At 37.2% G+C, this 121,896-nt stretch overlaps 2 protein-coding genes and 1 long non-coding RNA gene across 3 annotated transcripts in view; 1 reads left to right on the top strand and 2 right to left on the bottom strand.

Annotated features, from left to right (window-relative positions):
* LOC118250785 (uncharacterized) overlaps positions 1–14,002 on the bottom strand; it is a 32,157-nt gene extending 18,155 nt beyond the window's left edge. Inside the window, exon 1 of the long non-coding RNA XR_004779533.2 lies at positions 13,677–14,002. This is a non-coding gene — a long non-coding RNA (uncharacterized LOC118250785). The remainder of the gene's footprint in view (positions 1–13,676) is intronic.
* Positions 14,003–45,373: 31,371 nt separating this feature from the next.
* Positions 45,374–88,118, bottom strand: PDHX (pyruvate dehydrogenase complex component X). Its single transcript, XM_035552138.2, is given in 15 exon segments — positions 45,374–47,150; positions 49,110–49,174; positions 55,111–55,269; positions 57,416–57,474; positions 59,812–59,959; positions 61,852–62,035; positions 66,319–66,344; positions 66,346–66,372; positions 66,374–66,394; positions 66,396–66,445; positions 67,728–67,736; positions 68,377–68,548; positions 75,697–75,797; positions 80,253–80,336; positions 87,959–88,118. Coding segments are annotated over 15 exon segments (1,497 nt in total). The 5' UTR covers positions 88,086–88,118; the 3' UTR covers positions 45,374–46,885.
* On the top strand, positions 88,117–104,348 carry APIP (APAF1 interacting protein). The gene is made up of 8 exons (XM_035552137.1): positions 88,117–88,275; positions 91,934–92,034; positions 94,455–94,503; positions 95,825–95,942; positions 97,236–97,371; positions 100,247–100,414; positions 100,978–101,091; positions 102,288–104,348. Exons 1-7 carry the CDS (start codon positions 88,231–88,233, stop codon positions 101,075–101,077), a joined length of 717 nt encoding a protein of 238 aa, XP_035408030.1. The 5' UTR covers positions 88,117–88,230; the 3' UTR covers positions 101,078–101,091; positions 102,288–104,348.
* Positions 104,349–121,896: the final 17,548 nt, after the last annotated feature.

Consider the following 121,896-nt stretch of genomic DNA (forward strand, 5'->3'; position numbering starts at 1 on the left):
AATAATAACGTTTTTCCTATTTTGTAGCTAGGATAAATGGACCCTCCCACTGACCTAGACAGTCAGACTGGTCAGCATTTTCAGTTTGCCTTTTCTTTTGTAATTAGCATAGAAAATATTATGTGGTTAAAAGGTCAGCTTAATCCCATCTGTACTGTCAAACAGCACATCAAGTGTCTACAATAATTATTAGCAGACAGTCTTTAAAAGCAACTGAGATTTTGGTGCTGCTTCTATGCAGGCCATCAGGGAAAAAAAAAAAAAAACAAAACCAATTTTAATGACTCAGTCCTAATAATGAGAAGTTGTAGCCTCATTTCTAATGAAGTGCTGATTTTGCTTTGGAAGCAAAGATAATGCTTAATTGAACAAGACATTGAGCAAAATGAAACAGTTGAATTAGTTTGGAGCAATGCAATTGTTGAAACACGATGGAAAAAAAATAAAAAATATTTACATTTGGAAGGGAGAAACAGAACATAAATGTTAGTGTGTAAATTTTTATTTTAGCAGTTCATATTATTAATTAAAAGAAGCAAATTAAAGAAGGAAAAAAAAATAAAAAAGAGAAAAACATTTCAGACATAAGTTTGGTCTGAGGCACAGATAATAGTACATGCATACCAAAATCTCCTTGCCAGTTAGTTACCAATCTTAAAAAACAAATGCACATTGCTGTTTGTTCTTTGTGGGATTCAGTTTCCTGCCTAGTAAATTTTTCTCTGCTCTCAGTTGTAAAATATTACATGCAGCTGTACTAAAATACAAGGTACAGGCCAACTATGTGAACTAGACTGCTGTGTCTAACTGAACTGTCTGGCCATTTTTATCACTGCACCATGTTTTACATAAACTTTCTCTTTCTCTCCTACTGAGATTAAGAGGAAGATTTTAAATAGTGGGCCAAGAAAACATAGACTTCTCTAGATACATTTCCATTTGCTAATGATGCCCTGTTTACAGTCAGTTTTTCTGATCAGTCAGATTTTGTTTAATTTTCTGGTGTAACACTGACAGAACATGCACAATTTCAGTTATATAAATATACATATGTTGGATTTAAGTGTGCAAGCTCTTCTATTCATTTTCTCCTTCATGCTCCCAAAATTCACTGAAGTGATTCCTACAGATTCTCAACTCTATATGTTTTTAAGCTGTTCCTAATATTACCAAAACTCATTAACAGCTGCTAATATAAGATCAGCTAGACAGACTTTGATCTCCCCCAGCAAACTTAGCACATATCCATGGAAGATGTGGCAGAGTCTTCACTGTAAAAGCCAACGGAGGGCAAAGCAGGAGTCTAGCAAAGACTGTATTAGAATTTCATCAAAGGGGTTGGGAAATTGGTCTGAAAATCAACACCAGCATTGTATTAAAACATCATGATAGTAGAGATGGAAAACAGTTTCAAAACATTTTTGGCTTTTTTATGCTTCTAGGCATTCAGCAAGTTCTTAATGAAACTGTCCTTATCTACTGTTTATGGTAAAGTAATGTAGATCAACATTTTCCTTCCAGCTATTCAAGAAAGCCTACTTTATTCATATAATTCATCTATTCAACTGCAACAGAGATTGTTTAACTAAAACGTTTCCCCTTTGAGTGATTTTTATGTTTCAGTTCCCCTCCCTTTCCTTCCCCTTTTCTTATTTGTTCTCTTTACTTGTTGCATCCACTGAAAATTTCTTGCAAGAAATGTCAAACTTAATATGTTATGCATTTGAGGAGATAATATGGTTTGTTTTACAGTGTGTTTATGTTTAATATGATCTCACAAAGACTCTCTTATCTTGTACAAAGAGCTCTCAGATTTTGGACTTCCCATTTGTTCAGCTGAAGACTTCTGTAGTGTGTAAGGCTGGACAGAAAGAACCAAGCCACAATAAATTAAATTACATAAGAATGATTTGTTTCCATTGTAAAGAAATCCAAGATACAGAGGAAAACCAAACCAACCAAACAAAAACACAAACCCATGAATTTTCCTCTGAAGAGTCTACCTCACTGTAGTAACCAAATGCTTTTTAGAGCTAACCGTTGAAAAGGTCAATAATCCTTGATTCTTGTAAATCTGGGGCTTAGTTCCAATCAACCTTCTCATGCCACCACACCAAAGCAGCCCTAGAATTCATGTTTCTATTTGATTCAAATGCTTAACAGGAGCTTATAAATAATTACAGCAGACAGAACAATACTGACATTTCTACATTTCCATGTAGAAATGTGTAGATGTGTAGTAGATGTGTAGTCAGAATTATATCACTGCAATCTTTCCCATACTAAGAACTAACAAGCCTCTTCTCAACAAAGCACTATTAGAGAGATAAAACAAAACAAAACAAAACAAAACAAACAGCAGCTGAGATTTAAATAATGGTTAAATAATGGTAGACAGTGATCCAAAGGAAGACAGAGAATGCCCCGGCATTCTGTCAGTAGCCTCTTTAGTTTTATTTAGCAAATTCATGAAAGAGCTGTTCATTATTTGAGGTGTCAAAGAAGAACACAACACACGTTTTTGGCCTTCAGTGATCTAGAACTATCTTACTCATGCTAAATCTGTCCTTCACCACACCTCTTGCTTCCCATGTACAACCTTGAAAGCACTACATTTTCTACCTGTATTTTCCTGTTTCGTTCAGGGAAAATGTATCTCCCGAAGAGAAAAATAGTGCAGAAGTGGTTCCTAGTCAGAAATAGCAAGTGGAAAGTGTCACTGACTCTGTCAGTTCTGATTAAATGAGATTAGATGACTAAGGAGCTGACAAAGGAAAAATGAAGCTTTATGCTGAACTTTTATATGTGCAGTACAATCTATGTTACCTTCTGTAGCCAGAAGTTGCTTTGGCCTCATGTTTAAATTGGTGAATATTAGCCAGATTTTAATGGCTTTTGAACTTTTACTGCTATGAACTGTTTGTCCAAAACTATATTAAGCTGTATAAGCTAAAGTATAACTATCCCAGAGAGGAACACATTATAAAGTTTTGTCAATAGATCAGAGCTTCTTTACCCCAGACACATTGAAGAAAAAATAGTAAATAAATAAACAAATAAATAAAAATTTGTACAACACCCTACCCAGAAAAATTCAGAAACTTCTGAATTGATAACATATAATAATTGTTTACTGAATCTGTTAGACTAGTGGGAAAAGGTACAAAATTCAGATATGCCTTAGATTGCAATTAATAATATTCCAAACATTATTCTATAGTATCCAACAATATTCCAAGAAGTTATTTTAAAAACTATTGCAACTATCAAAAAGCAACAACCTAGGCATGCCAGTTACCAAAGTCTGCATATAAAACACTTTCAAATAAATGTTATTATAAACCGGGTATGAATCAAGACTACAAGTTGTCTCTCATTTAGCAACTATGCAGTCTGGAAACTGGAAAACACTCTCACTTCTGGCTCAGATCCATTGCTGAATCTCTTGAGTTATTCCAGGCTGATCTCTGACTGGTGAGCAGCAAGAGCTAGCACTAGCTTTTAGGTTTTACTGTCTCTTCTGCTTTAAGCTGGGGATATCTACACTGCCAGTTTCTTTCAAGAGTTCTGTTGCCTTTACCTTCCACATTGCACATACGTTGCACGTATCAGATTCATGCCCAACAGAGAATTCTTTCCAACAGGCCCAACAGAGACTTCTTTTCAATATGCAGTATGAGTGAAGATCAAGATATGATCATCACCAGCTCCATTCTCAACTATTAATACATCATACCTTGTGACTATCTCTTCATGCTATCTCTATGTGAGAACACACACCATTGTATTATGAAAGCACAGATAAGGTGGGTAGCAAAGTGGCCCCTTGGTTTCTTGTAAAGAAATATTAAAGGCTGCTTGAAGAATCTTCACAAATATTAAAATGTCGCAGCATCAAAAGTAGGTCAGAAGGAGCCAAAGATTTTCAAAACCCCACTGGAGGCCGTCCTAGGGAACCTGTTCTAGCTGACCCTGCCTGAACAGAAGAGTTGGACTAGATGATTTCAAGAGGGCCCTTTCAACCTCATCAGTTCTGTGAGCTGGGCTCTTGAGGCATTGTACTTGGGTAGGGTAGCGACTTTACACTGGCAGCTTACACTGACACAGCACAGCTCTTCCTATTGCATTTCAATCCCAAATTGAAGTTTAGGCCTATTTTAAGGACAAGGTGATATCCAGCACTGTAACACAGCAATGATGGAGTAAATATTGAGCATAGCATGCGTAACTTTCTACAAAGGATTGAAAGTGCAAGAGCTTGTAGGATACCACGTCAGAGATGAGCCCAAGTGTGAGTTGTGCCTGATTGTCCTAGGTCGAATGACCGGGAGAACACGCACAGGCCCATGAAGCAGTCGAAAGGTATACAGACAATCAGTGATAAGACTGCTTTTAGCCAAAGCAAGTTTAAACCTAAATTTAGGAATAGGTTCATGTGATGTAGATAGGCCAGAATGGAGATGAGGTAAAATCTATCAGAAAAATATGATTAAAAAATTCCATCAAATCTCCTGTACCTAAGAGAGTGACTAAGGGTCACTTCAAAACTTTTTTAATTTGACTACAGAGAACTGAAGCAACCACTTTTAAAACAAAACTAACAATCATTGTCTTGTCTGACTGCAGCAGCTGTAAGTATGATCAAATCTTCCTGCTATGCAGATTCATGCAAAGAATTTAGGCACTATTTATAAATATAAAACCACTGAAATTCCCATTGTAGCAACTCATATGTTCATAAGAATGCCTAATTTATTTTTGTGCTCCTCTCACTCATGGTTCAGCTGCTTGCTCTCGATGAAACTAACTTGTTTAACTATTAAAAGTAACTGAATCGATGAAGTTTTCCAGAAGAGGAAGTGATTTTTTTAATGAAGAGTAATATAAAATGAACAAACTGTTTTTTTTTTTTTTTTTTTTCTTATTGCTTCAAATCTTCACTTAGAAAAGTCTGAGAGACTCAGATACGTGCATCTGCAGGCATTTCATTTTCCACTCCTAACTGCTGCCACACCTCTATAGAATCACCATCTGGTCCTACTGCTAGGCTGCTTACTAGGATGGCAAACAGGGCCAAAAAATGGAAACACTATTTTTTGTTACTGCCTGAACTACTACTTTTTCTTTTTCCTCCCAAGTTCATATATCACTGGTTCCTTAGGAATATTATATCAAAACAATGTGCAAAAAATTATTTTCTACAATTTACATGTAGACATGGACATGTTCCTTCCAGACAAGAACTATAGTGTTTTAGCTGATATGCGTGATTCCTATAAGAAAGTTTCCCATATACAGAAATTTGATAGCTATGTTTTACTATTCAAAACCTCTAAAATGGTCACATTTTGCGAACAGTCTCCAGTGCTTTCCAGAAAATTTTCAGTATCTACATAAAAAAGATCAAATCTTCAATATAGCTTTTCTGTGTTCATTCATGTAAATGTACATATTCCTTCTATATGAAATTTATTGTAGTGAAACCTAAGGAATTTCAGATTTTTCACTTAAAAAAAAAAAAAAGTTCTGTGGCAAGCTTTTTTTTTAACGGTAATTCATAAGCTTTATGAAATGATCAAAAAATGAAACTGCAAAATGTTTTGCAAAACGTATTCTGTTGTTAGTTTTACAGAAATACAAGGCCTTGTAACAGTGGAGCAGCTTCCTCTCTTACTAACATGGAGTTTGAACACTGCTCTGAAGAAACCAGCACTGATTTGGAACAATCGCTCCCTGTATTAGGGTACATTCAGTGAAATATCAAAGCACGTGAGTCTGAATACAATGTTTCGTATTCCCTCCTGAATCTATCCTGCTTACTTCAAGCCTATTCACAACCATCCTAGATTATCTCCTTTTGCATACCTTGATTATACTTTTCTTCATCGAAGAGACTAGACCACTTTCTTATTTTATGTCAGTCACATACTCTCCCCTATTCAGCACTCCCCACAGCAAAACTCAACTGTGGCTAATAATGCGTGTCTCCTTTATGACAATATAATGCACTGATAATCTGGAATCTTCTACAAGCATTTTTCCTAAGTGGACTGCAAGGCAGTAATGAAGAGAAGATATTTTCTTGGAGCAATAGAGTACATATTGTAATATTTTCTTTATAACACATCTCAGTAAACAGTATTTGCACATCAAAATTCCAGGCAGACTTGGCTGCCCCAGATAGGCCACTATCTCAGACACTAAGACCAGGGAACCATTTCCAAATGATAATGTACATGCTTATACTAGGCAAGATAAGTACATCAAAGAGGTGATAGATAGTATGGTCTGTAGAGGGATGTGTTTAGTGTATAGTTTCTGGAGACTCCAGACACTCAGAACATCTATGTTGGCATGGAAAAGTTGGCCATTTGATCATCTGTGCAATTTATGCTTGGACGTTGCATGGTGAATTCGTGTAGGAGGAAAACAATATTTACAGCTCAAGAGGGTATGTAGAGAAGGTCAACTACATTAAAGCACTATAAAATTAAATACCCATTTAAAGTCTGAGGACAGATTTTTTTTTTCTTGTAATTTAAATAGGCTCAGCAGCATAACATTTTCTTGTCATTTGCCCTTTCTCAAACTTTCAGCAGTGCAGTTTGTTAGATACCGAAGGCCAGCAGTTCTCTGTGGAATGAGTATTTTGGTAATTTATACCACCTAAAATGATGACAGGCCATTCTAACTCTTTAATTTTACCTGCTAAATAAACAATTTTTATTTTTATTTTTTTAACCTGTGGGTTCCTCCATAGAAGTGGTAGATATGAAAAGAGAATATTTTTTCCCTCCTCTGTTACTACAGGAAACGCTACTTACCCCACTGATTTGTGGTTAAGTTCACTGCTGTGTTCACAAAAAAAATGAGTCTTGGACAATGGTTATTGAGAGGCGTGTTTTATATGGAAGAGGTAAGTAGTTCCTGCACAGCAGATTAAGTGAACTGGAACCAGGAACTGGCTATTCAGAGACTGAATATGCATTTAGACTTTAAATTTGGTAAGATTTTCCAAGCTTACCTAAAGCAGTTCCTTGTTCAAACAGGCACCTAGTCACAAAAGTGACTTTTTGTATTATTCTGATCTCTAACTTAAAAGTCTTGGGAATACTATGGACTTTTTCTATAGACTATTTCTAGTGGTGGTCTCCTCCAGATCCTTCAAATTCTCCTGTGTGATGAGGAAAGGGATATAGGGGTTCTGTTTGATGGAAAGTTGAATCTGAGTTGCCAGTGTGCCCTGGCAGCCAGGTGAATCTGAGTTGCCAGTGTGCCCTGGCAGCCAGGAGGGCCAACTAAGTCCCTGGGTACATCAGGCACAGTGTGGCTAGCCGGTTGAGAGAAGTGACTGTCCTGCTCTGCGCTGTGCTACTGTAGCCTCACCTCAAGTACTGTGTGCAGTTTCGGGCATCACAGTATAAAAAGGACATAAAACTATTAGAGGGCATCCAAAGAAGGACTGCAAAGATGGTGAATGGCCTAGAGGGCAAGACATGTCAGGAATGGCTGAGTTCACTTGGATTGTTCAGCCCAGAAAAGCACAGAAGCACAGGCTGAAGGTAGGCCTCATGGCGGCCTGCAGCTCCCTCACGAGGGGAGCAGAGGGGCAGGCGCTGAGCTCTGCTCTCTGGAGACAGCGACAGGACCTGAGGGAATGGCATGGAGCTGGGACAGGGGACGGTCAGGCTGGGTGTTAGGGAAAGGTTCTGCACCCAGAGGGTGGTCAGGCACTGGGACAGGCTCCCCAGGGCAGTGGGCACAGCGCTGAGCCTGACAAAGATAAAGAAGTATTTGGACAATGCTCTCAGACACATGGTCTGATTTTGGGGTGTTACAGTGTGTAGCCAGGAGTTGGGCTTGGTGATCTCTGTGGGTATCTTCCAACTCAGGGTATTCTATGGTTCTATAATTCTATGATTTAGTTCTACTATGTAATTACAAGGTTCATCACCTTTGTCATCATCAGTCTGACCCACCATTCCCAAGGTGCTTCTTTACTTCTTTCCTTTACCAATTCTTTCTCCATTTTACAGTTCTTGCACTTAATTCCGTTCTTAGTTAATCATTTCTCATGTTGTCTCATATATGATGTGTTTAAACTCTAATAAATAACGCTTTCTGCACTGCCAAATAATTACCTGATTTTCTAAACATAGATAAAACCTTTGAGTGCCACAACCCCATCTGTAAAATCAATGTTGAAACACAACCCTGCATCAACCTGCTGCCACATATTAAGTAACCCCGTCCTTCAAATCTGCTCTTAAAGCTTCCTTCACTTTGAGGTCAAATAATGATATAAAATATAGATATGCAAATATACCCCTTTCTCTGTAAGCATTGATAAAGCACCTGCTTTTCTTAAACCTTAATTTGAGAGATTTTACAGTAATTAGATATAACTTGGTCCTGCAAATTTTTGTATGCTCACTAATTTAGATATCTGGGAAAGAGGTTGATGCTGATTTAAGTTTTGAATTTTAACAGTTAACTATCTTTATATCATGTCTTCACTGCTTTGAACTTTCTGCCTTGTTCCTTTTCAGTTTAAATGGCTAAATGACCTAGTTCAGTCCTAGCTACAGTGCCTATATACTTCTTCATGTCTGAGATGGCTTAGTCTCTTGTTTTATTTCTGTTTTTGTAAGCAGGCCCTTTTTCATTTATTCCCAGCTCTCTACTTACTGCAATATAATTCTGGAGGTAGCTATTATCCGTTTACGCACAGACTCCCTCAAATAAGTTTTCCCTCGCAGAGATAGGAATTCTTGATAGTTTTACAACATTCTAATTAAACTTCAGAACTACCTACATTCAAGCTTCTCAGCTATCTTGCTGAAGTAATTTCTCTAACTAAGCCCTATCCTTTATACAAGATTTTTTTTTCTCTTTAAACTGAAGACCATATTTAAAGATATGCTTTTGTTTATCCTTCCCTTAATTTATAATGGATGAAGCCCCCATCTGTCAAGGCATGTGTGTTTTCTGTGGCCAACCCTTTTATATCTTCTTTGCAGAATGTCTTATTACACACACAAATCAGCCTAAATAACATCAGCCCTTTCTGATTCAGGGAAAAATCCATGAAGTAATGTGTTAACTATCAAATCTAGGAATGTCTAAGACTCGCCATTGTAAGCAGCATAACCTTTCTAATTCTTATTAAGAAATCTAAAAGTTTCAAAGTCATACAATTCCTAAAAGTATTAGAAAGATTAGAAATTTGAAAACATCTGTACATGTTTCAGTGTTGTTCTACAATAACTTATTTTACGATTCTTAACTAGGCTTCCTTTTCTCCTTAAGCCATGCTTCCACTTTTTTTTTTTCATTTGTTTTGTTTACGTGTGATCATCTCCCATGTTGCATTATCCATCTGCCTTAACACCAGTTAAAGGCATAAATAGCATTTCTGTATATGGCATACCTCTCATTATTCAGTCATTAGCCTTATTCCACCATGTTTCTGTTGTTCCCATGCTGTCTAGTTTCATTTCCTCTACCATCTCAAGTTCCTCCATTGTGTTGCCAGGTTGTGGTATTAGTATATAAATATTTGATTTCACCCTGACCACACCCAGTCTCTCAGATGAGGTGTAGTTCCTTCTGTACCTAAATGGGTCCCTATTTTAATCTACATGATTCCTCTTGCTGTCTTTCTACCCAACACTCCTTTGTGTTTTGCTGTATCCTTATTTATCTGATTTTTCCTCTTTTGGTGAGCACAAACCAAGCCTAGAAATCATACAGGTCTTTCCCCAACTTCTTCCCTTGATCTTTGTTTTAAAATTATTGTCTCATTATCATTGCAGAGATTTCTGCAGTTGATTATTTAGAATGTGATTTAAAGTAGGTCATCCATTAGCTTTTACCTTTTTACATGGCCTATCATAGCACAGTTCATAATCAGTAATATAATAGTCAGAAGTGCAAGATACCTACTTGACACAAGTATTGAGGCTTCTGGCAGGGAAAAAAAAAAGAAAAGTTGTGGAGGAGGTATGTCTACATGGCTTTAGATATAGATTACCCAGTTCCAATTTTCAGATTTGTTCCTGTACTATGTATTTTTAGACATTCGTCCAGTCTCATTTTTGATGTCTACTTTAAAATATTTTGCAGTCTTATGGATATACTTCCTCCAAATTTTTCAGCTCATTAGTGCTTGTTGTACCTCCTTTGCACCACAGTAAATTCCTCTCCTTCTTTGGCATTCACTTGCTTCAGCACTTGTAGACTGTTATCACAACTTCTTCTGAGTCAATATTTTACATATTCTTCCTAAGTCAGTCTTTCCTGACCATAATCATTTTGCTGGCATGGTTTGCTCTAGAATTTTTGCAATTTATCAACATCTTTTTACATTAGCATGTGACCTATGCAGAATATTCATCTTTCCTTATCAAACAAGCATTTCTAAAATTAAAACAGAATTTGTTAAACTGTCACATCTATTTACCACATCATTTTTGAATGAAGTTATAGAACTGTATTACTCTTCATGCTGACAACTACCTTAACCACTACTAGATTGTTCCTCCCAGTTTTCGTTATGCACTGTCTCATTGTATAGTACACATTTCTGGGATAAGAAAACATCTTTTTCTACAATGCCTCTGGGCAGCACATCATAAGCAGGCCATGCCACATGAGTAGATTCACAATCATTAACCACAAAAGAACATGATGACCACAGCACATTATCTTGTACAAACAAAAAGAACATCTAATACTATTTTAGTTTTGTTTGTTTGTTTTGTTTATTTGCTTTTTTTCTCCCCCAACTCATCCTACACATGGATGGAAAAAAAGTAGCAGAGATAATTTGGTGTCTGCGGAATACCAAATGTGAAAGCTGTGAAAGTACAATGAATCTTGAACAGCTTATTACTGTACGATTATCCAAGGTTTCTAAATTTGCCCTTCAAAACTCAGATGTAATATGATTGCAAAAATGTGCATTCAGAAGCAAAACATTTTGGTCCTAAACTTGTTCTTATATGAAATTCTGAATAATTATCATCGTGAATGTTCAAACATAAATACTAAGTACATTAATTAAAAGTATATTACCAATGATGTGAGAAAATTAGGTTCAGCAGCATTCAAAAAAGACCACTGGGATTAGAAAAAGAGGGTCTATGAGCTTGCATTAACCTCCATTTGCAGTATTGATTTACAGAAAAAAACATTCCAGTTTTCTTACTCTCAGAAAACAGACTACAGATTGCAATTAATTTTCCTTTGCAGGGACATTGGGAGAGGGAGAGTTTTGGAAAGGATTTTTGTCCTTTTCTCGCACAGCATTTGAAGTTATGAATTTCCTTGAAGTTTTATTACTGTACACCCAGACCTGGAAAGGCAGATCCTAACATACTTACCATGAAGTGTGTGGTCATCAGCTGTGAAAATACAGATGTAGCATTGTTAATTTTTTTTTCCTCCAAACAAGTCCAATTTTTCCTTCATGGACATGAAAAAGATTTGGCACGTGCCTCTTTGTGAATGTGACAGAAGAGAATTTAAACCCTTCCACAGCTCTGCCAGTGAACTGTACAGGGTAGAGGTTTCTTGTGTTTTATTTGTTATTATTTTTAAAAAAAAAAGCAAAAAAAAAAGAGGCAGTCTTCTGGCTTGCAAATAGTTAATGGCATAGAAATTCACTCAACCTAATCTATGATTCAATGTGAGTAATAAAATGAGTTGTAGAGAAGAAGTGAACACTTGTAGAAGAGAGAGAAAAAAAATACATAAAAGAAATGTATGAGAAAAGGAGAAAGGAAAGAAAAAAGGGGAGAAAAAGTAAAATTCAAAATCTTCTTAGTGAGTTCCATTCAGGAAGTAAATGTATGTACAAATAACTGAGCAACAAATACCAGAACACTAGTACTACTGTCCATTCAACTTTTCTTGTAAGAGCATACAGCTCCCCCTTGAAATTACCTCAGGCAATTCAAAGGAAATATTGGCTGCTCACAGAAATCCTAAGCAATCTGGAGAAGTTCCAAGACTTTTTTTTTTTTTTTTGTCTTTGCCAGCCATTTTGAAACAAAATCTACAGGAGTGAAATCTGGCTTAAGTTCCTCTGCCTGTATGTTCCAGAGCCCAGCAATAACCTTTCCTTTTCTTCTTCCATTCAGTCTAGCTCAGGTTTTCATGAAGTATTTTTAGGTCATATTTTCAAGAAGAATAAAAAGCACTCAGAAAATGCCAAAACATTATTAAAAGAGAATGGAAAATTTTATATATGAAGTTTAGCTAATAGCTCAAATATTCTCCCTACATCTCTGTCTTCTTGGAAGAAAGCCAGACAGGGCTCAATTTCATTTCAGTATTGTAGATCAAGAAAAATGTTTTGTTATATGCAGGGAAAGGGGAAGAAAGGAGGGAGACATTGGTTGTGTAGGAAATCCCTTCTACTGAGGAAAGAAAATCTTTAAATAAGTTTTAAGACTCTGAGACAGGAAAAAGAAAGCATACGAGACTGTACCCTGGGTTACAAATTAGTCCTGTGTAGGGAGAAACATATTTCCATTCCACTAAACTTTGAACTAAATTTTTTGGGGGTGTCTGGTGTGTTAAGGTAAATAGTTGGTTGGAAAAAGTCAGTCAGAACAGTTTGGTCATTTCAAAACATAAAAATAGAAATATATTGTTTTATTCAAACATCCATACTTCTGACACTTTTCTTTCAATTCTTCTAACACCCACATACTTTACATTTTTACATGGGAGTGGTTGTTGCATCAGGACCATGCCATATTCCAATCCTATGAATGCTGCTAAAATTGTAAGAGTAATAACTGCACCTCATATACACCCAGTGGCTCTTTGCAGCTATGATTATCAAATATTCCACCTCCACAGGGCATGCCCAAACATGGGGCTAAGCAAAACTTTCATTGAAACTGCCAAATTCCTTGTAGTCACACAAACTCAGAGAAATAAAGAAGGTATCATAGTCAAGGAGAAGACAAGAGCTGACCCACAGATAAGTGGACTGCAAACAGGAGCCTGTTGAAAGATCTCGCTGGGAGAGAAGTAGACCTAGGCTGACTCAGTAAGGAAACAGGCCAGAAAGCAAGAGGGAAATTGTGGTGTGGAATAGAAGCAATAGAGAAGTTCAGCTTTGTGTTGAAAGATATAAAACTGGCAGCCATGTCCACACTCATATGGTTTCTCTCAAGACATATGCCTTCTCCTGCCAGGAGGATTGCCCCACTGAATGCACAGTAAATTCTTTCAGGATATAAGGCTGCTTTGTGCTAGAGCCACATGGTCATCTGTCACTCCTCGTAAGCATCGGTCTACCACAGATAACCATCACTGTCAACTGAGACAAAAACTGTGATAATACTGAAGATAGTTTTCTGCGAGGCAGCACTTTTGGAGGCTTTTTTTTTTTTTTTTTCATTTTGCTTTTGAAAACCTAGCACGTTGCATATTAACAGCTCTTGTTTTTTAGGTTGCAGGGTCAAGATTCCAAAATGAGGAAATATCAGGAGTCATCATTCAGTTCTGTTGTGTGCACAAGGAAGCCACCTTCACAATTTCACAGTCATATATTTTCCACCTTCACAATGCCTTATGTAACATACATGCTACAAAATACTCTGGGAAAGGAGTAATGCTGTGAAGTAAAAGTGATTATTGGCAGTAGCACCATTACTCACCATAGAGACTGGGAGGTGTATAGCAGTTAAACTGTGGGACTGAAGGAGGTAAAGGTGTGTTCAGGGTTGAGGTTAAAAGTTAAGTAGTACCCTGTGAAACTGAATCTTGTCTCTGCCACATATTTTCTATCGGGACCTGGAGAACTTGAAGCAAATATACATATATAAACACAATTGAAGGCTGCATGTTGACTTCTGAAGCTTCAGCTCCAGTTACAAAAATCTTACTAGTCTTACTTAAAAAAATCTTACTTACTAAAATCTTACTTACTTGTGAACTACAGCTGCAAATGAAGAGAGAGAGAGCTCTAATTTTTGTCAGGACTGCATATGGTGGCAACAAATAGAACTGTACTGTCACAAATCAAGCACATGAAGTTAATTGTTTCTTTACATAATAAATCCCATATGTCCCTCCTGGAGGTAATATAATTTACTTGTCTCAGGGGGTGGTGGTTGGGTGTGGGTTATAAAGACAAATTATAATGCTTGAATGTTTCAAAAGCACTAGTGATGAATCAAAGAGAAGCAGAAGGGCTTCTTGGTCATCAGACACAGCCCCTAAGTGCCAAACATAGAATAATGAGGCATAAACAAAATACTGAAGAGATTCTTATTAAATGAGCACTGTCTATGTCAAGCACTGAGTCTGGGGTCCTGGGAAGGTGAGGAGCAGAAGCAATGCGTGATCATGAATTAAGTAAGCACTGTAATCAGAGGTATAAAGAAGCCAAAATTAGGGCAGCACAGACAAAGCTGGTTTTGTTATTTGCTACCTTTTGAATGTTTGACTTCATGGACTGATGTACTGTTCTCTTCAAACTGTATGCCTATACAGCTATATATCCTTTCCCAAATCATTTCAAATGGCTTGATCTTATGACACTTAGCAAGGCTTCTAGGGATATCCATTGCCAGGTTAAGGACTGTGGCTTTGAGAGGGAAGCCAGCATATCATCAGCTTGTCAAGAGAGCACTGAGGGTTAAGAGTTAAGAATATTTGCAGATGACCTCGGGTAAGAAGAGAAAACAACCAGCAGTCTCCCTACTCCTTCCTGAGTATTTACCAAGTTCACATTTAAGCAAGACAGCCTATACTAGCCAAACTGGCTGCATCCTCTACAACCTCAGTGCTGGCAACATTGTTCTGAATGGACACCACTGCCATTCTTTGGAGTATCTTAAATGCTTCATCAACAACAAGCCTATTTCCCCTCTCTTTACTAACATACGGTCTCCTTTTAAAGGAATGATACTAACAAGTTCTGACTGCACTCAACTGTCTTCATGTAAGCTTGCAAAACTTTGCTGTGATTTTCTCCCCTAAAGACCAATTTCTCTGAGGCACCATTGTTGGACAGAGCAGCAGATATTCTTTCAAATTAGAATGCAACTTTTATATTTCAGCTACAACTTTCTTTTAGACAATATCTGGGCTCTTTAAACTATAAATTCAGTAAAAATATTCCTCCTGCATTGCTGCAGTGTTGCTCAATAAAAGAAAGAGGAAAAAAAAAAAAACAAAAAAACAAACAGTTCTCTAAAACTCCTGAAGCTCACTGTGGGAGATTTCCCACTCCCATCCCCCAGAGGAAGTTTTCCAGTTCGAGCCTCCCATCTCAGCTGGGGAATGCCCTGATACAATGAGTGGGAAGCTTAACCTCAGGGAGTCACAAGGAGACTGAAACAGCAGATCACAAGGTGAGAGAGAAAGAGAGAGATCAACTAAGGAAGGCTCTGCAGACCGCTAATAACACAACTGCATCTGAGTGCAGATATAGCCAATAGACATTACACCACCCGTTTGACTGTAGCCATCATTCTCTTAACTTGAGAATGGGAAATTACACCAAGATGAGAAAATCTTAGCTTCTGCAATTGTTTAAGTGTTTTACTCTTAATTAGCACCCACTACACGAAGACAGAGCAATCATGTTACATATTGGTAACAGCCCACTCAAAATAATTACTAGTGAAGATTCCTATGATTCAGACATGCACATGCATTCGACTAAAATCCTGAAAGGAATTTAAAAATCAGAACTTTTAATTGAATCAAGAAATTTTGATGGTGGGGTAGAGAACCATCCAGTGTAATATCCTGTCCGCAAATTAGTAACAGGTTATACATAATGGAGGAGAGAGGAAAACCCAGCAACACAGTCTTTCAAATACTGGGAAACAAGCTATTTATCTATTCTACTTAAGAAACCCAAGGAAACTAATCTGATGCCATTGCTAATGTACTTGTCAAGTGAGTGTGATTTTCTTTTTCTTAATTAAAGGCCTTCATATTCCAAACTGCCAATGAAGCACTATTCACCAGAAACTTAATTAACATAGTAGCCTCTTAAAGTGATGTTCACTTTTCTGCTTAGTTTATATTTTGGCCACATTTTGTTTTTAATTTCCTGATCACTATGTTCCAAGCACCACCAGTTTTGCTTCTAAAGGAAAAGAAAGTTTATTTTAGTTGCTTTCACATTTGATAGATAACAATTCACGTGATTTTGCTGTTATCTTTTGACTCGCATGAGACATTATCTTATGATGATATTTGGCTTTTGTATCAGATCTACTGTACAATTTGCATCTCAACTTTAAAACTACCAGGTAAAATACAAAATACACCAATATCATTTTCTCTGCCCACAGCAATATCTAATCGTTGTTCACTATATGGGTATTTATAATGGACAACAATTACTATTTAATTAGCAGTCCATCATCATGAATTGACTGACTACAAAATACATTTAAGGATTAATTTGTCTATCAGTGCAATACAGCAACTGATTGAGAGCATATTATTTTGACAATTGTTTATTCCAGATGAGTATATGTGAGAATTTAAGGTGGAAGAATGCTGCTACTTGGATTGTGACCAGAACTCTGGGTTGCGTTCTTAAATGCAAAGGAACGTTCATAGGACTAGTTACAGCAAGGTAGGCATTAGCACTGTGCGCAGTTTGTTTAGTCCTAACTAAAGCCAAATGCACAGCCAGATGGGCAAAAAAGATGGAAGTGAGTTCTCTGAGTCAGGGGCAGAATGCAGAGAATGAAGTGAGGTCCCCTGTTTGCTATCTCCCCCACAAAAGCTTTCTGCCCATTAGTTAATAGCTTCTTATTCACAGGTAGTGATTATTACATTTCCATGGCATAAGCCTCCTCTTCCCAGTCACACCCTGAGCTCTTTCTCACACCCAGGAAATAAGCCACAAACAGGTTGCTTTGTTGCATTTCTGGTTCCAAGAGTACCTTATTCTGTAACACGTTACTGTAATTATTGCTTTTTTTCTGGCTATTCCCATAATAATTTTCTAGCTTAAGGGGAAAAAAAAATATTCCAAAACAGGTTTATGATGCATTGAGGGGAAAAGACAGAGAAAGGATGTAGGAAACAAATGATGATGTCATTAAGTGGTCAAGATTCCAAATGGTCTCTGCTGCAGAATATTTTTAAAAATTTTGCTTTACAGAAATACAAAACCAGCCCCCAAACAGTTACATGCATAGATGTTTTGGTACCTGTGGTTCTTACGCTATGCTTTTCCAGGCTGTAGCTGTGTCCTCATTTAGACTTGTACATTGCATTCTGGCTAGCATTGGTAGGGTTAAAGCATAGAAAATCTATTTAGTACCCTTGTCAGAACAAAACCCAGGCTGGTATAACTCTTGCTTTGCTCTTTCTGTTGCTCTGTGCCCAAATCCATCCAAAAGGAATAAATTAATTCCTAGAAAAATAGAATATTTTATGATGATTTGAATACAAACTCGTCTGGAGATAATAGGCATAATACATACTTTTTTTTTTTAAATAATAAAATTAATACATTCTGGAAACAAATAGCAGGCATACCTTTCATATACATTTGGAATACAGAGGAGACGAGATCTGAGAAAAAAATGTTAGGTCCAGTGAATCCTAGATTTCAAAAGATGCCGGGTGCCAATTAAGTACTGTTAATTAGGCCCTTCATGTCAGTATTTTTAAGCCTGACATACATGCAGTGCAGTGCCAGGTACATATCATGTGCAGTGCCAGGTACATATCATATAACTGTGTGCTGTTGCAATTACTGTTCTAGTTTGCACAGGTGTTTGTTTCATCTCATTTTGCCTAAAAGCAAACAGAAAGCTATGTTAATAAAGATGTGAAATTGTCCTGAAATAGAGTAAGAGCTTTAAAGACTGAAAGTCTCTATGTCAATCTCTCCCGAATCATTTAATTATAAAATTTATGAGAGTGCTTTATGATTAATCCAAAGCCCTGAATGCTCGCGTTGGCTGCAGTAGGCAAGAGTCGCCTTTGCAAGCAGGAAAGTAAAACTAAAGGCAACCTAGCGAGCTGAGACTTGTTACTTCTTACAGGTTGGTTTTGGTGACCCTGTAAGAGTTGAATTAATAACTGAGAAGTTATTAATTCGGCTGCCTCTGCCTGCTGTGACGCTGAGCACACCTCCCACTTGGTAGTACTCCACTCATGTCACAGGAATGTTAGCAGGACTGGCAGCAGAACAGGCTGCACGTAAAGAGCACTGGTCTGATAGCCATTGAGCTTGTGTAACTCAGTTTTCCAGAGGCAGTGGAGATGTTTTTAAGCAATTTAAGTGAAGGAATTCAGTGTTTCTAAGTCAGAAAGCCCCAAGCCTGTGAAATCTGGGAAATCCCTGCTGTTCGGTTTCCATCCAGTAACTCTCACTAACTTCAAGACTGTCAAGAGCCATTTCACAAGTACTTAGACTGAGATTTACCAAAAGTAGAATAAGCACTATCTATATTTCTCTCAAGCACACCATACCTGTATGGTATGGTATACCTAAAGCACACAATGACTCTATTAAGTGGACAGATTATTATTATTATTATTTGGCAAAATAGATGTCAGTGAAATGACAGAACCACAACAATATTTACAAATTAATGCTTATGTTCTCCTTACAGTCATTTTAATAAAAGCTTTAATTTTGGTAAATCTAACTCTACTTTGCTCTGATTTTCATATTTTCAAGTGGCAAGAGTGTATCATTGTTCATTTACACTCCAATCACATGGACAGCATGCGGGCAGGATTTTTTTCAGCTCACCCTGTGGGTTTTTTTTCCCTTCTGGTTTATATCAAATGACTGCTTCAGACTCAACGTTTCATAAACAAGAAATTCTGTCTCTTCTGTTAAGTAGCATACACATGAATATGCTTTCTGTCACACAGAAATACTTTTCTATTTTAATCTTTTACAACAAAATTATACACAAATAGAAGGAGATGCAATCCTGATCTCTTCTGGTCACTTCAGGTAAAAACCTCCAAGTTTTGAGAAATTCAGTGAAGATACCTTGGACTGTATAAGTCTAAACAAATAATAATTTTTAAACAGACAACGTTAGCACCTCATGTTTTTTAAGGACAACTTTTATCTTGACATATCCTCTATAATTTAACTACATATGATTCATCAATTGTGATAAAAAGTAAATTTAATTTTTTTTCGTAACATGTAGTTTGTATGTAACAAAAAAGTCTTTGGACTTTGTTTATGAAGTTATTCTGTATTGATTTCAGGGTTATTTTTGCAAACTCAAACAACTGGGAAAGTCTGCTGAGAAAGTTGAATTATCTCTTTCTTAGTGTGCATTCTTCAATTTACCTTAAAAACAAACAAACAAACAAACAAAACTGTTTGCTAAATTGCTGCCTTGCTTAGACAGTATGTGTATGAATAGCATGGGCATGACATACAGGCCATGTATTCATTCAGGGTATTCTCTGCCTGTAGACAGACGGACGCCACCAACAGTCATTCAGCCTCACACTCTCCAAGCTTACTCAGAAGATTATCAAGCACATTTGGGAAAGAAAAGACAGTTAGTTAACTGACTCAGTGAAAATGATCAGATTTCCAAAAATGATCCCTCTGATGTAATCAAGATGTCTTTAAAAGAACAAATGAGTCATGTTGCTATAGCAGGACAACATTTCCATGCATCGTAGCTATGCAGTATAACCATGGAAAACTGTGAGAAGGGGATAAATCATGCTCATGTAACTCATGCTTTTGGCTCTGTTATTATCTCAGCCCAGCTCCATGCAATTCAGACTCCCCTTGGTTTCACCTGCTGTGAACCATCACACATAGTACATGACAAATTCCTTCACTGGCACGTATCATATCTCTGGCCATGACTATTTCACGTAGAAAGGCAGACAGTGGAGCCACAGTGTTCTGCAGTTCCCTTGGCACTTCCAAATGTTAACTTTTCTAATGTCACATTTGAAAAGGGAACAGTTGCAGAAATTGGCGTTAATCATTTAGAAGGTAGCACTTTCACCTTCTCCCACCAAGTGTTATGCCTGAAAGGAAGAAAATAATATATTTACACTGTTTGTTTTCAGGAGATACCACTCTCTTCTGCAATATGTGCTGCAGGCAGGATAGTTACATTTACTTCAACTGATAAACAGGTGGTCCTTCCTTTCTCTGAGCCTTGAAAAGGTAGAGTACCAATTGCCCATGAGGCAACAAAAACAGCAAATGGGTGCCTACAAAGAACTAGATCCAAAAAAATAGCTTCAGACATACCTCAAGTGCAAACCAGGAAGGATTCAGGGGATTTCAGCCAAAGGCTGCTATCTTCAACAATCTTATCTCAACATTTTGATACCTATAGGGCTGTAGTTTGTGCAATAAAATGACTGATTTCTGCTACTGGACGTGCTCAGAAAGCTTAAATGCAAAATTCACTGAGATCACAAGAGCTAAAAAGGATGATCAGATTTCTTATCAGTGATGGGAAATATTGATTATTGTTCACCTAACACTGAATAGTAAATAGATTTTTATTTATGGGAAGTAATAATTTATAAGGTGTAGACTAACTCCTGAGAACCACCACTCCAGGACAGCCCTCCAGATTGACTGTCTTTGCTTTTGAATGTTGTGTTCTTGGCTACACAGTGGCTCACTTTTATGGGTATAGGTAATCAGGTGCCTGTTTATCTTCTAGGCTGTCTGTGGCTTTTTTTTTTTCCTCCTGGAAGTGTGAACCCTAGGCAGAGGAAAGCACTGAACCTGTGTCTTCTAATTCCTGAGCAAGACTAAATGTTAGACTTCCTTTCAGAGGAATGCCTGATAAAAACCCCACCACCTCTGAGCCAATATCCTCACTAAGAAGACAAATTGGGCTCTGAACTCTAGAAGGAGGTTTCTCACTGGAAATTCCAGTTTTTAATGTACTTCAGGTCATGACTAAAGAAGAATTCCAAGCCTGGGAAAAAGGTCCAATTTTAGAATTACTGTTCTACCAGCCTCTATCAGTCTGCTTTGAATGACCAGGCTGGCTTCTAACCCAATTCTCCAGGCATTGCAAGATGCTTAACATACATCCAAACCAAAAAGGTACCCTTTTTTTTCAGCTGAGACTTCTATAATTAATTTCCAGGCGTTTCTGTAACTTTGACAGTCTAAAAGACTCAGAATCCCATGGAATTGATTAGGAGCATAAATACTGGCACTGGGACAGTTGTGTGCAAAAGATTTATGGGAGACAGTCCTGTAAAAACATTCACCAAAGTCTCTCAGTCTTTCTCTTCTTTCTGAAAGAAACAATGAATTGGATTGCCCTGTTTGGAAGCCCATAGTCTCTCAAAACCTGTAAGACAGAGTATTAAAAGTCAATGGATGCATCATTTGCCTGTTAATATTCAGATGGAGGCTGCCAAGAGAAAATTACTTCTGAATTCAAAGTTAACTGGGCAAGACCATTACAACCATAATAACAATGTGATGAAAACCTTTGTTCTTCAGTCATGTACAGCTCACATTTCCTTCACAATATTTAATTGGAATGAGAAACCTCCTTGTATGCCTCTCTGATGGTAGAGTCTGGGAAGCCTCACATCCTGTTACCCTCAAAAAGGACCAGGTCCTTCCACTTTAGGTGTTTTGGAAGGAAAAAAACATTGTGAGAATTTTTGAGGTTTGCCAGCTCATGTGCAATAATCTATTTCCCTCTGGGGTTCATTTCCACATTTACCAGCAGCTTCAGGTGAGAAAATCAGATAATAGCACTAGATCATGATCTCTTGATTATTACTTGATGGCTCTATTATGACAGCAGAACACATGATATACTTGCACAGAGATATATGCAAATCTTCTGTTACTGTCCATGGCAAACTTGTAGCTCCGCTGAGGCAGCATATCTCATCCTGGAAAATTATGTGTTGTTTGTTTAAGTGCAGCTAGTCCGACATGACATTTTGCCTCTGGAACCAGTGGCTCATCTCTTTTTCTGTGCCTGTGTTGATACTGAGCAATAGTCAGCATTTCAAGCAGTTACTTTCAGCAAAAGAGATGTGACACATGCATAAAGGGGAACTATTATTGTTCTACTGTCTTTGCTTCTAGCAAAACTAATTGGTTTCACTCGGCTTCCCCCTTACCTAACTTTCCTGCTGAGCCAGAGCGAGGCCTTTGCTTTCAAAAAAATAAATCTTCCATTAAGGCTTCAGAAACGTGTCTGGATGAGTAAAACAAATACCAAAAAAAGGAGAAGGTCCTTAAAATTACCTTAGGAAAGAGACATCACACTAGCTGACCTGTAGAGTTGACTGTTGTCAACTGATGATCAAGTGTACGTACAGCACAGCTGATGACCTACACCACCATCCATGAGCACCAAAGTCTGCTGGAGCGTTAAAAAAATCAGATCACAATCCAAATAATTTCTGAACAAAAACTACACACTGGTGTTCAAATGAGTTTTCTCTCTTAAAACTAGTGGTTGATATCTCTCTGTCATTTCTTATAAAGTATAGATTTACCTAGACAAAGTATGGAATGAGGTGTCACATCTGAGTGGGTTTACTCTGAGAAAGCTGTACTTTAAAGATACTATGGCATGGACTGAAGTGTAATTTAGCAAGTTGATTGAAAAATCAGTTGTTGCACACTGAGTTTGATTCTCAGAGCCAGCTGCATTTAGGGAAATATGATGTTATTCACCTTTGGAAGAAAATTATTAGAGAAACTCCCTAAAGTGGAAATAAAGCCACACACCTCCCCAGAACTAATCAGGGGAGTTAGCTATGCAAACAAATTACATTAGTTATCAGACTGTTTTGGATAATTAAGTCTCATAGGCCAGGGTGTAATCACCGGAAAATTCCCACCCTCTCCCCACCTCTGTGTATGACTTTGAATACATTCCTCATGTGTCTTATTTCTGTTTTACTGTAGCTCATCAATCATACAACACTATTGAAAACAGGATGCAGAGGTGAATTGTTATCTCCCAGATTGAACTGTTAGATCCTAAATAAGAAACTGGAGTTCCTGTGCCATTGAATTTAAGCTCTCTGTGCCTGAATATTTCTGTACTCTGAAAAGACTCTGCAAAGATTACTTAATTCAGCTTTCTGCTCAGAGGCTGGGAGCCGCAGAAGAACCTAGACAGAACACTGCTCTAGCGTTGTGCAGGTGAAGGTCACCCACAGGTTTTGCATCGGGCTTTTAACTGGGACCATGGACTAGCTGCAACAGAGCACAAGGCTGCTAACCATTTCCTGTGGATCAGAATTAGGAAGTGTGCTTTGAGCCAGAAAGGAACAACAGCTTTGCAGTTCTGGACATGGGCCCAGTTATCAGGAACAAAAGACAAGTGTCAGACAAGAAGGCAGTGGAGACAGCTTAGAGCAATAACCACAGACTTGCATGATTGACTCGATAGGGAAGCACCTGAAAATGCTGTAGGGTTGCTGTGGCTAGCTTCAAGGCAGCTGTATCCACAGCAAGCTGAAAAAACTTGTTCCTCTTGCACCTGCTAATGAACTCAAGCAAAAGAGAATGTAGGCCCAAACTTTGGGGCTTTGCCATTATCACATTTATATTTTAACGTCCACAATTAAATAGAAACCTTGAAACATTTGGCTTTGTAAAAATATACCTTAACAATAGAAAAGTAGTGAAAGAAGAAACCTTGCTCTGACTTGTAGTGTTGGATAATAATGTATGAAAGAAAAAAATAAAAGGGAAAGAAAGACATCCTACTCTAGACTAAATCCACCCTGACAAGTGAATATGGCAATAAAATCAATAAGGACTGTAAAGAAGCTGCACTACTGAAATATTTTTCCAAAGCACATTTTAATATTAGATCACTACCAGCACATTTCTGAAAAAACAACTGCAACAAAAGCCATCAACCACGGCATCAGTCCTTATAAAGGGAGAAAAGAACAGTATGAGCAATTCTCTCCCATTGCTTAGCCAAGACATGGAAAAAAGAAAAATATATATATATCTTTCAACATTAATAACTTTGGAAGTGTGTTTTGGTTGAAATTGAGGGGAAAAAAAGGAAACAACACCATGCTAGAAACTGTACAGCTTGATAGCTCTATTTTATCTGATTTCACAACTAATAATTTCGTTTGCTTTCTAAGAAAACTTACATGATAAAAGTAAGCATCCTTGACATGGATGCCTTTTTTCTTTATTTAAAGTTTTTTGTTTTTTTTTTTTTTCTATTTTTAAAATCAATATTACATTAAATTTCTGGTAAACCATACACTTCTTATGCCTCTCTATACCAGCATCTCTAGCATGGCCCAGGATTAACAGATTACATGATCTGGGGGAAAGTCAGTTCAGACACTGATGGTTCTTAATGAAGGAACTCAGACTTTCAAGCAGTACAGAGGAGTCCAATACAGAAATGTCTTGCCTGGGGAAATACAGTACTTTTTCTAATGGCAGCTGCCATTGAGTCATCAAGTACAAGTGGTTAGGGAGAAACTGTTTCTCAATGCCTTGTACTTCAGTGATTCAAAGGCACCAAGCAGATAACACACTGCTTCCTTTTAAAAATTAACCACAAAGCCCAACAAATATTATTAAATGAAATAATGTAGCTAGAAACCGTATCTAGGGGTGACAAAGCAGACAGACTTGTGATGGATCAGCTGCTTCATAAAAAACGCAAAATAGCTGAAAATATTTCCCTTTTTATAATACTGCTTTTGTATGTCATGACAAGATAAAAGTCCTTACGGGTTTTTTACTTAGAACATTCTAGAAAACATGGCTTTGGCAAAACTGCTGTGATCCTGATAATTAATAAGAATGGTACTTATTGTGATTGTTTGACAGCCATTTTACTACAGATTGATGAATAAGTAATAAGAAGAAAAATTTAAACTGAAAGCTCCCAGCTGAAGTCAATGGAGATGTGTGGGCTGAAACTAGTGGAGAACCAGCACTTTGCTAGAGTGCAGAAGAGGAGTTATACACAGCAGTTCATAGAAGGCCTCTAATAAAAAAATAAAAAAATAAAAAATAAACAAGTCAATCTTGCTTCTTATATAATGAGATCACAGCCATGGCTGAATACAACACCTGGCTGTTATAGCAATGGGTGTTTTCAAAATGCATAGTTTCCATGTCACAGTCTACACCCCTTGCTTTACCTGCTTTTACAAGAGATGTCCAAATCTGTTTTTTCATGTTAATAATAGTACGAAAGCAAATATCTGTTTTCTTTTGTTTTGCTTTGCTTTTTAAAGTGCAGCAGCCTCCAAAACGCATCTTAGCATCTGCTCAGCAGCATGGAGTAAAATGGCACAATAAGGTTCAAGCAAACCAAACCAAAGTTGTACAGGGATCTTTTTGGAAAGGCTGGAGGCAATTAGTCTACCTGGAACACTTCCTGCAGCGCAGGCCACTACACAGCCCTTTCCCAGTTCTCTGCTTATTCCACCATTCTGCTGTGACAGTCTTGGTTACCTTTCCAGCAGTCTTAAAAGCCAGCCGCTGTAGTATATTATACAGCCTTAGAAACTATTCATGCTACTATTTGCAGAGTGCAGAGAGAGGGAATTTTGCCTCTCTCCTTTCTGGTGGGACAAAGTAGTTAAAATCTTGGTCAGATGTTTGACTTGGAGAAGATTTAAAATTAATACTCAGGTGTGAAAGACCCAATAACTCATGGAAACAACTGGAGAAAAATACCATTATTAAAATGGCAGAAGTGCTAAGAATAACCAAACTTCTTGATATCATGAGTGAAAGATCACTTGTTTCCATTCAAATCCTCTCGTGTTTCATACAAAATATAGATTTGAATAGGCAGCATTTGGGTAATGATAAAGCTGAGACCTAAAATAAGAGTGGGAAAAGAGATTTAAAAATAAGAATAGAAGAAAATAAGAATGGAAAATTGAGAGGCAAACAAAACGGAATGATGTGAGAACCAGTGGAAGAGTGAGTGCCTGGAGACAATATTGGAGAAAACAAAAAGAGAAATGAACTACACTGAGCTGAAGAGGGAAAAAAAAATAAAAAAAGAAAAAAAAAAAGAGAGAGATCAGGAGAATAAGTCAAGACCTTGGGGAAAGTAAGAGATAAGGTATTATTAAAAATAAGGGTTTGACAAAGAAAATGTCACGTCTCTAACCCTGATCTTCCTACTGTGTCACGTGGAAGCTTTGTGAACACTAATAGACTTACATGTTCTACTGAAATTGTAGAAACTTCTACTAAAAATTTTACATATTTTTCTCAGCTTAATTAGCTAGCTGTCTAGCTACCAAGTGGTTCTGCCATTGTAAAACTGCTGACACTATAAAATACTTTAATCTCTACAACAGTGATATCATGCAGTGTATCAACTTATTGTAAATCTTTATATACTGTATACTATGGACTGGAGGGTAAATACTATATAAAATGTATGAACATACACAGTTAGATAGCGCATCCTCTCTCAAGTTATCCTCACTTTAGCACAGGTTGTCTATCTTTTAAAACAAATCTGCATGTATTTAGCAATGGCTTTGTGAAATAAAGCTTTGCAAAGTTAAATTTCCAGAGGCTACCCTAGCCATGCCAAAACATATAAACACAGTGAAGCAACATTTCATTTTCTCTAAAGTTGTTCTTTTGACTGAACTACTAAAGCTTTCCAGGCCATTCTATCATCCACCAGGCTACTGAGGATGATGGTTACTGATTTTTGAGAGCATTGTTTTACTCACTATGTAGCTTTCGAAACAGCTCATAGCTGCAACATTGAAGTCTAATACTCAGCAGTTATGGACACAACTTGAGGAAGGTCTTGTTGCATCATAACCCATCTCACACTCTTGTCCTTGTTCTTGAAGAAGTAATAGTTGTCCAAGAAATGGATGATCTCCAACTACAACCTGTTAAAATGGATTTAGATTTAGTTTGACTTTTTTTTTTTTTCCAGATGTACACTTGGCAATTCAGTGTATTTCTTCTTACTTAGGCCATTTCTGCTTGCCCTAATATTTGTCAAATGATCTGTCTGAATCTGTCTAAAACTTAGCAAGGCAGAAAGTAACAGCACCCTGAGTTTGCTACACCCACAGCTTTTAGATCACAGGCAAAGTGCTGAGATACAATGAAACTGGTTCTAGTGCAATAAATATACAGTACAATAAATATACAATAAATATAAATATAAAAATCCAATTAGGGTTAAAATGAAAACTAATTTTTAAGGTGAAAAGATGGGCAAGTGGATCCGGTTGTGTTTATGAAGTCTCGGAATGTTCTTACTTTAAATCCCAAACTGGACTTTGAAACAAAGAAAGCAGGAGGAGTCTGCAAAAAATCTATCCAGCTCCTATACAAAGCATGGCTCATTCTAGGGCAAAACACTTTGAGTAAATTTAATCATTTTGATACAGACCATGAGGCCAAAGAAACATAGGAACTAAAGCTTCTAGATTATTCCTTAATGCTGGTGCGCCAGTTTGAACTCACATTAAAAAATTCCACAGCTACCCAAATGAACTGGAGTAAGAGTGGCGTCTCTTGCAGTGACTTAGGTATTTAGGAATTTATATTCCACTGACTCACGATAAGACTTAAGCTCTTGCAGGATACATTTTTAAGCAATGTGGTCCCATTACTCAGTAACAGGATTCAAATTTATTACAGCACTTTCACCTTTCAGTGTTTTACTTTCAAATTGTACCAGGACACAGCAAACAAGCCCTGATTTCCAGCTAACTACTGGCCCACTAACTTTGCACACAGATCTTTAAGCTACCTTGAGCCAAACGAAAGACCCAGCTCAATGGCTTTTTATCTGAAGTTCATCTTTGCGATGAGTCAGCCGTGCCCAATGCAAGATAAACACATGAAGGAGTGATTCTGGGGAGAGATACAATGCTGGTACGATAGATTATGTCACTGTAAAAAGTTGATCCTTCACAAAGATGGTTTAGCTTGTGCATCTCTGCTATATCTGTATGGATACGCAGTGAAGAGACAGTCTGTTTCTTTATCCAAAAATGTAAAGTGTTAGAAAGACATTTACAAAGAACAACAACAACTTGAATTTCTGAGAAACAAAGAAAGACGATAGTTTGCTTTTGGGCCTGGAGGACACATTTTCACCTTAGTAAAGCATCAGCACGGGAGGTTGCAGTTGGAAGCCATGGTGCCTCGAGGTCTTCAAAACCTGAGGAGAGGGAAAAAAAAAAAAAAAAACTGATTCAGAGCAGTCCCACAAGACTGCACATGGTGGGCCATGTGCTGCTAATAAGGGTCCATCAACACTGCCAAGCAAGACAGGGGATGAGTCTGTGCAGGGAGTCCAGCCAGGAGCAGGAGAAGGCAGAGCCAGAAGCAAGGCCACGGCACACACCTGAGGGGTCTGGCCAAGAGACAAATGGCCTACAAGGAAAATCCGAGAAGCAGGGGCTGAGACAGTGACAGCTACATCATAACCCAGGCCAGTAGTAAAACCTCCTCACCCCTGAGATTAAACAGCCCACGGGCAGAGGGCACGTGTGTGTAGGTTTACATGTCCCAGCTGAGGCAGGCTGGGGCCCTTCAGGCCTATAGCACCCTCAGAGAGGCCTGGCGCTCACGTTCTTCTTCAGGGGTGCCAGCTTGGTCTTTGTCCAAATACAGCCCTCCATGACGCAGAACAGTGTACAGTAGTAACACAGTGCGTGGCACAAATGTAGGGGAGATGTCCAAGTACAAGAAGATGAACAGGTTTGTAACTATGGGACATGGTATAAACACGGGACACACAACATGGCTGCAGAGCTCTTAGACAGGGAGAATACTGCACATACTTTTCCGTGGCTGTTTTGTTATAAATAGAATCAGTAACGGTAGAGAGGATAAAAACAGTTTCTCAGCAAGTAGAGCAAACATATTTTAGAGACTCAGTTGACACTAAATGGAGTTTGGAAGAAATCCAATAGTTAAGTGCTTTTTTTTTTTTCCTTAAATTAAAACAATACATTTTGCACCTGTGCATTTATGACTTTGGTATTATATTAACATTACCCACCTGCTCTTTTCCAGCTCAGTTAGCAGTAAAATTTGAGGCAGCCTAAAGCCGAGTCATATAACTTAAAAGATACATGTAATATTATGATTTATGATTCACTTTGTCTTTTTTCTGTTCACAAATGTTCCGTTGCAATCTTGAGACACTCAGAACCTGAGACTTAAAAAGCTAAAGCCTCTGTAGTAGCTTTATTTTGGGTACTTTCTTTTCTACTGGCTAGAAAAAATGAAGGTCTGATTGTAATACAAGTTTTGTTTTCAAGAATGACTTCAAGTGATCTCAGACAGAGTCTACTATGTCACTTGTGTGTCACAGGAGAATCAGGAACTGGTCAGTCAAAGCTAGCAATTCCAAATGTTAAGGGATTCAATAGTAATATTTAATTTAGCAAATATGGTTGCAAGGTGTTTTGTGAAAGAGTCACTGAATTTTCTGAAGTCACTGAACTTCATTATGCCAAAGGTTTCACTGAACTGAATTACAACAAAGGTAATTTTAAACTTTTTAATGAATGCTTTAATTCAAATCCCTCCTAATAAGACCAAATAGTTGTTAATTTGTTAACAGATCACATTTGTTGCTGGTTTAGAAATGGTAAGAGATTTTGTAGCCTCTCAGAGACTCAGGATGCAAAATACATAGATATTTTAAAGCTGAAACCAATCTTTTGTGTTGGAACTGAACTGCAGTGGGGCTTATGAAGCACAGTTGCAATTCACTTTTCTTAAATGGCTCTCTGAAGTATAAGAAGCTTCATGAGGAATATGTCCTTTAATATGCATAATTCCAGAGTTATTTCTCCATGCAAGGACTTTGCTCCAAGTAACTTGCCCAACAGGATTATTTTTCTGCATCTTCTCTCAATACTGACTTCTTGATCAACCCGAGGCTGTTCTTAGGGAGCTTACACTCTGAAATCTCATTTAAGCACCCTGAAAAGGGCAGCTTTCCTTAGGAGCTCTTTTCTGGACAAGATTAATAAAAATAAGGATAATGTCTTCTGATAGCATCCACTAAGACCTTCGGCAATATTGCATTTATGATTTACCATTTACCATGACTGCTTTGGAGATATTGTATTATTGCCAAACATAAGATCCAGCCAACAAAATGCTCACAGATGCAGAGAAAAAAGAAGAAAAAAAATGCCTGAAAGTAAAAGGATAAGGAAAAAATGAAACTACTCTGATAGCATGACAGATAGGAAAAGAAGGCCAAACAGTCTGGAAAATAAAAATGAAATATTGGGCTCACAAGGTTCATCAGAACTAGAAAAGTCAGCAACAGGTGTAACAGACGGGTAGATTCTATGGAGCAATCCACAAACGGAGCTCTTCTGTCTACTTCCATACAAACCTAAAATGAATCACCAAGAAACCATCCTGGGGTTAATTTCAGCAGAAATATGTCCCTTGTTCTGGCTTTCTACCCCAAAATTCAATGACCTGTTGAGTAGGAGATTGAGTTGATAGCTCTTGCCTCTTTTTAGTTGCATCAGATAGCCAGCATGCTGTGGTTGATTGCCTCACATTTACCCAGCAGGCACAGCAAAGCGAGCTTCTGCTTTTTCTGTAGTCTATGAAAACCACAGAGAAGGGCCTGGTGTTTTCTTGTTGCCTGATAGTACTGGACCTTGAACACTTGAGTGATGTGCCTAACAGTTGGAAAAGGCTCTCATTTTCCAACCGTCTTTTCCTGCATCACTCCAGCAGTTATAAAGTAACACAGTAAGTTAATATGTGGATATTTTAGTCAGTCTTTGCTATTGGCAATTCTCTTCCTCCTACATCATTCTGCCTTCTGTCTCTAGTGCAGGCAAATTTAAACAGTTTTCCACACCCGTTGATGCATTGCTTGGTGAAGTAGGTGCTATAGAATATTTTAGCATCAGCATGTGAGGGTAGGCCTGTTTAAAATCCTGGCAGATTCACAATAAACAATACACTGTGGAAATAGAGCCTGGAAAGTTACAACTGCTTCCAAAGCTCCAAAAAGAATACCTCACTGGAGTTTAATCATGTTACCTTGGGGATGAAGTATAATAGCATGTATTTAGCTATTAAGGATAAAATCCCTCCTTCTCAAGTACCCACCCTACTAATAATAATCCTCGAAGATTGTCTTCTGTGTAAAATCCAGTGTTGTTTTTTTTTTTCCCCTCCAACTAAAGAGACAGAAATTTTATAAAATAATCTGCCATACAGAGGATTGATGTCTGGATAATGGATTTGACTCTGAAATGTTAAAATTGAATAGTCACTGGAGAAAATAAAGGCACAGACTCACTGAAGTCTATTCACCTTGAGAACAGTGTGTAAGTGCATAGTAAACTGCACCGTAGCAAACTTCTGATCAAGACCACTGGGGTAGGTATCTTTTCTGTTAAAGTCAGTTTAGATGGGTTGATATCAACATGTGATATCATGTGATGCAACATGTGATGCTGTGAGCAGAAACTCATTTAGGCTCCATAACTGTTAAAATGACAATTGAACAATGAAACTAAACCACTTCTTTTTGCCTACATGTTGCTCAAAAGGAGTGTAAGAGGTGCTTACCTGGGAGAAGCTTTGCTGCTTAGTCCATGCACAATGGTATATCAGAGAAAGAAGTATATCTGCCTTTGCACGTTGTCCTCTACTTGTGGGGTGATGTCCCATACTGCAGACAGTTCAGTGTAGTAGAGGGAAAAAGCTATAGTCTTTTAGACAACGAGAATGGGAATAAGCTTCTTGTAGCCTTGTTCACCATATCACATGTACATAGACTTAATAGACCTTTATTGTTCATACATTTCTAAAGCCTTTCACCAAACTGTATAAGCAAAGGCAAATGTTTGTACCTCTTAAATATATCCAAGGCATAAAGATGTGACCTTTTCTTTCTAGGATTTTAATTAAAATGCTTTGGAACCATGCTCCTGTTCACTTCCCCACAGAAACAGGCTCACGACATCTGAAATGAATACCATGTGTTCACAGCTGTGATCAGAGAATGAAGCATCTCAGAGAGTTCTCCATTGATTCCTGGAGAAGGGTGCCTGTTCCCCAATGCACTACTTATGCCTAATGCATTACACACAAGGCACCAGAAGAGCTGACGTGCATCAGCAGCCAAAAAAGAAAAGCTGCAAAATAACATATTATTCAGTTTAGATTGGGCGTCTGCACTTAACAGCTTGTCATTTTCCTCTACTTGGGCCACATCGAAGCAACCTCTCATAATGCTCTATAGTGTGACAACAGAAGGCTCACACAATAACACCAATGTATTGGCCAGAAAAGGGGTGCAGAATCAGAGCTATTTCTTCCGGAACTTAAACAGTTTAATTTTTATTAAGTACACCATAGTCAAGGAGTCATTGTTTTCCATCAACACAAACTGCAAAAGCGCCTGGCTGGCATCCCAGGCACAGATTGTCCTTGTTGGATACTTGAACTAGGGCAAACAAGCCACTGCACAACTGCTTCTCTATCCTGTTGATCACAGATGTGTTCAATACAGTCCACGTAAGAAATCTCAAAGACCTGTTGAATTTTATACTCACAATGCTTGGACAGAAGGCCTCTGTAAGGAATGTTATTTTTACCATGGATAACATCCCTGGATGCAGAAGAGGCATGGGAGGTAAGTACCGCATTCTGGAGCTCACTGGACAGTTCTGAGACAAGGAGACAGTCCTGAAGCAGGCTGGCCACGAGTCACCAGGCCAGTCCCTTCTCTTTCCATTGACCAGACTTGCTCCACTTCCTACTGTGCCACCTGCTTGACCTGCACCCCCACTTCCAATATCCATCTTTAGTCTCTGGCATACATTCCTCTTCTGGGAAACTCCATGCCCCTCTTCAGCATGGCCTCTTTCTATAACCTTTTATCTCACTTGCTAGCGTGTATTCACCCAATTATCTTCCTTGGAACATACTAGAAAATGCACGCTCATCTGTTCTAAAAATCAGGCCTAATTACAGACTTAGTTATGTTACTGTTTGTATGAATTACAATCATGTTAATTAATTATTAATTCTTATACCAAATAATCAGTTGGAACAGTACTGGGAAAAGTCTAGTGTATGGCCTTTTATAGCAGTTAAATCTCCTTGGTGTTTGGAGATCAAAGGCATGGGTTCGATGATGTCATGCTCTTGGTTTAAGATGACAAACGTAGTGTGCTGTAATCAGCATCAACATGTACCAGCATCTCTTGTTTTTTCCCCCTACTTTTTTTTCTGTCCTAGTGTCAGCCAAGTATTCATTAAAGAAATGTTCTTTCTGAACATTCTTGTTTCATTTTGTACTTGCAGAGGACTTAGGAGATGCCTACCAAGTTATTGTTAGGTTGCTTTGGAAATTCAAGTATGCTCAGAAAAGTACATATCCTTATACTAGAAGAAGGATTTTCTTCTTTTTTTTTTTAATCTAGGTTGAATTTTTTTTTTGATTTAAAAGATGCAAATACATGTATATAGAAAAAGCAACTGTATTTCATATTATTTACTATGTAATGAAGTTATCCCGAGGAGCACTACTTAATTTTTACATCTGCTCTAAACACAGAACAAGGGAGACCAGTTGTCTTTGTAGTTGGATGCATTTGATATGAAATCAGAACACACTTTTAATTTATCATTTGCAAACATCTCACCCAGTTTTAGGAGCAATTTTTTTTTTTTTTTTTTCAAGTTCTGGATTTTAAAAAGATTCTGTATTTTCTTTCACGTGCCTCAATAAATCACTTGGTAAGCACCTGATAAGCAGGCAATCCTTGGAAGTATGGAGTAAGACTCTATTTGTAGTTTGGAGTTTCCAGGAAACCTACACTTAAAACTCAAGTCATCAGCAAGCATTTAGCTTTGTGCCAGGAATTACTAGACAGGACTTTCCTCCTCTTTGATTCATAATCTAAATTTCCAAATTATAGATAACAGGAGATGATGCTGAAGATTGAGTCAGATTTAATCAAAAGTGAAGATTCAAGAGTTTCTTTCCTGCTGTATCTATTTCATTGAACTTAATTTCACTGCTATAAGTGATTTGAAATCTATCAGAAAGCTAATCAAATTAAGCTATTCTGCAGCAAATCCTTTGCTTCTCATTTTGAAAGTGGCTTGCAAGCTGATTCCTGACCTGTGCATGAAGCAGCTCTCAGCCAGGAACGCGGCAGTTCTAAGGGCTGTGTGTACCACACGTACCTTTATCTCTGGGACATACGCATCTGGTGATGTTAGAAACATGTCTCCAAGTCTAAGGAAGAAATTATTCTCTTTATATCATACATTGTAGTGAGAGTGCAAAAGGTACCTTCAAAAAACAAAACCAAACATTCAATTAAAGTAATCATTCATGCTCATTCTCTAGGGAAATAAGAAACAGTAAGCCAAAACCTAATAGTTTCTCTCCATGCTTACGTGGTAATGAGAGTCAGTCATTTACATGCAAGCCTCAGACTTATTTTAGACACTTTGGCTATGCCACCTGGCCTCTAGCTGCTATTCCAAAAGGGCAGCTATTGTCCCCTATTGCTTTAGCTTCCTTCCTTTTTATTTTTTTTTGAAACCACTTGTAAAAGGCCACCACAGTCCCAACACATAATGTGGGGGAAAAATATAATTAAAGCCATAAAAGCAAATTATAAATCATATTAGCTTCAGCAATGGTGCATTTTACATACCCCTCAGTAAACAGCTTCTAACAGAGTGATTTGGCAACAGGTACCCTGTTCTAAATGCTAAAAAAAGAGTGTAATTTAAATTAATGAGGCCTGCTTTGGTGAATCCTGAAGAATTAAAATAGTTTAGAGATGGAAAAGGAATTCTTTTGAAAGGGTGGCAAATCCTGCTGGATTACAAGTAGTGAACGATTTACAAATGAGCAAATAAAGTAATCTTAATTATAATACTTCCTCTTGCTTCACAGGCTTTCACTAGTTAGCTCGAAAGAAACCATTTCAGGAGTTTTCTGAGGAATGCAAGTGATTACAATATTCACAAATACATATATTTATATACACAATGTATAGTCTCACATATATGTGTATATGTGTCTCATATATATGTGTGTGTGTATAGATATATATACACGTATATGATATTCATAGATTTCTTACTCAAAGCCTCTATTTTTCACCTCTTGCAAAAGCTGTGAAGACATCTACGAAACAGTTCCTGACATGGGGCTGGTAAAACCAGAAGACAGGTCATGGAGAAGCATTACTAGCAGGGATTATTTGAAGCCAATTGCAAGGTGAAGGGGAAAAAGAGCTAACAAATGAGAAAGGATGGAAATAAGCTCACAGGAGAGGAGGCAACAGAGCTGTGGTTTTTATTTTTTTTTTTTTTTTTCATTTTGTTTTTTTGCCTTAAGCATATGATTCACAATGTGTCTGAGATTTCAAGACTTCTTTCTAACAAACATGAGCAAGGACCCTCTAGAACATCTCTACAACAGTCAGATAAAGTTCTGCTTCTGGAATATCCTGTCTTTATATTTACTGTAGTGGAGAAACAATGAGCTTAAAATGTTGAAATCATCACGAGGAAAATGAAAATCTAACTTTCTTGTAAGATTTCTCACCTGTAATCTCTGGAGTCTTTATAATATCTCCAGGTAGCTAAACTGGGTGCTTCAGCTTTCTGTTGTACTGTAAGTTGTTTTCTTTGTCTTCTCATAGTACAATTGTTTGAAAGAGATGAGGCCAAGTGCCAGGAGACCTGAGACACATGAACATGAAGCACCATGTGCTTCCCTCATTGACATTTCAGTATCACTGGAAGCAAACTGCAGCTTTTCAAGATATTGTTGGAGACACTACCCTAATGTTTTCAGTCTCTTAGCACCTTTGTGGACAGTCCCAGTAGCATTTGCATTTTATGACTCTGGATTCTATTCACATATAAGCAGGAAAACAGTTACCGATGAAAGAATATTCAGAAAGTCTTTAAAAATTTAACTCCAATACAGCTTAAGTCCTCACAGACTTTGACAAAAGTTGAAGTTTCCCATCTGAATATGCTTTGCATTTTATGCAGATGAACATTTTTGAAATATTCATAGCAATTCTAGCAAAAACATTTTTAAATACAGATATACCTCCATAGTTCTGTGAAAATGACAGTCTACTTAAAAATGGTTTTGGTAGATTAAGCCACTAATTCTTCCAATACATTGAAACTAATCTTAACTAATCTTAATGGGGGGTGGGGGGGGGAAGAGGGTGGGCAACACCAAAACCAACAACAACAAAAACCACAATGGAGTAAAAGGAGATTAGATATTCTTCTCACCTTTTTGAAGGCCTAGAAAAAGGCTCTTCTTGACATTTCTTATCATAGGTGAGATAGGGATTTATCCTAGAAAACATATTTAGCAGTCGCATACCTTAAGAAAACACTATTTAGAATTGCAATCTATAATTGCTTAATCTGATGTTTGCATATAAAAGTCAGTCAAGCATTCAAGCTAAACACAAGAATAATAGCTAAACACATGCAAATATTTTTTCAACATCACAAAAATTTCAGAAGAACCCCCTAAAAATTCCAGAGTCAGAAGAACATATTCTAGAGTTTGCAATTAGAACTCATGGTTGGTATGATAATTCCCTCTCATTAAGGCTTTTTCTGCTTCTCACTTACAAGGCAGAGCTAAAATTTCCTGTGTTTAATTAACCTGAAAAAAAAAAAAAAGAATGACAACAACAAAATATTAAGAAAAATAGCATCTAGCCATGCAAGAATCCAGAGTTCTTTTGAAAGTTCCAAGCAAAGTTACTATTTTCCTGCGCTAATCTCTTGCTTTATGTCATTAGGTAGACAAATTTGTATCATTAGATTAAGCATTACCCACTGCTATGGCTAGTCAGTAATTTTTTTAAAAAACTGGTATTTCCTGAGGTATTGATGCCTGTCTGCTCAATTCTGAAATTACAAGTAAATTGGTAATCAGGTATAGAGCATACCTACAAACAGACAAGCACTACATTAAACAGCCTAAAAATTAATAGGACTCAGGTTTAGAATAGTCCAGAGAAAATAATGGCCAAGGCTACACCCAAATCAGCCCTAATCCCTTTAGATCTCTAGATTACCCTTTCTGGATTTATAGATTGATCAATTAATCAAATCCACTATAAGAGTTGCAGCTTTTGCTTGGTTAGTTGATTGCCTTTTTGTATATATTTTAAACAAGATTAAATGTTTAAAAAACCTCCAAGAGCACTAGACACCTTACACTCAAAGAAGAATATAAGACTTCCCTGTCTCCTCCCTGCCAAGTCAGTCATATATATGTCAGTCCGAAATACTGTGATGAGCTATGCATAAGGGAAAGCCGCCTTCTCACAGATTGCCTCATAGATTCTTCAGGGTATATCTCTCAGCCAAGAGTATCTGCTCCTAGCTATCAACTGTCTCATCGCTTCTGTTTGAGCAACAGATGCAATGTTGCAATTATTTTCTTCAAATGTAATCAGGGCAGGTTTCTCTCAGGCCTGCCCCGATGTTGTACCCATACACATACATTCTCTCACACACACACTGAAGTAGAAATGTTGAAGGCTCAGCAGGGAAGTTCAGAAGCCTGTCTCTGCTCATCCTGCAGCCCAAGCCCAAAAGGTTTGCAAACATTTGTTAAGCAGTAGCGTGACTCTACCAGTCTGTCTCAGCACACACAGATGCACATTTGCACATGCACACATGCATGATGCATAAACATGCTTTAAAAGGGTGGCCAAGAAGTAAAAGTCACTTTCATAAGTGTGTTATGGACTTCAAACTTACGAAGCTATATTTCTCTAGGAATTTACTAAAGATAATCACATGGGCAGAGATCACCTGTTTATGCCTTATGGCTTCGAAAATCCAAGCATTCCTTGATAATCAATAAAATAGAGATCCTATGCTACGCAAAGAAAGATGACCAAATACAGGTGACAAAGACAACTACCTTTTGACTTTCTTTCATCTCCTCTACCCTACACAACAGGGACGATCTTCCAACATAAAGGATACCTTCCTGCCAGTGTGCATTCTTTGCCAAAATACCCCTCTCACTCTAGGGTCAAAATCTCAGCCGATATTTAAGCCACATGAATATAATTGAAGACACTCCTGATAGGTCAACTTAGTGTTGTGAATTCATAGCAGCATCAATGCTATTGTTAAAGCTGAAATCAATAACCTCCAGGTAAACAGTGAGTATTGACCTTCATATGCATCATTCTTCCCTTTAATACACTCAAGTGTGTCACAAAGTAATGATTAACGCAGTTGTCACAGCAACAGACAGCTGGGAGAAGCTGACTTGTTTCAAAACAAAAGTATTAACTCGGATCTGTTGTGGTAAAACTACAAGCCTGTCCTTCAGCTCACAGTCAATGAAACTAGGTACATCGTGGCTAAAGACACTGGTATTGAACAACATGTCTGTAAGAGGAGATGATCATATTTCTTCTTCTTTATGAACTTTTCTTATTTCAGTAAGAGCACCTAGACCCATTGTTTGGGGTCTTCCTCTGCTGATTTCAGAGTGGTTGAAGCCTGATAGCATACAAATATACAGGAAAAGCAGATGAGGATGTAGGTTCCTTAGAGCACTGTTTAGGATAATTTAGCGCATTCCAAAATTTCTCTTCCATTCCAGGCTAGGAGTTGCTCAGCATCATCAGCACTTGCTACGAGTTTAAGCAAGACATCACCTGCTTTGAAGACTATGAAAACTAGATTAGGCTAGGAATGGACAGAGGAAGGACTCCGAATCTGCCCAAAAAAGATGCAGTTTCTGTATTCATCAACAGGAAAATGCAAATTGTTACCACATCTGATAATGTCCTGTAAGCACGACCAATTTATTTGAGAATTGATTCCAAAATAAGCCTGTAGATAACTTGTCTCTATTTTTTTTTTTAAAGGAACAGCTTGAAAGTTATTTTCATTCGAATCTGTGTAGTGCTTATACTATGAAGTGAATAGTTAAGGTGTTCTAGAGTCTGTCACGATGAGAAAATGCATAAGCAATGTATTACACTCATCACATGTAGCTAACATTTAAACTTTGAGCCAGAAGTCTTACATTTTGGAAGAATAAGAAGAGTTTCAGAAGAGGATGCAAGTTCCTCCATCAGCCAGAAATCCCATTCCAGCTCCTATTTTCCATACAAAGAAGAGGAAACAGAGTGATGCTGTCTGCTGAGACAGAGAGAATATCAGAGCACACTGCTAATGACAATTGGGATGTGACAGAAACTATAAGTATCCACAAGGCTAACAGCCTTCATGGGTATTTAAGTTTGTAATTTATTTGGCAGGGAAGAAATTTGAAGTGCACCAAAGCTGCAGAATAAAACCAAACTACACAAATCTTCATAAGAAAGGCAGCTGAATTGGGAATTAGTTGATGAACTAGGTTAACAGAGAGTATCCTGTACGGTTCAATTGCTTGAATCCCTTCAAAGTGAAGTGAACAGCACCCTATAATGTTACATAGACAATGCAAAAATCATGAAACTTTAGAAGAGAGAATATCTACTGCACTAACAATTGAATATATTTTTCATACAGCTGTGAACAAAAATAAAAAGGATCACAGCTGTCCTTTCTTTGTATCTAGCTCTAGGCCGCAGGAAAGGAACTTTTTAAAGTATAAAAAAGAATCTTCTCTTGATCTCTAATCTTTAAGGAGATAAACAATGGTATTTATTGACATAGCATGAATCATCTTCCTTAGTACAGGTAATGAACAAACAGAAAAGTCTGTCATTTTCCAGCTAGTCATTTCTGGTAATGACACAAATGTTTAGCTTGCCAGGACAATCATTAAGTAGAGAGTGAAGAACAATATGGTTATTGTATCTGAATAACTATCTACCTTGATACCGTCAAGTCAAAGCAAAACAGACGTCAAAGGGAATACAAAGTGAGTACTTTACAAAATCTTCTTAACTAAAATTGACATCCAATCCTCCAGTTAATGTTTTGTGTCCCGGTTTAATTAACACATGGGCCTTCTCCTGAATCTCCTTGATTCCTGCAAAATTTACGAGCTAGCATGTTTCTACAAATCACCAGCAAGTTATTGTGGACATCCAACTGCTTTACTCAAGCATGATTACAAAGGAAGAAATCATGGGAGCATGTAACTTTACAGCTTATGCTTAACTAAGGACATATTGAAAGGTATTTTCAACTAAAGTGATCATCAGTTTTTCCTGTTTAATCTACTACAGATGTAATTGCCATGCTGATGTAAAGGAATCTGCTCACTATGCCTTCAACGTTTTAGGGACAATTGGAATATAATATCCAGTTCTGCAGGAAATGCCATACAGCTACCACGGTTTCTGCCTAATCTTAATTCCAACAGACCAAGGCACGTTAGTATTTACTATTCCTTCTTTATTTGCGTCAGGTGCTTTCCAAAACTCTTCAAAAACAAACACTGAATCATCAAGCTAAAGTTTAAATTCAAGCATAATACCTACGTACTAAAATAGTTTAGTGATTATTTGCAGAGACCTTAACAGAGCCAGACTCTCAGAAAAACAGACTGCTCTGTCTGCCCTCTGCTGGCCTTTGGGTATTTCAATTTTCCATTTAAAATGAGTCCTTGACTGAAATAGCAGAAAATAGCAACACCATCAAGGCTTATACCAAGTAGATCCACCAGCAAGGAGTACATCAGTACCTTGATTCCTGTTTTTGAAGAACAATTCAGTGAACAGCTACACTTACAAAGATGAACATGCTGATTAATACACCTTCCTGGAAAGGAATTTTGCATAAATATGCACATTTCTGACAATTTACAAAATAAAGCAGTTTATATATTAAATATATTATTCATAATATATATAATATATAATATATTAAAAATATATAGATTAAAAAGTGCACTTCACATGCTTGGCTGTCAAACTACAAAATTCATTTTTCATGCTACATTAGCATAGGCAGAAAGGGAACTAGTAGGAAACACTGAAGATTTTTCTCTATTGTGCTAATATCCTTTAAAGCTACTGCATCAGTGCTCATTTTCATTGCATCCTGAAACCACTGTTATGCTTATCTTAGATATAATCCTTCTGCAAGAACAATATCTACTCATCTGAATTAAAGAAAAAATAAATCATGTTATAAGTTTCTAACAAACCAGTATGCAAAGACTAACAGTAAAACAACTTTTGAGATACTCAGAAAGGGTTACCGAAACACTGACTGGACCATCATTTTAACTAACATTTGGAAACTTCAAGGATAGTGAAAAAATATTGTCGTAATAACCATATAAAAGAACACACACTGAACAACCATAATTTTTCTCTCTTTTCTGCAAATACATTGTGTTTTGTGACTATTCACATGGTATTCAATACTTATTTAAATAAAAAAAAAAAAAAAAGGAAATACAAACAGCAGGCTACAAACAGGTATTGGAGTATAAAAAATTGTAGGTGCTAGGATACTTCCTGAATTATACTGCTTGACTGCTTATTAGCAACCTTCAAGGTAAAGGAAATTAATAGCTACTTATTTCTGATCCATTGTGTACTATAGCACTAAATGAATATTTCTCCTGATCTAGAAAACCTAGAAAATTGAGAGCATATGGACAGTTAGTTAGATTTTACTAGTTGGGCTTCAGTACTTCATAAATAGTAGTGAAGGATATTATATTTCAAAGCCTTGGGAAACAACAACAAACAAACAAACAAAACCAAAAACCCAAACATTCTCTAAATAGCATGAACCAGACTTGCCAGTTAAGTCAGACATGATCAAGAGACTTAAAAACAGCCCTTCCACAACATGGAAGTGGTATAGATGGTATAGAATGTAAACTGAAATATTACCTATGAGGAAGACAACAAATTTCTCAGATTACTAGAGTAACTGGTACAATGATGTAGTAAGTGACCTTGTGGCAATAAAAATAATCACCAATAAAAGCTCAATTTGAACAGGTAACTGAAAAGAAGTTTTATGTGATACATAATGCAATGAAGGATGGTCCCTTGCTGCACTATACTATTGAGAATCACTCTCATACAGTTAAGCAGTTTCATTCAAATTCCCCATGTGGTCTGACTCCTAAAAGTTTCCTTCTAAAAACAGCACCTGGCTTGCACCAATGTTGAATGTCAATTTACAATCCTGAATTGAAGTTGTATAGGATCACCCAACTGTGTGTGACAGAGGAACATCGTGTGCATTGATCTGCAAATAAGACCACCACCACTACTACCTGTTTCAAAGAATGCTTGCTCTTTATCTAGCGCTACCACAACGTACAGCTTTGTGGCTTACAGGAAGGGGCAGCTTGGTTGAATACCAGAAGAGAGCCTGTCTGTCACAACTATCAATCTCCTGCATTCTTTTCTAGCTTACACAGCTGTATGGACTATATGGGGTCTGGAAACAGATCAAAGAGGGTTTTGAACACACAGATACCACATTCCTTGATAAGCAAGTCAATGACGTGCATCGCTGTGAATTCTTAAGACGATACATCTACATTTTAGGAAAGGGGAAAAAATTCATCACCAACAATGCAGACCCAAGAAACCTGGATAAAAACAGTAAGGTTAAAAAACCACAAGTCATAAAATGACCTGCTAGGTTCAGTAACCTATACATCTTGTAGTGTTATATAGCCTGCTTGCTTACAGAAAATTGCCTCATTGGCAAGAGGTTTCCTTGTAATATGGCTTCCTTCTGCCACAAGACAACATTTGGATACTTTTCAGCCCCCAAAGCTTTTAAAACTGCGTTTATGGTCATGTTTGCCGCATCAACCACTCAGCTGCTCCTTTTCCTATCCGACGTTTTTAGTTCCATGATACAGATTTTCACATCCTTGAAGTGGAGCGGTTGTAAAAGATACTGGGTTGTCCATTAGTGAGACCAAAATTCTTCTCCATAAAAACAACAACAAACATCTGTAGCAGAAATGACGGAAATTAAGATTCCCAGTTGGCTGCTCAGGATCTTGCCCATTTTTGGTAAAGCATACAAATAAATTGTTTTCCTTACTGTGATTAACCCGTAACTGAAACCGCTAGGATAACCTGAGTAGTACTGAAAGTGGCTTGCAATGTGTGCATCAGATGGAAAAATCACCAACCCACCAATCCAGTTGACACTGGTCATTGTGCAACCATTACTCACTATACTTTATTTCCCTTGTTCTCAAGGAAATTACAATAACGTACAAAATTTTCAATGGACTTTAGAGAGGAAAAAAGTATTTATGGCCTGAAATAACACATAAAAAGACTCAGTAAAAAACATAGAAGTCATGAGAAAAACCAACTAAATAAAAAAAGAAAATCCACTTCAAACCTACAATTTATCACCATAAAACTAATCAGATGACTAATCCTAAAGGCAACTTTATTTTCTTTCACTTTATGGCACAGCCTATTACATATGAAAAACATGTCAAACATGACACTTAGTTCCAGTGATTCTGCATTAGTTTCCCCCTAATTGCAGTTTCAATCTGAAATGACATGTACTTTAATGCAATCAAAATGCAACTTGCTGTACAATGCAGCATATAAAAGCATGTATTCTGGCTTTGTCACATTTATAGCTTGCTGATCAACTTTCAAATTCTGTTGTATCCAATGGGACTAATCTCTGGTTGAAATAAAAGTGTCTATTTTGTATGAATGGAGATGAACATGTGGACAAAAGGATTAGGTGGAAATAGGACTGTGCATTCACTTTGTAGGAGTGAGGTTCTTTCAGGGATAATGTTCAGAAGACTAATTCCAGAAAATTTATTTTAGAAGGAATATATTGCAGGAAAAAAATATCCCCAAAAGTCAGAGATTCTGAGAGCATAATTAGGGATTGAAACCTTACACATATAGTTCATGACTTGCCAAATATCACAAGTCCATAATAGCTACCCCATAGTTTTTCTATCTCTCTCTCTTTCAAGGAAAATTATATGAAGAAGGCAATTTTCACCAAGCATATCTTAAAGGCAGATATCTCTAGCAGACAACAGCATAGTCATCAAATTTTAATTGTTTTAATTCTTCAAAAGGTTAGATGTGTTCATGGTATTTCTTGCTTAGGCATGTAGAAGATGTTAACAGATGTCATTTTAAAGAAAAAAACAAAAAAATTATTTTTCATACATGAAATTTTTACTTCAACTAACTTCAAATGTAAGTATAACCATTTCATATGCTTCACTTTCAGGTCCATTTTAGTCATTGCCCCCATTCCCAAATCCCTGAATTCTCCACAAGGATATTCATTGTTTAATTTTAATCCACATGAGCAACTCGTTAGCTCCCTTCTGCTAAAACTGTAGATGTTACCGAATGGTACAATTACTTGAGGAGAAGCATTTTGGGGGGATCTGACTGCTATCATAACATGATTGAATTCCAGAGAGGTCCTTCACAGGCTGATGACTGACAAATCACATACATCCGTTTTTCTGTCAAATGACAATGTTGGCAAGCAGGCAGATGTAAAGAAAACAGATTTAAAGTTTTTATTTGCTTTACTGAGAGACTAGCCCAGTTCAAAAGTTGCAAGGGTTTAATTAACCTGTAGAAAAAGTTGCATTTTCTTCACGTGTTTGTGTTAAATAGGGCAAGTATTAGCACCCACATGAATGAGACAGCATGATAAATGCAGTACATATATGCAACACTGCCTTCCAGTGGCTCCAGAAAAACGTTAAGTAAAATACGCTGACTTGCCCTACATGAACTCAAGATGGCACACAAAACTGTAGATGTGTATACAAATCAGTCATGCAGCCCTTCGCTATAGTCAGCCAGAGAGCAGAATACACAAATGCTGGGGAGCACACACCAACACTACAGTGTACCTTGTACAAAAATGAAGATAACTGTATCAAGTTTTAAATTAGCCTGCAAACTCTCTTGTGCAGATTTACCTACATAAACAAATGAAAACTCATTAAGTACAATATATTATGGTTCCCTCCTCCCCCCTCGAAAGTACTATGGGATTAATAGACAACTTTGGAACGATTCATGGTCAATCATTTAAAACTGCAAATAAATCTTAAGTATGCAATTGTGAGTAAAATTTCTCAGCGAAAAACTCCTGGAAATACCAATAGATTACCATTATTATACAGTAAACTGAACTTAGTAATCAAAAGTTTATTCTCTCTTTACTGTTAGATTAACAGTTCATGAAATTTATTGTATTAGAACAAGCTAAAGAAACAAACTCATGTAATGAAAACTCTCAGCTCAGTATTAACTAAAAGTTTTTCTCTTGCAATTAGCTTTTTAAATTATGGCAGCAACTCAACAAACAAGTCCTCTGAATCTTAAAAAAAAAGTACTTATAAAAAAACAGAATTAGACGAACTCCCAGAATACAACTGAATTTATATTTTCACCAGGTCCTGTAAACACAATTGTTTCATTACAAATTCATACTTTGGATGGTTCCACATTCACATGCATTCACTCAAACTCATGGCTCCATATTCATACACAGGAAAAAAGAACAATCCATTTCTGTTCATTTAAACTTCAGGCCACTGCATTTATGACTCTGAGTTAAAATTCAATATACAACTAATGATGAAACACTTTGTATTTACATCTTTAATCTATCCATTCAAAGAACAACATTAAAGAGCAAATTTTCAGTGTGCAGAATTTGACCTTCCATACTGCAGCCTCCGTGAAATTAAAAGATCAAAGCCAGTTTTTCATCATAATATTGCTGGCACAAGTAACTTGTTTTTTAAGCTAACCACAGTGTATCACAGAACACCTGAAAACAGTATTTTTCATATTTTGTGGTACTGAAGAGGAAATTTGAGTTGGGGCAACTTTGAAGGCAATACATTTTTTTTTTAAATTAAGCCAAAGAAAACCTGTTACTAATTAATTGTTGCTGTTTTCCCCAGATATTGATAACATCAAAAACTGAAATCAACGAAGCTGAGATTTCATCATTTCCAGAGAATACATTTATTCTGATATTCTGATTCTCATCTCTGCACTCATCTCAATGCATGAGATTAAGCAGCAGTCTTAAAAATACTGAAAAAAATAGATGCAGCTACAGTTTAAATGTGCTTTAATGAGATCTAATTATTGAATGAAGCTGTGGATTCTATCAGACTATTTCATATTTTGAGAAATTATTTTTTTCTATGATATAATTTAGTCTCTCACATTTTCCAGTCATTTCTTTTCCCCATTCCTCTCTCCAGTCAACTTGTTTTTTCTCAGTGCAGCTTGTAGTAAAGAAGAATGAAACCAAACAAAAACTTTTTTTTGGTTTGTAACTTCTTTGCTCTTATGTAGGAACCCACTGAAATTTCTGTCAAAAGCTTATGAATCTTACTTCAATCTTATTTGGATGGTACAACATGCCAGACAAGCATTTTGCAAACAGAAAAACTACGGCAGCAATACAAATTAGCTACTCCACAACCTCAGTATTGATCAGGAGTCATAGCAGCACATTGCTGAATTATAATTCTTGCTTACCTCACTACAAAATCTAGATATTTAGCCCTTAGATGAAGCACCTCACTCCCTTTTAAATTTTATTAAGTTTTCTTAAGCTTTCTTTTACGGAGGAGATTGACTTTTCTATGCAAACATTATGTCCTATTAGTACTAAATGTTTAAAGAAACGTGGTATGTTAACTTTGAAGTGTTTTTTTAGCTTTACAATATAAAACCTGATCATTGGAAATGACTAAAAGCATGAAAATTAACAGTTTTTCATATTAATTCAATAAATTAAATATTTTAACTGTTTATCTCACACTATTTACTCCCCTCTAATGTACTTGGGGGTGTTTTTCTGTAACAGAGTTCTCTGTGTTGTCAAAACAGGAAGCAATCTTCACTGAGTTTAACACAAGGCAAGTCGTATTGGATTCTCGAGGTTTGCTTTTAAGGTCTCCAGAAACTTTGAAGCCAGTTCATCATCTACCACACGACCATCACTTGAAAGAGTCACTGTCATGAGTTGATGCTGCTTAAGCTTCTCATTCCCTTCTTCATCTTCCACAACCTTGAGCTCTGGTCTTGCTCGACCCACCGCTAGGATGCAGGCCTGTGGAGGGTTTATGACTGCAGTGAAATCGTTGATGCCAAACATGCCCAGATTGGAGATACTAAATGAAAAAGAAAAGAGTTATCAGTAATGTCAGAAATGACATCTCCTAGAAGAAGAAAGTCTATATCCAAAGACTACTGTGAGCTAATTTCTTTCTGAACGCCAAACTCATTAACTCACTAAAAAGATCTGAACTGGATTTCAGTTAGGCATATTCAGACTCTTGGAGATCTGGGATTTTTTAATTACAACTAATGCACCTTTTTCTAGAGTTCTATATCTTTACAGGAATACATCATTACATTACACCACAGTGATCACAAAGGTGTTTACAACACTTTTGCTGCCTGGGAATATACAGTAACATTCACAGTTCCTTTGGACAAATAAATGCATCATCTCCAAGGAAGCACTGGATGTATTGCAAGATGCCAGAAAGCTACCAAAACAAAATGACTCGTGTAATTTCCGTCACTGGAGCTCTAACCACAGATTTAAAAAAAAAAAAATATAACACGAGAACTACCTGGCTTTCAAACACAGTCCCCACATGATAACATTTTAAAATGATTTTACAGTGTATTCATGGGCCCATAATGGCCTTTTTCAAAAACAATGTCTTCAGAGTACAGAAAAGAGCAAGAATAAAAAAATATGCTGAAATTCAGAAAGTAGACAAGCTTACTTTCATAAATATGGCTGACAGGAAAGCAGTATCTTCAAATAAAACTTTGCCTATCCCTATTCTAAGCCAAATGCCTTATAAAATGAAACCTCACGACTTCAAGTTACAATAGCCAAACAGTATGTTTTGGGCATTTAGATTATCACTCAGGCACAGAAAAGCCTTATCATGCCTTTCTCTCTTGAAAATATTGTCTGTGTCACCAGCTGGGAAGTGGTACATAAGGAGGGGCTGGACTCTTGTGATAGACTGTTCACCAGAGGAAGTTGGCCTACCATCTCCTCCTTCTGTTAAAGTTACTGCAAAAAGTGGAAAAAGATAATCTGTTATTCTCTCATGGGCCATTTGTGTTTAAGACGACATCCATGCCTCCACTGCTGCATTTACATAAGCTTTTTATGCTGAACAGCTTACAAATTTTTATGACCACTCCTCCAGCATGACACAGCCACTTATTCCAGACAGGTGCAGCCCAGGCACACTCTACTATATAATTACAACAGTATTTCTGCAGAAGAATGTCATTTCTAGCAGTATTCTCATCACAATTTTTCCATTATAGAAGATAAGAATATTAATGATGAACATTCAGACTTAGCTTTTAAAAACTGACAAAAAGAGAGGTAAGCTAAAATTTGTGTAACAAAAGTGTTCCTTGATGACGCTGTTTGGCAATAAACACTTCACTTAATAGAAAAAAGTTCACTTAACAGAAAAAAATATTCAGTATATGCTACTATTTAAAATCTATCTGCTTTGGTTTTGATGTTTCAGTTAAAAGCAAACTGCAAGAGTTAGCACCACAACTTTGCTATAGCACTTGTTGCCCCCTTAGAGACATTCTTCTAAATGAATTACAGACAAACAGGGCATTACTGTATGCTGTGCTACCTCTGACAAGGAACTAATTTTTAAGTATTTATTTCAAAAACTATTATCAATGCATTCTCCTAATTAAAGGATGCAATTAAAGAAAAACAAGCAAAAAACCTTTCTTCTGCAATTGCAAAAAACTAAGTGCGAAAACAAAAGTCAGAACAGTCTTGGTATGAAAAACCTGAATTCATCAAAAAATGAAAAGCCAGAATCACAGCAGGCTCTGATGAAAGATTTGTTGAAAACCAGTACCGAGATAATACTTTCTCCCAATGCATGACATTCAGCCTAGGCTTGGCCCTCATAATCATCCCATGGAGTTTCATCCTAAATGAAACAAGATTTTAAAAGATAATGCATTAATGGTAATGCATTAATTTAATGCATTAAAATGGCTGAGCATATAGCAGTTCTGAACCCACATTGCTTATACTGAACACTGCTAGAGAATGTTACCTAAAAGATCCTCCCTGGTACTCTTCAGGTAACAGCTTTCCATCTCTTGCTTTCTTTGCTAGAGCCTAAGGAAAATGAAATAAGAAATAGATGAGGAACAAGGAAAAGAAATTAAGGTGTCGTAAGAGTTTCATTCTTTTTACTTCAGCAAGACATTGTAAGTACCATACAGCCACAAAAAAAGTCATCTGCTTTTGGATTGTGGTGAGCATTTTAGCAACATTGTTGCTGTTGTAGCTGCAATGATTTGACAAAAAAGACTAGGACACAAAGCTTCATTTTCCCAACTATATCAGCTATTCAATAAAAGCTGTTCTCTCACCTTACGAACTTTGCTTCAGTTTTCACAATGGAACCAATTAGTCTTTTCTCCACAGTGTTTTTATATAACAGGAATATCTAGCAATATACTGATGAGACAAATTCACTGTATTCCTCAACATATTTGTCTAAAAAAAAATGCCAGGTACTGGCATACTGTTTAAAAAAAAAATGCCAGAACTTTCTAGTAGATGAAGAGAGAATATAATTCTTTCAGCTAAGTATTCAGCTACCTTCAACATAAGTAAGACTGCCCTTCCTGCAGCCTCCATTTCATTCATGAGACTTTTCTGCATCTAAACACAACAGAAGAAACTCTCCAGAAGAGTTTTCTTTAAAACACAGCCCAAGAAGTTCATACCATGTTCTAAGGTGATAAGATCACAGAGAAAAAGAACATTATGCATCCCCTAGCATGTTTCTAGCTTAGTGGACTCCTTAGACAGAACCGGTGGGAATGATGATGAGTAATTCTTGCAGTACGTGTCACATCAGGAGGAAAGGACCCTGTGGAGCCCAAAAGAAATGGCACCCTAAAGTGGGTCAAGAGCCAGTTATTCAAGCCAGCAAGCTGTTCCTACACCTTTGTATAGAATCCAATGGAAATGTGGTAACTGGAAATGTGCAGGGTGGCTTCTCCATTAGTAGCAATCTTTTCCAAAGTAGGAGCTCTTCAAATGACAGCATAGACTGACATGGGAATATACAGAAGAGGCGATCTATCTTATTCACATGCAATACATTTAGTGCTTTTGGCATATAATATATTTATTCTGCAGGTGGAAAAGTGCATGGAGAATGTCAAGTTGTGACCGTTCCAGCATTATGACATCGTAAGACAAAAATAGCCATTTCCAAAAGCACAGTCAGGGAAGTAGGCTCAGATCTCACTTACTGGGGAAGACTGATAAAAGCAACAGTCTGTTTGCATTTTCCTCCTTCTGCTCAAAATAATAAAAAATTAATTATAGTTTCCAAGCATTTAATTATGCTAGGGAAATACAAGCGGAAGTGAACGGAAAAAAGAGTCTGATTATCACCTCACGAAAAAAAGTAATATATCACATCTATGAAACTTTCTTGGAGAAAAAGATTCCAGGAATCCCCTCTGTTTTCTAGGAATTTTCTTCTTCCTTTTTAGGAATTCTACTGCTGCTTTCTATGATTTTTTCCACATCCTTTCTAGGAATCACCCTTCTTTCCAGGAATTTACCTTTCTGCCCCACATACCCTTTTTTTTTTTTTTTTTTTTTAAAAAAAAAAGCCAGATTTCTGGGAATCGCTCCCTTTGCATTCCACAAGTTTTCTACATGCTTTCCATGAATATCCTATCAAGTGCTCTCCAGGAATATCTGTGTTTATTCTAGAGATTTTTAAAGCGCTTTCTAGGAACCCTCTCTCCCACAGATGTGCTTTCCAAGAATCACATATGCTTTCTATGAATATCACCATCCCAAGAGGTAATTTCTATGAAACCTCACTGCCCTTTTTTCAAGGGATTCTTCCCCACCATGAAGAAATCCCTCTCTGCTTTCCAGTTTTCCAAGTGCTTTCCAGGCATTTTCCATGGGATTTCTAGAAGTCCACCTCCCTTCCCTGACAGGCTTTCTAGGAATTTTCCATGCCATTTCCAAGACCCCTCTTCCCTAAACATGATTTTTTCCAGGAAAAAAAAATAAAAAAAATCACTCCCCTTCTACTGTCTAGGGATTTTCCATGTTTTCTCGAAAACCCTAGATGTTTCCCAAGGATGTATACACAAATGCTTTCCTAGTCTCCAAAACAAGCTCTGAAGAAAATATTGTCCATCTATCCAGGTAAAAGCTATACTGAACTAAAGCATTCCTACAAAAACCCTAGGAAACAGCATTATCTAATTCATTCTGTTATCACTAGAACTACTAGCCTGATCAAACAGGAGTTTTCTATCCCAGTGCTACAAAACTGTAATAATTCCAGGTGCCTACAAATATTGTGTAGTTTTTGGTGCGGTGGTTACCTGAATATTCTCAGCATATAAACCAAAAATAAATCAGTTCACCCATGCCAAGTTGCCTTTAGCTAAATAAATTGAATCAGCGACTTCATAAAGGCATGATAGATATATGTATATATTCGTATATATTCACTTTTTTTCAGCAGGCAATCCCTCTTGAATTACTAAACATTGTGGTTTCCCCTTAAAAGTTAGTCTGAAGCACTAGTGCTAGGCAATGGAAACTTAAGTGCTAAAGTAGTTCATAAAACACAATTTAAATACAATCTACCTTAAAATCTCAGCAATTCCAATGGGACATCATCTTTAAAATAAAGACTAAAAAAGGTATTGCTGTTGTACTATGACTAGCAAGAAAAGCTTTTTATATACAGAAAAGTGTTGTTTAGGTGTCAACTTAAAAGTAATATATTAACAAATAAAAATGAAATAACCATGAAGATATCTTGTTACCAATTACTTCAATGTTTTTAAAACTAGATAGAAAAAAAATTAAGCTATGATTGCTTTTATGTATTGAACAGTGATTTTTTTTTTAAATTAAGCTCATAAGCAAGGTATGTACAACTTTTTTTTTTTTTATAACCCTTGCTAGTCATGAAAGGCAGTTCAGTTTTCTCCAGTGAGGCTTGATTCTCAATTAACAGCAAATATGGAAGAAACTCTGACTGTGAACTTAACTGTGGATCCAATTATTCTGTTTATTTAAAATCTTTGTGTTTCTACAGCATTTCCTTACAAAGGGCTCCATAAGCATTAATATAATAATCCTTGAAATTCCTTCTAAGGTGTTCATACCTTTGTTTTTACCAATTTACACCTGTACAATGTCTGGAAATTATAAAACAACTATTATACATGCCACTGGATCTGACATATATCAGCAATATAATCCAGCTCCTAGTGGAATACTACTACTTATGTATGAAAAGTTATATTACAGCACAAAAAGGGATTAATCCATGTCACAACTATAACTACTAACCAATTCATTATCTGTGAGGAAGTTTATCCAATCTGGACTCTACTTCCGTTCACATGCTGTCCTGGTTTCAGGTAGGACAGAGTTAATTTTCCTCCTAGTAGCTGGCAGGGTGCTATGTTTTGGATTAGGATGAGAAGAGCGCTGATAACATGCTGATGTTTTAATTGTTGTAGAGCAATGCTTACACCAAGCCAAGGACTTTTCAGCTTCTCGCTCTGTCCTGCTAGCGAGCAGGCTGGGGGTGCAGCAGGAGCTGGGAGGGGACAGACCCAGGACAGCTGACCCAAACTGGCCAAAGGGGTATTCCATACCATCTGACGTCATGCTGAACAATATATAGGGGTGGCTAGCCGGGGTGGGGGGGCCGGCTGCTTGGGGATAGGCTGGGCATCGGTCAACGGGTGGTGAGCAATTGCATTGTGCATCACTTTGTACACATTATTACTATTATTATTATTATTATTATTATTATTGTTATTATTTTCCCTGTCTTAATAAACTGTCCTTATCTCAACTCACAGGCTTCACTTTCCCGTTTCTCTCCCCCATCCCGGAGAGGGAGGGGGGAGGGTGAGCGAACAGCTGTGTGGTGTTTGGCTGCCAGCCGGGCTAAACCACAACACATGCAAACAAAAAGAAGTCAATTCCATCATAATTTCCACTTATGACAGTTGCTTTTATCAGTTTCTACCAAGTGAAACACACTGCTTAATTGTGTTGATGGGTATTTTCCACCAGAAATAAAATCTTGGCACATCTTCTTGGACTATTTTGTAAGACAAGCCCAACCAGTACATGGATAGTAACATCCATGACACTGTTGGTCAAGGTAAACAACTGTCTTCCCTATGTACGTTTCTAAACAGCTTCCAGGCAAGGATCATAAAAGGCCACAGTAGTCCAACAATTGCAATGCCTTCAGCTTAAAACTAAACAGCAAGAAGTTAAAGGAAATCTCCTTCTAATGAATCGACCACTAAGTAATTCAAATTTACGCCAAGTTTTCAAAACTATGACACATTTTCTATTAATTTAAAAGTTAAAAGGATACATTTAATTTTATTTTAGGCTTTTCTTCATCTCTGAATAATTATTGAACTAGGAGTTAATAGCCATGTGAATAGTGTTCACAGAATAGAGTCAGTATGAGCGTAATACATATGTGCAATTGTATTACTTGAGTGATGAAAATATGGTACTAGGATGCATATGACCTAGAAAAAAGTTAGATTTAACATGCAGCAGGAGACACGTAGGTAACTAACAAAGAAAACAGCTGCCAAAATACAAGGAAACCAGGGGAGAAATAGATGCAGTTTCACAGTTTGTGCCTTCAGAGCACGCACACGTGTGAGGGGTACATATTTGTTTCAATAATTCAGTGAAGAAGTTGAAGAGCAAAATTTTGTTGGCGTGGATACCTGCAATCTGTCTGATTCAATGGCTTTCATACAGAGTAGTTGTGACCTATGTTACACACGTTCTATTTGAAATGAAAGGGAAATTGAAATGCTTACTTTATCGTTGCCTATTAAACATAACACACGTGTACACTCTCATCGTGGGAGCTGTGGAACACAATTTCTGTTAAGAAAGGTTTGCAATACTGTGTCACAGTATTAAGGTATTGGGGATGAAAATTGAAGCATATCCTATATTTCACTTCTAATAATGCTTTCCTTCTTGCCATTCTATCACTTATCACAAAATAATTGAACAATCTCAGCTGACCTTCTTCCTTGGCTGGCTAGAATATTAGTGAAAGGATTTACTTTCACAACATGTGGAACATGAAACAAGTCATACTGACCGGAAAATCTTGAAGGCATCTTATTCAGAACATTGTGTGAGATGACAAGTCTTTTTTGTTACAACTCTGTTAGATGTTTCCTTCTGCTTACACAGACTATTATGATTTCTGTAGTTTTCAGTAAAATACAAAAATTTAAAAAGAATAGCTTCTGTCTTGTTTTAGGACACTTTCATGCCCTAGCAGCTACTTTCATTGCATTCTCCAGATACTGCAGGCGTTACATTAGCACACATTAGATGACAAAGAAAAGCTCAGGTTAGAGCATTTTATCATTTGTTGTGCTTTTGCCTGCCACAAAACACTTCCGCTATGGCTGACAAGAATTGCCATGGCTTCAAGTCACCAGTTGGCAGCTGGCCTGTGAACACTATACTGCTTGTTTGCAAGAGGAGTTTAATGTTTCTTTTGGGGTGACATTCTCAGTATGAAAAGCTGAAGACAGTAATAAGTGCCATAATGTAACTGCATAGAATGTAACATGAGCAGCTACAAACAAATTTCTGGGAAATGTAGGAAAACAAAACACACAAAACCTCAAACCTAAAGATTGGAAATACCAGAAATTAATATTACCTAGTTTTCTCATAAGGATTAGAGAAATACTTTGATGGCATCAAAATGCAGAGGTCTGTACAGTTTTATTTTTCAAACGGGCTAGCAGGCCATCACATTGTTTAGTTGCATGGTAAGTCATTGTTCATTAAAAATGATAAGCTGTAAAATTAACAGTAATTAATAATTAACTAAGGAATACTCAAACAGCTTTAGATCCATTTTGAAAATGCTTTTCTTTTTATTGATGTGTATCTAGGTCATGCTACGTTTTTCACTACAAGAAACTACATAGCTATTATATTCCTCAGCCTACTGTACATTGAAGTCCTACCTTTGCAGAGGCAGCAATTTCCTGTATTCCCTTGGCAGCAACATCTTTTATGATTGGCGTAATGAGACCTCGGTCTGTTGCCACAGCAATAGAAATGTCAATGGACTGCAGCTGCCTGCAGCCTTCTCCATCCCAGGTTACGTTCACATCTGGCATTTGCTAGGAAAAAAAAAGACAGCTGGTAGAAGAACAATGGTGCAATCAATTATCAAGAAAAAAGGATTTTCCTTTAAGACACATAGCACGATACAGGCATTCACCAAATTAATTAGTGCATCACAGACTGCTGCGTGTAAATGAAGGCAAAAGATCAGGTCACATCTGTCATCAGGACTGCTACAAGCAGGACAAAAAAATAATGAAATCACTGTAAAGCTCTAAGAATAGATTTACATGATTAGCTTGATTTAAACTTACTTAGACAAAAAGCATGAATATATACTCCAGGAACCAAAATAAACAATGGCAGGGGACCCAGAAGGTTTCTTTTTGTGCTACTGGAGAACTAACAAATTAACAAAAGCCTCTAAATTCCTTCAGGAGTCACTGACACCACCTTACAGACACCCAGAACACAAAAACCACAAAGCATTGTAATTTCTCCCCCCAAATAAATCACAGGATATTGACTTTAAAAGCATAGAAAACAGAGATCTTACTATACCCGTGTGTTGTTTTCCAGTTTTGTCTCAAGCCTTACCCTCAACAAATGAAGCTACAAGCAGAATGTGCTGCGGGTACGCTCATTGTTATTAGGATGAAGTTCTCCTAAAATGCATCAGAAATCTTTCTGCATAGACCTCCAATTAAAATTCAAATAATATTTACTGATACTTTTAATGATTTTTTTTTTTGAGTTTATCATATAAAGCCGAAGCAGCTCAGGGGAAAAGAAAAACAACAAACTAACATATAGGTGTAGTCTCAGGTAACTGATCAGAGATACTGTGAAGGTGCTATTTCCAGTAAGTCCAAGATTAGTATTGAGTGACCTTAATGAAACTCAGAATTAGGAAATTGAAAACTGACACCGCAGTGCAGAAGATATTCCAGAAAAAGAGTTATGGGAGGTACACACAGCTAAGCTTCATTCATGGAGACGCTAATTAACACTATCACATAATTTCTTTAATGGAAAAAAAAAGAAAGAAAAAAATCAAGTACAAAACTCAAAAAACAATCTACATCCAGTCCGTGCATAGGAACTCACATTTTTTGTTCCAGTTTTTCTTCTCTAACATAAGAGAAGGGGTAACTTGTCACTTCAGCATTATGGGTATAACTCCTGTACCATTAAGTACAATACTAAATGACTGAATGAACGATATTGGCCATATAACATTAAGCAATATATTTCAGACTAAACTTCACATGCCATTAGGAGAAGATGAAAACTATGTTTGTCACAACTTGTCTAAGTCATTGTTGGAATGTTCTGTAAGTGAAAAAAAAATAGAAGAATGTGACCTGAAATCAAGTGTCTTAAAAAAGCCCCAAATTGGATAATCAACCTTAAAAATGGTTGACAAGGGTTGTAATCTAAAAACTATAATTAAGAATTTTAAAAATCAAGACTTTTTTTTTCCAGAAACTTATTTCATTATTTCAACTACAGCAAATAAACCTCTAACTGTATTAGAGAGGAGTTTAGATTGTCTAACCCAAGCATCTATAAATAACGTGGTTTTAACATTTCACCCAAACCAGGGCAGAGGTCTCTCCATATGTGTATCTTTAATAACATATGTAGGCTGCTATGCTCTTCACATACAGGAAAATTAAGTCTGTTTTCAAGTTGAGCTTAAATGTGAATTTCTTTGAATCACAATTACTCAAAGCTAGATTACTATTTTAGATTTATTACTTTAGATACATTTAAAAAGTAAGCTTTTTAGGAAAAAGGGACAGGAAAGGGGAGAAAATAATCAAAAGAAACTTCAATGTGGAAAACTAAGCATTTGAAATCTTATCCCCAAATGAAAGCAACAAAGGTCATAATGTTACAACAGAAAAAAAGTTACTTAAATCAGAAGAGATAAAATGAGAACTCCGTAACAAGTTTACATGAAAAGAAAAAGCTTTTGTTCAATTGTAAAACCCACTGTTTCCTTTGTCATCAGTGACTAAGAGTATATATTCACATCGAGTACTAGCATTTAACACAGTACAACAATGTAATGTGAATAGCAATAGAGAAAAATGTGTTTATTTTTCAATATTTTCTTAAGAATTCTTAGTCATTTAATAACTGATTGTCAATTATTAAATTCAATTATTAAATTATTGAAGTCAATTATTCACTTACCTTCAGAGTAACTGCTGTCGCCTTGATAATAAAATCATTTACAGATACTTTAATGTCATCTGCAAAAAGAAAAAAAAAATCACTGCCCTTAAGATGTGTTTATCAGACCTGTGTGATGATAAGGTTCCAGCAATTCAGCAGATTTGCTTCTTAGGATTATTGTCAGAAAGTAACTCATCTTTAAATTACTATCATAAAGGTGAGAACACTTTCTCCCCTTGGAACAAAAGGAATATCAAAAAAGAGAAGTCTCCTCAGCAGAGACATTCTTTCTAGATTTTGATATAAAGTCAGAGTAGCTGCAAACTTGAGTATTATCATTTGTTCTAATGGGAAGTATTCCGTGTGTGTTTTATGTTTTACATATTTACTTTCCATGTAGAAAACTATTGTAGGATCTAAATACACAAAGATAATACTGAAGACTGCTATTCTTTATGTACTGTAATGCATAAAATGGAATAATTGCAAAGATCAGCTTTTATTCAGCTATGAATCACAAGTATGTCATTCTCCAGTGACCCTTGTGGCCCTGCAATGTAAGAATTAGCAAGGTGAAGGTATCTGCACATCCTTAAATTGAGTTAATGCTATATTTTAAAGCAAGCTGCAAAATAATATGCAAGTAAGCAAGTTAATAAAAAAGCAAAGCTACACACAAAGAAGTCAGTATTAGCTAGAAACATAAAATAACCTTAACAGGACTGGATTATTATTTTTTTTTTTGACTTAAGCATAACAAATACTGCATATCACTTAGTATATTTGCTTGCTTTCCCCCAAAACTTGGGAGAAGGAAGGGAACCAATGGCTACATATGCTCTGCATATGTTTTTCAAAGCTTTAGGAGACCAAAGTACTAATAATGATCATGATTGCCAACAGAAGCAAAGCCTACAGACACAATGCAGAATATTCCATAGTTGCTATAGAATTATCCTGCAGATATATGATATTTACACAATATTAAATTCATCATGCTTATAATAAAAAAGGTAAATTACTCTGCTGCCATTGTGACTACTGTCAGCTGAACAGATCAAGCAGCAAAACTACTTAATTTTTGAGACTGACTTACGGCATGTAATAAATATACATATCTTTAGGAATGCTTCTCTGATGAGAAAATCATTCATAGATAATTATGTAAATTTCTCAAGTGATCATTAATTTAGAGGAATTAACCAAGCGACCATTTGCCACATAATTGACTTGCAATGTTAGCCATGAATAGCAATCTATGTTTAAGAAAAAAAACAGAACTCTAATATAACACCAGGGAATCTGCAAGTACCAAACTGGATTGACAGAACTGCAGCATGAGAGACAAACCTGCCTTTTTAAATACATGTCAATTGTACTTTACTGATGTGAAAATTGGGTAGAAAGATTCTAGTCTGCACTGTTAATTTTGAAGATATTAAGAAATCCTATTGCACAGTACACTCAGCTGATTTTAGGAAAAACAAAAACTATTTTAGTAATATCAAAGCAATCTTCGATTATTACCTTAAACTTCCACAATATTTTCTAAATACACCATTTCAGTGAATACAAGTTGTGACAAAAAGTGAAAACTTCATTTCTTAGTCTTATACAAATATATTTTTTTTTATAAATAAAACAGTGACACATGAAAATTGGAATTTCCACATGACATATACTAAGATTTATAGCACTTGATTCAATTGTCAATGTGTATTTCAAAATTATCCAGTTCTCTGCATGAAAGATTTCTGTTTACCTACCATCTTAACACAGCCTTAAGCATGTATCTAAGTTTTTCATTGGAAGAGGTAACTGCCTTACTCCCATTAACACCATTACTATCTATCTCAAAGGGGAATTTACCATGCACTGGCTGGCAGGGGTTAAGAACTTTCTCTTCTTGTCATGGATAAAGCTATTCTCAACCAGAATTTGAGAGACTGTATTAGCTTTCCTTTTTCCAATAAATTCAGTGAAGAAGCAAGCAAAAGTAAAAAATTTAACTTCGTACCTGGAAGGATAGTACACGAGGGTATTTTAATTTAAAGCTTCCCCTGTTATTTTTCACATGAAGAATTTGAGTTTTTAAGCCATAAAAAAAATCTAAATATTGCTGTATCTGGATGGAATGAAACAAAAACCAGCTGGACAATGCATAGTCCTCTGCAGTTGTCTACAAACCATTGTGTTAGCTGGCAAAGTAACAGCTCTGTCTTCCTGTATCTTGACAAGCTATCCAGTTCCACTAATCACACAGGACTACAGCTTGAGTCTGACATACAAAACACCAAAAAATACCATCATGTTCTGTCCACACAAAATCTACACCTCCTGGACACAAGGTGATGTGAACAAGGCAAAGTACACATTAGTACCACATGCAATAGTAAGTCAGTTTAACCACTAACCTTTGGCCAGTTCAGTTCTTAATTTCAAAATAGCATCAATGTCACAGTCAGCAGCAGCATATGCATGAGGTATAGTAGTTTTAGACTCTGTTAATCTCTTAGCAATAACTCTTCGGATGTTGCTAGCTGGGATTTCTGTGAATGTGCCCTGAAAGAAATCACATACTACACATTAAATATCAAGAGAGCAAACATACATTCCCTTTGCTGAAACAAAACTCCCAATACTGATGCATTATCATTGGTGGCTCCCGTTCACTTCAAACTTCACCTATGAGGATCAGAAAGCAGCACATTCCAACTACAGAAAGTAACATGATTAAGATCAGTGAGTGTTCTAGCCTATTCCACTGAATTTGGATTAATTCAACAGGTTTTACAGAACAGAGACAGTTTCACTTTACAGTATAGAATTAATCCTAGAATTAATTCTAGCAGACGTCTTCAAAAAAAAATATGTCCAAATATTCAGGCTTCAGTTCTCAGCCAGGGTATGTAAGCATTCTTCCCCATCTACCAGACCTGACATATTGCTCAGACTATGCTTTGTTCCCTATAAATTATAATAAACATTTCCTCAGTAAATTACTGCGTTTCCGGTTCTCAGAGTAGTTGCTTCAGGCAGGTTTCACTGCATATCACAGACTTGAAGTGGTTGGAAGGGACCTCAGAAGATCATCGGGTCCAACCCCCCTGCCAAAGCAGGTTCCTTAAAGCAGGCTGCCCAGGTAGGCATCCAGATGGGCCTTGAATATCTCCAGAGAAGGAGACTCCACAACCTCCCTGGGCAGCCTGTTCCAGTGCTCCGTCACCCTCACTGTGAAGAAGTTCTTTCGCATGCTGGTGCGGAACTTCCTGTGCTCTATCTTGTGGCCATTACCCCTTGTCCTATCCCCACAAACCACTGAGAAGAGGTTGGCCAAATCCCTCTGTCTCCCACACCTCAGGTATTTATACACATTGACGAGATCCCCTCTCAGTCTTCTTTTCTCCAGGCTGAACAGACCCGGGTCTCTCAGCCTTTCCTCATAGGGAAGATGCTCCAGGCCCCGTATCATCTTTGTGGCCCTCCGCTGGACTCTTTCCAGGAGATCCCTGTCTTTTTAGTACCGGGGAGCCCAGAACTGGACACAGTACTCCAGGTGAGGCCTGACCAGGGCAGAATAGAGGGGGAGGATCACCTCCCTTGACCTGCTGGCCACGCTCCTTTTAATGCACGCCAGGATCCCATTCGCCCTCTTGGCCACGAGGGCACACTGCTGGCTCATGGTCAACCTGTCGTCCACCAGGACCCCCAGGTCCTTCTCCTCAGAGCTCCTCTCCAGCAGGTCGTCCCCCAGCCTGTACTGATATGTCTGGTTGTTCCTACCCAGGTGCAGGACTCTACACTTGCTCTTATTAAACCTCATTTGGTTTCTTCCTGCCCATCTCTCCAGTCGGTCCAGGTCTCGCTGAATGGCAGCAAAGCCTTCTGGCATGTCAGCCACTCCTCCCAGCTTTGTGTCATCGGAGTACTTGCTGAGGGCAGACACTATTCCCTCATCAAGGTCGTCGATGAAGATGTTGAACAAGACCGGACCCAGCACCGACCCCTGGGGAACGCCGCTAGTCACAGGTCTCCAGCCGGACTCTGCACCGCCGATCACCACCCTCTGAGCTCGGCCAGTCAGCCAGTTCTCAACCCACCTTACTGTCCACTCCTCTATCCCACACTTTCTCAGCTTTGCTAGCAGGATGTCGTGGGAGACAATATCGAAAGCCTTGCTAAAGTCAAGGTAGATGACATCCACTGCTCTCCCACCATCTACCCAGCTGGTGATGCCATCATAGAAGGCAACTAGGTTGGTCGAGCACGACGCATCTTTTTCCTTATTCTTCCTCTCTCCCTCCAGATACATTCAGTAATGTTTCAGTGCAAAAAAGTTTCCCCAACTTCTTCACAGAAGCAAATCATCTTTTAAGAAAGCAGTGGCTTTCAGCACTAAGCAGCAGTGACAATATTTACCTCTAATAAAGTTAAGGACTTAAAAGAAACATTACCGGTGCAGCTGGTTGTCCTGGTGTGGAAAGCGGTGGAACTGCTGGCCTTGGATAAGCAGAAGTCACAGCTGTTGCTTGCGAAGCAGAAGGCACTGCACTAGGCTGGGGAGGAGCTGGAGAAACCACAGGTTTCAATTCACTGGGTTTGCCCTTCTGCTTCTCTTGCAGAAGTTTGAGAGCATCCCTGGTGATTAAACACAGTGAAATACTGACAAAGAAGAAACAATTTCAAAAATTCCCAAAGTATTACTACTCCATCACTAATTTGTTGGCAAACTTTGTGCATTTAAATTTCTGTTGGTAAACCAAACGTTAAGAAGATGATTTTTAAACTGATACAATTACTGTCTCTTTCTTGATATCTTGAGTTATAGTAAATTATCTCATTAATTTCTATTAATAAAGTTTTTTTGAATATGCAGTAACAGAAAACATTTGTGTCAGAAGCATAATATTTGTCATCACTAATTGTCAGTGTACAAGACGATTTGTAAATTGCACTAACCATTCTTGTAAATAAGGTATCAGAGTACATTTACTTAGGTAATAAAGTTCTGAAAATCTCAAATACAAGCTATTTCATTTGTTATATTTGGGACCACTTCAACTAAACAAATTAATTATGTCATGATAGGTTTCTAATGCTATTTTATAAATAATGCTCACAGGAAATTAAGCATTACACTTATCAATCATTTCTCTGTACCTTCCTGACATAAATATGCACAAACAGGTATAGGTAGTATACAAGTTCACACTTCATATACAGTTTGAAAGATAGCACCATACTGAAGACATACATACAAGGAAAACTCATATCCTTAAGCTACAATCCTATACCTACAGTAGGTGCATTGCATTTACATAGCTACATGCTAAACACTGTTTGCACGTATGAGGTGAAAACAGATAAAATAATATTTTACACCATTACTGCCAATTGCAAGTAAAATAAGCTATGCTAATAAAATCTGTCTCTACTAGGGATTTGGCAAAGAGCTGTATCAGTCATGGATCACCTATCTTTATGCTCCAGATCTGATAACATAAGCTTGTATCATGTACCCTACATAATCCTCTATCACTTCATGAAGACATCATCACAGTATGTACGCAAAAGTTTATTACATAAATTGGTAGAGGAAGTCAAAAGCAAGTGTAAAAATCGGACTACTGACAACCACAGCATGGCTTCTAATATAAGGCACACCAAACAAAAAGGCTTTCTACTTTCATTAATTACTGCTCAAGGGAGAGTTTATGCTTCAGTGAGTGTCAATAGTTTTATGCTATTAATTTTTTATGAAGGGGCAAAATCTCAGAACCACAGAACAATGTGAATGGACTTGTATTTTTTCTTAACGGTAGCAATCCAGAGCCAAGAATTAAAACCTGAAAAGCTCTGTGTCTTCTATATATCTATTATTCATTGCTGACTTGCTTCAATTTGTTCTTTTAGCTTCAATATATACTTCAACAAATTATATTCGAGAAATAAACAAATCTGAGGTCAGGATGTAAATTCATCGCTAAAGCTGTTACTTGTTTTTTCCAGAATTACATGGTAGCATTTCTTTTAAAAATATTTAACATTTAACACAATTACCACATTGGGGGGGGGGGGGGGGGGGGGGGGGGGGGGGGGGTGGGGGGGGGGGGGGGGGGGGGGGGGTGGGGGGGGGGGGGGGATGATTGGGAGATGATTAGATTTCACTGAATGAAAACCATCCTCTAGCATTACAATTTCAGATTAAAAAAAAAAAGTAACTTCATGATGTAATGCAACTTTCCTACTTAACATACTAGAAGCTACCAAAAATTACTTAAGGGTTTTAACTTGGCAGCCATAAGACAGACCATCTGCTCATTGTATTATTCCCATATTACATAGGATAAAGCTTTAATAACTTTTTATATATTTAAAGTTAAGAAAATGTTTTAAAATTACTTCCATGTATTATGCAAATGGCATATGAAACAGATGGCCCTACCTACCATTAGCCAAGTCAAAATGCTTTCATGATTTTGATGGCTTTTAGTGTGTTAACTGAAAAATTTATTGCTAGAGTTGAGCTTATTTTTAGACTAGAATATTCACTAAGGAGTTTTTGACTTTCGCGCGAGTACAAGATAGACATTTTTTATTTGTTTAAACAAGCTACTCCACGACTTAACAGATTAAGAAAAATAGACACATCAATATTATGACCGTCACGGGTGCAAGATTGGGAGCCTGAACATAAGATGAGGCAGCACCAAAACATATCAAATTAAACACTTCTGTACAACACCAAGAAGAGACATTTCATCAGAACTGGAAAGGAAAGATGTGACTTATCCATTCCGAGCTACTTTATAAACCCCTATCAATACAGAATAGTAATGGAGAAACATGAGAGGAATAGAGAAACACGAAGAGAGCAATCTGCCCAGGGAAGATACCAGAGCTTGGTGTGAACATTTGTTAACAACATAATGCTATACCAAAACCGTTATTACTAGAAGTATGCAAATTATGGCAACTCTTCAGTTTAACCACTACTACAGAAACGTGCAGACTAACACTTTCTACTCCATCACGTTAGCCAAAAACACAAAAACGGACAAAGTAAACTGTGTTATTTTGTTGCTCAAAATATACTTTCTGTCCTTTAACTTGCCCATTTCACACACGTGCCTAATAATCGCTGAAGATCCAGTGTTGGCACCATGAGATGCACATTCTGACAGTAGCATACCTGGTGGCAGTTTATTGCTACTAAATTTCCTGTCTCCTTCACCTGAACATCTGATTACTCTATTTATAGATTTCTTGGGAGAGGGAAAAGGTGAGCAGAGAACGTTAAACAGCTTCTACTGCATATCAATGTTATACAAGGAACTCATTCCTCCATAGTGACAGCTGATAAGCTGTATGAAGCACAGATACCACTGCAGGTCTGCACTTAATAAATACATTCACATAAAATGACTCATTGGAAACCCATCGCTACATAAGTGTCAGATATCTTACTTGCAAGGGGAAAACAATAAATGCCTGAGAAACTCTGAAATCCTCAATCACACCTAACTTAGTGACAGCAGGTAGGAAGGTACAGATGGAACGAACATGGCCTCAGAAGCCCAGTTTACTGCTGTAACTAACCATGCCACACCTTTTACTGTTTGCATTTACAAATTCCTACATCATCAGCAAATGTGATGAGAAGGTCAGAAGCAGTCTGAGACAATCACAATTGTAACATAGCTCTCCCAAAACTCCAAAAAGCTCTCAGTGTCTGAGCTGATGACTAGAAACGTGGCGTAACATAAGTGTTGACTTACCCTCTGTTAATACATTAATTTTCTAGCATATTTCTGAAGGAAAGCACAAGCCACTGCTTAAAGAAAATAAACCACTCCAGAATAAAACCAAGCAGAACAAGGCATATAGTACTTAAGACTTGAAAGAATGAACTATCAGCCCACTAAGGGAGCAAATTGTGACAGAGAAAACTATCAAGTGAAATCACCTATTTCTGTTAATAGTAATTTTTACCAGTGGCATTAAATCTAAGATACAAAGTTGGGGGAAAGAAATCTTGCTTTCTTACATAACTCACTATCCTTCTTTGTTTCTTGTAATCTGAACTTGGATTTTAACAATGTTAAAAAGTCTTGGATTTAACCACGGAAACTTGGTGTTTAACAGTGAAAATTGAACCTGCTACACTCCCTCAAAGAATCAATCACTAGGTCTAGTTAAAAACAAGACTACGAGGTCACTCAGCTATAAAGTATGGCATGTATTTAAACAGGAATCTCAAGTTAGCAAAAGTAGTATTTCCCTGAATGTCTGTAGCCAGCTTTCTACAAAAAAATCTGCAAAACATTTCATTTCCAAGTGTAATAGCAGAGCCTGGAGGCACCTGAAAGGCTAATACTATTTCGAAGCAATGGTTAAAAAAATCTGTCTGCATTTTAAAACATATTTTCAAAACTCAAGTCTTGTTTATGAAGAGATGTTTTGAAAAAATGATTGTTAGTCAGAACATTTTGAATCTGAATTCGTCAAAGAATAGGAGCTGAAGAAAAAAAGTCCGCTTGTTACTTTGTTTTGGCTCTGTATCTCTGAGTAGGGAATAATACTTTATATTCACAACAGTAGCTAACACTGCTGTCAAGGCACTAATGGCCACTGTTAAATGTGACAAGCAGGTACCATACAATCCACATTGAATATAAAAACAAAAAATCTATTTTATTTGAAGGTTAAAGGCTTCTTAAGTATCTCCTAACCTATTTACCACCCCATCTGCTTGACAGGTTCTTCAAAATTACACTAGGCAACTAATCCAAAGAAAAATCTGGAAGAAAGAGACGACTTTTATGAAAATAGACTTTTCAATTTTCATGGAGATTGCTCTTGGTTCAAAGGAAGAAATAAAGGAATATGAGGTTGTATGTTTACTGAAAATATCTACATACTCTTTAGTGAAGATCCCTCGAGGCCCCAGAAGGTGTAACATTGCTTGGATCTAGGTCCATGTGTCTCCAGAATGTTGCAGAGCTGCAGGACTTAAGCGAACCCTAAGGAAATGAGGAGGAAAACTAACTATTTAAAACAGTAAGGTTTACTTCTTTTATTTACTGCAAGAGAAATTATACAATTTATGCTGTATTGTGCAAGCAACAGCTGGGGAAGAAAACAGTTCTATGCAAAAGCTGTGATCCTAATACTAAAGACAGACTCTTCCCCTTCACCAAGCTTCAATATCAAGTTGAATTTAAAAGCACAACAGTGACTTACAGGGACCAAAGTAAAGAGTAGAAAACCCACCTTCAAATTTTCCTTCCTCAGCAGTATAGTGGGAAAGGGTTATCCAGTGCAGAACCAAATACATCTTTAAGACTAGCTTGTAGTACATAAAAAATGAGTTTCAGGAACTTGGACAAAAGGGTTGCTCATCTCTACTATTTGTTTGGCTAGTTGGCTATGACTAATGCAGTTTAAATTCTTATTATAACATTATTTTTCCCTAGCTTCCATTTTATTTTATAGTATTGATTTAATGAAGCAGATGTTCTTTGGGAAAGCAAGTCGTATAGATGTAGCTGCATAATTCAGTACCTGCTTTGGAAGACTAAATATGAATTCATCCCACACTCAAACATATCTATTGTTATTTCCTGAAGGAGAATGTTTGCACTACTCGAATTTAAGGACTGTCATACGTCCTTGTCCAAAAGGACACCACCATAAATGATCATTTGATGCCAAAGATGCTAATGCATCTCTGGACTTAACAGCTGCAGAGAAACAGTTGCACTTTGACAAAAATACAAACACTTAATCCTTTCGAGTGCATGGATAATCGTCCTCCTACAGGTAACATTTGGGCATTGACCGAATGCCACTCAGTTGGTTACACGTGCCTTTTCACTTCCATTAGAATAGCCCAAATGATGGTATCAAAAGTGAACATAGCAAACCAGACTAGCAAAGTAAGGGAGGTATAAAAACAAGCAAAAAAAAATCCACATAAAAAAGGCACAAAACCCCCAAACAAATGAAAACAACCCAAACCAGAACAGTTTTGAGTAGCACATGCTGCCAAATGAGAGTTCCCCATCTTTTCTTTAATAGGCTGACTTCACAGCTTTTATGTTATCATAATTCACTCCAAGTGGGGAGTAACACCCTTGCTGACTTGATATTTTGTTTGCTTGTATAATGAAATATCCTAGTCAAAAATCTCCACCACAGTCATTTATAAGCTCTAACGTGAAACTGTTGTTTGAATAAAAACTCTTCAGTTTGGATTATCTGCAGAAATGTCTAACGTGCAGCCTGCCATACAACCCTGTGATACATAGATTACTGTTACCTGCCTAACACTTTGGAGTTAATATATTTGCAAATGCTTTTCATACCCAAACATATAAAAAACAATCAACAACAACAACACACAAAACAACCTAACAAAGAGCACACAAACTCACGATCTTGAGTTTTTCACAATTCTGTTAGGAAAATGAAAATAATTTTTTTCCTAATAGAAACAAGTGGAAGAACTTAGCATGTTTGGAGTGAGCTATTTGTAGTTGCTTGTCTCTCTTTTTTTTTTTAGGAAAAAGATAAAGCAAGTTAAAGATAAACTGATCATCTGATAAGTATCTAATGATAAGCATTAGCATCCATCAAATGTAAAAACAACTTTTTCCTCATCTAATCTTAGAATACTTCATAAAGCAATTATGTATCAGAATAAAAGCACATAACAGAAGTTGCTCTAATAAAAGTATGTTGTTTGAATTGACTTTTGGGGAGTACAAACAGAAAAATATTCTGAGAAGGCAAGCTTTACTACATCACACATACTGAAACACTCTCTTAAATAATAGCTTAATACTAGGTAAGAAGGGAAAAAAATATTCTTCTTGGTTCAGCTCTGCTGATCTAACTGAATAAGAGTTCCATTTCATAGTGAGCACAGAAACTCACTGCAATTTTCCAGGTGGGATGTTTCCAGTTTATTAGGAGGAGGGCTGAAACTGAAGGACTTGTAGGAGTTAAGTAGGTGCAGCTGCTTGGTGGAGCCAGAGAAGATGGATCACTAACATCAGCTGGTATTTCAACCTGCTTCCAGTCCTGTCCTTCTTCTACCAGCAGACCAATTAGTGAGCCCAAGCGTACATTTTTTCTTCCTTCTTCCACCTAAATTTAAAGCAATGAGAACATTAAGTTATATATTGCATTGTCTAGACTAACATGACTAAAAAGGGTAGATGTAAAAATTTCAGGCATATTAATGACACTTCATCAGAAAATATATCCCATTTTATTTCTACTATTAATAATGAAGACTCATGACAGAAATTAAGTACAGCTGCTATGTTAAGGTGAAAGGGAAATTAACTTACATTAATGCCTCAAAATCCCATACATCTAAAGTTAGCTAGCATTCAGAAGTTAAAGTGAGGAAACTCAGAGTACCTCTGGGAAAAAAAAAAAAAGCCCTGTTAGCTACTGAAAATGAGTGTGGATGCCTAATCTTTGGGAACAAAGTCTGAAAATTTTGCTAGTTATGTACAGCAAGATACTTTGAGATATCCACACTGTATCTAGCAATGGTACTTTTTAAAAACACAACTTTGTAAATTCAGAAGCTAAAAAAGAGAAGCCCCAACCCCATAGCAACAACTTAACTTCTTTTTGAGAAAGATAACACTTGCTTCATGCTATCATCCACTGCTAAAATTTGTCTATTTTAACATAACTGGTGCCAAATAACAAGTGTGTCCCAAAGAAAATGCCAGCACTTATGTGATATACAATTCACTATTTCAGATAACATCTGAACAGAAATCTTACAGAAAGAATATAATGTAATTAAACCAGATAAGGCCAATCTGTGCCAGGTGTTCTTTTCAAAATTAAGACGTATCTGTACGACAATCAAAATAGCTTTTTTTAATGATTTCGCAGATAAAAGCATGGACTTTAAAAAAACAACAACATTGACTTAATAACCTAATGAAGGTCTCCACAATAGGGTCCTCCTATGGTCTTTGGAACGGTTGTAGAAGCAGAACTCTTTAGATCCTCAAAAGCAGTAACGTTTCCAGGGCATCATGCCAGAAGTTAAAATAGCTCTTGGGACCACAGGTAGCCACTTATAACTTAGACTGTACCAAGCCCAAATAGAGTTAATTTCCAAACAAAGGAAACACACTAAAGCTCCACATAAAGCCATATTGCACAAACATTTGCCTCAGATGGAGTTAGTACACATCTACCCGCACTGCTGACATTTTGACCAAGAAAATGCAAATCACTATCAAATGTTTGAAAAGTCCAAACTAAAAACAAGACACAAAATAAATAGAGACACATAGCACTGAGTATAATATTGTTCTTAGTAGTTTAATCAAGTTTTGTAGACACCTAAACACTAATAAAGTAGAATGCTGTAAAACTGTAAGAAGTGTACTAGGCAGATGCAGATACTAGAACATTATTATTCAGGGAACATGGCTGTCTGCACACTTACGTCCTCTAACAGAACGCATCAGATTTCACTGGATTACCTGTCCCCCTCCCTAGAAGGGCCAGCACTAGATGTAAGAATGAACAGCAAAGCCAGTCTGTTCTGAGTATATTCTCATAAAACATTTCACATTTACAGCTTTGTCAGTGCACTTCGTCTTCTCCCAGGAACATTACATAAATTTTGGTGTAATACTTCTTTTTAAACGAGCATTCATTACATGAGGAAAAAAAAAATCTAAGACAAATATTTCTTGTTCTGATCTCTTGATGCACTTTCTCCATTAATACTCTGAAAAGCTGTATTTGAGAAAAAAGTCTGAAGTGCTCAAGATTTGACTTTTTTTTTTTTTGAGATGAGTTTAAAGTACCTGGGGAATAACAGAGTGCCAAGCAAAACTCCTGAACTGCTTAGTGTAAGGCTGAAAGACCCTATCACAGAAAGGTCCATTGATAAGCGCATTTATATAACTGCATAAGCTTGCAGTATTGCTACCACTCATAGCCAAATAAAACAGCAGCTTGAAGCGGATGCAACATAACCTACCTAACATAGCCACTGAAAACACAAAAAAAGGGTAAAACAAGAGAAAATTATGCTATAAACAAAAAAAAACACTGAAACTATTCACTCTAATAATTTTACAGCATTATCTTATTTAGCACTGAACAAGGCACTTAAAAACCTCCATTTGTCAGAATAGGAATCAGATGTTTGATGCTGAATACAAGATTCATGCCAATGACAACACAAAAGAAATGTCCCACAAGTTCAAAATACTTCCTGTGTTAATATGTAGCAGCATTTTTTTTTTTCAAAATAAGAATTAACCATTTTTTTTTTGCATGTTTTCATTCCTTTGCAAAGGCATGTATGTACAATAAAGAACAGCTCCATTTTGAGAAGTAGTCTACATATCGTACCTGAACAGAAACCGTAAGCACTAGGATATGCTTGTGGTGTTAATTCTTCATTGCAATTTTGGTTAAGAGTACTTTAATGATGCTACAATTGCACATGCAGAATCCAACAGGGATGGTTGACTATTCAGTAATATAACAATTCTACTAGTCAGAATTGTTTATAGACCAGCATTGCATGAGCATTCAAACCCACCAACAGTCTTCATAGTGAGCCTATTGTGCTTTTGTGCTTTTTCTCATATTCATTACTCCTCAAGATAAACAGCTGTGAAAACTCCAGCATTCCTTAATTTTCCAGTACAAGTTTCCAACCCAAATGAATGCACAGTTTATATTTTTAAAAAACACGTATGTTTAAAAATATTTTCAAAAAATAAAAATACATGCAAACAGCTTTTGCAGCTCAGAACTGGAAGAGAGAGAAACAAAAAATATATCAATTAACTTTTCACCTCCTGGATTTTTTAATCACATCTTCTACATTTCCAAAATTCACAATACCAGAAGACCCCTTTGCATAAGTCTCAATGAACCCTGAAATCTCAGATGTAGAAAGAGCTAAAATAAGTAGTTTCACAATATTTCTATTACTCTGTGTTTAAGCATAACCCAGAAGATTCTAAAAACTCCTAGCTTAGCTGACAAATCAGCAAAGCACAGCCGAGACATCCCAGGGAGAAAAAAGCTGGAGAAGATTACTCCTCTATGCAATTAAAGTTCCTCTGAGCTCGTGCCACTGCAGCACAGTGGCAAGTAAGGTGGACACAACTCATGCTGGCTGACTACAGTGGAAGTTTTACACAAAGTAGTTTCTGTCATAGCAATTCTCATTTAGGTCATGAATGAGAAAACAGTAATGGATTTTAAATAAAGCTCTTTAAAACAATCATTCATCCTCTGTTTTCAGTCCAAACTGAACTAAGTATTTTAGGCAAAAAAAAATGTCACAGTTAATTTAAGAACTAACACTACTGAAAGAATAATCACTTTTCCAAAATTACCCTTCTAAAATTTTCATTCACCCATTTAAGTTTTTAGTGCATTTTATACCAAATCAGATGTGATCATTAAAAGACAGATTCAGAGAGAAAAGGAATGTATGCATATGGACCTATTTTATTCTTAGCCTGCTCTTTCTTATATCATACATACTTGCAGCATATAGTCATTAAAAAAAAAAAAAAAGAACAAAAGGGTTAGAGAAGCCTGAATTCCTTCAATCTAATGAACCTTATCTCTTTAAAGGTAGAAAACCACAGTGTTAGTTTGCATTTATTTGACTCAGTTTTCTGCTCAGTTAACATAGTGCAGAACTGTAGCTGGAATCAAACAACGTAAAACCGTTGCCTTGTTTCTTTTAGGAAATGAGTAAACTTCAACCGATTTGACCACTTAAATGCATTACACTTGTTCTTAATTCCCCATCAACTACATCACATTTGAAACTTTTGAGATGATCTTTGAAAGGATAGCCTTTTCAATATGAAATCATCTTCCCATCCACAAACCTGAGCTTAATGTCATAAATTTTGCACAGAAGTCTCCTGAACATCCAGTATAGAGCAGGATACTGCAAAAAGACTATTAATAATTGTACTCAAGCTAAAAAAAAATAAATTAAAAAAACAGCAAAATCGCATCCTATTGCTCCCCTATTATTTCAGTTCCCAAAAACGTCAGGTTCATTCTATACTTTTTAGGAGACTGGAACAAAGTTTAATATCTATTCTGTATTACAATATTTAAGCCCACCATTTCCAGATTCCAAAGTGGAGTATTAACCCATTAAAATTTGTTTGGCATAATAATCTGTTCATGCTACTCCAACAAAGCTGCCTCTCTTCCCTTAATTTGAAAGACTTTACAGCTATTATCCCCCTTGAGACATCTCCTTCTCAGACTCAGCTTCCAGTGTATGATTGTTATTGGATGGTGTGGATGTCTTGGCTAAGGTTGAATGCCACTGCTAGAGAATCTAACTGCTGCCACTGTTGAATGTTGCCAGAGTCTGGTTTTGATTGATAATAAAAAAAAAAAAGGTACCACAACAGCAAAATACACATAAGGAAATTTTGGAATCTGGGATGTTTTTGGAATACAACGCAGGGAACGGGAAAAACGCAGTTTCTGAAATACTAATGCTACCTGTAGTCATCATGAAACACTATTAAAGATGCTTGCAAGTCAGCACTGGAGTCTACTATCCTTTCCTTTATGTCTCTTGGGCAAGCATACTTTAAGAATTTTGACACAGAGAATCCCATGTCTCCTCTTCATATAATCTCACAAAGCAGTATCTGTAAATGCAGAATAGGTACTTCCTATTCAAGAAGAAAATGAAGAGGTTGCACAATAATTTTCAGAAGCATTCAAATCTGAAGACGAAAGAATCTAAAATAGTGAAACCATTACTCATCTACCAGTTATGAAAATAACAATATGAAGACCAAAAAAAAAATCCCCATGCTTTTGGAAGTGTCTGCTGTGAGATTTTGTTCTGGAATACCAGAATGGATTCTCTGAAAATTACTAGATGTGCTGATATGCAGCTGATATGCAGTTGAATGCAACAACTAGAGAGTTTTATCAGGGTGCTACCAAAAAAAAATGTCTAGGGAAAATTACTATTTAGCAATGTAAATTACAAGTAGGAAAAGGTTTACAAACTTCTTATTTATATGAACTACTGCTTGAAATGCAAGTTTTCTTGTAGAAATTGCACACTAATAATAATTTCTTATAAACCCTGACAAGCTTAACTTGCAGCTGCATTCCATCCTAGATCACTTCTCCTCCCAAAACTCCTCCCACCTATTTTGATGCATTCATTTTTGCAAAGAATATTCCCTTTGCTCATACAAAAAAGGAAGATGCTAAACGGACCATCACTTCTTAAATGCTCCCACAGACAAAGGCAAGTACTCGACCCTTTTTGCAGAGGGTAGCTACGCAAATACATTCTGCTACAACTGCATTTTCGTACAACAGCGACAGGCAATGTAATATACCAACCCAATTAGCTTTTGTAATAGCAACACAAACAAGTCTCACTGTGGGCAGGGTAGAATTTCGTCTTGCACGCTGTTGGCTCTAGGAAACTAGCTGTAGCTGCACCCTTTCTGTAATTTTCTAAGTAGCTAGATTACAACTAGTAGCAGTATGTCTATATACCTCCACAACCCCATCTCTTGATTAGATATTCCCTAAATGAGACCTCCCTGACCAAATTACATTTTATCTACTATAAAAATTTGTCATCAACAGCATTCTCTTTCAGAGTGCAGTCCCAGTTCTCATTAATTGTAGGGCAGTTACCAGAGTAACACTTTAGCTGACACCAAGCATATGGGAAAGTTATCCCCTGCCACTTTAATTAAGCTATTGTTTCAGAGCAGGAGCCATCTTTCACAGACCTAGCCTTAGTAAATGGCATTAGAGAGAACTACTGCAATCGTTATTTTTCATCTTCAGGATAGTACCTAAGAAAATTGGTTTTACGCTTTGTAAGATTTTAAGAAATTGATAGAAAAGGAAGGATGATACTGTGATTAAGTCAATGAACTGAAACTTAAGACAAATTCAAGTCCCTGTCTATATGTGAGTCTTTGCTTTTACCTCACTGAAGCAGCACAAGATCTCTGCTCTTTAGATGCCTACTTGCAAAACAAAACCATTTAAAAATGGGAAAAATACCCATATGCCATTGGCTTGAAAATCCAAGGTCAGTCCTAAATCTGTTTCAAAGAAGGAGTATTTATTCCTGTACTAACACTGTTCTTCAATTCAAGCAGTTTATCCCCTTGGGGTGGGTGCAATCAAATACTCTGATTTTTTGATTTTGCAGTCAAAGCAAATCTACGTTGCTAAGCTCAAGCAACCAAGACCCTTCCCAATCACAGCCAACTCTTAAGTAACTTTGCTCAGCACCCTTGCTCTTCAAATTTATCTTTAGTAGCAACAGGTAACCAAAACTGTTTATAGGAACCCAAATAACATCAAAATGCCACTCATCCTCTTGTATTTTACTTCTCCATCTCTACATTTTGTCCACTCCCGTCTTTCCCAACACACCACTTTGAACTGTTTCTATAAAGGGTTTCATTATCTATTGCACATATAGGACAAAACAATTTCTCAAAAGTTCTTATTCAAAACTGTTCCAAGTCACTGTTACTGTTTAGTTATTGTGCATGGCGGGGAAAAACATCTAATATACTCCACCAGCACGAAAATTAGATAGTTTTGAAATTTTCAAGTAGTAAGCAGTTTGGGAAAGAAATGCATAAGAAATGGGAAAGGGAGAAAAATTTTGGTCCTCCCAAGCAAACTACATGGTTGGATTCTTTTGAGTGTAAGGAATGAAGCCTATAATTTATCCATGGTATCCATTTAGAATGAGGTAGAGACTAGACTATAAGCACCAGGCAAATTATGCTTATAAAAAAAGTGTGGTTTGCAAGAAAGAGTATGTTACAGCTTTATTAAACATTTCACACACAGGAACCACAGAAGATCACTACTGTATTGTTGGTTAAAGCACCACCCAAAACTACATATTCCACTGACTGTCACTTTTTTCTCTGAGAAAGAGGAGTCAAACTGCAATGTTTCACAGGTGTAACTCATAAGGAACAAAAGATATAAATTAATACAACTCAGTTGGAGTAACTGAAAATCTCTCTCTAGATATGTCTAGAAATTACAAATACAAGGGGTCTGGTATACGTACTGATATAAACAGAGCAATTATTTCTCACTAGGAATGCAAATAAGTGCATTATACTAAGAGCCGAGCAGACTGAAAGCTGTCTAAACTAGTTTTTGAGGCACTATGCTAAACAACAGTCTCAAGAGAAATTGTAACATCCTACTCAGATAGACAGAATTCCTACCAGTATTTTTGCCAATACGCCATCATCACTCGATTCCATGGTAACCACTGCTTTGTCTGTTTCAATTTCACACAATGCATCCCCAGCATTCACCGTTTCACCTGCAAAATATAACAGAACTTAAGAATACTTAGACTAAACTTTATTTCAGAACTATTTAACCATGGAAGACAGACACTTAAACATATAATACAGGCACTTTACATTCTTAAATATATTCTATAGCTAGCAGATTCCCCATCATGATTTATCGTGATATATTGTATCTTTCAATTCCAAATATGAACACTAAAATTCAGAGACAGAAACTGCAGCAGCAGAACACTAACATATCCATTAAATTCCAAATAGCATTGTTTATAGTAGGCTTTCCAAAAGGAAGTACACACACACACACAAAATGAAATTTATTTGCACAAGACCATCAATTAGTAGCACTGGCACAAATACAATCCTCAGCCTTCCATTTTCATTGCTAGCCATAAGCCTAAGCATGATGTTTAAACCTGTAATTATTAAGATAATGGTCTTAGTCAGCAGCATCTGTAACTAAGTATTACAGTTCCATAGTTTGTACCAATATTATCAAAGATTTAAGAAAAAATCTCAGGAACTTGAATCTTTTTGGCAAGCTTATCTGCAGGCTTGCTTCCTCAATCTCATACAATCAAAAAAGGTCTTATAGAAATGCATTTACTTTGTGAAATAAAAATAAGCACAAATGTTAGAATCTGCTTTTGCAACATTACAGAAATCCAAGTAGAATAATTCTGAAGTCTACCCTTCCCCCGCTTTTCAAGTATACCTATAACTGCGGGCACATGATAAAATTACAATGGGTCTGGAATCCTTCAACACACCAATACTGACCAGATGGCCTACATTAAAACTGAAATTACACTGAAGAACTTTGAGGTAGTTGAACGCTTTGGCCTCCAACAAAATATGATACTTTTCCTTATAGAGCACTGAAAAATGGGGTCAATATGTACAAGTCTAACATGTACAGATGTTAATATTTCCCCAGTACCAGAACTGCTGCAACAATATTATCTAAGCACTTAATTCTTTCTGCTACTGATGTTTAAGCATCAGAAAACAACACCACAAAAAAAAAAAAAAAAAAAAACTTGTGCAGGTTACAATCTGTATTTAGGTAGATGATACACTTTTTAAATTTTATTATTAAATTGTTGTCTGTTTCAAAACTACCTCAATTAGAAAGGAAAAATAAAGCATGATTCTTGTGATCTCTGCAGTAACAAACAATAAAAGCATTCAAAGCTCAACCAATTACATAGTTTTAGGAGTCATAAAAATTCCTATTGTGGAACTTGGCAGGGGAGGTCACAAAGTAGCACCTGATTATTTAATTTAATAGTCTAATTGCCGTGCCGCAGTTTGTGATAACTAGAGCATAAACAGTCTACACAGGAAACTAAATTTCCAGGCTTTATATCTGTGGCTTAATCCCATTGGATCATAAATTCAAGTGGCCTATATATCCTCAGATCATTAGATAAGTACTTCATAGATGTTAAGAAACCAAATTGTTGGGCAAATTGTGCAATCTGCAAAGCTAACATAGGCAAGCAGAAAGGAACTTAATTCCATGTCTTATTCTCTTCTCCCAGCCTGTAATCAATCTGTAAATGTTCTGCACCTTTAAAAAGAAATCTTGCTATTGGAGGCTGCTTAGCACTAACTCTAACGGTGCCAGCTAGGCAAAACAAATTTCATGTGATTGTCCCTTACAACTTATCTCATAACTTAGATACTTAGGGCTTTTCACAGAAAGGTGAGGATTCCCTTACACAGGGAAGACAAGAGGAGGAATCTTCAGGGAAATGGGCAAACCACTTTTCCATTACTTTTTGTTTTGTTTTCCCTTCCCTAGTCCCAGTAAATACTGCAGCCAAGAAGTGGTCAAAAATTTGGAAGGAAACTGTTCATATGCAATTTCAAGAACAATTTATAGCAGCCTTCAACATTTCATGGGTTTCAGTATCTTAGTGCTATAGAAAGAATCATAGTTATTTTCAGTAGACTGCAAAATTTGTGATCACTCCTAAATAGCACCCACTTTGATGTCAATTACAAATCAGCTTTCCAGCAGAGATGATTGGAATGAACAGCTTTGCAAAATATATCTGTTTTTATGCTTTCTAATGAGAAAGCAGTGTTTCCAACAGAAGTTGCCTGAATGGTACTCTCTGAGATTATATATAATGCACTTGAAAAAGCCTTTTATACCCCTGTCCCCCCCCCCCTTTTTTTTTTTAATTTAAGTGATTAATTTCTTACAGCTAGACTGAATGATTAGTATTCCTGCTGAAGCTGAGTTTCCTTCGTGGAAATCATATCCATTTGGCATTCAATAGCCTGCATCCTCCATTCAGTTACTTGCAGACAAGTATCCAAAACACAAGATACAAACTGCATTCCTTGGTACTCTTTGCAAATCAAATCAAAGTTGACTGAGCATAGAGACTAACTCCCTGGAGGTGACGTCTCATAAGAAGGCCAAGTAACACTGCATTGGGAAACTGCTAGCACTGTTGCCTGGTCTGTTTCCTGCCCATGATAACACGAGGGTTTTAGTCTCCAGGGCTGTTAATCCATAATCTTTCATCAACATTAAATTCATACATAATAAATACAAGTTTTTAGAAACACAGTTTTGTTTTTAAGTGAAGGACTTTATTACCCACAGGAATCAACATAAAACTGCATTAACAATGAGAGAGAAAGAATAAAGCTGTCAATTAAATTCAGCGTTTTTCCTTCTGCTGTACTGAAATCATCTGCCCATCCTGTGAAACTGTAAAATGAAAACATTTGATACTCAAACAAAGAGCAGAAAAGTGATCGAGTAGTATTCTACTGACCCCTGCTGGTCATAGTGGAAAATAACACTTGATATGCAATCACCAGCCTTCTGTCAATCGCTTGACAATATTTATTTTCTCAGATATGAGATTATCAAACATTTATATTCAATTTTTTATATTCACTTTTTAATGTTATTTTTTTTTTATTTTCCAGACTTCCAGATGGAAAAAAAAAAAGTTCGTTGGCACTTCTGTGACCATAGTTGGTTCCTAACAAGGCAATATCTTCTACTTAGATTTGGTCTTGCTTTGAAATGGCACATATAACAATGAAAATCCTGAAATAGCTTCTCAAACTCCAACCATCAATTAAGTATTAATTCTAATTTAGTTAAAATACTTTTATTTTCCTTTTGCATTGTGTTTGGAATGTAGCGAGAAGAAAAATCGCTGTATAGCAGTTACTTCCTAGGACCAGCTTATGAGGAAAACCAATTCATCCACGTTTTATGGACAAACTATCATATTCTTCCTCGTAAATTCTTCAGAAATTCTTACCAGAAGCAAAAGACCATGTCCATTACCAGAGAATCTCTGAGCTATAATGCTGCCATCTACCTCCCAAAATGTATTCAAACCAGATACAAGCAAAGTACTCCAGTAATACAGCGATGGAGGATGTACGAACACTTAAAAGGCTAGCCAAAAGAAAGAAAGGACTTACATAGTCAGAACAGTCAAAGCGGATGTTTTGGTTAAATGGTGCCCATCAAAGCTAATGGACTAAGAGAAGTGTTTTACTCCAAAATGTGCCCGCTTCTTCCGTAAAACCAAAAATGTCTGAGTACAAGATCTCTACGGTCATCTAAAACTTCACAGTGCACCCTATACAAATGGACAACTGCCACCTGGAATCCAAAACTATGAAGTTCAATTTTAATATTACACTGGAGAAGGAGGAAGGGTAGGAAGAGATGAAGAAGTTTTTACTGACAGAACAGGGACTGCTGATCTTTTTTGCCACTTAAATATAACCTATGTGAAGACAAAACGTACACTCAGACTAGTTATCTAGCTACTCCCACATATTTTAACAGAAGCCTATTACTTTTCAGTTGTTAGACCACTAAGATCCCTAGATGACAGGTTTTATTTTGAGGGGGGAGGGTTGGGGATTGTTGATTTTTTTTTTGTGCACGTGACATATTTCCCCATTTGGAGAGCAGGCTATGAAACAAATTTAGCTTTTCCTGTCAGTTTTAATTGTTAAACAAAAAGTTAGATGATAAAAACTCCTAAAAAGCAGCTATAAAAAAAACATGCACCTTTTAAGTTATTTCATCACCCACCAGAATAATCAAACAGAAACCCTCCCTAAAGTCAAGGGTTCTCAGGCTTCTAAAGTAACTGTCTGTCGAAACAACATCTGGAGTTAAAAGAGAAAACAGCAACAACAACAAAAAAAAGGCACACCACTTACACCCTGGAATAACCTAATGGAAAATTTTCAATATATGGTCAAAGCAACCTTTTAGAAGACAACTAAAGGAAAAATGTTTAAAGACAACAATTCTAAAGCGGGGTATTGTTCAAGAAGAAAGCAGCCACATACCAAACATTTTGCTTCAAAATACTAAGGTACAACCTGAAAGAACAATCTTATTCTTATAGAATATATAGCTGAAGAATTACAACTGTGCACCTAAGGGGGAAGAAAAGTCTCACCTTCCTTTTTTAACCATTTCACAATGTTTCCTTCTTCCATTGTAGGAGAAAGGGCAGGCATGAGAACCTTAATTGCAGGCGTACCTGTAAGACAAGAATATTATTTAGACTAGATACTTTTCCAGTACGGTTATTTTCTCAGTAAATTGCTTAACTCAAATGAAACTACAAATGAATGGATCTGAAGAACAATTGAACAAAATATTCACTACAATGCTCTTTTTCTAGAACGTACATACAAGCATGCACTGTAAACGTACTCCCAAGAGCACCAAGGGAAGCAAAGCACAAAGCACTAAATCTGTCTGTTACACAGAGAAGAGCTAACTTGAATATGAAGCCATAAAAATATAAAACTTGAAATAAATTGACCCCTGTCTTAAGTAAAAATACGATATAGACACTTTAGGTCTGATGAAGGCGACTTCAGACGCTCATGCTGCTTCAGCTTTGAAGCAATTAGTTTTTAAGGGAAACTTCTCCTAGGACTAAGACTTAGTGCATTATTAAAAATAGACACTAGTATTTCAAGTAGCCCTCAGTTCAGCTTGACCTACTGAACAATGCTTTGGTGGATGAAAGTGAAGCACAGTTATAAGACTTTTGTCCAACAGAAATGTAAACAGAAAAAAAATTTACGACTTAGAGCTCCAACTATGTGGATGTTACCATGCATCGAATGAAAATGCAACAACAACAACATATAAACATACCATAGAAGAATAATCAGCTATCATGAAGCTGTGAATTTTCTTCCTCAAATAAATGTCACAAAATTCTAAAGCTGAGCCACCAATACCCTCTGCTTCGTGCATACCAGAGGCATAGGTACTAAGCCAAACTGGGTTTCTTTTTTTTTTTTTTTTGGTGTTTCTACATTGGGTTTCTTTTTTTTTTTTTTGGTGTTTCTACATTGGGTTTCTTTTTTTTTTTTTTTTTTTGGTGTTTCTACATGCGGCCCTGCATATGCTTAGCTCTGCCCCATCAGAACTTCTCTGAGCAAAACCTTGGTTAAAATGCCGTGCCATAGCCTCTCATTCACTCCAGGACACACAGGCAAACAAAATGAGTCTCAAAGACAAGTGAGCAGGGAAGGGAGTCCAAATGTAAGACTTGTCAGATATACGCAAACCCAAAGGAAAGAAAAACACCAGGCACACAAGTGTGCGTGCACACCAATCTCAATCCTTAAGAGAGGCCAAAACTGCTGCAGTCACAAGAAATTGGATGAGAGGTATTGGTAAGTTACCCGTTGGTGTACCCTGATGGGCTATGAAGGATTGGATACTCCATCCACCAATGCCTCAGTGGTATTCACCAGCATTTGTCTCTCTAGTTATGCAGTCTGATTACAAACATATGAGCACTGTACCTACAAAGCATCTCCTGCTCTATCTCAGAGTGTCTCTCTGTCCTCAGATTTCTAGTCATGGGCATGTGTGTGAGGACAGAGTGGGGTGGGAATGTACAGAACGTATCTAGCCAACTGTCAGAATCATTTCTCACTCTTAACCAAAGGCGAGAGACTTCTAACTTAATTATGACCCCTGCCTTAATGCTTAACTGCAATATTAAGAGCGTGCCAAGGCAAAGCATGTAACCCCATTCCCTGAAATTCAGAGTCCTGGATTCCAAGACCAGATGTTTCATCAATTTTCTCAAAATCTACCACAAACACTGTGTGTTCCTTCTCCTCTCCACTTCAGGCTTTGGAATTTTTTCGAAATGACAAATTAAAGCATATTTTTTAAATTAATAAAGCCCCCCTGATCCTAGTACTCTAGACAATGATGATCTGCCTCCTGCACTGATAAACTGTTCCAGCATTTATTTATCCCTTTTGCTAGGAAACCATATCTACTTTGCAGTCTGAAATTGCCGAGCTCCAAATTTCAGTGATCGGATCTTATGTCTGTTAAAAAACTTGAAAGCTTTCTCATTCCAGAGACCTTTCGCAGGTAAGCGTCTCTATACAGGGACCAGGTAAATTCTCAGCCTTTTCCTTCCTGTGACAAGCCAAACACAAAGATCTGCAGAGTGCCACGTATTTAAGCAATAAAGACCCCAGCCTCCCTGGCCATGACACATCCACATACTTGGCACGGCCGGCCAGCAGATCACTGCCACGAGCCAGCCAGCTGAACCTTACCAGGGCACCCGAACACAGCTGCAGAAGTGGCCGTGCACAGCGCCGAGCTGCGTGACACCCGCGTGGGACTGCGAGCGCAGGGCTCGTGCCACAGCCGACGCGGGGCCTGCCCAGCATGCCGCCTCCTGCCCTCTGATCCTGCGCGCCACAGGTGCACGCAGACGTCCAGCCTGTGACACCGGAGATACCCTGCTGACCCTCTGCGGAGAGTTACGAGGCCAAACAAATACACCTCTTTAGGTGCTATTTTGGAAGACTAGTTTTCCAGTGCCTGGTCAATTTTTAAAGCCCTTTTTGAATTATTTTTATCAGAATTTGTATTAAGTTAAAGCACAGAAATAGACAAATAGGAAGAACACTGCATATAACGGCAAACATAATTCTGCTTCATATTCCCCTTTTCTCTGTACCCTGTCAACAGCATTAAGGTTTATCAACAATAGGAAGCAGCAGCACATTTCTCCCAGTTCCTGTATTGCTTAGAACAGGAACAGCTTTAAAAACTTAGGAATGACCCCATTTTTTCCCATTATCCAGAATAAAATGGGCAATGAAATAAAATCAGGGGTTTCAGCTAAAAGGCCAGAATGAAAACGTTTCCATCCTTACTTCCAAGTCCTAAGAGTTACCATGGTTAAGATCTCAGAGAAGACAAAGATAAAAGGAAAACTTCAATTAATACACAATGTTTTAAGGGATTTAAAAGCATCCACCTCTGTCCTGTAATTAATTAATGTTAATATATCCAATAAATCTGTCCTTGCCTGTCTCACTGCTTCAGGATTATGAAAGAATTAATTATTAAACTTGTAAAAGGTATTAAAACATAAATATTTCAGAGGTTAGGTAGAGTTAAAGACATTACATAGTTTTTCCATTATTGCTGGACACAATGCATTTTTAAAATGCAAAATTGAAATATTGTATTGAAATATCTAATAACCTCAGCAGCCATTAATGACCTCGCCATTTTAAGAGGCGCAGAGAGCAGAGAGTGAGCTATCTATTCCCCAAAGTCCCCAGGACATCAAAACAATCAGGGTCGCGCTCCCCAAAACTCTTGAACTGTGGAAATGAGCCCAGTGTATACATGGTTCATGTTTCCAGAAGACTGCATGAAGAAATACACATATTTCTTTCAGCTGTCTATTCCCTGGGTAATTTTCCTTTTCCAACTCAGCCCTAGAAATTGTTCCATTCTTTCCGTGATACTGAAACGCCTTGTCAGGGTTGCATTATTCATTACCGTAGTCCTTAGAAATGCATCCAGACAATGTTCTGGGTAACACTGCTAGTCCTCATCTGAACTTCCTCCAAGAAGTTTTTTTTTATTTTTTTTTTTAAGTTTCTTTTACAAGCTCTCATCTTGGACTAATACACATTAAAATGATCTACATTAACAATGTATATTATTCTGTGAATTCTTATCTGTGCTCATTTACCACATCATGTTTTATCTATGATTTTTTTTTGTAACACTCCAAGTTAAAGCATCAGTTTACTTTTCGTTATGCTATGTACATTCACTGAAATACATTTATAGGTAACAGCAAGTAGAAAATACATTACTGGAAAATTTACATGATGTAAATAAATGCTTTCCATTTCATTTGTCTAACTTGATAAGTCAACTTTGATGATCAAATACAAAAAACAAACAAAAAAAATTACTTTGAAGTCATATCCCGCAAAAATCTAGGACTACCTAGAACTTGGACATCCTTCACTGAAAAAAATGAAAGAATTCCACATTTCTAATGAGAAAAATATATGTTTTTAAACACAGTGTGTCATACTTTTCGTTTTAGTTACTTGACCAATTCCCCACAATATGCTCCATACCATGGCATAAACCCAAAACTGAGCAACAAATCTGGGGTACCGTAACATTTTCCTTTTCCTGTTATGAGCAGCTACAACAATCCATACAGTCCCTTGTGGTCCTTTGAAGGAATCAAAAGACAAGATCCAGCAGCAAGCATATATGAAGTACTGGAAAAGTAAACCAGAGACAAAGCAGAAGGAAGAATCCAAAAATTGAGGCATGCATTAAAATACATCCTCTGAAAATGAGAAACTGTTGTGCCTCATTGCAATAACGGAAAATGCAAGTGAGAAGCAGCATTCAAACTGAATGTGTGAGGTGTACGACTCTGCCTTTAATAGTGACAAACAAACAAAAATTCTACCGTCATGGCTCTGCAAAAATATTTAGGAACTGTAACAACAAAACCTAAGTTTGTGAAAACTAATCCTATGCTCCACTTTCTTTGAAGATGTACTGCAACTTGCAGGGCCTATACTACTACTTGGAACGTAGCTGACCTTTTACTTCATAACAGAATTCTATATTTAGTATTCTGGGTATGAAATAGACACAGAGTGATGGGATTCCAGGCTGGAAAAGAAACATCTGGCTGTAAAATTCTGTGCATTGTCACTCAAGACTTAAAACGTATTGCAAAACAACTGTTGATGTTTTCTTTTGGACTGTTGAGATGTTTTCTTTTAGACTGGTCACCTGAAAGTTCAGCAAGCTGTTTAGATTACAAAACAATTTGCATATGGAAATATTTTGATCACAAATACATTCAAACCAAAAGAGTTATATAGACACATCACAGGTCAAAACTTAAAAGGAAAATACGAGTTTACTTGTAGTTGCTAGGTGTTAGCTCTTGAAATTTTTCCGCATCTTCCTACATGGACGTTGCATACATTTTAAAATCCATCTTACTGTCTGGGGTAATCTGGGGCCTTGGCCAGCCTGACCTAGTGGGTGACATCCCTGCCTATGGCAGGGGGCTTGGAGTTGGATGATTTTTAAGGTCCCTTCCAACTCGAGCCTTTCTATGACTCTATGAAAAGGAATCATCGTATTCACATAGAGAATTCCACTGTACCATAAAAGCAGTCCTTATAAGCGCTCTAAAGTAAATATTGTTGCTCTTCCATTGCATGTAAACAGAAAGTTCTGGCAATTCACACAATCCCATAAAGATGGGGCTCACTCAGTTAACAGAACGTAGAGCTCCGAGCACGTGAAAATTCTCAATTCCCAGTCTCCATCCACTAATTTTACTGCTATCAATTTGAAGTGTTATCATTTAACATTTACCTGACTTTAAAAAATGAAGGAAGATCTAAAAAACTACAACAGAAAACCTTCACATAAATTGTAGCTACTATTTTAAAGATAACCCTCTACGTAGCCAAGAGCATTTTTCTTGGAGATATATTTTAAGAATTATGTCAAATGTGGGCATGAGATTTCTGCCTCCTCCTCCTCTCCTCCTTATAAAGATTTAATGCATCTTTACACTGTATATTTAATGAACTAAAGAGCAGACCAGTAAACCTCTGTAATAGGCTATTAGCCACAGTCTGAGAATCTTGGTGACAGTGAATTTTGTACTTAAACATATCCAACATTACTTTGGTTCATTGCCTTGTTTGACCTCCTTTGATATGGAAACAGTTCCAGCTTTGTCAAAACAAACAAAATGATTTAACACGCCCCACTGGTGAGCTGTTTCACAACTTCCTAAGTAATACTCCCTAGTGACAACAGGTTTAAAAGATTTACTCCAACCTGACATAAATGATAAGATTAAGGAATACTAAAAAACTAATGCAAGAAAAGATTGACAGACCTCTAATATAAAGGTTGATTCTATTTTTCTTTCAATGAAGAAAGTACATAAGTGCTCTGGCCTTACACCAAGTCTGCTGTGCAGCTCCACAAAGTTACTAGAGGGTCAACTATCTGTCCAAACCTAAGTAATTTATACCAATTTGCCACTATTTTGAAGCAGATCTAAACATTGGTAGTTCAGCTAATGTAATTAAAGACATCTGAAAGCCTACGCATAGACACTGCTGGAATTTCACATTTTTCAGCTTATGGAGATGCACAGTGTGACCTAAGAGATAACAGAGGGTTAAACCAACAGCAGAAGTTATCCAATTTTTGCTCCCATCACCCCCCTTTTTTTTTTTCCCCTCCTTGACCTCCCCTATAGGAGGGAGGTCATCCTGTGGCACATCCTTCATATTCCACAGGCAGGAGGCAGATCGTGCCCTTTAATACAAATAGATTAAAGCAACGTTGTTCTACTCGCTGCAACATAATGCACTGGCAAGGCCTGCCAGCAGGACAAAAGCGAGATGTCACAAGGTATCACAGAGCCCTTGCCCCTAGCTGGACTACAGTGTTGCAATTACCAATTAAGAGAGAAAGAGCTATCCTATTTCTTTTAATAAAAATAAAGCTTTTATAAACAGATACTGCTTACAGGCAAATCCAAACCACCACCTAGTCTTTAGGCATATATTTAGACAAAAGGTATATGAAGACCAGGAATTAAATGTCAGAAAAACAACTAAAGAGAAACTGTTCTCCTTGATACCCCTCACTGTTTTCCAGAAAGGTGCCACACTACTGCACTGCCCAAGCCAAACTGCAGTGAGAAAGACCCCTGGTGTGACGCAGGGGCATGAGTGACATGCCATATACGTAAGCATCTTGGTTCACTCCCCTTGTCTCACTTACCAGCTAATAGCCAAAACATTATGGATAACATCCCCAATGTTCACCTGCTTCAATGACACCTAACCTACCTGAACAGCCTGTCTCCTTCACCTAGTCCAGCCTTTGCCAACAGCTTTGTGCATTGACTTAGCTTTTCAGTGAAGGCTTAACCAAAAGAGCAGCGGCAATACATGGTTTGCTCTTGGTACATTTCACTGTGTAACTGACTAACTCTTATTTCTCGTACTAATGTACTTACAGACGATTTCTTTGATACTTCTGCAAGATGAGAACTGCATCATCTTTATGCCTTGACCTTCCCAAATTTGCTCCTACACGCTCACTCCCGGTAATTTCACCAGACTTCTGCTGCACGCTTTCTTGCTTTCTTTCCAAGGCATAGATGAGTTACCTCTTTGAAACTGACCTGTACTTACATTTTCTTTCTTTCCTTTATCTGTCTGCCTTTTTCCATGTTCTGTGTAGTTCCATAACGTTTACAGCGAAGAATGAAAAGTATAAGTTTTCCTAAAAGTTTATTATATAATGTTTTTTAAAAGTGTAGATGCCAAAGGCTTGAATATTACTATCCTAGATGTCCTACAAAGGAAAACATATGTGGACTCCTAGGAGAATTAGGATACAAGTTATTTTTAAAAATGCATAAACTTGAGGTCTGTTGAGACAGTTACCAAACGTAACGTTGACAATGCATATTGGAGAACTAGCAGCAAATTACAAAGGCGCATCCATCAGGATGCGACACCAAACCAACACAGGAACTGAGCACGGCAGCCCTCACCCGGCGCTGAGGCCAAGAATCCACCTTTGGAATTAAGAACAGCGTTTCAGTATAAACCCTAAATTTGACTCCTAAACTCGCATTGAAAAATACAGAGCATCTGGTCACAGACAGGAGCAGCTCTTATCAGAAACCTGCCGAAACGCGCTCGCTAACAACTCGGCCCGGCCCGGCCCCACCGGCCCGGCCCCGAGGCCGGCGGGCCGCCCGCAGCCAGCACTCACCGCGGCGCTGCCGGGAGCCGTGCAGCAGCCTCCAGCCCCCGCGGGCGGCGGCGGCGCCCAGGGCCGGCCGCCCGGCCAGCAGCAGCCTCAGCGCCCCGCCGCGGCTCCGCCACAAGGAGGCCGCCATCTTGCCTCGCCTCCCGCCCCGCCCCGCCCCGCCCCGCCGCCGGGGCTGCCCGGTGCGCTGCCTGCGCCGAGCGCCGGCCCGGGGGCGTGCTCCGTGTCCCGGTGCCCCGTGCGAGGCCCCGTGCGAGGTCCCCCGGCTGGGCGCTATGGCTGCCGCCAACGGCTACGGGCCCGGGCGCGACGGCGCGCAGGTAACGGGCGGCCCCGCGCAGCCCCGGCCTTTGGGGCGGAGCCGGGCTCGCCTCGCCTCAGACGTTGGGGGCAGCGCTAACGGGCGGCGGGGCTGGGGCGTTGGGAGCGCGGGGCTGGCCGGGGGGCAGCTGCCAAACACCCGGCCTCTTAAAACTCTTTAAAGCTTCTAATTGCTGTAATAGAATGTAAAAGTGGCGTGCAATAAATAAATCACCAATTCCAGCCGGGGACCTGTATTCACGGTAAACGTTGGCAGCTAGAGGCTTCTAGGCAGTGCAGGGATCCTCACCACACTGCCTTCTAATCTCCCTTACAAGTATTTCTCCTTCTCACTTAAAAGAAAAAAATCCCTTCTGATTTATAAAGTCCCCGTATAGTTTTGAAGGTGTCGTAGGAAAACTTTTTTAAAGGATCATTACGTTATTTTTGCTACTTTGGTTATTTAACAAGTTGCTATAGACAGATTTTAAGCAGAAATCTACAAACTTACTAATGCTACTTTTCTTACTTTATACGTAGTGTAGCACAGATCCGCATTAAACTCAGCTGTTCCAAGAAATAATGATTTGCTACATGTCAGTGTGAAATACCAGCTATATGACTCCATCTATGCTTCTTTCTCAGGACTATATATTTTTTCTAAGCAGTTTGTGAGGGATATACATACATATGTGTGCGTCTGTATATATATATCTGTATATAAATATATAAGGTACTGCTTATTTACTGTAATATCCTGAAATAACCACACTTCAATTGAGTTTTACAATGCGTTTTTTCCACAGGTAGCCTGGGGCCACCTTGATTTCCATTATGTTAGATTTACGTGATATCACTTTTTTAGTTTTAATAGTACTAAGAATAATAATTCGGATAAAATAGGAAAAAGCTATTTTTCCTTGAGCAACCACAGTCTTTTTGCAGAATGCAATAATCGTTTTCTGAAAAAAAAATTACTGATGGAAATAGTCTATATTTTAAGTGAATACTTCCAGTCAGGTTCTGTTTTGAAACTTACCAGCAAACTTGTTTTCAAAAAAAAAAAAAATTAAAAAAATAATGGATTGAAAAATCAGTCACTTCTTTTAACTCATGAAAATTTGTGAAGTTTTCCTTCATACCTAACATCATGTAGAAAGTTCAGGTCAAGATGATAACAGCACAGCAGCAAAGAAGCTAAATTGCCCACATTGACTGTGTCAGAAAACTAGTGGTCTAGATCCTGAGTTGGAGACCTAAGGAAGAGAAAACCAAGTGCCATCCATCCTTCAACTTAAAAGTCAGTTTAAAAAGTACATTTCATTGAAATTTGACAGAGTGATCCTGTGGTTGCCTTCTGCTGTCACAAGTTCACTCCCAAGCTTGTTACAGTAAATAACCTTTTTTAGATTTGAAAAGGAGTGTCATCTTTATTATCAGTAATTTTAAACATGAAATACAACAATATTTCTGTTCAGGTAGTTTGTGGTTATAATCGGTATCCACTTATCCTGGAAAAATATTAAACTCTGAGGATTGATTTCTGATCCTGGAGTTCTTCAGAAAAATAGTCAAAATTTCTGGATGATACTTATTTTTATATGTTTTTGATGAAAGTAACTCCTGAATTTGAACTTAAAAAAATATTTCTAATGATTTAAAGTGGCAAAAAGCACGTATATTCTGCTATGAATGTGACTTTTGTGCTAAATGTCCGGATTCACCAAACAGGGAAAATCTGAAACAGTTGGAAGAATGTTATAATAGATTTTTTCACAGCTGTGTACATTCAATAAATAAGGGCAATATAAACCTGTTTAACAGGAGTTTGTTGCATCAAAAGTAGAAGGGATAGATGTAATTTTTCTTTGAAATGAAAAATTCCAGCATATTCATGGGTTAGAACTAGTCAGTGATGTTGTGTTGAATGAAAGTCAAAACAAGACGCCGTGGGACTCAGTTTGTGGCAGTCTGTAACAAGTTAGAGCAACAGAATGGGGACCCATTATTTTTATTTTTTAAATATATTGAAGGAGACTCTAAAGAACAGAAACAGAACAGGCAGGATTAGCATTTGAAGTGAATGCCAATTCTTTAAGTATAACATTTTCATAAAGAAGTGTCATTGAAGAATATGGTGCTACACTGCTAAATTGAAGTATTGATCAGACTTTACATACATATTTTAATATATACAATGGATTATGCAAGAGTTGGCTGCAGTATCCAGGGTCAGTATTTGATGACCTATGGGTCTTTTTTTCCCAAAATAGCCTTCCTAAAATTGATCATTTTTCTGATGAAAACAGTGGCAATGCAGGAAGTACATGTGTTAATTGCTGATTTGTGTCACACATTCATATGAGAAACAAAACCAGCTCTATTACTGGGGTGTTGTACTTACAAGTCTTACCCCATTCCAGGAAGATACATTTATGTGAAAGTACTTCTCTGTTTCTCTGCTGTTTTATCCATTACTTGAAGGGTTCAATTATATCAGGATCTTTGTGAAAATACATATAATTTTTGTTTTTACACGGGTAAAGCAGGGAGGCTTTGATGGTTTTTATTCTCTAAGATAAGATAAAAGAAATATTCAAGTCAACATGCAAATGTGTAAATTCAAGCACACTGAATTAAAGTCTGTATCTCACAATTTTCTCTTTATATACTGGTTATTTTTCTCAAACAAATATTTCCAACATTCAAGATCTTAAATTCTCCAATACTTAATTACCAAAGACTGTTACGTACCTGTTATGTACAGCTTTCTGAGTTTTGTATGTTCAGTGCAAAGAAATGTTTAGAATTTCCAATAAATAGTTTTGAGTTGTACTGTAAAGCCATTCTGGTTTAGGTCAATGACAAATGTATCTTTGCCATGACAGGTACCTTTGGTTAATAGACAGATAGATAGATGTGTATATCTGTATACAAATGTGTATTTATATGTGTAATATAAGTAGTATATGTTTATATATGTAATAAACAACGGAATGTGGAAAAAATAAATAACCTTTTTCCTTCTGAAAGAAATATTAAAATAATGCAATCTGCCTTCTGGCTAAACTGCTTGTGAGGTAACCTCACATTGTAAAAATGCAGGAATGTGAAGTTCATCAAATAATTTGCCTATCTTTTCTATGGTATTTTTGACTGCTGTGTAAAATAATATTAACAGCTTAAAAATTATATTCTACTGAAATTTGTAATAAGTATGCATAAAATCATATTATAATTCATAGTTAAACTATGAAATTTCAAAGCTAGCAAAATAAGCATACAGAAAATTGATAGAATGGAAAAACAGTAGAGCTTTTCAAAGTGGATGAAGTTATATACATTTATTTTCCATATAGTCTATGATGTGATCTTGTTGGTAATACTCGTGGGCCACTGCACTTGGATAAATTTGAGATGAGACTATTCCTGTGAAGGATAAGCAGCCATATTTTATTTCAGAGTTTTGTTTGTTTCAAGGCGTGAATGGCCCCAGCAAAGCGAAAAGGACATTGTACAAAAACACATTCATTTTGTAATTGAAGCTTGTAAGCGTAAATTAGACTGTCATACTGCAGTATGAAAGCACTACCACTTTAAACTATGTTTCAGAATTGAAATTCTTGGTTTTGTGATGTTTATGAGAGCTTTTAATTTATTTTTTTAATTTATTTGCAGGAAAAGTTGCATCCAAGAAACCTTATCCCAGAACTTTGCAGACTGTTTTATGATTTAGGCTGGGTAACAGGAACTGGTGGAGGAATCAGCTTGAAACATGGGTAAGTAAAGACCGAAGAAAAAGAAACTAGATGATCTTTGAATGTCCCTTCCAGCCCAAATCATTCTATGATGGGTATAGAGAGAGGGTAGCTGTATTTAGTGTTTGGTGAGGCCAGTTCAGTTACATGACAAATGTTTGACTGTCAAGCGCATGTAAGAAGGTAGAAAGGGAAATGAACAATACCATAAATTTAACCATACAGAAAGGAGGTGTCTAGCCTGAATTAATTACTGAGGTTCTTTCAGTGGAGAAGGAGAGGCAACTTCAGAGAGTTTCTTTATTCTGTCCTTTTTCTATCTTTAAGGTAGATGAATTACCTTCAAAGAATAATCTGTTCTCCCTTCTTCATTCCATTGACTATGGAATCTAGATTAGGTTACACCAGGCTATCAAATGCCTCTGGTTAGATGAGATTAATCCCACCTTAGACATGTCGCAGACAAGACATTTCCTTCAATAAGGAAATCACTGTTCAATTGAGATAATTTCTAAGGAGATATTCTTGGCATATAATTAAAGCAGAACAGGGAAGAGCAAAACAATTTTTGGTGTGTATCCGAGGAGCAACACTGCTTTTTACCTGCTCATCAGCCCCTGTTCATACTTTCCAAGCTTCTAATGGAGACAGAGCTCCTCTCAGTGGCCACTGAAAAAAAGAGAAATGATCGCTGCAAAATAGCTTTCACAGTGTCTGCCACCATCGCGTCACGGGGTGTTGTGACAGTGTAACTTGAAAGTGACCAATCCCTCATTTTTCTGACATACCCTTCCATGCAGTGTATGTCAGAAAGAAAACAGCTATTAGCATTTAAATATATTATATATGTATAATTCAAATAAACACAACCCTAAACACTAATATTTGTGATATTAGTGATTATTAGTGATATTAGTGATTATTGTGATATTAGATTTGAGCAGGTCATTTCACTTCCCTGCCAGATTTTGCAAACAAACCAATGGCAATAAATAATCAGAGGAATGATGAGAGGGTTAATTCTTGTTTTCAAAGTTCTTCACTTACAGAAAGATCTTTCTAATGCTACTTTCTCATCAGTAGCTAAATGTAGGCTATTTTCTTTGCTATTTCTTTGTAATTCATGTTCATTGTGACAAGACAAACGTTGTCAACAGTGAATAAAGGAACGTAGCATTGTGTTCCTCGACAGTTCTATCACTTTATTGCTCAGACCACACTGAAATACGTATTTGAGTTACTACCAGTATATCATCTTACTATGGTAGGAGTGGTAATCTTTATAACTGTACTCATGCCTACAGCAGCAGTAGGTATGTTTCAAAACGAATGGCCATGACGCAAAGAGTGGACTAGCCTAGAATTGCTCCATAGGAGATAGCTAAAGAGCAACTGAAATTCAACTGAAATTCTAGCAACTAATCTTACCAACTAATCCTGATCAGCATTACTCACCGCGCAATTTACAGAATCTACTCAGAAAAAAGATGCCAGTTTGGATATGGTATAGCATTATTAAAAGTGGATCTAGAATTCCGTCAGGTATCCTGTATTTCACAGTCTGTATTTCATCATCAGATTTTCCTTGCATGACAAATTTCTAAACAAGTGGAAAATAAATAAATAAATAAACATTTCATGCTTCTTAGCTATAACTGTAACTTGAGTAATTATTCACTAGATGTCTCTGCGCTCCTGAATTTAATACATTGCTGTTGAAACCAAATAGTGGTTACATGTATAAGAGATAGTAATCTGATTTTCTTTGCTGTTATTGAAAATATTTCAGATGCCATCTTAAAATCATTTAAATCAATTTTTGTAGATTTTATTCATGTAAAACTTGCAAGAAGTGATGAATTTCTACTTAAATTTGTCACTTGATTGCATTGAATTTGATTTTTAACAAATGCAAATAAATATATAAATGCATTTTAAAACTATATAAACTAGACAGTTACAACAAAAATGAAAATATTTATATTGTATAATAAAGTAGACAATTTATACTGTTTATAGGTAGTCTATTGATTTTTAAGTAGTAGTTTTGCTACAGCTCGGTATCTGATTGCAGTTTCTTTTGTACAATTTTTTGTTCTGAATTCTGAGGTGTAGAGTTCTGACTTAATGTAGATGAAAGTTGTGTGTTTTCCTTTACAGGGAAAACAAAGTTGCATTTCCTGCATGTGTTTCAGATTTCTTAACAAGTTGAAAACACTGTCTGGTACTCATGTATGCTAGAGAATTGATATGCCCTTGTATGATCCACTTACCTTTAAAAAAAAAAAATCTACCTCTGACTATATTCAAGGAGCAAGAAAGTTGTTAAATTTTCACAGACTAGATTTGCTATTTCCTTTTCAATGTATCTACAGTTATGATGCCCATGCAGTTAAATAGATGTGTTTTTTATAGTTTTTCCTTTCTGTAACTTTCCGTAGGAATGAAATCTACATCGCTCCTTCAGGAGTCCAGAAGGAAAGAATACAGGTATGTTGAACATTATTTTTACCTCAGACCTCATTTTGAGATGGGTGGAAGTACCTTTGTTTAATGTTTCATTTTTCCTTATGTAAAGTTAGACACTTACTATACTATTCATTGCGTTCTTGTAATAACTGTGGAGTTCTCTCCTTATTTAAGTACTCGAATAACCTAGCAAGCCAATGTTTGTTTCAGTGGCCAGTGTGGGTTAAAACGGAGAGATCATCAGGACTAAATTAACTCAGAAGACTGACAGTTACTCTAGACCAGCTGTTTTGTTTTTCAAGATTAAATGGCTGTATAGATATCTGTCTACAGTTTCAATAACACCTATCTAACTAAGCATTAACACCTCCTTTCTATCTCCTGTCATTTGAGTGATTGCTAATCTTTCTCTTGGTCTTCTCAGAAAAAAGATGGGGTTGCACCTCGAAAAGGTGACCTTGGCTATTTTATTCCTTCCCTGAAAAAGCAAAATACCAAAATATAAGTGGAGGGGGAAATGGTAAATGATAACTATTTTGTGACAGCAGGAACTCCCCCAGATATTTATTTTACAGGTCTGAGGGAAAATACAATGATGAGTGAAAGGAATCTCTTCACTGATAGAAACTTGCATAGTGCCCGATAGGAACATTAGCAAGATAAGCAAAAAATATGACAAGATGGTCATGTTTTGTTCCTCGCTGGCAGGAGCAGTGGACTGAGCATAATGAGCAAGGTGATCTCTTGTGACTGTATTTCCTGCTGATTTTTTTTAAATTAGAAAACAGTTTTATTTCTACCCTGAACAATTCTCTACTGTGATGAGTAGCTGATTGATGCAAAGGTAACATTCCTGTAAAGCTACTAAAAGCAAGGTTAAAAATACATAGTTTTACAAGTTAAATATATTTAGTTTTAATTTATTTCCTTTGTTGGTTCTTAATGGTTTAAAGGAAAAGTACATCTACATTTCTTTTTTTTTGAATAAGTTCCTACTTTTCCTTGTGTATTGATTGTTATTTAGTTAGATGTTAGATGATTGTTATTTTGATAGATTTAGATAGATGTCTCCTTTCCTAGAAATTTTTAGTTTTACAAATATCTGCTCTACAGCAGTCTGAATAAAGGAGTACCTAATATTCACTCACTTTAGACAGTGGTGATAATTACTGTTAGCAGCTAGAATAACTTTTAAATTTCTAATCTTTTAATCTTTTAACTTTTTCCAAAGTTAAAATTGCATGCTATAATAAATATGTGGTATTCATATATGTATATATTTCCCTAGAAGGAAGACAAAACTGTTCAAGTATCACAAGTAACAATATGTTCTGTCTTACAGCCAGAAGATATGTTTGTTTGTGACATGAATGAGCAGGACATCAGTAGTCCCCCACCACACAAGAAACTAAAGAAAAGCCAGTGCACACCTCTTTTTATGAATGCCTACACTATGAGAGGTACGTAGCAAATCTTTTTGGTTCAGTGATGACTGAAACACTATATATATACACACACAAAATCAAAATTCAGTACCAGATTCTTTATACATGAAAGTCACAGTGAGGAAAAAAAAAACAAAAACACAAAAACCATGAAACTACAAAATAAATTAATTTGTACAGGAACACATACAACGGAAGGTAATCTGTGGTAACATCCCATGAGTCTCATTTACACTTTCTTATGTAGGTATACCTGTGATCATCATCTTTTCAGCACTGATTTTTAGTGCAGTCTGTTAATTTAGTGTGGTTGCAGGAGGGAATGGGGTGTTTACACATTTTGCAAGGTGTAAGATATCCTTTTACAAATTTTGGCTATGGTTAAAGGCTCTAAATTATTGATAGATGAAAAGTATGAGACTTTTCTTTAATCACATAGTGACTGTAATCACACTGCTAGTTTCCAGTTAGGCATCTGTTTCCTTTTCTGGTGTCAGAGATGTTAAAAAAAAAAAGCTCAGTTGTTACAATTGCTTAGTACATTTAGGTAGCAGTATGGCTTGTAATCATACATTTGGGAAAAGCTATTGGGGGATTTAGGCTGCAAATAATGTTCTGTGCATTTCTCTGACATGACTGTGCTGGAACATCTGCAGATGGACAGTAATAGACAGCTTTTGCTATTGTGTAAGATTACATCTGATACTATACAAAGGGTTTAGGGTGTCTCAGCTCATCTTCCCCCACAAGAAACTTGCATTTGTACCTGAGGAAAACTTGTATTTTTTGGCAACATTGCAGCCGTATTAGCAAAGTAAATTATAATTATTGCCTATCCTTCTGTCATGGTACAATAAGATAACAATAAATTTTTCAGAAAATCAGTGGCTTATTGAGGAAGACTACTTGCATAAAAATAAAGCCTTTAATCTTTCACAAATAAGTTTGGAAATTCTCTAGAATCACAGATTTCTGATGAACTTAGAGTGTTTTAGTCTTTGCAGTGCCTAAAGAAATATGCAAGGAATGTTTCTCTTTGCTTTTGTGCAAGTAGTTTTTCTCGTAGAATTTGTCACTAACTAAAATTTTACACGGGTACCACAAGACAATCTGTAATTATCCTTTATAGATGAGTAATTATTTCCTACCTTTATTTAGGCTGCTGTATATTTTTTCTTCTACTACAGTAGATCACCACTTGCTATGATGCCTAGCCAAAGGAAAGTATGAAGCATGTGAATAAAATGTTCTTAATAGATGTATTTTAAAATTATAAAATATGTATTTTTCTTCTTTTTCTCTCCTTAGGAGCAGGCGCAGTGATCCATACTCACTCCAAGGCTGCTGTTATGGCTACCCTTCTTTACCGAGGGAGTGAGTTCACTATTACCCATCAGGAGATGATAAAAGGAATACAGAAGTGTACTTCAGGAGGCTATTACCGGTATATCTTTAAGAACAGAGGCATGCTATTTGATTGCTTGTTTTCAGCAAAATAAATAGATGACAAGTAATTTGAGTTATGTGTGTTCAAGTGTATAATATAAAGTATTAGGAATAAGTAGTAACAAGACCTCTGGAATAAATCAGTCATTGGCTTCCCCTACGAAGGTCTTAAGCCTATGGAAGAGATCTGAGATAAAATCTTGTAATGTCAAAGTTCCTGTGGTCTGTTGAGCTACAGAAACAAACCAAATAAAGAGCCATGTCCCAACAAATATCTCAAGAACAGAGATGTTAACACATCTATACAATGTTAAACTGAAATTGTAGCCAGCCAACATTAGGTTAGATTGATAAAGCACAAACTGCATTTGGGTGGACTTCACATATCATTGCCTGTGCTAGTTTAGGGCAAGTTAAGAGACTAGAGGATTTCAGATTTTACTTGACAGACTTTGAAAGAAAATTCAGAATAAACAGCTCATTAAAGATAATGTTATTACTTTTCAAGGATGAGCTCTGAGGTAAGTGCTGAGTTGTTCCAAATTATGTGTGATGGCTTGTTTTGAGGACTCCACCCACAGAGTGTTGAATTGAGACCAGCAAACAACATTTATATAATATGTGACAATTAGATGAAAAATTGAAATGCTAAATTCTTTCCACTTTTTGATGTTAATTTTTGTAACTAACAAATGCCCTTTGGCAAGGGAGCAAGCAATATGTTTGACTTGTGATTTTATGCCTAGGCATATTTTATTCAGAGTTTTGGTTGACTTGCCAGCTTTCCCCTTCTTGACAGCATTAGCATTTGTATTTTTCATGTGGCGAAACTTCCTAGTAAAAGACATCCTTTATACTGAATTGTCTAACAACACTGGTTTAAAAACAACAACAACAAAAACCAGAAACAGTTTCTTTTTTTTTTTTTTTTGGTTTTGCATTGTGAGTTTTCAAAGATTCCTATATGTTAGTCAGGAAACACTGTATTTATTATGGTCCATATCTACAAGTTGTCCTATGCCGTCCTACGAATTTACCAGAAAAAATAAAGAAAGCAAAGCTCCAGATTACATTTGCTAAGTTCATGTTTGCTAAGTACATGTTCATCCACCCTAGATCAGTTCTGTTGTCTTACTTCACACCAGACTGCGCATTGAATTCAAAAGAAATTCTATAGTGCAGGATAGGATCTTAAAAAAAAACTAACAACAACAACAGGGGATATTGAGAATATATTTTTTCTAATTGCATAAACCTTTTCTGGAAGCTATCCAGGAAAATGTTACAGATAGGATAATCAGAAGTATTTGTTGGCCTGAATATGATCCTAGAGATGCCAGAATAACTTTACCTTTGACTTCTGTAGACGGAGAACTAGATCTGTAGTAAATAGCTTTGAAAGTCTCAGATTGTCTCAAAGTATTTTATATAAAGTTTTATCTGAATGCGGGTTCCTTATCTTTCAGTAAAATACTTGATATCTGTTTAGTTTAACTCATTCAGAGTCTTCTATGGGTTTTATAGATAACAATTCCGGCTGAATATGAGAGGGCACTTCTTTACTGTGAGGGTGACAGAGCACTAGAACAGGTTGCCCAGAGAAGTTATGGAGACTTCTCTGGAGATATTAAAACCCACCTGGATGCCATCCTGTGCAACGTGCTCTAGGTGATCCTGCTCGTGAGGGGGTTGGACTAGATGATCTTCAGAGGTCCCTTCCAACCTCAGCCATTCTATCATTCTGTAAATCTTACTAACAAGGTTATGATTGGGAATCAGTTTATGGTGTTTATACCTGCTTCCAAACTCAGGTCCAACTAGAAAGCAGGAAACCAATCCTTTAGCTGATGTCATTACTAGTAGCAAACACTCCAAATCTAATTTTAAGTAATCAGAATATATGAGAGTCAAAGTAAACGAATAAATACTTAAGTTTTCTTCACTCAGTATTTTTTAGACTTCCTTGGGAAAAGTATCAGCATAGAAAACTGCAAGGGATGAGACCTCTTAATTTTGTGAATATATAATATGAAGTACAGGCTGTATTATTTTTACCATTGCTTCCCCTCTGTGTTTTTTAAGAATTGTACTAGCATCCACTCATGAAATATCTATGAGATCTCAGTGATAAATCTGCATGTGAACTGGGGACTTATTAAAAACTATTTAGACAAGTTTCTGCCAGTGTTAATTAAGGTTCAAACAATGCCAAATATCCCAGTCCTCCTTCACAAGAAACTGTTAGGCAAGTTCCATTGAATAACATGCATCATCTTGTCTTTGGAACTGGGGTTCTCAGGCTCTCTTAAGATCACATATAGCCCACCAATCACTCTATCACAGAGAAGAATTTATTTTTTGTGTGTTGATTCTTTCTATTTATATGCCTTAGAAGGACAATCTTATTTCCAGGGGCTTTTTGGACTACCTAAATTAATTTTTTTCTGGTCTCCAGCAAACAGCTTAATTTCCTTCTTCATGATGTGATTCTTTTGAATAATTTAATCTGAGATCAAGCTTGTAGGTGATGCCAATACAGGATGAAGAGAGTCTGAAAAAGTTGTAAAGGGACCCAACAAAGTGATGATGTGAACAAACAACTACACCTAATACATTAAAGTGTTACTTTCTTTTTCTGCCTCAAGTGCGGTTCAGATATTGCCAGCATGGCATAAGTTTGGGAGTGCGAGATATCTCTAGAGTTCATATGTTACAGTGCGACTAACAAGAGAAGAGCTTAAAACTCTGTAGTGTTGAGAATTCAACATCTTTATGCAAAGAGAATCTCTTTCTTATGGAAGAGCTAAAGCATAAGATAGATCACGCTTCCAAACATTGCATTTTTTAAATATAAACATCTATTTTTCTCTTAGATATGATGATACACTAGTGGTTCCCATTATTGAGAATACACCAGAAGAGAAGGATCTCAAAGAAAGAATGGCAAAAGCAATGGAAAAATACCCAGATTCTTGCGCTGTATTGGTCAGACGTCATGGAGTTTATGTATGGGGAGAAACATGGGAAAAAGCCAAAACAATGTGAGTACAATTTACGAATATGGTACATTTTGCCATTATACCTCAAAATTTTAATGACCCTAATATTACGTGTATTTCTGTTAATTGTTAATCATTCAGAACATTCATTAATTTCTGGCCTCACTGAACGTGTTTGGTAATGGTTTCATCCGTGATTTCCCTGATTTTTCTTCCTAATCAGTGCTGACTGACAGAGTTCCCCATGTTTGCCTTTTACACAGGCAAGTCCCTTCCCATATGAAACCTGAAGACAATCTCTGCTTTTGCTCGACATCTACCAATATTGTTCCCAGTCTTCCCTAGTCCTTTTTCTGGGGGGTGTTGCATTCTTCATTTGCTGATGCAAGTGCAACAAATCAAGTTCACATAGCAAAAATGCTGGGCACCAGGGTGTCCTTGCTCATTCACCACATTGCAGTGGTGGAAATAAATTATAAGAGCTGTCCAGACAGACCATCACATTGGTGGTGTACAGTTCAAGAAAGAAAACTAATAACTTTCAGAAAATGTGGTAAGACTTGAGCCTAACTTTACGTTTCACATATTCTTCCTTTTAATTTTAGGTGTGAGTGTTACGATTACCTATTTGACATCGCAGTGCAAATGAAACAGCATGGACTAGATCCTTCAAAACATCCAGCAGAAGAAAATGGGATCTTGTAAATGACAATATTCAGGTGGGAATTTATCTGTACAGATGATCTTTTTGGAGGGAAAGACTGTAGTTGACACCATCTGTTCAGTCTGCTTTCCCAGTCAGGCAACAGACTAGAAACTTCAGTACTCTCCCCTTCCATGCTCCATTACCACTGCAGTTGTATCTATGCCAGAAATAATGCTCCCTTACCATGCAGTGCAATGGAAGGATACGTATTAAGCATGCCCAGTGCCTCTTCTTGCGTATACATGTGGCATGGAGTGAATTGCTTTTGAAAACTAAAGTATATCAAGCATTACCTGACTGAAAACAGTAAAAGAAAAAGCCCTCATCCTAGTAAGCTAATCTATACAGAGACATCTGAACACCTACTTTTGTTCTTCATCTTGTGGGATCAGGTTTGGTTTCAGTCTGTCTCAGTGGTGTTACTTATTTGGTGTGGTTTTCTGGTCTTCAGCAGAAATGGCTGATTATAATTTGATTGTGTTGATTAGTGGCACCTGTGTGACCTGTGTCACAGTGGATTTCTGTTTGTAACCAGTGTTTCGAAGTAAAAGCACATATATAAAGTGACCAGGCAGTCCTTTATGTAATTGAAAGAGAAGGAGTTCTGAAACAATTCACGTTTAGGCTTTATACAGCTTGGTATGGCAAAACACAGTGGTAGCATGATGTTGCAGAGTCTGGGATACCTCTTCCTAATATCTAAGCAAATTTAAAGATACTGGTACTGAGATCATAAAGGAGTTCCTAGACCAAAGTAGTGGTCTAATTAAACAGGATGGGCTAATTTCTTGCACAGAGTTGGCCCATCAGATAATTCTCTCCACCCAGCATGTTTGCATCAGAAGAGATGAAAAATGGCTGCTTAGGCAGCATAGGAGGTTACCTAGACCAGCTGGGTACTCAGAGCATTAGCCACTATGCCCACGTTAGAGAAGGAAGCAGGAGGACAGGAGGCTTGCTGTCAAATGAGTCCTTGTCTGAGGAGATACTTGGAGAGCTGCCACTGTGTTCAGGGCTGAAGACGTGCTGCCTACCACACCTGCACAGAGCTACCCTATGGCCCATGAGAAGGGTTCTAAAATTGCTCTTCAGCTCCTGAAATTGAATAGGTTGTACTAACCTGGCAATAATCTTCCTTTGCCTATTTCTTATGTCTAAAATACTTAGTTTTAGAATATCTTTATTTTTTATCCTGTTTTCCCTATACAGCTATCTTCTTACATGGGAGTTCCAGATTCCACACCTCACCCTGTTGAAACCAGAAGGGGGTGCTGTTATACTCAGCTGATTGACAGATGTTAGCAGTCAGTTTCGACTATAAAACACATCAAAGAAAAGCAGAGTTAAAACAGAGATCCTGGACAATTACTGCTATTCATGAGTGCTATCAAAAGCTACAGTAGAAGGAATGAAAATTCAGATGCAAAAAAAGAGTGAAAAAAGCTACAGAGAACTAATGTGACATTTTGTTTGTATGCTTTTTGTATTTCAACAAATACGCGTTTGCTGATCCTGCTCTACCGCTACGTCATTTAACTTTTTCTAGATCTTCATTTCTGAAAGATAAAGTAGTCCTTATTCTTGGGAAAAATGTGGGGACCCCCCTTAATTAAAAAGTTAGGTATGAATTTTAAAGGATTGTTTGAACTGTTGTTTCATTTATGCTATGTTAATAGGATTTCTGTGAAATTAAGCCTGTAGCATATGTATTTTCAAATCATATTTTGTCATTATAATGAGTAGGAAACTCATAATTTTATAGCATGCATTGTGAATTTGAGATTGCTCTGGGTCTTGTCTGTTTTTTTTTTTTACCTCTTACAATTCTTTCACTTTCAACGTGATTTTGTTTAAAACTATTACAACTGTAAAATATTTTTGTTCTGAACAATGATTATCCAGCCTAAGGTAGGCTTAATCAAACAGCTCATTAATAGTCTCACATATTTATGTATCTTAGTGTCTCATTTCAAAATCTCCTGGAATAGCCCCCAGTGTCATCAGTCTAAGCCATGATTGACCAACTTTCTGACTGAGCATTGAGACTCTTCTCCCAGGGAAGAACACCGATCGACCAGCTTACGCTGCCAGAAGGGAGAGGTCTTGTTTTCCCTCTTGTTTTCTGCTAGGGGCCATGCATTCCCACCACTTCCCTTGCATCATCTCTGGTACTTGTTTGAGCTTCTGTGAGGCGAATTAACTCATTAACCTAAGAGAAAACTACTGCAGGGGGTAAAAAGAAAATAATTATATTTTTCCTAATCAGCCACTTAGAATGTTAGATCAACTTAGAGGTGGGTCCCGAGTACCAGAGCTGTGGCAAAAGAGATAGCTAACATCAGAGATGGAGAGGACATTCCCATATTTGATGGGGATGAGTGTTCAAACTTAATCAGCTACTTCTGGAAAGGTGTTTTACTAAACAAAGAAGTCAGGAAGAACTTTTTTTTCCCACCTATTAAAAAGCATTGACTTTTTGTAGTTACGTACATCAGACTACCGATTACATCACAACATAAGCTGTTGGTCTCTCATGTTACTGGTGATTGTTTTATGCTGACCTTGCACCAAAAAAAATAAGCCATCCTGTTTTGGCTTGGTGGATATTTGTGTGCCCACTTAAGTCTTTCACTGGGCTCCAACAAAACTCTTTTTCAGTAAGGCATCTTGCTATAAGTGAAGTACCTACTGACCAGAGCCAACCCAGGTTGGGCAACAGCTGTTTTTCTAAAGCAATAAAATGTGGTTACCTGTGCCATGACAGCCTGGTGCAGCCAACAGAGTTGTTGCTGCTATGTCAGCAACCAAATGCATTGTATCTCCACATCCTCGTGGCAACTATAGCCTGTCTTTCTGTGCCAGGCACAAGACAGCATGTTCAACATCTGCTGCTACCAGACAAGACCAGCTATCAAAGAAGGAATCAAGACATCAAGTGATGAAGATTTACCATTTGACAGGACCGAGGCATGTAGGGAACGATGTACCACAGGAAGCTTGCCAGCAACATATCTACCAGTATAACGTACCCTCACCTTGCTGGGAGGCTTCAGGTTTTCTCAGCAGAAAATCCCTAAGCTTTGCTCTCAAATTTTCCTGACCCTGTCAGTCACTTAACAACTGAAGAATTGCTAATGAGAATTGCCACACAGTTTGGATAGCCTCCCCCTGCCTGGTGATTGGGCTGTGAGGCTCATCAGCATCCATTAGAGCAAATTTAAGTGAACAAAGTCCTTGCCACTACATTCTTACATTAAAGGATTAACCAGATATAGTTCTTTCCTTTTTTGAGTTTTGTGTCATTCACTTCATCCTCTGAACTCCCTTCCCAAGTGGTGCTCCCTGACTCTTACAACTCACGAAAAAAAGCAGTAGCATCATGCTGACGGACCAGCAGGTTTCGTTACGAAAAGTGTCTTTTGACAGTTGGGCACATTTGCCCTTCCCTAGGGGAGGTGGAGGTGTACCGGCAGTGTGCGACCTTTAAACCTCAGGGGGAGGGTGGCCTTAGTTGTGAAACTGCTGTTATCTCTAAGTTACTGCAGGTTGCTGATTACAGTTTTATTGATAAATTTTTTCATTATTAGACACTTATTTGTCAGTGGTAAATACCTTGTGGTGACTAACTACACATCCTGTGACTGTAGCGAGAACTTAGATGAAAAGTGTGGTGTTTTTCAATTACATATTAATGCAAAAATCTACTTACTGTTGAAATCTAGTTGCCATCTACTGGTTATGATCTTTGATTCCTTCTTTAAAATGCTAGATTTCTGCAAAAAGAGAATTTCTGCAGTATTCTGAAGATATTGTCAGAAGAAGACGTAACTATATCATTCCCTAATAATGATGTTTTATAAGGATAAAGATGATTTTATGCTTCTTGATGTTTTGTTCTGCATATTTAATAATGACAAACTACAAAAGAACACTCAAGGAAAAGTATTTTTGCCAAATATATTCCTCTGGGGTCATATGTTAAATACAAATATTCACTTCCTCACCCAAATACAATTTGTAATTCTTTAGCCTTTCTAAAATTTGCGTAAAATAGGAATTTTCTGTAGTAGTTAAGTTCTTTCATAGGAGATTTAGAGATACACTGAGTCCCATTTCTTTATCACTGAATGAGCTAAATATATTCTTCTCACATCTGTGTGTGAAATCTCAACAAAGAAATCAGTGATTTGACAACTGTGGTGGCTTCACAGACCCGTGAAATGATTACTCTCTCCCAAAGTGTTCATAAAGCTCTTACAGTTCAGTTCCAATTATGTAAAACAAAAATATTAAAAATTTCCTACATGATTTATAGCTCCTAAATTCCCATCATTTTGAAGTCTAGATAATATTCTCATGTGAATTGTAGACTAATAAGCCAGCTAGATGTGTATGTTTGCAACAAATACTTGATCTCCATAGAAGCTGATTATCTTGCTTTAATATCACCAGATAGGATTATGTAAAAATGCAATAATTCCCATTTCAAGTGGGTCATCCAAAATACTAATTAAGTTCCAGTATTTCTCAATAAGAGTAATTTCCTAGCTAACATCCTACTTGCTTTCCAAGAAGGAAATAAAACTGCAGAATGCAGCATATACTAATATCAAGTGATAGAGCTATAACTTATATTGGCATCATAACTGCTCGCTGTAAGTTCTCTATGATGCTGTAATGCCTGAACAACTGCCATTCTATTTCCTTTAACTGAAATCATCATTTAAAAATTAACATCTAAAAATCCTACCGACTAGCGGAACAATAGGGCTGCATTAGTATTATTCTTGTAAATTCTTTGTTGCTATTTAAATGTGTCTAACAATTTTTTGTGCAATCTTTAGAGGAGATGACAAATTGGCAAATAAACCAGGAGCATTTTCGATGGATTACTTCTGTACCAACAGAAAAAAAATATATATATAGGTTGATGTTAACCCTTATTAGTTTCAAAATTCTACAACAAAACAACCCAAACCCCTACTTCTGGGCTGATATAAGTTATCCTTACTGAAGGGAGTTATTGGCAATATACTTCACTGATTCATATGTAACCTAAAAAAAGTAAAAATAGGAGAATGCTTCCTTTTTCAAGACCCTTTGAAATTCCCTTTTATTATAAAGGGAGGTGAAGAGGTGAATCCTTGTAGGCTTTGTTTTTGTTTTCTTTCCCAAGATGTAAGGTTAATAAAATCTGTGACTTAGAGACCCACGTTGTGCACAAGTACAGCCCTCTGAGTCGTGGTAGACTTTTGTAACAGGGGTACACATGACAAAGCTTTGATACCAACTAATCAAAGCTTTCATAGAAGTCAGTGAGTCTGCATGCTTGGTTTAGTTTTATGTCAACACAGTCCCTTGATGATTGGTAATGCTTAAAGCTTAAAGTTACTCCAGAAGAGTGCTACTTGATATGTTTTTTAAAAGAGCAAGTTTCTAAGTCCTTGTGTCTAAAAAATACAGTCTCGGGCATTTATTCTGGAAGTACACAAGGGTTTACTTCATAAATCAGATGCTAAATAAAATCTGACTATTTTTCAGTTGATTTCATTAGCGTGGAGACCCATTTCTGCGAAATTTGAATACCAGTGATTCAATATACCAAGTTACAAATATACCTTGCAATACCATTGCAAAATTATTTTGGATATGAAACCTCTAGTGAAGCCACAACTGTTGGCTATTTCTTAGGATTTTATTCTATTTAAAACAAAATGAATTCCAAATATTTCATTTCTGAATTTTTCACTGTCTTCAAACTTTCCCACATCTGCTAGATTTTGCTAGAGCTCAATCAGGAAAAAAAAAAAAGGCAAAAAAAACTAGTGACTGGCTAGTGTGCAATACTAAGAATGGACTGAATGTGTTTGACTAGATGAAATTTAATGGAAAAAATCACAGAAATGAAATCGCCTGAATAGCATTTGCAAACACCCACTCTCTGTACTTACGTTTGTGTATTGTTTTGTTTTAGTCTAAGATACTGCGCTATTGTACTAGCAAGTTTCTTCCATCTACAACAGATAAAATTACAGAGTTTAATCTCCAGAAACTAGCTCAACAAGAATTTATGTAAATAGTTGAGCATAAATTCTCGCTCTTAAATGAGCCTCAGATTAGCTCCAATTTCTCTAATGGTAATTTCTGATAATTACAAACAGAATACACTGGATATAGAAGAAAGAATGGGTCTTATATTTAAAGCGAAGAGCTGGAAGTCTAGATTCTGTGGCTGATTCAAGTGTTACCTTAAGGTCATGCCTTGAACAGTTCACTTTGATGGGAGTTTCAAAAGACCTTGAATGAATCAGATACTACCCGAAATCCCACTGGAGATTTAGGCGTGAAATTTCATCAGGCTCCCCTGGAACTCCCAGGATTTCACTGTCTGCATTTAAGATCAGGGGATAAAAAAGAAAAGGAGGTGGGGGGCACCTCAAGTTCTGGTTGCTAACTTATCACTCGTGTATTCCACATAGATGGCAAATAACAAGCAGGTATTATTTTTCTGAAAAAAAAAAAAAAAAAAAAAAAGGAAGCCTTATTGCACTAGAAACAATTACTTTAAGGAAAAGATTACCTCAGATAACTTCACATCACAAAGATTTACAAAATCAAGGTCAGAACCAAGCTTTCTTGCTTACTCAGATGTGTACATTAATGCTATCATAAGTAACATAAATCAATTTTTGTGATTTTAATTCCACCCCTCCCAAAGGATACTAGCCATCTGTCTTTCCAGATTAGACATCAGCTTCTCACCCTTAAATTCCTGTTCTCCAGAGAAAGCAGTTTACCTCCCCCCCCCAAGTCCCTGCTTTGGTACAGTTTCTGAAAACAACACTGCTGTGCTACGCTTAAGCACATGTATATGCATGAACGATGATGGCAAACTACCTGGGCTCAGCTGGTTGCTGTGCATTTAATGATTGCATTTCTTTTGTCTTTATGCTTTGTCTCATTTCCGTGTCTTATTCAGTTTTAATCCTGCTTTTCTGTTAGATTTTTCTCCCTCACCTGTTTTTCCGTACTGTCTTTGAATGTGAACTCCATACCATTTGCATTCTGGTTGAACTTTCAAACCCAGGAACATTTTTGTGTTAGGCAGTGAACAACTCAGCTCTTCCCTGATTCATCTGCTACATCCCTGACATATCCGAGCATGTCCTGTTATTTGCATATTTGCAAAATGTTGGTACTGAAGGGGTTAAAGTGCCTTTTGTACCTCAGACACACTAGGATTTTGCAAGCAAATGTCTGTTGGTTGCGAGAGCATATGAGCAAGTATGAGACTAATTTCCTGTTAAGGAGTCGCTACATTAAAAGGATATTTGCATAATCATAGACTAAGATAATGTAGGGAAAACCCCAGAGATCATTCTGATGCCAGGATTAAGCCAAGCCCAACATGTAATTTATTTGAATGCATGAAAGCTGCTTCTTATCGTTCGCTTCTATCTCAAGTCCCCAAGCACTTTAGTTGGCAGCAGCAGGCTCTCACTCCTCCTGGCTAATTCATTATCCTCAACAACTTTTAGAAGGGTTATTTTAAGTTTAACTTAACAGTCCCTGCAACTTAATTCATACAATAAAAAATTATTCTTTTTCTGACTGGTGTCACATGTTCAAAATCAAGCTACCACATCTCCTTCGGTCATCACTTTATGTAATGCCCTCGCCTTCAGGTTATGATAACTTCTGAAATATCGCATGCACCACAAAAATAAAGGTCTCAGAATACATCTACGAAAAACATAGCCAAAAACAATGAGATTTCATAACGCAGGTATTTTTTTTTCAACTTGTATATAAATAAAGGAGTGTCCACGTAGGAGTTTAACAGAAGGCCCTCAAGAGAAATCAGCAATTAAAAAACAAGGCACTTAAATGTTTCTGAACAGATTAATACTTAGTGCTGGTTGTCTCTGACTCACATTTTGAATACAGTTCCACGCTTTAATTTTTTATTTGAAGAATCCCAAGTAAGGAATTTGTCACGCTTGTCAGGTGATACTTCCTTCATGTAATCAGGCTTAGAGGCTTGTGGCTGGGGTGCTGTAGAAAGGCCTGAAAGATTTTTATTTATTTTTTAACCGAAGTCAGATGGGGAAGTTATCTGAATCCTAAAGTCCAGATGCCAGAAAAAAAGGGGGGGGTGGAAGAAAAGAAAGGCTACTGTAATGTTTGTCTCCCATGGTTAAAATTAAAGGGGATACAAAGAAACGTGCAGGAGCAGGAAGAGGGCAGCTGCTCTCTCTGAAAAGCATCAGAGGGAGGAGAAATAGTTCTACAGAATTTCGGTGGCAGCCTAGCATATCAAGCCTCGAGCCACAGCATAAGAGGGGAATAATCTTTCAAACAAAGTGAGGGGAAGACGAATATTATGATAACAAATGATTTAGTTAATTGTAATAAAGGCAAGAAGAGAAGATAATTAAGACCTTAAACACCTAACTAAGAAAGCATCTAGCAGCAATGGCAGCAACATTAGCAGACAAGCACCATTAAACAGGAGGATCACCGTTGTCTATTGCAACCGAAGCATTAATGCAACGCTTTCCTTGTAGTAGGAGGTAGTGCCTTGTTTTACTACGCTTTTAACTATCATTAAAATAGCCCGATCCCTGTAGCCTGGATACAGTCCATTATTATTAACAAAAGAGTCATACCTTGCACGTTAAGACGTATTTTAAGTTTTTTGTGCTCAGTAAGGAGGACTGCTATATATTAAAAAGCCTGGACATTTCAAGTTGTTAATAAACACATTTTCCTCACAGATTTTGGAAGTGCTAAAACCAAAATTATCATGTACTGAAGATAATAAACTAAGCCTAATTAGACCAGACCAAAGCAATAGTCAATCAAGTAATCATAACAGATAACTGTGTGATACCTGAAACTCACATTTCACAAAATGAGTTTCCAAATAAAAAGAAATGACAATGCATTACAACCTGTTCCCACAGGGAGACAACGGATAGAAAAGAGTCATTTCATCTGTATTTAAGTTTGATGTTTCTCTGTAACATACGGTCTGTGTTTAACTCTAACTTGACAAAGTTTCCCAGGCTGTGACACACAGATCAAAATTGGGGCATTATGTCATGCAACACAGCATTACGCAAGTCTTGAGTTTTCTTTACTCATGTTTTTGTGTGCGTAGAAATCTATGCAAAAATCTATATGTAGAAATTTATCAGAACACTTAATCTCAGGGGAGGGGGGCAGGGGTGTTAAGAGGGGGGGAAGTCCCCAAACTACCTTGCTTGCTTACTTTATTATTAGAGACAGGCCATTCCCAGTTTCACTTCCAGAAATCCTCCAGAGCTCTGTAAATCTCTGTTCTTATCTGCCTTACCTATCTTTACAATTCTGTTTTTTTCCTCATGTAATACTCAGAACCGATCCTAACACCACAGGGAATAGTTTTGCAAAGATTTCTCGAAGGAAGAGGTGTCCATGAATGAGAACTGTGTTAGGATGAAAGAAGGAATTCAAAATATTCATGTGCGGTAACGGGATTTCACCAAGAGCATGAGGAATGAGCACAAGATTCCTGAATGCAGTAGATGTATGCAGAAGATGAACAGGAAGGAGAAAACTAAGACAGGGAATTGGTGTTAGTATTCTAGGAATTAAAGGTAATAAGCCAGGGACTGTAACAAAATCATAGTATCATTCAGATTGGAAAAGACCTCTACAATCATCTAGTCCAACTTTAATCTAGCACACATTGAAGTAATCTTACACATGAAAAAAAAAAGGAAAAAACACGTTAGAGAAAATTGGCCATAAAGCACTCAGGAGAAGTTTCATGAAGCTGACAGATCTAAACAGCTAAATAGCCAGACTTAGCCTTGCACCATGGATGCCAGCTAGGTCAAAAGAAGATTTCCCATTACAGGATTAAGTTTATCACACAATGAGCTGTAAGACACAAACGCATATTTTATGTGTTTGGAAGCCAATAGAGAGATCAAGACCTTTATGGTTCATGCCACAAACATTAGCTTTGTTACACTTGTAATTACCCTGTCATTTAAAAAAAAAAAAAAATCAGGATGTTTTTCCCTTTGCACATTTTGTTAAAATCCTTAAGTTACTATTTTGAATTACAGTTGACTGAAATAGATTTACTTTTCTTCCTTATAAATGTCACATGGAGATTTTCTTTTTTTTTTTCTTTTTTTTTTTTTAAAGAGAATTTTTCATCCTCCCAGAAGTATCAGTCTAGTGGAAATGACAGAGCTGAGATTCTGCAAACATGAGAAGAAACTTATTTTCACAGAAATAACAAAAGAAAGGCAGCTGAAGTACAGTAGGGGTTTTTGAAATGTTGTTAGCCAGGAGAGGTTAAAGTCAGGATAACTTCATGAGTCATATTTTCACACTTTGTCAGCTGTGCACTGAAGTTTTAAATTTCAAATTTAAAGTACTTTTAAAAACTACTAATCTCTACAGAGGAAACTCACACTGTCTTCTATACTTTTAATATAGTGTACAATGACTAAAATGCCATAAGGCTAAGATTATGCCAGAAATAGTTTCCCAGGGACAGTGAATAATGCAAGTAGCTGATGCTTTTCTTATAAAACTTTTGCGTTTACTTTACAAAATATTAAAACTTGAACATTGTTGTTAGGGGCTGAGCAAGAGACAGTCATTTTGGAGCGTCCCTCAGAATCTGTAGATGTCCTTGTGACTTAGCTTCCATAACTTCAACAGTCTCTTGTGGGTATTTAAAATATCCGCTTTGGTCATTTCAACTTCAGGTGAGTACAACAGCCGTATAAAAAAGAAAATTACACTATCTTCCCAAAACTGCGATTTCCATGCTTAAATTCTTAGAGGATAACGATGTGATTTCCCTCTGTTGGGTAAAGTCATTTCCTGCCCAGAGAAGTAGTATCAGGTCTTAGACTCATCTCTGATCAACTTAAGCTCTGCGTAGGCTTTACTTTCTTATACATCTTTCAAGAACTTATACCCCCTCCAAGATAATAATAATAATAAAAGGTAGTTTTTTGATGCTTGTAATGGACTTCCTTGTAAAGACTTCTGCATTCAAAGGTATAAAAAGACTAAAGTTTTTTTTTTTAAATACAAGCTGTGTGTGTGAAGTAGAATAAACAGGTAATAGCAAACAAGAATAAGAGCAGGTCTTTAATCTTGACCCATGTCTGAGTGTTAGGTGACTGAACACAACAGAGAATAGCCTCCTAGTTGAGAAATCTCAGCCTAGAATCCATTCCTGAAGATAGAATGCTAAGCCTTGACTTAGAAAACTAACCATCTCTGGCTACGTTTTATTTCTGAACATAAGGAAGGAGTCCCAGCTCTTTCATATGGTACCCAGACAGTAAACGGTCTCATTGAGGACGATGAAAACCCAGCAGCTTTTTGGAATGAAGAGGTCCAGCTAAGTTTCTCCCATCTCCATGAAGAGAGCTAGAATTTGAGTTATTCTAAATTTGTAAGGAGTACTCCCATTTCTTCCTATTGAAGGTGCTCTGAACTACTAACTGGCCCAGCAAGAAACAGCAATGGGCACTGATGAATTCTCAGGCAGCTGAGAGCTTACTTATGTGGAGAAGGGGAATCTTCAATTCTAATCTGCACTCCTCAGCAGAAGAAAGAATTGAAGTGAGGTATAGGAGATTTTCAATTCATGTTATTTATATAAAAGTGAGATATAAAATGTTACTTTTCTATGTCACTACATTGTGAGAAATTTTATTCAGAGCCTGATCCAGGTGTGCTCGTACCCTACAAAGATACATCAAGACTCTGGTTTCTGTAAGGGATCAGATTGGATATAGGTGCTTGGTTGCCCACAGCTTTATATTAAACATTATTCTAGGGGAACTTTATTAGATAACAAGGGGAAAAAAAAAAAAGTTACCTTGGGATTAAATGGTTCTAATAGAAATACTTAAGATGCTTGAAAATAGCCCCTAGAGGTTTGGCTAAACACTTTAGAACAAATCTAAGGAAATGAGTAATTATAGCTTCCAGGCTTCCCTTTTACCAAAAAAAAAAAAAAAAAGCCTTTTTTGCTTTCTGTGATTCTTACAGTCTTCTTTTGGTCCTGAAATAGATGACAGATGCTTTTACCAATCATTCGCCTTGGCAAATTTTTCATTTTTCAAATTAGTAACCTTTAATAAACACACCCCTGTAATTTGCATTGATAATCCTTTTCCCTAGAAGAGTGGGTGTTGCTGCAGGAACATGTCCAAAGGTTGCTCTCCAACCACTTACTATTGAAAAAAGCACCACGCCAGTAGCTATTATGACTCAATAATAGATTGAAATCTCTTGTTATGCTTTAATATGGGATAACAACTCCCTTAGAATTTCCATTAATAACGAAGCACCTCAACGAAATACAGACAGAACAACAGCTACTGCGAACTTCTAGTAGGTAATATTTCGGCAAGATCTCTATTACGTTAGCACTCAAGACGCTGCATCCCAGACTTCCAGACACAGTATCCTGGTATTCACCCAGGAAAAATGATAACAGGCGCAATTCAAATGCTGACATGCGTAGAAATTACTAAGTGTGATCTTGAGACAATAGAGTAACACAGATATGTTGTGACTGTGAATAGGGTAGTGTTACTGCCTTAAACTCTACATTATTCTGAGTAGAAAGGGGTTAAGCTGAACCAGGAAAAAAAAAAAGCAAAAAGCTCATATGAGAGTGTCATATTGGAGCAAGGGAGTCAGTTGTACCCATGCAATAGTGCCACAGTAACAGGTGGAGCCTCTGGTCTAAAGAACTGACATAGCATTGATGAGTTTTTATCTTGGAATAGCAGTATCCACTTCAGGACGAGAATAACAATCTCTTATCCATGCCCTACTTTATTTTGATGTTGATCCTGATATAGATGAGGTGTCACATCCACCTTCTAGATGACAGAGACTTAGGCCAGGACCTAGTTCTTTCTGTCCACATTTGAACATGGATGCTAAAATCTGCTGGGAGAAGAATTTGATTTTATTGATTCAAAACTACTTGGAAAAAAAAAAAAAAGAAAAAGGGACCAAAACCAGTTCTTGCTTTAGTTTTAAGACGGCTAGAGTTTATTTTTCACTTTTCTCAACTCATTCCCATGTTAAAACCTTAGAGTCTAATTTTTAGATGCATTATTAATTTCCACTACTATTAACACAAGCTGATTCTACCCTGCTCTCAGAAATATAAGTTTAAGTTTGGAGATTTAGAGGTTATAATAAGTCAAAGTGACAGGACAGTGGTCCTTTTGCTTTGTGAATTAGATAGATCTAAGCTTATGTTTCACCATGTAATTCAAATAACCTTCCCTCATCCAAATAATTTACCACAGAGAAGGAGAACAAAAACAAAGATTATTTGATCTTCATTTATACATGTCAATCAAGTACCTCTTTTCTTCCTTCTCCTCCCCCAGTTGTGCATCTTTCCCCATTGCCCTGCAGCAGAACGTGGGTGGAATTCAATGAAGGCACTTATTCTATTCCCCACCACCACTTATTTTTGAAGAAACTATGATAACCGTTGTCAGTAATGTTTATGGAGGTAGTAGGAGTAACCTTTTCTTGCTGTGTTAGCTTGGGATTTTATGTGCAAGCATTTTTCCAAAGTGTCGTTTTGTTTGCACACCAGTCAATTACATGATTACTGGAAAATAGCAAGCACTGAAAGTATTATCTCAAGTTAAACAATCAAGTTACTGCCACTGCTGATAGAGTCCATGGAGTAGTTACCAGCAAATAATTTTCTTTTATTTTTCTACAGTAACTATGCAATTAACTTGTATGCCCAGTGTTATTTCAAGACGGGCATACTGTTCGACTTACCTGAGTTATGCAATACAGGTATTCTGAAGTTGATGAAACACCCTGTAACTCGAGATCGTTGCCACCTATTTGGGTGGAAAGATATCCACTCTGCGAAGTGGCCAATGGGTAGCAACCCTAGGGAATAAACTGTTCTCTCTGGAACAGCACAAAAGAAAAGAGAAAGAGAGCACACAGAGGGAAAATGTGTGAAAGAAAAAAAAAGGAAAAAAGATGACCAACAGCCTTACATCAGTGGGACTCGTGAGAAATGGTCTTAAGCCTGGAAGCATCTAGCTTGCATGTGAATTAGGTCAAGACACTGACTGGTCAGAGCCCTGTTTTCCTTATCTGTGGAAGGAGGATAAAACTGCTTTCTACCATGCTCTGCAGATTGTGACTAACATAATAGGACCTCACGTTCAATCGAGGCAGCTTAAGTACAGTTAATAAATAAATATAATACTAGAGAAAAGGAGGAAAACTATACAGGAGAGAATGAAAGGAAAAGAAAGAAAAAGGAAGAGGCAAACCTATTGAAGATTACAAACATGACAAAGACTCAAAGATATCAAGAGGACACAAAGGTATCCATAGAAAATAAAACATTAAAAAGAAATATGGGACAAAAAACGTAGAACAAAAGTATCAAAAGGGCAGAAAAACAGCTGAGATTAGAAAAACATTTACTTTCTAAATATGGGTGATAACAGAAAAAACAGTGGCTGTGTCATAAAACAATGAGTGCCCTGTGGCAGGCCAGCACTGTACTATCCATTTCTCCATGCTGGAAGAACAAGTTTCTTCCCTCTCTAACTGCTTGCATTGCTCTTGTGGTACTGTCAAATGTCCTGGGCCCTCCAGAGGTGATGAGAGCTCTGCAGGGCAGAGCCCCAAAGAACAGAGTAGGTGTCAGTGAGCCCAAAATACTTGCACAGAAGTGCTACTAATAAAGAAAGTTGCCTTAAGGGCTAGTAAGTTTAGCACTAATTAAAGTGGCTGATTAGCAGCTTTGAAAAATGTGGTTCCCCTTTTCCACAGGACAGGCACACAGAAGACTTTGACGGTTAGTTTCTGTATATGTTGTGCAGGTCATTCCTCATCCCCTGGGGTGAAGGTAATTCCTTTTCTTCCTTCTCCGTCTCTATGAAAACTACCAAACTTTCCAGTGTAATGGAGTTTAGGTTTTTGTTGGTCTTCTCTCTTTCACCTGTATTGGCCCAGATTCTGTGAGCAGACATCAGCCAGCAGCAATTGAAGTGAGTGGCTTGAATTGGGAGCTTCATGCTATTCTAAAAAAAGCCAGAATAAGCACAGGGAGATAGTACCAGATGGTTAGTCACCAGTTCTTGAGGTAGGGAATGGCAGGGACTTCTAGCTCAAAATCTGAGAGCTAGAGAAGAGAAGGAAGAGAAGAGGGAACTCAGGGAGAGAGGGCAGCAGCTGGGAGGAGCAGCCTGCTGGAAAGTGCTGGAAGAAATCTGGCTGGGAATTAGCTACAATTTTGACACTGAGTTCTCTCAGTCTCAACTGGATAATGCAGTGTTCAATAGGAATTTGGTGGCAATACCAGCAAGTCAGGTCCAGAAATTTTTGATTTTTTTCCCCTCCAATAAAGAGAATAATTTTGCAGAAGAATAAACAAAGCCTTCGAGAATTAGCTATCACTCCACCTTTCTCAGAATACTGCATTGTTTTGTAAAAAATAAAAATAAAAATAAAAATAAAAGCTTTCCAAAGTGACTTCTAGTTTTATTTGCCCGCATCTCATTCTACAAGTCCAGTGCCTCTTAATTCACACAAATTTCTTGGTGCAGCAACTATACGCGTGAAGCACGTACAAAAGCAACATGTATGGGGTGGCTAAAAAACAGTGATCCAGTGAAATAGTGACTGTAACAGCTTTCTTGAAGGCACAAAGCCAGCTTCAGTAAGCCAAGTAAAAAGAGGTTGAGAACAGATAATTTTGTTTCATCCCTGAGGATGGCTGATCAACATCCTGGAAGCAAAGAGTGGCCCCTGACTTTATTTTAAAAAGTCCTACAAGAAGATAGAGCAGTCAGACCAACTAATTCAGAAGTACTCATCTATGGAGTGGGGAAGGATGAGGATCTAGAGGGGGGTCTGGAAGGTTTTCTTAAGTCACTGCAGCTCTGTGCCAACACATTTATATCTTTCTCCTTCATATCAGACTTACAGTGAAGTTCCCTCCCCCTTCAGGGAAGAAAAGTGACTGTCAAACATTAATGAACTGTCCTCAATTTGTGCAAACAACCAGTAGAAACAGTCATATGAAGTGGGACATACATGTACAGCATGCACAGGTTTTTCATACAGAGCAAATACATAAACAGATTATTCCTTACTTGACCTAGGGAAACACCACGCCTACTCCGCACACAATTATATCTTTTATGTTCTGCATGAAAGAATATACTGCAAATGAATCTTAGTACAAAGTTTAAATAAAGAATTACCAAGTAATAATTAAACCAGCCTGTCATTTATTATGATTAGACACTAAGGTAAGGTCTGTTTCTTTTAATGCTTCTCAAAGAATGTACTCATTTTAGAACAGGTATGACCAGTCACACAGAGGTCTCAAAAGACACAGTGTTCTCCTCCTAGCTTAGTGATGCACAGTGTATTCATTTTTATTGCTGGTTTTGACCCAGTTATTGATATCACAGCCAAGATGACATGCTAAGAGCCTTGTCACACTGAGGTTATGACCCAGGACTTTCTCCTGTGGCCTCTCCTATCAGGTTTGACTAATGATCTCTTCACTTCTGTTATGACACTGTCACTGCAGGACAAAATAGGTTACTGTGGTTCAAACATGAGGAACTCCAGGTTACATATTCCTAAGCTACATTAATGTGGGAAGCTTTTTGGCACAGATGGCCAACCACAGGTTAACAACAAACAAGAAATCAGACCTAAATCTGGGAAAGTGAATCTGCTGATATACCAAGAAGCATCTTACAATGGAAATATTTTTTGTTCTTTCTAGTCTGGATAGTGTTTTGGGAGCAAGTGCTGTAGACTTACACAGGCACAGTTCTGCAAATCTATTGGCACTGCTCTGTATTAGAGATTGGGATTCATCTAGTGATGAAATTGTGCTGCAGCAGCCCAGTGGCTTGTCCACTGCTTAGCTCCTCTAGTGTGCCAAAAATCACCTACTCCTGAAGTCTTAACTTCAGATTTTTGGGTTACGGATGATGCTAATCCTACAAAGTTATTATTTACTATTTATACTACAGTTGCACATAGAAACCCCAAATGAAAGGATCTAATTTAATTTGGTGTTTTGCAAACAATAATACGAGTTCCTGCATCTGAGATCTAACAGTGGTCTTATCGGTGAGGATAAAAGCTGTGGATGGAACAGATAAACCAGAGGTGGGAGTGGATTGGAAAGACTGAATAACTGTAAAACAAACAGACTTCACTACAGCTCACTACTTGCCTAACGATGGGAGTGGTTCACAGCATCACAGAAGAAAAAGGTTTGAGGAGGGATTTAGAGAGGGATAAGGCATCAGCTTTATGGCTTTTGGCAAGAACCGGTTTCCACTGCTAGGTACTGCGGCAGAGAAAAGATTTAAGACTTCTGTGTCTCACTGAAAGAAGCACAGCTGCTTAAGAAGTTTCACTAGGTGACCACCCCTCACTTTAATACATTAATTGCTATAACATATGGTGAAAGATAGTTTTGCTAATTGACTTGAGCCCATTTAACATCTGTGAACTGGAAAACAGTTTCAAATTTTCATCTCCTGTGTGTACATATAATTATATCCTCTCTCTGTTGTTTATCCTGAAGTTGATCATGCTCCAGTACAGTTACGCTCTCTGGACTTCAGCTGTATGTTGAAATGAAAATTGCACAATAGCCATCATCACAGAGACTTAAAGGGAAAATTGTGAGATTTATTATAATCTCGTATGGCTTTACAGGATGCTTTAAACCAGCAAATACAAAAATAAAAGTGAAATAAAGTATGACTGCATTTCACACACACACACACACAAAAAATAATCAAATCTGTTCCATTGTGGGTTCCACAAGACTGTTACTTTCCCTCTTAATTTTATACTTTTGGGAGAGACAAATGATGTCTGTATTAACAACAGTTATTTGGAAGCAGATAATACTGCATTAATTGTATTGAGTTTTATTTATGTTGGGCTGAAATAGACACCTAGGTTTAAATCTCCTAAGAATAAAATTAAGCCCTCCTGAAGCTGACAGGTATGCCATTGTCAGCTGCAAGTTCTCCCCCAACACCACCCTACTCCCAGGGACCACTGGCTGTCTAGGGTCCCTGAATGCTACTACGGGCTTGAGTGCTCATCCCTTAGCCCTGCAGCCCTGGCAGGAGCCTCCCCTCTCCCATCAGTCAGGCACTTTCACCCACCTAGTCGCCTTTAATTGTGTGTTTAAATCAAGACCAGATTCGTTGCTCAGGTTGCCTTTACTGATGTAGCATACTAAGTGATAAAGTGTGCTGCAAGTCAAGCTTTCCGGTAGCTGAACCAAAAAGTTCATAGGCACTCCCCCACCCCTTTATTTGTATCTAACCTCTTTCTTTTACACTTTGCCACGCACTTCCTACCGCTTAGCTTCTGCCGTCAATGGGCAACATATTTTTCAATTGATTAATGACTAATCTGTACAGTATGCACCCATGCTAGCTCCAGTCATTGTCCGCACCGTGTTCATGTCATAAGTATTTGAAGGTTATATTTGGCCATTTCCTTGCTTCATGTCCTTATTAAAAGGCACAAATACAGACCTTTGATGGACTATAAATAGCCTGCCAATTCACTTCCTCCCTAGCAGCTCAGTCGCCCTCTCAAGCACCCCATTATTTTGGTTGCACAGTTCCAATAATTAAGTCTCATATTTTTTCTAGGCCTCAATTACATTGCTTTCACTGACACCTATAAAAGCTTATTTCAGGAAACAGGAAAATTAACCACAATCTTTATTTATTTACATCCACATAAAATAAAACCTAGCTAGAGTTGTTAAAGCACCTGGCACAGGTTTAGAAACATAATTACAATATTACAGAATCAGTCAAAACACCAGCTGCTCTTTCTTTCCTGTATCTCTTCCATCAGCTACATATCATTCACTAGTTACTGAGAAGATTCAATAAAGATTAAAACTCATCCCAAACCCTATCTATTACGCAATCGTATCTTTACCTTGCTGTTATAGCTAAGCATCTCTTGTACAATCTTTGGAAAGAAGCTATGGGGAATAAGTAAACAAATAACATCTAAAAAGAATTATTAACGTAGTCTTCTATCATGAAGCCCAGATTCCTGCACCCATGGCAGTTTGGCCATTTCTATTGCTCAGAAACTACTTTCATGTAATTTTAAGAAGTGCATTGAACAAAAGCCTACCCCTCCCACTGAGCTGAAAAACAAAGCAATTAATCATCCAAATAAGATCTAAAATAATTCCTACCATATAAAATTTTCTGATAGGTAGCAAAGAATATTTTTAAAGGTCAATAGAGATGGGGAATGTAGAATTAAATACTGATTAATCAGGATAAGATTGGTAGTTGATACAAGAACAGGTTAACCACCTAGTGCTGTAAATAATTACTGGTCTTACATTTAACATCCTTGAGTATAGCAAGAGAAGCATATCTTCAAATTATTAGGCATATATATATATATATATATGTGTGTGTGTGTGTGTGTGTGTGTGTGTGTGTGTATGTGTACATGGCTGAAAAAGGACATAACCATGTCCTTGCAGGCAGCCTGTCAGGCACTGGCTGCTGCCCACGTGGTAGTTGTGGGAATATTTCAGTGGGTAGTCTTGCAGTTTCACCAAGGACACCTTCAGGCCAGCCAGGATATTCCTGTTGATCCAATCTGGATTTGCATCAGATTGCATTTTGGCTGTTACAAATTCAGAAATTTGGAAGGGCCACAACAAGATTCTTGTTGTCAGTTAAATAGACCAGGAGTTTTCCATGAGCATGTAATCTGTATGTTCACTTTGGATGCTCTTCAGAAGGTGTGAGCCTGGAGGACAGCTTCCATATTAACTTTACTAGTAGAGCAGGACTGAAAATAGGAATTGTGTTTTTCAGATATAAGTTTTGTCATGACACACAAACGCAATCCAGAAACTTTAATAAGCAGGTGCTACTGTATACTTAAATTAGATGTTAAATATAGTGATTGTGATATTTAAAAGACAGGCTTTATGAAATGTTGGGTTCATCCAATTATACATACTCTTATTTCTTTTATTAGTAATATATTCTGCACTGAGATTAGTTAGTACTTATCTGCAATGTACTTTCCAAACTGGCTAATCATTCCCTGCATCAGATAAGAGGCTGCAGCATTTTGACCCCATTTGATAGTGGAAAAACACATGCAAACATTTCTTGGTCATACTGGTAAACCTATGATGCCTTGATACAACAATGGATTGGAGCGTAAGAAAGGTTCTCCAGGCCCACGCCTGGTCTGTATGCTCCCAGTCCTGTCAAGGGACTGAAAGCTTTGATTAATCACTTGACTGACTGCTTGACTTCCCCTTTAAACACAAAGTTCAGCTACATCTCCACAAAAAGACCCTCCTCCACATTTTTTTTTTAAACCAGCTTAAAAACGATAAACATCTGACAACAAGCAGTTCATCACATAGCATGCGAAGCTTTGGTATATCAAAGGGCAAGAGATCATAGAAGAAGCATTTGTCTAAAATGTAGCCAGATTTTCCAAAGAGCTCAAGGATAATTTTTTTTTCAAATGCTCGGCATCCACCTCTATAGGCAAATTTTCAGAAGCGCTCAAAGCCATGCATGCTAAAAGTCTCTAAGAATGTTGCTTGTTGTTTTGGTTCTTAAACAGAAGCCAAGCTTTTTGAAAAGCCTGTCCCCTTTGAAATATTTCTGCTAAAGGATATTACAGTATACCTCAGTTATTATTTTGGGTTCCACAT

This window comes from Cygnus atratus, chromosome 5 (genome assembly GCF_013377495.2).
Source record: "Cygnus atratus isolate AKBS03 ecotype Queensland, Australia chromosome 5, CAtr_DNAZoo_HiC_assembly, whole genome shotgun sequence".
Lineage (NCBI taxonomy): Eukaryota > Metazoa > Chordata > Aves > Anseriformes > Anatidae > Cygnus > Cygnus atratus.

What these genes read in the sequence shown, in the direction of transcription:
- APIP (XM_035552137.1), top strand. Translation starts at nt 88,231, where the DNA reads ATGGCTGCCGCCAACGGCTACGGGCCCGGGCGCGACGGCGCGCAG. An exon ending in GAATGCCTACACTATGAGAG is followed by an intron (nt 95,943 to 97,235) that starts GTACGTAGCAAA and finishes TTCTCTCCTTAG; the next exon opens with GAGCAGGCGCAGTGATCCAT. An exon ending in TGGGAAAAAGCCAAAACAAT is followed by an intron (nt 100,415 to 100,977) that starts GTGAGTACAATT and finishes TTTTAATTTTAG; the next exon opens with GTGTGAGTGTTACGATTACC.